At 34.3% G+C, this 121,896-nt stretch overlaps 1 protein-coding gene across 10 annotated transcripts; it reads left to right on the forward strand.

Moving 5' to 3' along the window:
- The first annotated feature begins 19,208 nt into the window (after positions 1-19,208).
- ERBIN (erbb2 interacting protein) lies at positions 19,209-120,482 on the forward strand. Of its 10 annotated transcripts, XM_074359096.1 has the most exons (28): positions 19,209-19,519; positions 51,602-51,649; positions 55,549-55,746; positions 58,145-58,262; positions 67,981-68,059; positions 69,733-69,822; positions 71,950-72,006; positions 75,768-75,831; positions 77,679-77,753; positions 78,578-78,722; positions 80,031-80,103; positions 80,410-80,539; positions 80,866-80,981; positions 82,426-82,495; positions 88,322-88,421; positions 93,818-93,939; positions 94,973-95,146; positions 95,949-96,134; positions 100,507-100,621; positions 102,591-102,774; positions 104,550-105,157; positions 105,278-106,098; positions 110,249-110,392; positions 112,893-113,012; positions 114,546-114,755; positions 115,846-115,938; positions 116,425-116,499; positions 117,296-120,482. In XM_074359096.1, the coding sequence occupies exons 3-28, from the start codon at positions 55,558-55,560 to the stop codon at positions 117,401-117,403; spliced, it is 4,266 nt and encodes a 1,421-aa protein (XP_074215197.1). In that variant the 5' UTR covers positions 19,209-19,519; positions 51,602-51,649; positions 55,549-55,557; the 3' UTR covers positions 117,404-120,482. The 10 variants fall into 10 exon arrangements, with proteins under 10 accessions (XP_074215197.1, XP_010947660.1, XP_010947661.1 ...); XM_010949358.3 differs by having other exon boundaries at positions 104,550-106,098; XM_010949359.3 differs by having other exon boundaries at positions 104,550-106,098; positions 114,627-114,755.
- Positions 120,483-121,896: the final 1,414 nt, after the last annotated feature.

Raw genomic sequence — 121,896 nt, forward strand, 5'->3', positions numbered from 1 at the left:
TGTGTTAACATATGTATTCTTCTAAAGAATGTACCTTTTCTAGCCTAGGTTATGCTCATAGAAACACTTTTTTTTTAATTGAAATATAGTCAGTTTACAATGTTGTGTCAGTTTCTGGTGTACAGCATAATGTTTCAGTCACACACATACATACATATACTCCTTTTCATATTCTTTTTCATTATAGGTTACTACAAGATATTGAATATAGTTCAATATAAACACTATTTTTAATAATCCTAAACTGGAAACAACCAAACAGGAGAGAAATTAATTGTGGCATGTAACTCATTGGAATAATACATGACAATGGGAAGAACAAATTACAGTTACACACCACAACCTGGATAAATCTCATAGAATAATGTTGAGTGAGAGAAGCCCAACACAAAATAATAGGCATTAATCCAATTAAATAAAGTACAAAAAAAGGTAAAAGTTATCTCTGCCGTTAGAAATCAGTCTGGTGGTATCCTTGGGGGCCGTGGTGACTAGAAGGGGGCATGAGGAGGTTAGCCTGTATTTTGTAGTGCTGGTCTTCAGAGCACTAATTCATATGCCAGCCTGCTTAAGACTTTCTGATAGAAAAAAGATTTTTGTCCACAAAATATATACAAAACAGTAAAGGAAATTAAACCATACTTTGCCTAAATGTGTCAGCAGCACCATCAAATTTCTGTTTAAGTTAGAAGTGACTACTACCTCTTTCTTAAAATCCTTTTTCAACACCGTTTCATCTCCTCAGGCCCAATATGCTTTTTGAGACTTGGTTGCACGACCCAAGTGTCTGGCAGCCTTTCTGCTAGACCAGCTGTCAATGAATGAAAAACAAGCGAACTCTCAGTTGCACAATGTGTATCAAGTCATTCAGTTCTATAAAAGGAATGCTTGATTTGATCTTCAGTGGCTGGGGTCTGGCGGCCGGAAGGTGATTATAACTGTGTCCGGTATTTATATCAACCTTAATCACTCACTGTGTACCAGTTGAGAACCTTGTTTCTAATAAAATGTTCCCAGCCCTATATTTAATTTCCTTAAATTACTTGTTGATTATCTACACTGTAGATTATCTGCAATAAATTTTCTTTTTCCTGGGCCAGATTCTTCTTATAATCTCTTAAACTACTTTGTCTACCATCTAGCTGGTATGTGCCAGCAGAAATGACTAGTTATTATTTATTTTTTTGCAGTACATTTTTTTTTATTCACTTAATTTTTTTTCATGTTATTTTTTCGGGGTGGGGAGGGGAAAGTAATTAGGTTTGTTTGTTTATTTATTTATTTATTTTGATGGAGGGGATTGAACCCAGACCTTGTGCATGCTAAATGAGCATTCTACCTCTGAGCTATCCCCTCCCCCCAGAAATGACTAATTTTGATACTGGTGTAAACCAGTGCTTTTCAGTGGGGACTGATTTTGCCTCCTCAGGGAACTTTTTGGTTGTCACAACTGGCATCTCATGATAGGAATCAGGGAGGCTGTTAACACTCTATATTGCACAGAGTACCCACAAAAAAGAGTTATCAGATCCAAAAGGTCTTTGAAATTGAGAAATCCTGGCCTCAATAAGGATAAAAATAGGCAAGTGATTTACATATAACAAATATGTTTCAAACTGAAGTATCAATGATTTAGGGGTTTTCCTCTGTTTTTCTGTATTCTCTATTCCACAGCTTCCCTCCAGGAGCAAGGAGGATGGACGTTGAGTGTACATTCACTAGCCCTTGTGCATACCTTACAGTGGGAGGCACCCCTTCTTTTCAAATGAGAATGTCTGGTGCCGGACATTCGCACAATGACTGAGGCATGTTTACGGGCAGTAGACATTTGTGGGAGAACATTTCATAGATTCTTAACCAAGAATATGGAAAATATTCTCAATGTCAAATCTTTTGGACTTCAAAAGGGTCAGTCCTCTGGATATTTTGGTTTCTGCATGCTCATCCAATTTTTATATATTCTTTCTATACCTTAGAGGCCTTTTTCAGCCTTCTCTCTTCACTCTGATTAACTGAGTTACTTGCGTGCTCAGACTTCAGTTCTGCATGACTGGACAAGTTCTTGGAATGAAATGTACTTTCTCCTCTTCATTCTAAAAGTTTTGTTAATATTGATGATTTTTAATTGCGTTTAACATTAGGAGTGAGTGTGTAGTGCTCTTAAATTTACATTTGTCTTGACAGTTCTGGAAACAGCATTTCTTTTTTTAAATGAATAAATTCAATTTTATTAGGGAAAATTAAGTCAGTACAATGCAAAGTTATAAGCAGGCTCCCTGTAGAGACACATTTTTATTTTGTGGCTGTTCATCTGCACTTTAAACCCTAGGTAGCTTAACTGCATTCCAAACTTCAGTCTTCAGCGTCTGAAGGGTCAGCTGAAAGGCCCAAAGAAATGTGCTCCTATTAATAGTCCATCTAGGACGGGTTCAGATTTGAAACTCATAATGGCATCTAAGGGAATGGATTGGTTCCAAGACCTTTGCAGGAGCTCTGAGTCATGCCAGGAAAAAAAAGACGGGGCCCTAAATCCTACCAACTCACTTCTGATGGGAGGATGAGGGAGAAGTAGGGAGTGGGTCTTAGGACCAGTGTGCTGCCTGGCAGGACACTAACGAAGTATATTAAGCCTCCTTTTTGAAAGAAGAATGCATGAGGTAACTATGTTTCTTAAATTCAGGCCTAACCTGAACCCTGGTCCAGACCCTGGAGACTCAGAAGGTACTGGGTTTAGAAATATAATTATGTGATTTTTTTTTTTTTCTCTAGCATTTCCAGAAAGCTGCTGACCTCACCTTGGAAAAACATGTTCAAAATGCATCCTAAATTGTACCTTCCTGTTGACTCTCTCTCTAGCTGAAATACAGTAAATATACCATGATTATCATTATTCAACGTGACTGTAAAAACAATAATCACAGAAATGATTTCCATGAAAGCTCAATTAACCAATTTTAAGCATAGCAGAAACATAAAAGCTTAAAAACAAACGTGGCAGACTTTTAAGTAAACTCATAGCTGGAAAGTTTTGAAAGACTTTTATAACCACAAAGATACTGTGTTCTAAGTCCCTACATTGCAATACAGAACTGGTATAGTCAAACTGCTGTAACGTGGTAGTTAAGAGCAGTGATTTGCAGTCAAACAGACGTTGGGTCAAGCCTTGATTTTGCCACTTACTAGCTGCATGGCCTTTGACAAGTGACTTAAACTTTCTGAGCCTTTACTTCCTATTCAAAGTGGAGATAATAACGGTACTTATCTCATGGAATCTTGGGAATATTAAATGACACATGGGGTATAAAATCCTTGTTCAGCCCCTCAATATTTATTTATTTGTATTTGCTTGTATTTATTATTCCTGGACACCAAGCAAATAATAATGTTTGGATACCACTTTACAGAACATAACTGAAGTATGGCAAGATCATAGTATTTAGTAAGTTTCAGTTACTACTTGGAATAATCTGGAGTAATTTTTTTTAATCTCCTTTATCTATTGTTTTATTGTGGTAAAATATACATAACATAAAACTTACCATTTTAACCAATTTTAAGAGTACAATTCACTGGCATTGAGTATTTTCACAATGTTGTGCATCCATTACCACTATCCATTTCTAGAACTTTTTCATCATCCCAAACAAAAATTCTACACCCATAACAATAATTCATGCAGTCATTTTTAAGTGATTATTTTATTATCTTTTTACATGATGCAAAGCACATTTCTCTTTAGTATTATGCAAATATGTGTATCATCACTGTAGAAAATTAGAAAATATAGGTAAAAATAAAAATGAAACTAAATCATGTGAAATTTCACTCTTCACAAATAAGCAGCATTAATATTTTGGTACATCATGTCACTAGTTGTCCTCTTGCAACCATATATATGTAACATGGAATGCTATGTTGTGAGTTCTGTTTTCTAACCGTTAACAAAATCTTTTAACTAGATAATGCACATTTCAGCAGATGTGGCAAATAACCATTAAGAAGAGAGGCAGAGAACTACTTCTCCACTTAAAAGAAGGCTTTGACAAAAAAATTAAGTTAAATTAAAAAAAAAAAAAAAAGGTTTTGACAGAGAAGCAGTGAGGAGAGAAAGACCAAAATGATTTTTTTTAATGAAGACCACTTCATCTGAAGACTAATTCTTCCTCAATCTACAGCTGTCACGATCCCAAGAATTACTGTAGTAACTCAGCCCAAAGCTTAGTTGCCATAGATAAATGACAATCTTTTAAAAATCTAACACTCAAACAAAACTAATAATGACTATCTCAAAAAGGAATTAACAGGGTGGTGGGAAAATAAAAGAATTAAATCAATTTATAAAAATTAAAGAGACTGAAACAAAGAAACCTAACTTGAACTGAAATAAATTAATGAATTAAAACAAACGAACTCAATACCAAGTCAGTAGCACAAAAAGACACAACTAAAGAAATACAAAGACAATGATTATTTCAAGGGTACACCTTACCAGAGATTATTCTAAGAACAAACAGAAGTACAAAGGAATCATAAACTATATTCTGTATCTACATGGTAGAGGCAAATTGCTATTATTCTTTTGAAACTATTTTAAATATACTATACATTAATGTAAATAAGTAAGTATGTTGATGTTAGGAACAAAATGTTCAGTAAGAGAATAAGTAGAAAAGCAAAGAGCCTAAGTAAAGAAAAAAATCCGACAGTTGTACATTATTATATTTGAATTAGAAATATTATTACTATCAGTATTTTTTTTCTTTCTCAAACATAGATATTTCCTACTACTGTCTACTGAAAAGGCAAAGAAGCAATGGCAACCCAGTAGCAATGATCAAATGCTTGGTTCAGGCAGCGATCACCCTTGAACGAAAGGTGGGTGGGAAGTTTACCATGAGGGATAATAAGACCATCAGCACATGGCTGATCAATCTTAGCATCTCTGAAAGTGGAACCACCAGATATCATATAGCTCCTGTTGTGATGCATTATGAGGCACACAGCCCTTATCAAGTATCCCTACAGAGGGACAAAAAGGTGGCTCTGAATGTAATCAATTCTTTTGATCCAACTTTCATTTCCAGGAACTACAGGGGATAAAGGAGCAAGTGAAATGCCACTGTAAGAAAACAAACATTCCTCAGACAACTTACCTGGTTTCTGCAACTAGTTAATGGCAGAAGGGAAAGGAGGGTGGGGTGGCGTGGGGGTGTGTGACTGTTTTAGACGAAAAGAGGCACAACAACCAAATCCTGTATGTAGACATCATTTGGATCCTTATTCCAAGAACAGCAAAAACACATTTTTGAAGCAATCAGGCAGTTTGATTATGGTCTGGATATTAGATGATGCCAGAGAATTATTTTTAATTTTGTTAAGTGTGATAATGACATTTTGTCATTTTTGTCTATTTTTTTAGAGATTCATATCGAAGCATCCTATGATACTTGACATGACACACCACCTGGGATGAAGTTTAAAATATTTAAGCAGAGGGGAAAAAAAAGAGGGAACAGATGAGGCAAATGTGGCCAGAATTTGTTGATTCTAAGTAATGTACATGAGAGTTCATTGTATAGTCTCTCTACTCTAGAATGTATCTGAAATTTTTCAACAAAAAATTGTTTCAAACTAAAAAAAAAAAAAAAAAATATCTGTTTCGGTTGCTATTGCTATGTAACATATCACCCCCAAATGTTCTGATTAAATGCAATAATCATTATATTATATTTCATGTTTTCTCTGGGAGGGAAATTTGGGAAGAGTTTGAGTGGTCTGGGCTCTTGAAATTTACCATGTGCTAGTTAGAGCTGTAACAGAGTGGGGGTGGCGGGCAGGGGCAGGGCAGGGCAGGGTGGGAAGAGGGGCTGGAACAGCTTGAGACTGGCCAGGCAGCTGTTTCTCAGTTCCTATATGTTGTCACTGGGCCTGTCTATGTGGTCTCTCCATGTGGGCTAATTTGACCCTTCTCACACTTAATGGCCTCAGAGAGACAGAATGTATACTTGGTAGCTGATGTTTTCAAAAGCCAGTATTCCAGTGAACAAAGTGGAAGCACACTGCCATTTATGCCCTCACCTGGGAGGTCCCATGAGTGTCACTTCCTGTTTTCTATTGGTCAAAGCCAAAGAAAAAGCCAGCCCATTTTCAAGGAGAGAGTTCATAGATTGCACTTATGGTGAGAGGAATGTCAAAGACTTTGCAGACTTATTTGAAAACTGTCACATCATCCCACACATCTGGTGAACAGCCCTCGACTCAAAAGACCACAAAAGAATTGCCGTCTATTTATCATGCTTACTCATAAGTGGGGTCTTTGCTGATTTCGAAGACCATGGATCAACTGATTCTTTCTGAAATTCCCATGCAGTTTATAGATTTATCTAAAGCTTCATAATTTGGTATCTTTTAAATTACTGTATGAGATTTCACGCATGAAATGCCCAGCCCAGTACTGGGTCCACAGATGATGGTGATAGCTGATACACGTTTAGATTCTTTGGAAGTTTTTATTGTGTTTATTAACGTTGAGTGCACCATTAATAAATAGTAGCTGGGGTGACCTCGTGATTCTCTGAAAGGCTTGACATAGTTGCAGTTTGTAGGAGGAATGGAACCTCCATAGAAACTAAAATTCATTCTAAAATGTTGCAGTTGGGTAATAGTTGGAGGTAACAGGGAGTGAGTCGTAGCATAGGTCAGAGTGCCTATTTCATTTTCCATTTTGTTTTTACATCTATCAGCTTTCTTCTTCCGCAGATTGCCTTTTTAAAAACTTTCCTGAGCAACAGAAAATAAGAGCATCTCCCTTATGTGAAGTAAGAATGCGTCATGCGAAAGCTTTTTATAGAATACTAATGATGTTTAGACTCCAATCTGCTTTAAAATATTTCTGAAGATTAAGCAAAACATAACCAGATTTTTGTGTCTGTAAGAAGCCTCAGACTTTCTTTTTAGATCTTTAAAGTCAAAGATAACCTTAAATTAGGGTGAAATTCATTTGTAATGTAAATCAATGTGTAATTTCCCAAACCAATAGAAATGTTATAGGTAATTCCTCTAGCTATTCAAAGAAAGAAAATCTAATGTTCTCTATACCCTAAATTTAATATTTTAATATACTAATATTCTCTTTTCCCTTAAAAAGTCCCTTAAAATTACAAGTCACATAAACAATGGGCTAATTATAAACTATGAATATTAATTTATTTAAATACTTTATTAATTTTCATTGATGTTACTTTATCACTTAACAATAAAATTACTTTGTGTGTTCAAACTCTTCACTAGTATACCCTGCTTATCCTTCCAACCATTATATAAAAAATTCAGTGCCTTCTCTATTATTTAACAGCCTTTATTTACCAAGGGATATTTGTGGATCTGATATTTAGTTCCACAGACCTTGGTCTAATAAGCTTAAGAAACTCCATGTCCCCAATCAGCTGATGACATAACATAGGGCATAAAATTTCAGGGGTTCAAAGCCTCCTGACTGAATTCAATTGTGATTTTTATATTGCAGGCAAAACTATATGTATAATACATACTTATATATATATAATTGCAAACAGATGAGTCTAGAATGATCTGAAAGTCTCTTTATATTCTCTGCAAAATGGCTTATTTACCTTTTAAATCATGTTCTATAAGAAAAATGCTTTTTTTTGTGGATGACATTTTATTTGAAATCACAAGTAGGCCTTAAAAAAAAAAAAGAGCAGTATTACGTGTATTTTCTTTATTACATTCTTTGTGGAATATGTTCTGGCAAAATAGAAGGCATTACAGAAATCATTTAACTGAGGAAGAAATTCTACTCTGCACAAAACTCTCATTGATGTCAGTGGGAGTTCTGTGAATGGAACAAATGTTGAACTTGACCCTGTAATGTTTAAACTGCAATCCTCCCTGCTCTTGGCAGAGCCTGGCTTCCCACTGAAAGGCGTTGTAGTCTGCGCAGGGATTACACAGCGGGTTGATAGTCTAGTTTTTTGCTTCTTTTTGAGTAACAGATGAAACACATAATACTTTCTTTTAGGGCTATTACATACTTTTAAATACAAAAGACTTTAAATGAGGTGGTTTGATAAAAGGTAGGGACTGTGGATGGAAATTTACATTGGTAATGATTTTAAATTATCTTCTCTGCTAGTGGCTTAGAAGCATCAACAAGTCATATATACGTGAAAGGAAAACAGAAGAATACCAAGATGTTGGACAACACTTAACATAACAATATTGAAGCCATGCTTACTCTGTTTATGTTATACTGCATTAGACATATGTAAAGAATGATTATCAGTAAGATTCCAATACAAATGGTTTTTGGTAAAAGGAGATGGGATGATTATAGATGAGGTTAAGAGAAAACACAGTATCATCACTTTAAGGTAAACTACTGCAGTACCAAATTGGAATGGCTCATTTTTAAATTGAATCCCATGAATAAAGAATATGCAACTCTAGTTGTGGATCTAGCACAATCATTAATTGCTGCTACTCATAAATGAGCATTATGTTCTGGAGAAAAGGCTTTGAAATCACCTAGTCTCTACAGGTATACCCAGGCACTTGAATAACACCTTTTTCAGGGTTTTATTTTCAGTTTTTGTACTTGATAGACTATTTCCCTCTTATTTCGTGTGCTTTTCTACACGGATGGATGCACATTGCCTTTATGATAGAAAGAAAAAAAGAGAAGAAAAGAAAGGGACCAGCTTTTGTTTTAAAAGAGCAGAGGAAGAGGAAGACAAAGAAACAGGAAGTATTTCAAGATGAAATTAAGACTGCTTTTGTTTTTATTTGAGAGAAGGTTATAAATTACAAAAAAAAAAGATCCCCAGTGACTAAAAGTGAAAATGTTGGCTTATATATGATGTGGAAAATCTGCTGAGAGAGGTATTAAAAGTAGTTACAGGTCTGCATAGAATTTATTGGTTTGCACTTAGCCTTGGTCTCAGATTGCTGGGTTCATATTCCAGCTCTACAACTTCCTGCCTACTCGATCTTGTGCAGAAGGTTATCTGGTAACTGGGGTCATAATTTATTATTCTGATAAGGATGTACTGAAGAAGAGGAGGGAGTGGAGAGCTTGGAAGAGAAGTTTTTGGATGCCAGACTGCTGCTTGGATCTGTTGTAGAAGTCAGATATAGTCATCCCTTGGTATCCATGGGGGATTGGTTCCAGGACCCCTTTGGATACTAAAATCCGTACGTGCTCAAGCCCCGTATATAAAATGGCATAGGACAGTCAGCCATCCCTATCCAAGGACATGGGACCATCAGGGCTGAGTGTATTTGCTTCCACAGGTAGCTAAAAAGGACCTTTGGAACCCATGAGCCTCTGGGTGTCCCAAAGCAGGTTTAAAGTACCCCTTGGTTCCATGACTTTTCTACCCAGGAGACTCTTGGTGCAGTAAGATCCCGTTTCCTGGGGATAGCAGGCTCACTCAGAAACTGAATGGCCTCTAGCAGTTTTCTTTTGTTTTTAACTAATTCACAACTGTTGATGGATAGACACATAGACACATAGATAGACACACAGTATAGATTGTTTTAGTTTATATACTCCTCTTACTGCCAAAGTAATTTTTTTTTTTTTTTTACTTCTCACCCCTTCCACCTGCCATGTATATATTGAAATGAATCTGATTTTCTGGCTTTTAGGAGAGTTTAAACTTAAATTTTTTTCTTTACTCGTTCCTTTTAGTGATTTTTAGTAAGTATTATTTGTTTATTCATTTTTTAATTGCAGTATAATCAATTTACAATGTATTAATTTCTCATGTATAGCATAGTGATTCAGTTGTACATATGCATATTCATTTTCATATTCTTTTTCATTATAGGCTATTACAGGGTATTGAATATACAGTAGGACTCTGTGCTATATAATAGGACCTTGTTATTTGTTTTATATATATTTATATACATATAATACATTTATCTATTTTATATATAGTAGTTAGTATCTGCAAATCCTGAACTCCCCATTTATCCCTCCCCACCCCTTTCCCCCTGGTAACCATAAGTTTGTTTTCTATGTCTGTGAGTCTGTTTCTGTTTTATAAATATGTTCATTTGTGTCTTTTTTTAGATTCCACATATGAGTGGTATCATATGGTATTTTTCTTTCTCTTTCTGGCTTCCTTCACTTAGAATGACAATCTCCAAGTCCATTCATGTTGCTGCAAATGGCATTATTTCATTCATTTTTATGGCTGAGTACTATTCCATTGTGTGTGTGTATATCTATCTATATCTATATCTATATCTATATCTATATCTATATCTATATCTATATCTATATCTATCTATCTATATATGCATACAACATCTTTTTTATCCAGTCATCTACCGACAGACATTTAGGTTGTTTCCATGTCTTGGCTATTGTAAATAGTGCTGCTGTGAACATTGGGGTGGATGTATCTTTTTGAATTAGAGTTCCCTCTGGATATATGCCCAGGAGTGGGATTGCTAGATCATATGGTAAGTCTATTTTTAGTTTTTTGAGGAATCTCCATACCCTTTTCCATAATGGCTGCACCAAACTACATTCCCACCAACAGTGCAGGAGTGTTCCCTTTTCTCCACACCTTCTTTAGCATTTATCGTTTGTGGATTTTTTTTAATGATTTTTAACTCTCAGCTTCTTTCTCCTTTAATTGGTTGTGTTTCCTACAAACTTATCTTAGTCTTTTAAAATATTTTCCTTCTATTCCTAGTTTTACATCTGCATTAGTCTTTTTAAAGAAAGTATTTTAAGCCTACTTTTTTCTGGTCTTCTCCTATCTAACCCCGTATTTTTTCTCTATTATTTGTCTTTGTAATAGTTGGCAGCAAACAAGTCCAAGGAAGTGTGAAGGGTGGAGAGAGTTCCCCCTACAGAAGAAGAAGAAGAGGGGCTTCCTTGTGTCTCCTCCCTCAGGCCTGTGGCTACTCCTTCATTTGTCTCCTTAGACCCCTCCCAGGATTCTCCAGAGCCAATAGAACCTTGTTCATGGACCTGGAGGGAATTGGGGAGTTAATTCCTTTCAGGGCCTTAACCTTATTACACAAACAGCACTTTTGATTTCCTAGGACTAATTACTACCATCTCACCATGTTCAGCTTTTATTTGATGAAACAAAAATCTTAAAATCCATGGCTTCTAAGGTATTTTGTCTTTGGAATTCCACAGACTATAGCAGACACATGTCCAGAAGCCTGGTGGTCTGACCTAGGGGAATGGGCTCAGAGAGGGGCTCCATCCAGTGTGTCAGGCCTGATCCTTTTGGGGGTGCTGCTGTGCTTCCCTACGGACATTCATGGCGAGTGGCTCCAGAAAGGCTGTGTCTCATTTCAGGGATCAGGTTTCAGTCAGTTTAATCCAATTTACTTGTCATCAGACTGGCTCATTCCCCTTCCTGTCAAGGTCATAGGAGCACCCTTTGGTATACCCCTCTGGAGTTGTTTTAACTCCCTGAGATTGCTGAAAAGAGACTACTACCCCAACTACAATAACAACAACAAAACCTGGCTAGAGTTTCAGTTATCCTGGTTTGTAAATGGGGCTGCTCCCCACCTGATCTTAAAGGCCCTTACACGTTTCAAATGTTTATTGGCTCTTCGTATTTTGTGTGTGTGCACGTATTGCTGGTTTAAAGCTTTTGTAAATACTTCTATATTGGACTGTTACTTTCTTCTGGGTTAAAAGAGCTCTTTATATATTATGGATATTAGCTATTGTTTCTTATATATGTTATATTTCCCCTCAAACTGTCATTTGCCATTTAACTTTGTTTATGGTGTCTTTTACCAATAAAGTTTTAAAAAGCTAAGTAGTTCTATCAAACTTTTCTTTGATGGTTGGTCCATGTTTGGATTAATGTATGGTGGCTATGTGGTATAACTGAATACCTACTGAACTGGAGGAGGACTGGGTTCTAATTATGGTTCTGCCACTAGTCTTCAAATCTAAGTTCCCTTACGTATAAAATGGAGCTGGACTAGACATCAGATGATGTCTGATGTCTACTTCCTGCTTATTTAACCACTACTGAAAATTCTCAGATTCTAGAACTTTGAAAGCTTATTTTCTTTAAGTAGGCCAAACATTCCTCCTGAAGCTAACACTTCTAATTTGCCTAGCAACATTTTCATAGTGTAAAATCTAGCCAGTGTCTGAATTACTAAAACTTCTGAATTTTTGTCATCTGAATTAATGTCTTCAATTTTTATTAAAAATTTGATGAATTTATACCTACCTTCTCTTATAGGATACAAACTTTCATAGAGAACAGACTCCATATGTAATATGTAATGTAAAGTATGCATGCCATAGAGCCACTAAGTTAACGGATATTGATAGCTTATGATATTTTACTGTTGATTATGATGAAATACATCACTACTGATGTAAGAGGGGAAAAGTAGCTTTTATTTATATAGTGTTTATAGTGTGTTTTCATGCCCACCATCTCATTTGGTGCCCATAATAACCCTATGAGGTGGATAAGACAGAGCTTTATTTTCCACTTGATAGACCATGAACTATTGCACAGAGATTAAATGATTTTTCCAAGGTCACCAGCAAGTAAATGTTAATGCCTGTGCCAGAACTTTTCTGGAAGATGACATTATTGACAAGAAAAAAATTATTGGCTAGGTTTCATTACTACAGGAGACGAAATAGAATCAGTTTTCTGTGAGGTAGGGTGGCTGGAAATCAGGTAAATGAAATTAAATGTCAAAAATGAAAAAGAAAAATTACATTGAAAATTATAAAATAGTTGAAAGCTATTTCTTCTCTACATATTTATTTTTTATGTAAAGAAGTACAAACCTTTTGGAAAGAAAGTCACATTTCTATTAATAGTTTGGTATGCTATGTAGTAGGAAATATGAAAAATATACTATATAAAGTTTTATATAAGAAAAAAAAAACCCTCAGAGGGAGTTTCCTGAGGTAGAAGGAAGAGAAATTCAGCGTCTGTCTTAAAGGAGAAATGGAAGAACAAGAAAATTAAAAGTAACCCAAAACTAAGAGAACTAAAACACTGTGATTGATCCGATGGCTGGCATAAATTTAATGGCATAAAAACAAAGGGATTAGTCAGGAATACAGAAGAGACAGCAAACATTGAAAAGTATGTTATTATTTAGACCAGCATTTTTGAAGGATATTTGCAGTCAGTTCCCAGAAAATAAATTTCTTTCCAAGGGAAGAAAGTATGCCAGGGGGGAGGAGGGTGGGAAGGGACAGACTGGGAGTTCGAGATTTGTAGATGCTGACATGTATATATAAGAATAGATAAACAAGGTTTTTTTTGTTTGTTTTAAATTTTTTTTTTTGAGGGGGAGGTAGGTTTATTTATTTATATTTTTAATGGAGATACTGGTGATTGAACCCAGGACCTCATGTATGTCAGGCATGTGCTCTACCGCTGAACCATCCCCTCTCCCCTAAACAAGTTTATACTGTATAGCACAGGGAAATCTGTTCAAGATCTTGTAGTAGCTCATGGTGAAAAAGAATACAAAAATAAATATATGTATATTCATGTATAACTGAAAAATTGTGCTGTACACCAGAAATTGACACAACATTGTAAACTGACTATAACTCAATTAAAAAAAAAAAAGAAGGTATGAGTGTTAAAGTATATTTCACAATTATTTTAGAAAATTCAGCTAAGAAATATCATTTTCCGAATACTGATTAAACCAGATTTAGGTGAGATTTATCCAGTATTCTGATTATGATATGGCCATCATCAACAAATAACGATGATTTACTCTTACTTTGTAATAGGAGTGATGTGCTGCTTAACTAAAAACAAAAAGTTTTTATGCAACATAGTTGGCATTTTAGAGCAGGACATTTAGCCTCTTATTATATCTCAAATTACGCTTAACGCCCATGTATTGGCTATTTTCATGGCATATGTGATGTTAAACAGTTTTTTTTTTTAAACAAAATACTATAGAAAAATGTAGCTAAATGTGGGCTTAAATGAGAAGGAAAACAGCAGTGTTATTACTCAAAGAAAATGTTCTTAAGTGAAAGCCTGTGAAGAGTAATAAACAGCAGTGTTTAAACTTTTGTTTTGTTGATTTAATACTGTTATGATTTAGAAAAAGGTGTGCATATTGTAATATGATTGAAACAGAGTATGATTCGTATCAGGGAAGATTTGAGTGGGGAAGTGAAACAGGAGATGGTAATAAAGTTGGAAATTATTAGAGTGATTATTTGCTCCAATTGGCCCAGGACAGTCTTGGTTTTACATTTCTTGTCCCTGTGTAATTATTATTAATGTCTGCATTCACTCTCAAAAGTATTCTTCTTTGGATAGTACATTATATGATCATCTTAGAAAGGATGGAAGCATGGTACATATTTTCAGTGCATCTTAATTGCACTACTAATGATGGCTAACATTTTTGAGTCTGCCAAGCACTGTGCTAAGCACTTTATGAGCATTGTTCCAGGAAGTCTTCTCAATAATCTATGGGAAAATATTATAGTTCCCATTCTAGAGATGAGGAAGCTCAAGTTTGTTTATAGATATTCAGGAACTTGCCCAAGGTCATACGGTGGCTATTTCTAATTCAAGCAGTATTATTTCAGAGGTCACACAAATAATCACCATGCACTATTTATTTTCTCTATACTTAAAAAAAATTTGTAAGACATCTGAAAGAAATTTAACTTTAATAGGCTACAAAATGTATAGGACAGAAAAAAATTATCAAGCATATAGTAGGGGGGCAAAACTTCAAAATTTTAATGAAGTTTTCACAAATGGAAGCAGACATCCCTGTGATTCATAAAGTATTACTGAAAGTATATCTGGAAGTCTGAAATATGTTATAGGAGGGATGATTCCATCCCCAATGTAATATTAAATCCTTAATTTTGATTCCTGCATGTACTGTCTCTTTTAAGCCCAAGTGTCCCTTTCCCACACACCTGCCACTCTAACTTCCTGCTTTCTCTCCTTAACAAGAGGCTAAGATGAAAGAAAATAGGAAAGTGAATCCCTATTAAAAATACATGTTACGTAGAATAGATAAACAAGATTATACTGTATAGCACATGGAAACATACACAAGATCTTATGGTAACTCACAGAGAAAAAAATGTGACAATGAATATGTATATGTTCATGTATAAGTGAAAAATTTTGCTCTACACTGGAATTTGACACAACATTGTAAAATGATTAAAAATCAATAAAAAATGTTAAAAAAAAGATTAAAGAAAATAGTGGCAAAATAAAAAATAAAATAAAATAAGAATACACGTTACAGTGCATTTTGATGTAATTAATCTAATGATTCTAGACCTTTTTTTTTTTTTTTAATCTAACTGAATTCTAGTCCAAAGATTAGTTTTCCTCAAATACCACTATGATAAAAACTTTGGTTTTAGGTAACCAATTCTTTGTTAGGTGTTGAGAAGGGAGAAAAGGAGAATGACCACCCTAAACTTTTCCTGGCCCTCTGCTAACTTGGTCTCCACAGTGCTTCTGCCCAGCTGCTAGGCAGGCATGGGGAAATGACAGGGAGACCCTTTTAAATTAAAACAGTGGCTAGGCTCTCTGCTTTTTTCCTAATGGCTGCTGTGTGCTGTGTCTTAAAACTTTCCTTCAGATATGTGGTTTATCTTTAGTAGACCTTTCCTGAGCCCAGCCATTAGGAAGGGGTGAATCCCAAAGAAAGAATTCTGACTTTCACAGAGATTTAGAGAATCACAATGGGGGAGATTAAGCTATACTATTAACAAATATTTATTAGTTTACTCTCTAAGGTGGTCCTGGAGTTCAGGTAATCATTACAAAATCACAGTTGGGCAGTCTTGTTTCAAGTGGGGTTTTAGTTCTCCTTTTAATCATAGTCAAAACGTTAAGTCCATCTTAGTTCACCTGTGGGGGGATTTTCAAAGGAAATTAATCTGTAATGTAATGCCTTCTGAAAAAGAACAAATGGAAGGTTTAGCTATAACTGTATGTGCTGCTCATATGAGTTAGAACTAAGTAGTCAGTGATGAATAATAAAGATGAATCATTTTTTCTGATTATTGAGTACCCTCATCATATGTCATTTCAGCTTTCTGTTTATGAGCACAGACAGAATCCCTGCTGAAGATATTTTACAAAGGGGCTATTAATTTTTGTCAAATATTTGTCAAAAAAGATAATATTGATGTGTATCCTGGCTTCCACCCTCTTAAGGCCAGTGTCTTGGGGCTCATTCTTACAGTATGAGTAAGTAGGACTTATTTAACAATCAAATGGGGGGCACTTTTATTGTCTGTACTTCTCTACTTTCCATAGATTGCCCCAAGAATGAAATCACATTTCTCTCTCCTACCTACTCGGCATCAGCATATGCTATCTGGATATTCCCTGCCATCAAAAGCTGCTTTGGGGAAACAATCTGATGAATTGGTATAAATGACTAAAAAGGCTTAAAATATTACCTTTCCCAGGATTATGGCTTTGTGCTAGAGAAATAAACTACTCAAAGGGATTAAACTCTAGTGATGAAATTTCAGGTGAATCGGAGGAAGGGTTTTTGGTTTTAAGTACTTTTCCAGTCTAAATGGTAATCAGCCAGATACATCCCCAGTAGGAGTCTAAGTTAAAAAAAAAAAAAAAAAAAAGCAAGCTAGGGCCAGGCCAGGTTCTTGCCTAGGGACTGCTCTGGTCCTATTTATTTAGATTTAGGAGTGGGGCTGTGGGGTGGTGGGGGTGAGGGTGGCGCCCGGCGGTATAGGGTTTAGTTTAATCTATGACGCCAGATTTAAAGTGGCCTTGAATCAACCTGAGACTAAATGCAACATTGGAATTCCAAAATCCATCTGGTCTCCAGCTGGTGTGGGAGACTCGCCATCCTGGGATGCTTCAGAAGAGTGACCCTTTCAGTTCAGAACTATACCAGAGTCTGGTCAGGCTCAAAGCAGTTTTTGAAAGTGGAGTAGGAAATCTTTCTTACGACGATTAAAAATAGGTTATACAATATGCTAACTTTTATACAATGGCTAAGATTCATATTCATATATAATGGATAACGAGCTGGCTATCAATAGTATACCTGGCTGCTGCTTCGTTCCCTAACTTCCAGTTTAATGCTTTTATCTCCAGTTCAGGTAGTTAAGTCCGAACACTTTGGTATTGTGAACTTTCAGTTCTACTCTACGCTAAGGAACTACCCGTGTTATTTCCAGCAGTTCTGGAAGTAGTTGAAAGCTCCCATCCCTAGTAGAATGTCTTGAATATCTTTGGAGTTATTTCAAGTGTCTGTCACTAGCTTACGACTCACTTTGGTAAATAATTCTTTGATGGACTTTATCAACTCCTCTCTTTGGATGCAAGCCAAAAATCATCTGTAGGGCATACAGCTCTTTGTTCAAACTTGGTAATAAATAATTATCTCTGGAACACAGACGGAAGAACTGAAACAGTGACTTCAGGGACACAGAGACTAATTACCATCCTCGTACACGGTTAAGTACAGCAGAGACTTGGGGCGGGGAATGGTGTGTTCCGTACCGATTACATTCCTTAGGGTAAAACAAGGCCGTCTCGTCTGTTAACATATTTAAAGCAGTAATAGCAAAAACTGTGCAATGTTATGGTTGAAGCGTTTTATGCCATATGTGTTGATAGAATGCCTAAGCAGCTCTCTCCGCAATAAACGCAAACCCTGCCAGGCTGAATCATTCGGGCCAGCGTAATTCAACAACTGCACCACCGAAACCGCCAGGGTTGGAAGCCTACGTCGCGTTCGGAATGTATCCAATGTTTCCTCTAACAAAGGCACTATCTTGAGGCAATTTCGCGGGCCATTTTCCCCCTCCCAGCGCCAGCTTTGTCTCCCCGTTGGTGTGAGGCTGAGACTTGGAGGAGCCCCAGCGGCGCTGCTGTGCAAGCAAGCTCGGAGCAAGGGCCGGCGTGGGAAGCTCCTCCGAGCTGCCGCTGTGGTTTCCTGCAAACTGAGCTTGCCATTAGAGGAAGTTGGAGTGCTGCAGTTGAGATACCTGCGGCCTTAAAATCGCGGTGGACTGGAACCATTCGCACCCGATTACTGTCGCACAAAGAAACTCAATCGGCCGGGGTGGCCGAGACCTGGGGACTCTCCGTCTCCCAGGCTGGGCGCGGGGCAGCCGGGGTAGATGTCATCCGCGTCCCCCACCTTGGGCCGCTGGAGATCAGCAGGCAGGCCTCCGGGCCCTGGGCCCGAGCGGGCCTCACGCCGCGCCTCGCACGCGAACCCCGGGCCGCCGGCGGCCCCGCCCCCGCCCCCGGACCCCCGCCCCCCCGGCCTCCCGCCGCCAACGCCGCCGACGTCGGCCCGCGCCGCCCCCGCGCGCGGTGACTGGCTCGCGCCGGCCTCCAGCCCGGCTGTTGGCGGTTGGGGCGAAGCTGGCGGGAGGCCGCCCCGCCCCCGTCGCGGAGCCGCCGCCGCGCGCAGCTTCTTCCCCCCTCGCCGCCGGGGCGGTGGCGCTGTTGCGGCCACGGCCTGGGAGGCTGTAACTCCCCTCCGCCCCAGCCCCCTTCCTCCTCCTTTCTCTCCTCTCCCTCCCTCCCCTCCCCGCTCCTCGCAGTCTCTCGGTCGAGTGAATGTGGCGCGGCGGCGCGGGACGCAGCCTCGGCCCCTGCAGCGGCCCCGCGAGCTCGTGAAGGGACCAAACCGCCGCCTCCCCCCACCCTCTGCGCTTCCCGCGGGAGCCACTGCCGCCGGGAAAGAAGAACGAGGAGGGGAGCGAGGGGACGGCGGCGGGAAAACGGGAGAGGGGGGAGAAGAGGGTTCGAGGGCCAAGAGGGAAGGCGGAGAGGGACGGACGGACGGAAGGACGGACGGCCCGACGGACGGCCCGGGGAGCGGGCCGCCATCCAGCCTGCCCGGCCCCTCGGCTCCGGCTCCGGGCGGCCGCGGCGGCGGCGCGAGCGAAGGGCGCGGCAGGCGCTATCGAGACAATAACCCCGCTGCCCGGCTCCGGGGGCGGCGGCAAGGAGGAGGTGGCGGCCTAGCGCGGCCGAGGCTCGCCCAGCGCCGCGGCGGCGTCTTTGCCTCGGCCGGCCGGGTTCCGCCGCCGTCGGGTGTCGGGACGCGCGGGTCGCCCGGAGTCCCAGGCTCGCGGCTGACGCCCCCTCCCCTCCCCCTCCCGGGCGCGCGTGGAGCTGGTTTTCCGGGTTCCCCTGGACCGAGCTGAATCCTGCTGCTCTCCCAGGCAGGAAGTGAGTTTCGCACTGTAATTCCGGGCGGTGTCACGAGTGAAAAGTTTTTTTTTCGGCGGAGATCCTAGTTGGGGCTGGGAAACTCCTGCAAAACTCAAGACCAGGAAATCAGCCCGCTTCCCAACCCCCACCAAAGCCACCTACTCTTCCTACTGCGGGAGGCCACTCCACATCCGCTCTCACCGGAGAGAGAAATTCGGCTGGATCCGAAGTGACTGATGAAGGGAAGGAAATCATGTCAGGCGAAGCCTTGAAAAAGCTGCCCTGAGATACTGCCCGACCGAAAGGTAATTTTCGCGAAATGTGTCTACAGGTCACAAAGCTCCTGGGCCGGGAAAGAGAGGAAACTTTAATGTTTTTCACTTTTTCTCAAGTTGCCTTAAATTCGCCTTTTCTTATATTCAGGTGTTTTAAGCGCTAAATAGAACTGATTTTATTACCCCTTCTACCATCTGGACTCTGGTTTTTCTAGAAGAGGTTGTAAGAGTGCGGTGGGACGAAAAGTTTTAAGCAATGGGAAGAAAGAGTGCCTTTGTTCAGCACAAGGTCCAGAAGTGTTATTTTCCCGGGACATATACAATGTATATTTTTTATGTATTAAGTTGCTGAACCGGGCAACTTTTGTTTGTGAAGAAAGTTAGGTCACTGCGGACAGCGATTTGCTGCTGTTGAGATGGCTGCCACATTTGTTTATACTCTCACCGATTATTGGGGTTTCGCGTTTAATTGTATATAGAGATTTTTTAGTTCCAGCCCTTGTGAATACATTTCACTGGGTTGTATAAACAAAAAACCTTTGCCGTTTTTCTAAGTGGGTAATACATTTTTTCAATAACGTGTTCCTTTTAGACATTCAGAACTCTGGTTAATTAATTGTAAGCAAGTGTTGGCTAGATTTTCCTTGTAACTGACCCAGTAGGGAGAAAAAGAAAGGAGTGTATGGATAAAGATAGTTATAATTAAAAAACAAACAATAACACCTGTAAGTAGTTTGGTTCATTGGGAGTTCTGTGCAATTCAGAACAGAATATATGAGAAGGGAAGTAAAACGCTTAAAACGATTTTCATGGGAATCACATTGATTGTGATAAACAGCTGTACTTTGGAATAGTACAGTATTTACATTTTTCTGTTGGCCCAAATGTTTTGGCCGGTGCTGCCTAATAAGTAATGAGTGTCTACCGTGGGGGTAGGGATTAGTGAAGCATGAGAGACATTCCACCAGTCAGAGTTATAAATATAAACACTTCTGAACCAATCCGTGGTCTTTACGGCTCAAACTAGTTTTGGTCGCAGCAAACACAAGCGGTTTCGTCAGTGGTGTTTTAGTTTGTGCCTTTTTAAGTTTGGTTTTTCCCCCCAGTACTTTTGTGGTAAAGAGAGGTGAAAGATAATACTGTGCTTCTGAATAAATATTAAGTAAATATGATATTCTCTTGGTAGGTGTATCTTAAATATAAATTGACATTTATTTTATTTGCCCATGCTACCCCAAGAAAAATATAATTGGCTTTCTTTAGTAGAAAGGTAGATTTTAAAGGATAGGATCAAATTATGCCACAACTTCTTTGTTACTTCTTAAAGTATATTTCAAAATAGGAATCTTAAATTAACTATTTATTACTATTTACTGATTTGATATGTTTTCCCAGAACTTAGTCTTTGGAGCTCCTTTTGGAAAAATTTTTTAATTTTTTAAAATCTTGGTAAGATTTGTGAACTATCAAGTAATTCCTGTTAAAGCACCTTTACCAAGGAATTTAAAGTCATAATTGATCTACTTTATGATTTTGGAGCATATCATTGGGCAACGAAAGAGATTATTCTTGGGCATCTGAAAGAGGGGAACAAAATAAATGGCATTGAACTTCAGTTTCCTTATATGGTTTATACTTGGCTTCAGAGCAGCAAAGCCTTAATAGAGCAAGTCTTTTATAGAGAATTACCACTTTGCGAAAATGTTTCTCTGCATTAGTAAATTTTACTTATAAAAAGTATAGTTAACCTCAGTCGTTAACAGAGATGCCTACAAAATACCTGTTTAAATCCCTGTTTTTAGATACAGTTTTTGAGTTTTTTCTTGTGGGAGCCATAGAAGCAAACTACACATTTTTAAAAGTGGAATGTTCAGCTTTGTAGTTGCCTTTCATTCCTTTTTTCCCTCTCAAAGAGGCAAAATTTGCTCTATGGTTTACTTAGACTTTTATTAGTTTAGCACTGAGCTTACTTAAGGAATTTTAGGTTTTATACTATTATCAAACTATAAATACTTTCAAAGTTTTGTTTAAAATGTGACAGTGGCTTGAAATGAGGTTTTAAAAAGATGATAATTAAAATATTTTTAAAAGACATCAAATTTTACATACTCTTAATATTGTGCGGGCTTCCTTAGACTAAATTGACAGATCTAGAGTACTTACAAGATGTACAAAAATGCAGTTAATGGCACTGTTTATTGGAGTTTTCAATAGTGTTAAACTTAATCTCTCAACTAATTAATTCAGATGTTATGTTATGAAGTTGGCCTGCTGTTTGAGAACAAACTGTTACAAACTTTTCTTGTATAAAAAGCTTACAGAGGTTCAAATACGGAAAATAAATTTTTATTGCACCTATTTTCCTGATGAAATTATAACGAGACATTTTGGATGTATCATTGGTAAATCTCTAAAATTCAGTTATTGTAGGGATACTGGTATTGAGCTCTTGGTAGTAAACAATATTTCACTTTAAGAAACACATGAATATTTCAGAAAATTAGGTGCATATTTAGGCATTTATTTTAAATAACATGATACAGAGTTTAAGCTATTTGGTTTAGAAATAGATCATGGCAGTGTTTACAAAGTATTTGGGATTATGCAGATTGTAGTGATGTTGGATAGGAAAGTAATTTTTTTTTTTTTTTTTTTGGTAATTGCTGCTTACTTAGATTCTCTTAAAGACTTTGTTGCTTGCATTTTTATTTTGTCTCTTTCCCTTGCCCGTTCGTTTTTCTGTCACATGCCTTGTTTTTTTTCTGGGAACACCTGTTCCTAAAGTCCTAAAGATTCCTTTCTTTTCCTTTCCTGACAACATATTTTACCTCTGTTTAGCTGTTCATAATAGATTGTTCAGTTTTTGAATTCACACTATTTACCATAGAAGATGTGCACATAAATTATGCTCTATAATATCTACTTTTGAATTGTCTAAAGAAATAAGCTCAGCACTTCTGTCTTCCATTTTTCTATGATTTACTCCCCATTATTTTTTGTTTCTTTCTTGGTGCCTGTCACTAACTCTTAAGTCATTCTCTGTCCATTTTTCAGATATACTTCTAACTTTTTCTGTCTTGTTTCCTAATTGTGAAAAAGAAATCTCACTGTTACTCACATTTTTCTTCTGATTCCTTTAGCTTCCTATTTTTAGAGTTAGCTTCATTTACTTCCCCTATTTTCTCCATGTTCAGCTCTTATTTTTTAATTATATTTTGCTCTTCTTCTCTTTCTAAACTTACTAGACCATGCTTATTACTTCAAAACTGTTAAAAACATGAGTAGAAAAATTTATTTGGTCATCATCTTTGAATTCTGAATATCCCTTTTCATTCCAGCGCAGTTTACGTGCCAGTCAGTATTTAACCTAATACTCATAAATATATTTTGTTTCTATTTATATTGTTTTCTCAATTCTTTTTTTCCCTTTAATATCTCCAGAATTACCTTTGTGAAGATAATATCAGGTTGTTAAGTATTCTTATATTAATTAACCCCCATGCCTTCTTGTTTTGTTATGCTTTTGGCCTCTTAAGACACACAAGCTTATATCTCTGTACCTCCCCTCTCCATTTTGGTCCTTTCCTTCCTGTCCTATCTCTCAAATTAAATGTCTTCTCTGTCAGTGTCCCTAACATTGTGTCATTGTCTTCCTTTGTCTGTTTTTATGAAATAAGCAGAGTTGAATTTTATCACTCATTTTATTCTTCTCGCTTGAAATTTGGTTCCAGGTACCATTGGATGAAGGCATGCCAGGCTTTGTAATTGATAGTATGTAAGACAATAGAAAAGAGTACCTAAACATTAAGTAATGAAAGAAGGTTCTCCTTATCTGGAAGTTATCTATGACTTTCAGTATATAGAATGTAGTAGAAAAACTAGAACATAATCAGAAAGACATCTAAGTAATCAAAATGGATATAGTAAAATCTAGGGACTTCATTCATAGGGACATCCTTATTCAGAGCCCATTTATTTTTTATCACATTGAGCTGTTTCCTGCCTTTTTGATGTACTGGAAGAGGTGAGAAAGCACACTGACAGCATCACGAAGTGATGGCCTCTGACGTTACAGAATGGAAGGAAGACTGGCCAACTTAGAAAATAGGGTAGTCTCACACAGCTTGCTTTGGGCGTTCTACATTTCATTTGTCCTTGGGACGATTCACTCTATTATAGCATGATTACAAGTAATAGTAATAGCCCTAAGGCAGCTGTTCTCAAACTTTTTGGTCTTATTAGGATCTCTTTATACTCTTAAAATTTACTGAGAACCCCATAGGGCTTTGGTTTGTGTGGGTTGTATTTATTATATTTCCTGTAATACACATTTAAAAAATAATTAATAAATGATTTCATGTTAATGTAACACTGTGTTAATAAAGAATATTTTTTAATAAATAACTTTTTTCCAAGACCAATCTTTAGCAAAAAGTGGCATTGTTACATATATTTGCAGGTCTTACTTCTGGTTGAATAGAAGACAGCTTGATTCTCATCTGCTTCTACATTCAATCTTGCAATATATTGTTTTGGTTGAAGTATATGAAGAAACTCCAGTCTCATACAGATAGGTGGTTGGAAAAGGGAGGAATATTTTAGCCCTTTTAGATGATTGTGGGTGTTCTTTGATACCACACCAAAATTTAACAAATGGTAGTTTTTTAAGGAGAGCTGCAGTGTTGAATCTGAAACCCTATCAATGAGTTTTTCATTTCTTGTTACCTGAAAATCCATGGTATATCTTGCACTTTGAATGAATTTTTTTTACCTGTTTTATGATTTTGTAACATCATTTATTGGTTGTTTGGGAAATACTGGTCCATTGAATTACACATTTTTTACCAAATGTTGACACATTTCTTTATGCAGAAACAAAAAAAAATTGTTAACATCACTAGTAATCTCATCAGAAGTCTTTAATGTTCTGAAGGTGTCAAGCTCAGGGAGGCAGATACAAATTTTCTGCAGTTCTGAATTTTCACTTGGAAGCTCAAATATTAATCATTGGTAACAAATACTGATCATGTTTTCCCCTTGAAATTGCAGGCTTACTTGATTTATTTTTGAGAAAATGTCTGCCGCATTCCTAAGTCTATATAACCATAGTTTGCCATTCTCTCTTTATGGTCAAAATAGTGTTCCATAACTCAGAATAATTTACCCAAATGCTTTTCCTTAAGATTGCCGTTTTCTACATAGAATATGAAAAAGACATGTATTGAAGAGTTGAGATTTAATAAAATTACTTTTTACTGCTTCATTAAAGATATTCTTATTTGAAAGTGGTGTTTAAAAAGAAATCTGGGAATATGTAGTGGTGCCAGTCTAGCTTGATGTTACTGCCTTTGCGCTAAGGTGCTAGCACTTTTACCCAGCATTGCTTTTGCACCATCACTGTCAATATAGTAGGAAAGAGCAAATGGTGTTCAATATTATGCTGAAAATAGTCTTGACCTTTAAGACCCCTTGAAAGTGTCTCAGGCCATCCAGGGCCCATTGACCACACTTTGAGAACTTAGGTGGATGTTGGGATTTGTGAAGGTTTTGTTCCTTTGATTTTTTTTTTTCCTGTCTCATTCAGGGAGAATCCTGAGGCTTGATTGTTCAGCTCCTTAATTTGGTCATCAGTTCTTTTCAATTATTTTATTACTTTTTTGGGGAGAGAAATAGAGTTCCTAAGAACTTTTCTATAGACATTGATTTTTATTTTTTAGTTGTATTTTTGGTCTACATGTAAGTTACATCTTGAATCTTTACATTGTCTTCTGTTTCCAGATTAACAATATAGGAAGTTTGTTCTTATTGTGTTTGGTATATCCATCATGCTTTTGGTTTTTCCTCAAATGTTAGATTTTTTCATTGTAGTTGAAGTTTTATATTATGGTCCAGACTATAGTGTATTGGTCATTTAAGTGTATTTTTCCAGCCCAAGTGAATCCCTGTTCTTATGTCTCTGGTATATTTAGCTAATGGGTTTCTTCTTAGGGTAGCTTGTCCTGTTACATGTATTTCCTGTCCCTTGGGAAATAACATTCTGCTGTTTTCAAGGTTATACTGCCCAAGTGTCAGATCTCCCACAGTATAGAGAGCTATGCTGGAGGCCTTAGCCATGCAGCTGTTCTACTGTGGTTTTATTACCTGGCAGACTGCCTGGGACACACTTTTCCCAATCCTTCTTGCTAAGAAAACTTAGCCTTTTTGGAAATCCCACTTCATGCTTGTTTTGTGTATCTGGTTCTTCGGGTATGTTTGTTGTCATTTCTTCCACCCCCAGCCCCCACCATACTCTGTACTGTCTACAAATCCCTTTCTGTTCTGATCTGTAGATATACCCCTCCTAGGTTTTTTAGTACTGCTATAGATTTTTTATAATTTTATTTTTTGTATATTAAAGTTTGTAACAGTGACAAATACACTGAAGAGTTGGAAGCATAGTGCAAAGAATTTTTTTGTTCCTAAACCATTTGATAATAAGTTGCCTACCTGATGCCTCATAACCCCCAATTACTTTAATGTTTATTTCCTACAAACAGGGGCATTCTCCTCTGTAATAACATTATCATTATCAAAATTAGGAAGTTATCAAGAATACATTACTAACAAGAATACAACCTCACAAACTGTCCTAATGCCTTTTAGAGCAAAAGAATCCAGTTTGGAATCATGCCTTACATTTAGCTGTCATGTCTCTTTCGTCTCCTTTAATATGAAACAGTTTTTATCTTTACTTTCAGGTGCTTGACACTTTTGAAGATTATAGATCTAGTTATTTTGTAGCATAATCTAATTTGCATTTCTCTGACATTTTGATGATCAGATCTTTGATTAGATTTTCATGATTAGATCTTTGGTAGGTATTCTGGAAATGATCTTGCATGCATCTCATTGCATCTTATCAGGTGTCAGGTAATGTCAGTTGTCCCATTGCTAATAGGAATTGGTTATATGTCAAGGTACTTCTTCCTCATTTGTAATTAATAAATATTTTGGGGCTAGGTATTGAAACTACGTAAATGTTTTGTTCCTCATCAGATTTTTAGTTTATTCATTTATTTACAGCTATTCGTGGTTGCCTGTTATATTCACTGAGTTATAATCCATTATCATTTATTTTGGTGCTCATATTGTTCTTGATTTGGCTAATGGGAACCCCTTCCAGCTGGTTTATTTTCATTTTGACATACATCTTTGAATACTTTTTTTGTATGTAGCACAATATAATGTTCCAGACTTAACCTTCAAACTTGCTCCGATTTTTTTTAGTGGAAAATGGTACTTAGAAGCCAAGATCGGGGCACTTCTTGTGCTCATTGTTCTTGAAGTATCGCTGCTCCATGCCTCCTTAGTGTACAAATAGGGGATATTTTTATGTGCACATGTACACATTCACATTTACACCTATATTTCTATAAATATAAAATGGTTTCGCTGATATGTCCAACTCTAATTCAGTACCACAGGGTTCGTTCTAGTGTTTTCCCTTTCCATATTTGTAACTTTTCTCTGATAGTGAAAACTAGTTTTGTTTCTGTACTATTTTTTAGTGAGGGAGATGAAGTAAACATTTGTTCAGATAAAGATTTTCAGCCAGAAGTCTCTATAATCTAATGAATTTCTAAAGTATTTCTAAAGGGATAAAATTAACATGGTAAAATACATTTAGGTGAAATATTTCATTCCTCAGTAATTCCAGGTTATTATGTGAAAGATGGATGGAATGAATTAATGCTTTTATTGTCTACATTGGATAAGTTCCTTGTAGAGATAATGTTGGGGCTTGATTTTGGTATGAATGCAGTGATTTTGATGCAATTGAATTTTTCCATATGGAGCCTATGTGAATATGAATTCATATATTCATATTCCATATAAAGATCCCAAAGTTTGGAGCAAGGTCTATCTTCTTGATAATGGTGCCCTTAGAATTTCAAACCTTAGACCAGTTCCAGAATCTTGTGGGGTGGGGTGGGAGAAGGTTTTCATTTGCATTAGGGCCAGAACAAGAAACTGTAATCTAAAAATGAATCTCCATGTTAAGGCTGTCACCCAGTCTAGAATAAGTTGGTTTGACTTCCCCCATTCCTGGAGATTTGGGAAGTGATGTAAGAAGCATATTGGGATATCTTTTTGTGACTAGACTAGATTTACTCAGTCTTCTAGGAACAGATGAGGATCCTGGCAGCAGCAAATAGATTCTTTGGGTGCCTTGTTAATCTCTGGGAACTTCAGAAGATTTAGTTAATTGTCTTGGGGCTAACTGTGGAATATTGGAGACTGTGTATAATAGATGCAGTTCAGTGTATCAGAGATAACTGATACCGGCGTAGTCTCCTGTTTGCTTTCTTTTGAAAACTATTCCCGAGACAGGAACCCTAGGAAGTTTATTCCTTATCTTTTTGACTTTGGTTATTGAAATCAATACCATTTCTGTCAATTCTGTCTTTTAGGTATCTATAGAATGAGATACATGAGTGTAGGCTTGGAAGGCTAGAGGTGCAATCAGTGAGAGCTTTTGATAGGCAAAAGGGAAGGGCTAAAACAGTTTTCTTAATTTTTTTTTTGGTTATACAAATTCAAATGCAGAAATTCATAATATAGAAATTAAAAAGTATCTATAATCCCATCTCCCAGAGATACTCAGTGTGTTGTGTATTCTTCTGAACACTTCTATACATATTCCAACACGTAAGTGTGCGTGTACGTACATGTATAAGTATCTTCAAATAAAAATAGGAGATACATATATATATGATATATAAGGGAATATAATAGGTATGTACATGTGTTAATTAGCATTAGGATTGTTTCTAGGTTGTTATACAAGACAATGCTTACAGAACATAGATTTATTCTTGTACTCTTTGCATAACATTTTTACACTGTTAAGAATTTTTTTCTGGTGGACAGGTACCCAGAGTACATTTGCTATATGTATAGTTGAAATTGATAGACAGACTCAAAGTCCTTCTGAAGAGTTTGGATCTATTATACTTCTACCAATAGTATGTAAGAGTACCTCTCTGTGAGGATTCTTGAACAGATAGGCTATCAGCTGTCCTAAAGTACTTGTGCAAGTCTAAGACAGACAGTGTAGTATAGTATCTAATAATATAGGGCTTAGAGTCACATTGCTACTTACTAGATGTGATGTTGGCAAGTTAAATGTAAAAATTCTTCTAGGAATTATGCATATTTGTATGCCTTTTGTGTTCCACATGGATTTATTGATTTGTTGCTTATATGCTTTGGTTACGGTGTTTGCCATACAGAACTTTACATTTTTCAGTCTTTATGCATTTTTGGCTTTAATGATATTCTTAGAAAGGATTATAAAAGTAATAACCTAAATTTTCTTATGTTGCCTTAAGAAGTGAAATAATCATCTAGATTGGTTCTCTCCAAATTTCTAACCAGTTGTTTCATCTTTTTACTTCAAAAATTCTATCTTTATTGGTAGTAAATCCCCAAATATACTTAATCTATGTCAAGATACTCTTTTTTATTTATTGTTTTTTTGTTATGAAAATACTGTGCTGTCTTGGTTTTTCTCCTCCTCACAGTATGCTTAATATCTGAAAGTGTCAGTTTATTACTTTTGAAACATTTTTCCGGGTGGACTTGAATCATTAAGTTCTAAAAATAATTCTTGCTGGCTTGTTGATTGAGAGTTCTTGAATTTATAGATTAATTTAAGAAGTAATTGATACCTTTACAATAGCATACCTCTTTCTAGGAAAGTAAGTTTTCCATTTACTTAATAGTTTATGCCCTTCAGTGGGTTTTATGGTTTTCTTCTTGTCATATCCATGTTTCTTCATAGCATTCGTATTTCTTGTTATTATTAAGAATTATGTATTTTTTTCTTAAGTTGAGTTCCAAAAATCTTAATGGAGCAAAGGTGAAAGCTACTGCTCTTATGAATGGGGCTGTTTCTTTAATTGTATTGTTACCTGGATATATAAATAGAGGAGATTGATTTTTCATATGTGTTACCTACTGTATTCTGAAGACTTAAAAAATTGCTAATAGATTTTTAGATGGTATGTTTGGATCTTCTAGGTATATAATTATAGATGCACTCGTAATAGCACTTTTTATTTTTTAATTGAATTGTAAATATATTAATTGATTGAATTAAATATATTAATTGTATAGTCTCATGTTTTATAATTTAATATGCATACTAACAAGTACTTAATGACCCATCCTTTTAACTACAAAATTCTTCCCTCATTTCTTTCCAGTCTGTGAGATCATCCACCACCATTAGTATTGCAGCCTGATTAATTTAATCTTCAGTAAGGGAATAGGAGATTTTTATTGTCACCCAGAAGCCTCCATTTAATCATACTGTATTTTCTTTCTCTAGCATTGTCTGGCTGTGGGAATGGGAAGGAGAACAAGAAAACTTGCTAAACTCTGAGTATTTTTTGTTACAGAAGCAAAAGTCCTTGGGCTGATTTAAGTAGAAGGTGGTCCCTTCTGCTACTATTCTGCTCCTTAACTGCCTCTTGAAGGTGTCTTCAGTGCTGTGAGAATGGCTTTGTGAACCTTGATGTTCCTTAGCTGCTTTTTGATTTACTTCTGAGAAAAATAATACTACTTATGAGCATTTTCCTTGAACTACTTAGTATTTAGTGCGATACACAGTAGTAATTATGTATGTATCTTTTAATGACAGTTATTTTGATCCTTTATTTGATTATAATAGTAAACTCTCTAGTTATGTAAATGTTTCCCAAGAGATCTTTGCCTGTACTTGCTCCCTCCCCAGGTTTACTTTAGTCACTTTACGTATTTCACTGACCTTAATCTTATCCTTCCTTGTAATATATTTAATAGGTAATTTGGTGTAAGTGAAAGGTGTTCCTCCAAATGCTGATACTTTCCTCAGATTCAGTGGATTTTATGACTAACTTAGAAATAGTCTATTCAAGGTAACCAGCTTTTTCTTTTTCATTAACATACGAGGAAACTATTGGCCCAGAGAGGGAAGTGAAATCCTGGAGGTCATTTAGTTTGTTAGTGATGAAAGTTAGATTCAAAAAATAAATTCAGGTTTCCTGACTCTGTGGCTTTTCCCTTATACCAGAATTTTCCTAGATACGTTGTGGAGTATACAGTCTCTTTAGAATAGCACTACTTTTTTTTTTTTAATATGCCAAAGGTTTATTTTATTTTGTGCCTCCTTTCAATTATCGTTTTCCCTGCCCCCTCCCTCTTCCACCTTTATTGACATATAATTGATGTGTAACATTGTGTAAGTTGAAGATGTACAGTGAGTTGATTTGATACAAATATATTGCAATATGATTACCACCTTGAGTTAGCTAGCACCTCCATCACTTCACATCCTTTTTGTGGTAAGAACATTTAAGATCTACTCTTAGCAACTTTGAAGTATATAATATTTATTAACTGTAATCAGTCACAGTGCTGTGCATCAGATCCCCAAAACTGAATCCTTCCTTCCTTTGTGTTTCACCCCACCCCAGAACTATATTTCTATCTGGAAGCTAGAACAGCACTGTTTTCCAAATATTTTTACCAGATATTATAGAAAAAAAGTTCTGAGTTCACATAGATGAGAACGCCTTGGGTTAATACACATCCCCTCATCCCCAGTACATGGCAGTTCGTCATGGATGATTGTTTTTAATTTTAGAAATAACTAAAATACAGCTCTGTTTACAAAGAATGTTAGCATCAATATTTGAGCCAAGAAGTTTCATGGAAAGATTAATCCTAAAGCAGTATGTAATTTGCAATTTCAGAATTTAAAAAGAATATTTTTTTGGCCTCTTTCTACTCACCCATCCAGCCCAGTTCAAGTACCATTGTTTCTGCTGAAACTTCCCCAAATGTTTGAGAAATCTATTCTTTTGATTTCTAACTTACATTTTGTTTTTTAGATTGTGATAAAATGCACATAATATGAAATTTACTGTCTTAACCATTTTTAAGTGTACATTTCAGTGGTATTAAGTACATATTGTTATGTATTGGTCACCACCACCCATCTCCAAAACTCTTTTCATGTTGCAAAATTGCAACTCTATGTATTTAAGAATAACTCCCTGCTCCATTCCTCTTCCTCCCAGCTCCTGGCAGCCACCATGTAAATGGAATCATAGAATATTTGTCCTTTTGTGTCTGGCTTATTTCACTTAACATAATGTCATCAATGTTCATTCGTATTGTAGCATATGACAGAATTTCCTTTTTAAGGCTGACTATTCCATTGTATATACCGTTTTGCTTAACTGTTCATCTGTCATGGACACTTGGGTTCCTTCCACGTTTTAGCTGTTGTGAATAATGCTGCCATAAAAATGGGTGTACAAATACTCTTTGAGACCCTGCTTTCGATTCTTTTTGGTATATACCCAGAAATGGAATTGCTGAATCATATGATAATTTCATTTTTTAATTTTTTGATGAACTGCCAGATTATTTCCCACAGTTGGCTATACTATTTTACATTTCCACTAACAGTACATAAGAGGTCTAACAAAAAGTCTAATTTCAACACATCCTTGCCAGTCTTTATTTTCTGTTTTTCTTTGTTTTTTGGATAGTTATCCTAATGGGTGTGAAGGTAATCTCTCATTATAGTTTCGATTTGCATTTCCCTAATGATGAGTGATATTGAACATCTTTTCATGTGCTTATTTTTGTGTTTTCTTTGGAGAAGTGTCTTTGCCCATTTTTTGAATCAGGTTGTTTTGCTGTTGAGCTTTTGGAGTTTATATTCTGGATATTAATCCCTTTTCCAGGTACATGATTTGGAGATGTTTTCTCGCATTTTGTGGGTTGCCTTTTTACTTTGTTGATAGTGGCTTGATGTACTTTTTAAAAAAAATTTTCGTGAAATCTACTTGTCTAATTTTGCTTTTGTTGACTCTATATTTGATGTCGTAGCCAGGAACTCATTGCCAAATCCAGTGTCATGAAGTTTTTGCCCTGTTTTCTTCTAAGAGTTTAGTTTGGATTTATGACTTTTTGAAAGTGCTTAGCTATTTAATTTAAAACTTAAATATATATAGGGAGGGTATAGCTCAAGTGGTAGAGTGCATGCTTAGCATGCACAAGGCCCTGGGTTCAATCCCCAGTATCTCCTCTAAAAGATAAAATAAGTAAACCTAATTACCTTCCCCCTTAAACAAAAAACTTAAATATAAACTGTGTTGTTTTTAAATTATTTTTGGATATTTTGGTTGGCTAAACTAAATGTTTTCTTGTTTAAATAAAACTAAAAATGCTAGCACTCTTCTCTTTTCCTTCAGTTTATAAGTGTTTCAGGTTTCTCTTTGGAATTAAGCCTTTTATTCTGAGATAACTATAGAATCATCTGTAATTTTAAGAAATAATACAGTGAGATTTTCCCCTTGAGGTAGGCAGCATCTTTAAAAAATTTTTTTTTAATTTTTATTTTTTAATGAAGTGTAGTCAGTTTAGTGTTAGTTTCAGGTGTAAGACAAAATAATTCGGTTACACATAAACATACATATATATTTTTTCAGTTTCTTTTCTGTTATGGCTTGTTATAAGAAACTGAATATAATTCCCTGTGCTATACAGTAGGTCCATGTTGTTTATCTATTTTATACACAGTAATGTTTATCTGTTAATCCCAAACTCCTAATCTATTCCCCCCCATAACCAGTTTGTTTTCTTTGTCCGTGAGTCCATTTCTGGTTTGTAGATGCAGGCAGCATCTCACAGGATTGTAGTACAGTATCACAACCAGGCTATTGCAATTGATAGTCAATATACAAAATAGTTCCATCACCACAAGAATCCTTGTTGTTGCCCTTTTATTACTACTGTACCCATCTCCCTCCCATATTCTCCTCCACCCATTTTTTTTTTTTTTTTTTTTTTTGTCTTTTCAAAACTATGAATGGAATCATGTAGTATGTAACTTTTGGGATTGGCAAATTGCCTCATTCCCTGGAGATTCATCAGAGTTTTTGTTTATAGTAATAGCTCTTTGATTTTTATCACTGAATGTTGTTTTACAAGATGGATGTACTGCCAGTTTGTTTAATATTTTCACTTTGATGGACATCTAGGTTATTTCTGGTTTTTGACTATGACGAATAAAGTTGCTCTGAACATTCTTGTACAGGATTTTGTGTGAAGATATGTTCTCATTTTTCAAGAATAAATGTCTAAGAGTGTAATTGCTGTGTTAGTTTAATTTTATAAGAAACTATCAGTGTTTTCCAGACTGGCTGTATTGGTTTGCATTATTCTCTGCAGTAGTGTATGAGAGATCAAGTTTTTTTACATCCTTGCCATCCTTATTTGTTGTGTTTATCATGTCTTTCTTACTATTTTTTATTTTAGCCCTTCTTACAGGTATGTAGTCTTAACAGGTATCGTATTTTACTTTGCATTTCTGTAATGACTATAGTGATGTTGAACATCTTTTATATAGTTTTTTTACCATCTGTATGTCTCTTCAGTGCAGTGTCTGTTCATGTCTTTTTTCCATTTTCTAACTGATTTCTTTTTTTTTACTGTTGAATTTTGAGAGTTTTAATGTATTATAGATACTGATTCTTTCTTGATATGTGATTTACGAATAGTGTCCTATAGCTTACCTTTTCATTCTTTTAAACAGGATCTTTTGCAGAGCAAAAGTTTTTAGTTTCATGAAGTACAATTTTGTCACTTTTTATGGTTTGTGCCTAAGACTCTGCTTACTTACCCATTCTGAAAATTTTCTCTTTGTATTTTTCTGAAAGCTTTATCATTTTACATTCAAATCTGTGGTCTATTTTGAGTCACTTTTTGTATAAGATGTGAGATTTAGGTCAAGGATTTTTTTTTTCAGCCTCTGGATATCCAGTTGCTCCAGCACAATTTCTTGAAAAGACTGTATTCTTCCCCTTTTGAATTGTTTTGCATCTTTGTTGAAAATCACTTGGAAATATTTGTGTGTATAGACACTTTTTAACATGAGGAAAAGTACAGAACAGAAAATAAATCACATGCAGTTCCCCCTCTCTGAGATAATTACTGTTAATACTTGTTGTGTTTCTTTCTAGTTTTTTCTTAAACTTGTATACCTGAGATTATATACTTATAGTTTAAAAAAAAGTTGGTCCTAGCTTTTTCCTTTTTATTATGAGCAATTTCCCATTTGTGCATAAAAGACACCATTTTAATGGTTTTGTAATGTATCTCTGTTATAGTTTATTATTGATGGAATTTTATACTGTTTCCACCTGTTATTTTTATAGCATAAAACATAATTAAACAGATTCTTGATTTATACTTGATAAATTAATTTAGACCTACTTATATGGAATATAGATAGCATTTACCTTAAAAAGACAAAACAAAAATTCTGCTTTGCTTTTTAACCTACTATCTTCTGTCATGCATTGGAGTATTTACTAACATTGGGCACTTTCTTAGAGTAGAGTGTTTATTCCTTTGATTGTATACAAGGTGAAAAGGTTTCAGTGTATCAGTTTATGGAGTGCAGGTTTTTCTTGCACTACAGTGTCTCACCTATATATAGTCTGCTTACCACATAGGAGCAAGGATTTGAGGCGGATTTCTGGAGGATAATATAGAATCTGGATTCTGTTCCCTTCTAGCTTTAGAAGTTATTTATAACAACATTTAAGCACCTACTTTGTGCTAAGAGCTATTCTAGGCTCTGGAGAGGACAAGGAACAAATATATGAAGCCCTATTTAAATTATATTCCTCATCTATGAGTAGCTCTACCTTTAATCTGGTAAACAGATAGCCTGAGGCACATAGGTGTTCTCTTGCCAGGATCTGTTGTGTCATTCAGCCTCTTATGCAGTCTATTTGCTGTATAACTTAAGCATTTTAGGGGTCTGTTTGGAGAGCTTGTCAAATGATAATTCAAGGGCAACCTTTAATTTTTTTTTCTTTTCTTTTTTCACCATATGATAGAATTATTTATTAAGATCCCTGTGTGTTCAATTTGATTTTATTTTTCACTATTCTTAAAAATAACACTTGAGGTGACTTCTGATAGGATGTGAGTACTGGTTAATAGAAATGGGAGAATCAGATCCAATGAAAACAGTGAGGAAATAAATAACTTTAAAGTAATTTAACATTATTGCTGTGGTAGAACATCAGATTTAGCTAAGCTTCCTGGGAGCCAAGGTTCTCATTACCGTAAACAAAGAAATATGTCACAAGTTCTCCAAGAGAGACAAAGATTTTCTTTACATTAAATTCTAATTGATCTCTAAGATGTGAATTCCCTTATGTAAGAGCTATTGAGTAATGAATGGACAGTGTTGTTGACAACAATTTAACAACACATTCTGTAGCTCTCAGGCTCTTTTTAAATATATACACATACACACAGACATACGTGTGTGTGTATATGTTATACAGACACACACGGAGAACTCTGTAAACCCAACAATAAGAAAACAAACAATCCAATCAAAAAAACTGGCCAAAGATTTCAACATTCTTACCTCACCAAAGAAGATATACAGGTGGCAAATAAACATATGAAAAGATGCACCACATCATGTCATCACATAAAAATATACACATATTTAATAAAAAGAATATAATACACCAAAAAACTCAGCAAAAATGGATCTAGGCTAATGTGCTTCAAAATTAATAGATTTTTGTGTGTGTGTTTTTAGTTTTGGTACTCTAACTTGATCTAAGGGTTAAAATAGACATGGATGGAAACAGTATTTTGTATACCCTGTTAACCATCATTGTTCTAATATGGACTTTGGCAAGCTGAGTAGCAGACAATTTCAGGATTTCACTTTCTAGTGAAAGAATGGCATATCAGAATTCTCTTCTGCTTACTGATGCTCTGAAAATCAGTTGAGGAAATGGTATGTTTATCATCATATTAAGAAAGTTGATAAGTATTTATTTATGTCTGATTAGATGGCCATTTCTTCTCTGCAAGGGGTACTTGCTGTTGTAAAGCTTGTAGTTGCCTCAGGAGATGGATTTAGAGCTACTTCTGGCACCTAATGTAAAAGCTTTACTGAGACCACTAAAACACCAAAGCATATGATGCACATGATTTTGGCTTAATGGATTTTTAAGATTTCCAATAGTATAACCAATCATGTCTGCTATTAAAAAAAAATCCTCATAATCCCAAGAAATTTCAAGTTTTGGGCAGCTTAGTGTCCCAGTTTGCTTGACTGATTTAGCTTTTAAAAAGAGAAAATTTTTCAGGTAATTGAAAGAGGTGACTTTGAGTGAGATATTACTTAACACTAAGGGTTGCCTGTTGGAATATGAGTACTGCTGACATATTGTAATTCTTCAGCTAATGTACAGCCATTCTTTTTTCATAATAAGTAAAATTTCAGGACTAGTTGTTCTTTTTTAAAATAGATTTGATCTTTCAGAGCATATTTAGATTCACAGCAAAGTTGAGCGTAAGGTACAGATTACTGTAGACCCCTTGTTGCTACACATGCATAGCCTCTCCTATCATCACCATCCCCCACCAGAGTGGTGCATTTGATACAGTTAGTGAACCTACATTGACACGTAATGATCCCCCAAGTCCTTAGTTTATTTTTAGGTTCACTCTTGGTGTTGTACATTCTGTGGATTTGGACAAATGTGTAATGACATGTATTCATCATTATAGCGTCATACAGAGTAGTTTCGCTGCCCTAAGAATCCTCTGCTCTGCCTTTTCATCCTCTTCCTATCCCCAACTACTGGAAACCTCTGATCTATTCACTGTTTCCATAGTTTTGCCTTTTCTGGAATGTCTTGTAGTTGGAATCATATTTGAGTTTGTGTGTAGTCTTTTCAGGCTTCTACTTTGCAGATTGCATTTAAGATTCCCATATGGCTTGATAACACACTTCTTACCTCTGACTAATCCATTGTCTGGATGTACCACAGTTTATTTATCCATTCACCTACTGAAGGACTTGGTCGCTTTCAAGTAATAGCAATGATGAGTAAAGCTGCTATAAAACTCCATGTGCAGGTTTTTTTGTGGTCATGAATTTCCAACTCCTTTGGATAAATACTAAAGAGCATGATTGCTGGATTGTATGGTAAGAGTATATTTAGTTTTGTAAGATACTGCCAAGCTGTCTTGCAGAGTGGCTATACCATTTTGCATTTTCATCAGCATTGAATGAGTTTCACATTCTCACCAGCATTTGGTGTTGTCAGAGATCCAGGTTTTGGTTATTCTAATAGGTTTACGGTGGTATCTAGTTTTAATTTACATTTCCCTGATGACATATGATGTGGAGCATCTTTTCATATGCTTATCTGCCATCTGTATATCTTTTTTGGTGAGGTGAAAGTGTTAAGATCTTTGGCCAATATTTTAATTGGATTGTTTTCTTATTGTTGAGTTTTCAGAGTTCTTTGTGTATTTTGGATAACAGTCCTTTATCAGATGTGTCTTTTGCAAATGCAATCCTGCCAGTATCTATGGGGCAACTGATTCCAGGACCTTCCCCTGCTCCAAGGTCCCCAAATCTGAGGATGCTCAAGTTCCTCCTGTAAAATGTCATAGTTTTTGCATAAAACCAAGGCACATCTGCCCCATATACTTTAAATCATCTTGGATTACTTATAATACCTAATAAAATGTAAATGCTGTATAAGTAATTGCCAGCTTGCAGCAGATCCAAGTTTTGCTTTTTGGAAATTACTGGAAGTTTTTTTCAAATTTGTTTATTTATTTACATATGTACAGTTACAATGTGTCATTTTTTTGGTGTACAGCACAATGTCCCAGTCATGGATATATATACTTAATATTCATTTTCATATTCTTTTTCATTAAAGGCTATTTTACAATATTCAGCGTAGTTCCCTGTGCTATACAAAACAAACTTTAAAAAAATCAATTTTTATATATAGTGGCTAACATTTGTAAACATCAAACTCCCAGATTTGTCCCTTCCCACCCCCTTACCCCAGTAACCATAAGATTGTTTACTATGACTGTGAGTCTGTTTGTTTTGTAGATGAGTTAATAGTGTCCTTTTTTTATTCTTTATTTTTTTAGATTCCACATTTGAGTGATATATGGTATTTTTCTTTCTCTTTCTGGCTTACTTCACTTAGAATGATGATCTCTAGGTCCATCCATGTTGCTGAAGAAGGCATTATTTTATTCTTTTTATGGCTGAGTAGTATTCCGTTGTATACGTATACCACAACTTTATCCAGTCATCTGTTGGTAGACATTTAGGTTATTTCTGTGTCTTGGCTATTGTATATAGTGCTGCTGTGAACACTGGGGTGCATGTATCTTTTTGAATTAGTGTTCCCACCAGATATATACCCAGAAGTGGGATTGTTGGATCATATGGTAAGTCTGTTTTTAGTTTTTTAAGGAATCTCCATACTGTTTTCCATAATGGCTGTACCAAACTACATTCTCACTCACAGCGTAGGAGTGTTCCCTTTCTTCCACACCCTCTCCATCATTTATCGTTCTTGGACTTTTGAATGATAGCCATTCTGACTGGTGTAAGGTAATACCTCATTATAGTTTTGATAAGCATTTCTCTGATAATTAGTGGTATTAAGCATTTTTTCATGTACCTATTGGCCATTCATATGTCTTCATTGGAGAATTGCTTGTTTAGGTCTTCTGCCCATTTTTGGATTGGGTTTTTTTTTCTTATTAAAGCGTATGAGCTGTTTATATATTCTGGAAATCAAGCCCTTGTCAGTCTCATCTTTTGCAAATATTTTGTCCTATTCCGTAGGTTGTCATTTTGTTTTGCTTAGGCTGTGCAAAAGCTTGTAAGTTTAATTAGGTCCCATTTGTTTATTTTTGCTCCTATTCCTATTGACTGGTTTGACTGCCCTAGAAGAGCATTGCTAAAATTTATGTCTGAGAATGTTTTGCCTATGTTTTTTTTCTTGGAGATTTATCGTGTCTTGTCTTATATTACATCATTAAGCCATTTTGAGTTTATTTTTGTGTATGGAGTGAGGAAGTGTTCTCACTTCATTGATTACCATGCTGCTGTCCACTTTTCCCAATACCACTTGAAGAGGCTGTCTTTTTTTCAAATATTTTTTATTGTGTTGGTTGAATCCGAGGTTACAGAACCTGTGGATATGGAGGGCCAGCTGTATTTTCTGCCAGTCTATTGCTTGTTTCTCATTCTCTTGACATTGTCTTTTGCACAGCAGGTTTATGATTTTAATGGAGTCCAGCTTATCAATTATTTCTTTCATGGATTGTGCCTTTGATGTGTCTAAAACGATCACCATATCCAAGCTCATCTAGGTTTTCTCCTATGTTATCTCTAGGAGTTTTATAGTTTTTTGTATTTTATGTTTAGGCCTATGATCCATTTTGAGTTAATTTTTATGACAGATATAAGGTCTGTGTCTAGGTTTATATTTTTAGCTGTGATTGATTGTTCTGGCACCATTCATTGAAACAACTGTCTTTGCTCCATTGTATTGCCTTAAAGGCTATATTTTTTAAATTGCATGGAGGTAATATTTTATGGATTTGTGATCATCTTTTCTCAGAGAAGGTAGGGGTCATTGTGAATTGGGAAGTTATACTAAAGGTGTCTGCTATGTTTTTTTTTTTCCTATCACCCATTTCGGTATAGACAGAATATCTGTATTGAAATTTTAGAACTGTTTCCACCCATAGGCCGTGGGGTTTTATTGCAAAAGACTCTCAAACTCATATGCATATAAATGTTTTCTCAACAGAAATATTGAAAGTGTAATTATTATCATGTTGGCCCTTGACACTTTTGGATCTAAGTTGTCCTGATATTCATTGAGAGTCATTGCTAGTATGGAACACTGTTATACCAGTCTTAAGACTTGCCTCTTATTTGTCCTGTTACCTTTGTTTATACTTAAATGTGTATATAATACCTAATTTAGATGGAGTCAGAGTTCAGTATGTGAATGAACTTGGCATAAAGCACCTGGCAGTTTTTAGCTGCTCTAACATTTTACCACTTCCTTTTCTACAGAGAATTTTAAAGAAATTTATTTTTAAAAAGTACTTGCAACAGTAACATTTGAAAAATCAAGGCTAATTCCACACATTATGAATTAGATAAGCCCAGGAGGCTTTAAGTTTAGGTGGGATGTTTAGTAGTAGAAGAAGCTTAACATTTTGTTTTTCTTCTGTTTTTCTCTACATATGTGATGCTCTTTTAGTTAAAAATTAAATGTCTTTATCCCTAAAGGATTTTGGAGGTGACTAAATATAATTACAAATAATATAGCTAAAATATTAATCTGAATCCTACTAAAAGTGATACTTTTTAATACATAAAGACTTTAATCAAGTGGTGGTGTGTTTAAGCTTTACTTACAATTGTTAATAATTAAGCTTTTAAAATCCTTTTGTAACAAGGCATTGAGACTGATCTGGTTTTCTTTAGAATGTTTGTGATGTTTATAATCATGCTCAGGCTAAGTTAACCTCAAAACAAACACATTAGTTTTACAGTAACATAGCAATTTCAACCTGGCCTCTTGTTTGTGTGGTGTTTTGTTTTTTGTTTTGTTTGTTTGCTGATTTCTAACTTTTTCTCATCTTTGCTCATGGTTTCTTCCGTATAGCTTCTTTTATCATGAACTTAGGAAAAAATATAAAGAAATTCACCTTAAGAAATCAGGGCCTTGTCTTCACGAGGTAGATTTGCATTTTAATAGAGGTTGTTTGGAGAGGGTACAAAATAAATAGCTAATGGTGGAATTTCAAGCACTATGGCACTTGTGTCCAGGATTTGCAAATCAGGTCATGCTTTTCAACAGGTTTGGCTCAGTTTCTAGGTCAGTGTACACACTGCATAAAAACATTTTATTTATAGACAGCTTCATTTAAAACACCACTTAAAGAACCAAAGAAATAATTAGCATATTGAAGTGTCAGGTGGAAAGAAAGAATCTGTAGTAAGCTAAAAGGCCTCACCTGAGCAAAGGTCCTTTGACTCAGTGAAGCTGTAAATTGGGATTGGCTTGTGGAGTTTGGGGTGTAAGTAACTTAAAATATTTTAAGTTTTTAAATGGAAAGAAATGTAGTAAAATAATTTTAAGTAAGGGGGAAGGATACAGCTCAGGTGGTAGAGCACATGCTTAGCATGCACAAAGTCCTGGGTTCAATCCCCAGTACCTCCATTAAAAAAATAATAAATAATTACCTCCCCTGTAAAAAAAAAAAAAAAAAAAGCATACTGTTTAGTGAGAAAAAAAAAGATAATTTTAAGTAAAAAGTCAGGTGCCAACTGAACAGGATTAGGAAATCAGTTTGGAATCTATTGTGTTCATCATAGGGGTATTAACTAGTGTCCTGGTCATTTTCTTTTTTTCTTTTTTAAGATACTTTTCAGTCAAGCTATAGTTCACACATAGAAAAATTCACCTGTTTAAAGTGTACAGTCCAGTTTTTTTTGTACATTTACAAGGCTCTGCAACCATCATCATCTAGTTCCAAAAAAATCTTATCACCCCCCCAAAACCCCATACTCATTAGCAGTCACTCCTGTTCCCCACTGCCCCTTGACCCTGGCAACCACTAATCTACTTTCTGTTTCTATAAATTTCAACACATTTCATAAAAATGGAATCATCATTTGGCCCTTTGTATCTGGCTTCTTTACTGTAGCATGTTTTCAAGTTCTTTCATGTTGTATCATGTTACAGTAGTTTCTCTCTTTTTTATAGCTGAATAATGCATATTTTATTATATAGATGTAAAACATTTTGTCCATCCATTCATTAGTTGATGGATATTAGATTGTTTCCACTTTTTGGCCACTGTGGATCGTGCTTCTATGAACATTAGAAGTTTTTCTGAAAGCAGTTGTTTTCAGTCTTCTTGGTTATATACCTGGAAGTGGAATTGTTGAGTCCTGTGGTAACTATGTTTAATTTTGGGGAGGAACTGCCAAATTGTTTTCCAAAAGTGACTACACCAGTTTTACATTTACTTCTGCAATGTATGAGGGTTCCAGTTTCTCCACATCTGTCCCAGTACCTGTTTTTTTAGTATAGCCATCCCTAGTTGGTGTAAAATTTTTCTCTTTGTGGTTTTATTTCCTTTTTTTTAAATTGAAGTATAGTTGATTTACAGTATTAGTTTCTGGTGTAAAGCAAATAATTCTGTTGCATACACATATATTTATTCTTTTTCATGTTCTTTTCCATTACGGGTTATTACAAGATATTGAATATAGTTCCCTGTGCTATACAGTAGGTCCTTGTTGTTTTCTTTGTGGTTTGATTTATATTTCCCTAATGACTAACGATAATGAGCAGCTTTTTATATGCTTATTTGCCATTAGTATATCTTTGGAGAAATGCCTATTTAAATCCTTTGCCAGTTATTAAGTTTTGTTATTTGTCTTTTTATTGTTGAGTTCTAATAGTTCTTTTTATATTCTGGATACAAGTCCCTTATCAAATATATGATTTACAAATACTTCCTTCCATTCTGTGAGTTATCTTTTTCACATTTTTGATAGCGCTGATATTTGTTCTAATCTTAATAGGAACATCTAGTATTTTATTTTCTTGAACATGATGCTGATGGTGGCTTTTTATTGAAGAAATAACCTGTTTCTAGTTTATTAAAATTTTTGTCAAGAGTGAATGTTGTCTTTTATTAGATTCCTTTTGACCTTGTCAGCAAGATCCATCTCCCTCCCCCCATTCTTTTCCATCTGCTTGTTTGATATACTCTTAATAGATATTTCTTGTGTCTGTTCATCTTGGCATTCCTTGAATTGACTCTCTTTAGTCATATTTAGTAGTATACTACTGTATTTGAGTTTATTCTGTATAATTTAGGATTTTTTGAAGTATCCTTGAACATGAATAGTATATGGACACTTTATGCTAACTTTGATAGGTGTTGGTATCAGAGTTATATTGAATTTATTAACATGAATTGGGAAGTTTTCCGTATTTCTTAGGAGTCCTGAACCTTGTGATCAAATTTCATTCGTTGTAAGTTTGCAAGTGCTCAGATGCTTAGTGTCTTTCAAAGAAGTAATTTATTGATAAACCTTTAAACTTCACCAATGATTTTCTATGTCTTGAGACAGTTTTTAAGTTTATACTTTTATAGAAAGTCATGCAAAAGTTAAAACACATCACTATATATTTGAACAGAATTTTTTTTAAATGCCTTTTTGTTTTGCTATATGGTGTATAAAGGTCTATATTTACTCCCAAATACAAAAATAGTTTTTATCTGTGCTGTAAAGTTCCCATTCTGATTCCTGCTGGTGTTTTATATCTTTATAATTGCTGGGAAATTCTTCATGTTTATATGCTTCTAGTCTTGGATTCATTTGCCATTTTTACTCCTTTTTCTAAATCATTAATTCTTGCTTTCCCCTTTAATTCCCTTCATTAAATGAAGACATAGAACAGGGAGTTGGATATGCAAATTTGGGGTTAATGTGAGTGGTCCAGTCTTCAGTGCAGCAGGTCATTATGGTGTCTAGCATCACAACCTCTTGGCTTACTTCTAATTTTAACCCTTGGTTAAAAGAAACAGTACCATGAGAGCTCAGAGTCACCTCAGGCTGACCTTCTTAGTGGAAGTGAGCCCCAGTGATTTCTTTGCTGTGGGAGGCCATCTAGACCAGAAAGCAAGCATGGGCTGGTAGTGAGGGAAAGCTAATGTCCATAGAGGCAGTCCTTCATCAGTGGGAGACCTGAGCAGATGGATGACAGCTTGCCTCTTATCCTATAGGCAGATAATTCTGAGACCTCTTGTATGCTTCTCAGGGAGTTTGAGTAGAATGAGTCCCCTGTTGTCCTTAGGGATGACTTTGATAATATATGGTTCCTTATATTGACATTTCCTTCATATTTCAAAATCTTCCTGCTCCCTTAGGTCATTCCTACCTGCACACAAGTCCTTACTTCAGCCTTTGTTTTCAGGGTAACTCAAACTAAGATAGGTGTCGTTAGAATACTTAGTATTTACAGAATTGATAATATTTCAAGACTTGAAACCGGTGATCACCAAGGGTTTGAGTGTAGATAGAGAAGAGGGCCAGCGTCTGTGTTTTCTGTCACTATGGTCTGTTGAGGTGGCATAAACTGGAACAAATGGCAAAGGAGGCTGACATGTGACCAGTACTGTAGGGACAGAATTAGGAGGATGTGGTGTCCTGGAAGCTAAGTGAAGAAAATGGATAAAATAGTGGTGAGTGATGCTACTGGTAAGTCAAGTGCGATGTGAACTTAGAGTTGTCTGTTGGATTTGGTAATAATGTAGGCCATTAATGACCTAGGAAGAATAGTTTCCATTGAAGTGGTGGGGACAAAAGTGTGACTAGAGTGGGTTTGAGAACAATTGATGAAATAACCTAAGACAATGTATATAGACAACTTGTTTGGAATCTTGCAGAGGTTGTTACCTGGAAAGATATCTTCAGGAGAGGTCCTTTTTAAGATGGGAGGAAAAATACACCTGTTTGGTATGGCATGTTGCTGCATATGGTCAAAATCAGTTGTTCCTTAGACTATTTTAGAGGAAAACTAAGATTCTCTTTGGTTTCTTGACCATCTTGTTCTGTTCCCATCAAGGTTCCCCCAGATCATGTGTAATGAGTTCAAGGAGGAAAAGAAGTTGTTACAAATATTAGCAGAAACTAGGAAGACTGGGAGTTACTCTGGCACAGAGATGAATACTCGGAAGTAAAGAGAAATAAGGGAATACACATAAGGCTAATCCTGCCATGGACCTGTGTTATGGGAATAGTTTCCAATCCAGTCAAGACTGTATGAGAACGTGTTTCTAGGTTTAAAATAATAACAAGATTTAATTTCCCTACCATATTAAGCACCATCATTGTGAATATATGTGGTGATACATATTGCCACAAATGTCTCTTGGCACAGCTTTTACTGACCTGTTGTTGAAAATAACAGAACCAACTATGTGTTAGAAAAAGTTGAAATCTACTCATAGACTTTCAGTATTCCTTTTTGGCACAATTTCACCTTCCCTAAGTTTGGTTGTGTGCCATATTGAGCTGTTTTCCTTCCTCATTCTCCCTCTGCTTCTTCCCTCTGATTATAGAATGATCTAATGTTAGGCCTTCAGAGTTAAGTAAACCAGTTCTATCTAGGACTAGATAGAGTTTAGTAAACTAGTTCTATATTGTTTGCATTTGTAGACTTATTTCTAATTGTGGCATGGTTTTTCTTTGTAAAAATAATTAGGCCCGCTTTTTGTTCCATAAATTGTCGTTCCTCCTAAACTAAGATGGAGAACTCTCAAGATTTTTTTTTGTCTACCTTAACCAAATTTTCTTTATAGAGGGATGAGTCAGACTGGTTATCTTCCATGGGATTATCTTTTCTATAAATAGAACCTTTTCATCTACACTGGAAATCTCCTGATATTTCTAGTTAGCATATAGGAGACCTGTTCAAAATAAGAAAAACCTGTAAAAGATAAAAATCACATTAAAAAAAAAAAGTTAGCAAAAAATCAGTGGAATCAAGGAATCCTTAGTGAGCTTATTTCCAGAGATACATGAACGTCTCATAGTTGAGCCAAGAGTGTGGCAGTTTCCCTGTGTGGTTTCAGTATAGGATGGAGAAGCAGGACTTGCTATAAATAGAAAGACTGAAAAGGATGAAGATAAATCATTCAATCTTCAAATGACAGTGTGGACTGTGGGGAAGGGATGGGAATCTGACAGAGCCTCAAAGGAAGAATAAAATCATTAAGCCTGACAATTTTATCCACGTTGAACTTTGCCATAAAGAGCAGTAGAGGAGGAGTTGAAAAACCTAGAGAAATGTATAGTCCTGCAAATTCTAATGGTTCAAATTATGGGACCTTGCTGGAGTTGAATCTAAAGGTAAACCAAACCAAAAATATCTGGAACTGTAACACAATTCTTCCTATCTCACATTTTGACAAGATCAAAAAGATATGGCTGTGGTTGAGGATGGGAAGATGGGAGCTGAGTTGATCACAGAGGAATTCACTCTAAAGCTGCAGCCAGTCCCCAGCTAAAATTGACTCTACTAGGAATCCGAGTTATCACTCACTCATGCTAACTGAGAGAAGAGTGTAGACTCTCTGGGAAATAAGTAAAACCTAACAATATTACACTCAATTCTCAGCTGTCATTTTACAAAAAAGCACCTAAAATACTATGAAAAATTATGAAACATGCAAAGAAATAGGATAATATGATTGTATAATTAAGAGAAAACAGTTAACAAAAGCAGACTTATAGATGACCTGTATTCCCATACCATACTTACCAAAAGAAGCTCCTATGGCTATAGTGGTATCAGGCAAAATATATTTCAAGAGAAGGATTATTAGAGAATAAGAACATTTTATAACAATTAAAGGATCCATTCATCAAGAAGAACCCTAAGTGTTTATTCACTTTATAACAGATTCAAAATACATGAAACAAAAATTGACAGAAATAAAAGGAGAAATAGACATCTTTACACTTAGGGTTAGAGATTTCAGTACTTTTAGTAGGAAATTAGTAGGAAAAGAATGCTGTAAATTAGTAAGGGAAGAAGACCTGAACACCACTATCAATCAATTTAACTTGACATAGTTTGAAGAGTACACCCAAGAGATGCAGAATATGACACTTAAATGTACACGAAACACTCACCAAGGTAGCTCTTATGTGAGACTGTCAAAGCTTCAACAAGCTAGAAAGACCTGAAATCATAATATTACTTTTTCTGACTACATTGGAGTTAAATTAGGAATCAGTAACAAAATGAGGTTTAGTAGATCTCTGAATGTTTTGAAATTAAAATTATTCTGAATGACTCATGGGTAAAAGAATAAATTAAATGGGAAATTAGAAAGCATTTTAAACACATTCAACAAAAAGACACAAATCAAATCTTAAATGCATCTCAGAATTTATAGCTTTAAATCTTGAATAATAAAGTATTAGAATCAATTATTTAATAAGCTTCACCCTAAGAGTCAGAAAAAGAGAGACAGTTAAATTCAAAATAAATAAAAGGCAGAAAACATAGAGAAAATTGAAATCAATGAAATGGAAAATATACCTCAAGTAAATAAGCAAATGGTAGTTTTCTCTTTGAAAAAAATCAATACAATTGATAAACTTAGGATTGATGGCTTAAAACTACAGCAGTTTATATTGCTCTTGCATTTGTGAATCAGCATGTGACATCTTTATGGTGTCATGTCCTCAGGGCTGCATTCAAAGAAAGGCAAGGCAGAAGTTGTAAGTTTTCTTGAGTCATAGGCGCTGTTACTTGCCATCAAACTTGCCACATTGAGTTGGTATAAGCAAGTCACAAAGGTAAGCCCAAGTTCAAGGAGTGGGAAAATAGACTCGATCTCTTGATTTTAGATGGTATAAGAAAACGTTGTGGCCATGTTTCTTAATTTACGGTGGTTAAATCAGAAACAGTAAAGGTGCTGAGATTTTACCCCACTTACAAGCTAACATGTTAACCTGTCAGAAGACACAAGATCTCCAGATCAGAGACAATTTGTTACTCAGTACAAAAGCAGCAACCGGGGCAGTATCTTGTGTCAGTTACCTGAGCCTCAGTCTTCAAAGTGAGGGTCAGATGGTACCTACACAAGTAGTGGTGTGCATTACAGAAGAGGAACCCCAAATTAGGAAACTCTGATCTCACATAGGACCACTGATGACCTGTCTTCTGTTTCCTCGGGAGAGTGAGAGACAGAAACCTTATCTTTACTCTGGAATTTAAACAGCACTTCCCTGGAGAGAGTATATGGAACTGTCTCAGTGTTGCTTAGTGTTAGTATCTGGAATATCTTTTTATTTAAACAAATTGGCTGTAAATGTCGTTTCTCAGAGGACCCAGACCATGCAGAAATGCGAGATGTTCATGAAAAATTATTTTCTAATACAGTCTATCCTCTTGCACAGTAATTTGCTTTCCTCTCATATACAAAATTTGATCACTCTTTTCTCCAAAAGTCTCATCCCACTAGAGTGTCTGTCAGACATAAGACCAGTATCTTATCACTTAAATGAGATCCAAGTACAGATGAGGCTCTGCTGTGCCATTTTGTAACTAGAGAAGTGCAAAACAAAAGCAGGATGACAGTGATCATGGCAGCACTATTTACAGCAGCCAAGACACAGAAGCAACCTTAATGCCCATTGGCAGATGATTAGATAAAGAAGTTGTGGTGCTTATATACAGTGGAATACTACTCAGACATAAAAAAGATTAAAATAATGCCATTTTGCAGTAACATGGATGGAGCTGGAGATTGTCATACTGAGTGAAGTAAATCAGATAGAGAAAGAAAAATACCGTATAGTATCACTTACATGTGGAATCTAAAAAAATGAGACAAATGAACTTATTTACAAAACAGAGGCAGACTAAGACATAGAAAACAAACTTATGGTTACCAGAGAGGAAAAGGGGTGGGAAGGGATGAATTAGGAGTTTGGGATTTGCAGATGCTAACTACTATATATAAGATAAACAACAAGGTCCTGCTGTATAGCACAGGGAACTGTATTCAGTACCTTATAATAGCCTATAGTGAAAAAGAATATGAGAAGAAATATATATATTATATATATAATATATATATAACTGAATCACTATGCTATACACTAGAAACTAACACAACATTGTAAATCAACTATTTTTAAATAAAAATAAATACTAAGACACTAATGTGCATCTACTACCTATGTCAAAATTAAGAAATATTGAGAACATCAGGTGTTGGTGAGGATGTGATTAGAACTCTGGGAGTGTTACATGATAAAACTACTTTGTAAAACTACTTGTTTATCTTGCTTTTAAATAAAATTAAACACACCTATAGACTAGCATCTAGCAGTTTCACGCCCCTGTATTTACCCATGGGAACCGAAGCCTGCATTCTCATAACCCTTGTACACAAGTGTCAGCACTCTTACTCAGGACAGGTTGCCTTGGTCAGGGTGTTGACGGGAAAGTAGCACATGGGAACTTTCTGAGGTGTTAGAAGGACTGTGTATCTTGATTGCTATTGTTTGTATGGATGTATGCATTTTGCAAAATTATAAGGATCTATTATGTAAAAATTATAAGCTATTATGTAAAAATATAAAAGTGGAAATTTTTGCAAGTGTAGAAACTCCTTATAACTTCAGTGTGCTTCACTCTACTACTTTGTTCCACAGTAAGAATTGTTTAGACATGTGTAGGCTAACCATGGTTTGATATGAAAGTTTGATTGAAGAAACTCTCAGCTTTCTCCTGAATTAGTAATTAGGCTAGTAGGGGTCAGACAGTGATATTGATCTTAGAAGTATGAAATTTAGCTATTTACACAGGCCTCCTTCCTTCATTTCTTGCTATATATGTTGTAGGCATTGCGCATTTTATACATTCCGTTATTTTTGTCTTTCAGGATCAGATGCTCCTATACAGCATTTTTTTTTCATTACATAGGTTTCTTTTATTCCTATTCTTTTGCATACAACTATTTTCATTGTTTCCTATTCATGTACTTAACAGTAATGGGTTAATAACATTCATAAAGTGCCTCAGAACTAAGCACAAATATACCAAATACAGAGTAGCAAATACTGTGAGAGCCATGAGTAAACTAAAATGAACTCACATGACTACTAAATGCCATCTAACAACTATGGGCATGCCCAAGGAGCCTTTGTTGTGCGTTTTAACTTCTGAGCTGATTTTAAGATTGTTCTGACATAAGATTTCTCTTAAATCTAGCCAAGTATAACTTGTGATCTCTTCAGAATCATTAAGGAAGTGTAACATACTACATTTTAAACAACTCTTGCAGTAATTTCACTTTTCAATTATAATAATTCCCCAACCGGGAGTATATCAAAAAATAGTAGAGAATGGTGAAAGAGAAAAGATGGTGATTTGAGTATAGGTGAAATATTGACTATGCATTGATTATGGCTGAAACTGTTAGAAAAAAGAATCACGTAAGCATTTTATTTATGATAAATAGTCTTGAGTTTTCTAACTAAACTCCTAAACCAATCTTGAGGGAGAAGCTACAGTCATCTACAGTAGTTTTGAAAAATACCCTAAGTGAATTTCTTTTAGCTAGTTACACCATTGTACCCAAAGTTTCTTTTGTTTTGTTCTGGTCCAGAAAACCTAGCAATGGTTTAAGCAAATAGGAGATTTCGTTTTCTTATATACCAAGAAGTTCTGATACTTTTGTAGTTAGCATTGGTTCAGCTACTCAGCAGTGCTATTAGAGACCCCCAGTGTGTTGTTCGGTCTTTCTACACTGTCAGCCTTATTGGTTGGTTTTTAATCCTCACGCTTGTTGACTCATGGTCATAGGATGGTTGTCGCAACAGTAGACATACAGTGTTCACATCTGTCCCTGGATAAGGAAAGCAAATGTTTTCCCAGAACCAACCCCATCCCACCCCCAAAGCAGACTTCCAAGTATATGTCATTGATATTAACTGTGTTGTCCATCACCTGTCCACCCTTTTTGGAAAGCTCCAAAGTGGGTATTTAGTTGGGTCCATTAACACCCTGAATAAAGAAGAATTCTAGAAAGGGGGAACAGAATCTGATAAACCACATAGAACCGTTAAAACCAACTAAATTTAAATAAAATTGATGAGTAGGATTTATTCGCTTAGGAAAACTTTATTATTTCTCAGTAAATGCAAATAAATGGGATTTTAATGGTGGATAGAGAGGTATTTGTTGTAGGATACAGATGAGGGCTCTCAATATTTACCAGTTTATTCTGAACAGTAAATCGAGTGACTGATTAAGAAAGTAGCCACATATTTTAAAGTTAGCAAATTTGTGTGCATCAGTTTATGCTGCTGAATTATTGAAAATTTTAATTTACATTTTGAGGTAAATAAGAAAAGGTGTTTCTTAAAGTCATAAAAATCTGTTTGTTTGGTTTTTTTTTAAAGGAATTTGTTCTTTTGAGGGTGGGGATATGGTTTATTTTTTTAACAGAGATACTGAAGATTGAACCCAGGACCTTGTACATGCTAAGCTCGCACTCTACCACTGAGCTGTGCCCTCCCCCCCTTAAAGATCTGTTTTTATTGTTAATTTGGTGTTTTTTTGTTTGTTTCCATAGAATGTTGGCTCAATTAAGAAACATCAGGGAGATAAATTCAACTTAGTGGTAAGTAGTTTTAATTTCTTTTGTTAGAAAGTGTTCGGCTTATTGTGCTTTTATTCTTGATTGGCTCCTCTTCCTCCATTTGATCAGAATGTTTTTATGTCTACTGTTTTTAGCCTGGTTTATAAAGTGGCTCTTACTTATCACAACACTGAAATTCTAACAAGTAGTCCCTATGGTTGATCACTTCCTGTTCAGATCAGGCCAGTGTCTCCCCCTTTGATTTCCTTCTTTGTAGTATTGTGTAAAGGAGGGTCTCTTTGGGTCTTGTTATTCATTTGTTTCTCTTTCATATGGAACTTCCCTCCTCTGCCCTCATTTCTCATCAGTCAGTAGTTTTTAGTCTGCTAAATGGGGGTTCATTTTTATATTGGCTCAAGGCCCACAGAATTTAATCAGAGGTCTAAGTTGCTCTTTTCATACCTTTGCCCATAGGAAATTTCTTTGTTTTTTGATTTTTTGTTTTGTTTTGCTGTTTTCATTTGAAATGTAAGCTCTTTGCAGCTTCCTAGAGCTAAGCATCTAATAATCTTTCTCTGAATTCATTCTCTTCTGAGAAATTTGACAGTTTCTGACCATCTGTCTGCAACTTGATGTATTTATGACTAACACTGCAGGAAAATCTTGGAGGTTGTTTTACCTTCGATAACAGTTACTCTGCCCTGTAAATTGCCTTCCTCCTCAAGTGTCATGCACAGATGATTTAAACATACTAAAATAAATACACTCTTAAATCACATATAAGTGGTAATAACATTTCATGTCCTTTATTCTCAGCTAGGAATTATACTCCCAAATTCATTGTAATTTCTGGGAAATGGATGTTTTTAGGTCATATCTTCCAAATTATTGGATACTATCATATAAAAAATAAGCAGACAGTAGTTATAATATGAACCAGAATAATAGTTTGAAACATTGTACTAGTGCTGTTTCTTAGAGCTTTCTGCAGTGAAAGAAATGTTCTGTATCTTTTCTTATTCAGTATGGTAGCCACTAGCCACCTGTGGCTCTTGACCATTGAAAATGTGGTTAGTGTGACTGAGAAACCAGATTTAAAATTTTGTTTAACTTGAATTTTAAGGTTAAAATGCCACTGTATCTAGTGGCTACCATATTGGACAGAGCAGATAGAGTTCTTTCCCATTTTTCTTTAGTACCCCCTAACTCATTATCAGTTGAAGTAAAAGAGTCTCTTGAACAAGAAATTGTGTATTCATTTTTGGAATCTTTAAAAAATTATTTTATTTTAATTTTTTATGTTTTTTTTTTTTTTTTTTTTTTTGCTTAGTTGTGGGGGGAGGAAATTAGGTTTAATTGTTTGCGTGTTTGTTTATTGATAGAGGTACTGGGGATTGAACCGAGGACCTCATGCATGCTAGGCGTGCACTCTACCACTGATCTATACTCTCCTCCAGAATCTTTTTTTATTATGTCATAAACACAAATATAAACTAAATTCCCGTTGAGTGATTAAATTCTTACTAGATCATTAAAACTTCTTATTCTTATCAATAAAACACAGCTTCATATAAAAATAGATAAAGCATGTTCAGTAAACTTTATTGACAAAATAATTTCTTGTTTTTATTGAGGTATAATTGATATATTACATTATATTGGTTTCAGGTATACAACATAAAGTTTCAATATTTGTATATATTGCAAAATGATCCTCACAGTATGTCTAGTTAACATCTGTCACCATACATAGTAACAAAAATTCTTTTTCTTGTGGTAAGAACTTCAAGATCTACTCTCTTAGCAACTTTCAAATATGCCAAACAGTGTTATTAACTATAGTCCATATGCTGTGCATTACATAGCCATGACAGAAAAATTTTAGGTAGAAACATTTGATCTTTGACATCGTAGTGTAAGGAAGGAAAAATTTTCCCTTCACCTTGCTAGGGTTCTTGACTGGGTCTGAAAATTAAATGGACAAAGACAGATAAACAGGAGAAAAGTATATACATTTATTTAATACAAGTTTTAGGTGACACAGGAAGCCTTTGTAAATAAGTGAAGTACCAAAGAAACAGTTAAACCTGAGTATTTTTATGCAGTGTTTGGTGAAGAGTGGACAGTTGTGTACTATATGATGGATCAAAGTGTATGAAGTAATTGTAGTAAACTGCGGGAAATTTAGTAAGGCCTGTTTGTTAGGATTCTTGTCCCTTCATCTTCAGAGATTCCTCCTGGTATAGGGAGGGCACATTTCACATGAGGATTTTATGACCTGTTTCAGGGGAGAAGGGCATGGGAGGTCAGAGTGACCTTCCTGCTTCTGCTGTTTTCTCAGACTCCTTCACTTGAAAATATTCGATATGCCAAGGTGCCATGTTTTGGGCTTGAATCCCATCAGAAGTTTGTTTTTGTAAACCCTAGAGGAGAAGTATGTAGTAAAGTCCTATTGATGGGGGAGGGTATAGCTCAGTGTTACAGAGTGTTTGCCTAGCATGCATGAAGTCCTGTGTTCAATCCGCAGTACTGCCATTTAAATAAATAAATAAAATAAATATAAATACGCCCCAAATTAAGACCTATTGATATTTGAATTATTTCGTGAACCTCAGTTCAAGTATATCATTATATATTGAGAAGCAGTATAGTTCACTTAGAGCACAGAATCAGTTTCTTTGTAGAAAAATAGTGATAATAATAGTACATGCCTTAGAAAGACACATGAGGATGAAATGAGAATAAGTATACAGTTTATATAAAGAATTTAACGCTTATGGTAATTGAGTAAGAATAGTCAGATTTTTTTTTCAGTTGCAAGGGAAGTATTTATCGTATTGTCAGACATTTTAAGAACATCCTATAATTTGAACTAGAAGAGTTAGAAGCAGTGCCTTGTATAGCCACATTGGAGCCTGAGGCAAAAGAAAGGTAATACTGATTCTATCTTTATTTTAAAATTAGCCATTTTGTTCATTAATGGAATACTTTTCAGTGATTTTGATTTTCTTAAGAAAGTTATTGCATTAAAATATTTAATTTGATTACTCAGTGTTTTTGGTGCCTTCTTGCATTTTGTGCCTGAGGCATTTGCCTCACTAACTTCAACCTGATCTTGGGTCTGGTTAGAAGTAATCTAATATTCTAGTAGAGTCTTCTGCTGAGCTCAAGAATCTATTATTTATTTATTTTTTTACAGGAATTGATAACATTAATTAGCAGTCATTCTTATTTATTGAAATAGACTTGCTAATACATTAGCCTAGTTGGAATTAACCTATGTACGTACATTGTGTTCTTAATAAAATTAGCCTTGAGAATTTTCACTAATTCAGAATTGAACCTTTCCTTCAATTAGATTGAAAATGAACTCTGCATTTTATTGAAGCAAATTTCTTCTCTAATGTATAACCTTAAACAAATACAAGACCTATAAACTCTTTAGAAAAATTAAAACACCGGTATTAATTGAAACAAAGTGTGTTTGGCATAGATTGTGATTTTGACGTGGGAGAGTTATAGGAAAGTTAATGGCTGGTTAGAAGACCTGAAAATATCTTTGCACTCCCGCTTTCTACTCAGAACTGCATATAGTCAAGTTCTTAATTAAGAAACAGCTTAGTCAGAAGTTAAATATCTTTGTTGTATTAGAGTTTTTCTTGTTGAGGGTGAGCAGACTCATAAGGCATTGTTCTTACAAAAGCATATAAATGGTTACTTTACAAATCATTTTGTAAAGTCCTAAAATGCTTGAGTTTTATTTGAAATTCATTGTATATAAAATTTGATAGCAAAGCAATGATAAATGCATTCCATTTGAGTGTGTAGGGGAGAAGATATTTATGTGTGGTAAACTGAGAACTGAATTGGAATGATTCATTTTGAAACATTGTTATAATACATATGTTTTTACTAAGTTTATTTTTATTTGAATATTGCAGTGTCTAAAAATGACTACAAAACGAAGTTTGTTTGTGCGGTTGGTACCATGTCGTTGTCTACGTGGAGAAGAGGAGACTGTCACTACTCTTGATTATTCTCATTGCAGTTTGGAACAGGTTCCCAAAGAGATTTTTACTTTTGAAAAAACTTTGGAGGAGCTCTATTTGGATGCTAATCAGATTGAAGAGCTTCCAAAGGTATGTTAATACTTTCCTGCAAGAATTGACTTTGGTTATTTTTATGCCTAGAAAGATGATATTCCTAACATTGCCCTAATGCTGCAGATACATTTGTGTGCATTGTTTCCGTTTTTGTGGTTTAATTTCATCTTAGAGTATGCAGCACAATTCAAAAATTTGTTAATAGCGTTTTTAACCTTTATTTCTTCAAATTAATTGCTTGAATATTTGTGCATATAATTTAAAATGTTATATTTAATTCCAGTTTTGTTATAGCCACTAGGGTAGATAAGACTACACAATTTCTGCAGCCAGTCAGTTTAACTAGACAAAGAATTGAAATTAGTGTTTTCTCTTTCTAATTTTCATGAACCATTGATTGGTGCATTATTGTAATTGAGGATAAATTTTCCTTTTAGTTATCACATCATAATTTTGTTGTTAAACAGCCTTTTAAAGGTAGTATTGTGTTTGCCCCATTTCAGTTTGTTTGGAAAGATTTTGGAGGATTTAACATTTCTGAAACGTAACAACTAGCAGGAGAAAGTTGGTTTGTTGCCATGAAGCCTCTTCTCACAATGACACCATCTTTGCTAAAAATTTTTAGTGGCTACTTTTTTTTTTCTTAAATTCTAATCCCTCTTCATCCTCTACTCGATTTCTTATTTTAGAGGGAAGAAACTGCAATAGTTCTAATTTGTTCAGAGAGTTTTACCACCCAGACAGCAGTGTTTTTCAAGCTGTGGGTGGAGGAGACTCCTTAGTAGCTCATAAAAGTCAATTTAATATGTGTGGGATTTCCAAAAAATGAACTATGATTTGAACTGGCAGATTTAGAAAATAATATTATAAGCTCCCCAAGTAAATTGCAATTTTTGGATAAAAAATAATTTTTTTAGTGTAAGTGTATCTCATGCAATATATGACATCATTTTATTAAAAAATATTGTTTATCTGAAATCCAAATTTAATCAGTCATCCTGTTTTACCTGGCAACCCTAACTATAATAGAGTAGAAAATAGAGAGTGTAACATGTATCAGTGGTAACAATATTTTAAATTTGTGTTTGTGTATATATACAAACTGGCTGGCAGTATTTTGAAAAAGGCTTTTCTTCAGTGGCCAGCAGTAAAAACATTTTGAAAGACAGTGCCATCCAAGATTATCTTATAAAGAAATCTGTGTGTGCCCAGGATAAAATATTAAAGGTTGTGGGTTGCATGTTTATGAATTATTTTCCTAGATTGTGGTAGAGTGCTTTGTAATTGACTGTTTCCTTGTGTGATGTTCTTCATCAGGTAATTTATCTTCTTTAGCTAGTTCTCCCAGAGAACATGAAAGACTAAAATTCATCTCTTTCTTTAATCACCACCAGCAAGGTCTCAGTCTGGGGACTGTGTTGAGAAGAGAGAGGCTTACTATGATAGTGCAGTTAACTGAATCACTTATCATGCCTAAGAATTTTCCATTTCTGGAAGAATGCTCTTCTTAAATAGGGTTTATTCAGTACTATGCTAACAAAAGTTTTTTTCCTAAAGACTTCACTTTTTTTAGATTAGTTTTGGGTTCACAGAAAAATTAAGAGAAAGGTATAGTGATTTCCCAAATACCTACCCTGTGCCCCACATGCATAACCTCTACCATTATGAATATCCCCCACCAGAGTAGTACCAGAGTGGTTAACTCACCAGAGTGGTTAAAATTGATAAACCTTTGTTGAAAAATCATAATCACCCAAAGGCTATAGTTTATATTACGGTTCACTCTTGGTGTTGTATAGTCTGTGGGTTTGGACAAATGTGTAATGACATGTATTCATCATTATGCTATCATACAGAGTGTTTTCAGTGCCTGAACAGCCTCTGTGTTCCATACAGGTTTTTTTTTGCTATGAAACTTAGAATTGGCCCGTTTACTTACTGCTTTTGTTTAAGTACGTTTAGGTCACATTTCGTTATTGTGATTTTAGCATACCAGTGTATTTGTTCCCTTATTTATTTTGTCCTCCCAAATCAGAATTTTATATTTTGAGTCATTTTAAATGTACATATTTGAACTTAATTTATATAAACTTTCATTTTGGAATAAGGATGCTTGAAATATAAATTCCATAGTTCACCATATTCAACAGCGATTAATTTTTTATGACCTCAACAGAAAATATACCATATACTTATTTTCACTAAATGCATTTTGCCCAGGGCAGAAGTGTGAGGATATAAATCATTCTGAGTAGTCCAATGTCTTCAGAGCCATAAAAGCAAAAAACAGTGAGATCTTTTCTGGTATTTGTGTAGGTATAACTCATTCAGTTTTAATGACATTTATAATGCTTATTTTCAAAAAGATTAATAAATGAAATATTTAAGGAATCTTAAGGAATAATCAAAATCCTTTTTCACCTTTTTTTAATAGCAACTTTTTAACTGTCAGTCTCTACACAAGCTGAGTTTGCCTGATAATGATTTAACAGCGTTACCAGCATCTATTGCAAATCTCATTAATCTCAGGGAACTGGATGTCAGCAAGAATGGTAAGATTTTTTTGCCCTTAACTTTTTGTACTTAGGAACATGTTATATTATATTACTAAAATTTCTGCTGTGTTTTAGCAAATAATAAGATGAAACTAGAAAGTCAGATTGTAATTAATGTATTATCCTATTAGATTTCATATATATCTATAAATGATCAATGAGAGCTTAAAGCAAGGTAGAGTAAGTATAAACAATTTAAAATGACCACTTAATTAAAATGCTGTGGATACATACATGTACATAGGTATATATATCTTTAAATTTCTGTATTTATATATGGTCATTCCCCTGTTCATAATGATGAGAAACTGGTAACAACTGTAATGACCCTTGTTCATTACATAATTTGATACATCTATAAGAGTGGACTGTAGTGTAGCTCCCTCAATAGTGACATAAAATATTTACAGTGTAGTATTAAAGGTTAAAAAAAAAGGTTGTGCAATGTAAATGAATTGAACATCAACAAATATTTATTGAGAGATCACTCTGTGCCAGATACATTTTTAGGAGCTTGGATTACAGTTAATGATGAGAAGTAAAAGGATATGGTCACTGTTCCCCTGGGGCATATAATCTTGATTTAGTTTTGTTTAGTTTGATAAACATTGAAGGAAGTGTGGTAGATATATTCCGAAAATGTTAAGTGCTTACCTTGGAGGGAGAGAGAAGTAGAAACTTAAATTTTAGAATGAACATATTATATTGGAATAAGATTGGAATAAGCATTTCCCAATAATAAGGAAATCCTTATATATAACCAGTGTCATTATCACTCTCAAGAAATTTGACATCGCGTTTTCCGTTGCCCAGTAGTGTCCTTTTTAACTATTTGCCCACGCTGTCCCCACCTTCAAGTTAAAAATCACCTATAGCATTCCTGTAAGCATTTAGTTGTGTCTCTTTGATCTCTAAAAACCAGGAATACTTTGCCCATTTTTATGATATTGTTGTTTTTGTAGAGTTCAGGTCAGTTGGTTTTTAATTTGTGTGAGTTTTCTTCTGATGATTTCTGCTTGATAAATTCCAGAGCAAATGGACTTGATTCATTACCATTGTAGATCTTTGTATGCTGACAGTTAAGTAGTGTTACAGAACATTAGAGTAGTTGTGACAATAGAAATCATCAAGTGCAATGTTCTACCCCAAAGGAGTATCTTTTCTACTTTTTGTCCTTTCTAAATGAGAGATGTTAAGGTGTAAGGAAAGAAACCTGAAAGAATCTGGGTATTATTGATAAAATTGTATGCATCTGGGAAAGGTTAGTAAACCATGCCACTGGTTTTCATGGTATGAAACTATTACTTGGCTCAATATATCCTCCTGAAAATGCACTAACCCCAGATTTATTACTTAGAATTGAGAATGGTATAATTATGGCCCTGCAGTATCATTAAATTAATATCTTAGACTTTAATGCAATTTCTTAAAGAATAATGTGTTTAAGCTATGACAGCCTGTTGGACTGTAGTGTCCCCCCCATTTTTTGTCCTAGTTTTCAGCAATTCCTTGTTGCTTGTATCTACTTTATACAATTCTGTCAGCTTATGAGTGTTTTTGAGGAGTTGTAGATAATTTGTATATGACCAAAAGACTTAGGATAAACACTACCACTCGTTGTATTATACCTGGTCCATATCATACAGCTCTTAACCTCTAGCCAGTATCATCATTTGAGTATGCAGTTCCTGTTAACACTGGAACTCAGTGTTATATTCTGTACTGTTTATTACTAGCCTTTATTACTATTTTTTAACACCTTTTATTGTGATTCCTATACAGTAAACTACACATATTTCAGATGTACAATTTGTGGAATTTTGATAGATGTATGCACCAGTGAAACTGCCACCACAATCAAGATAGCTAACATTTCCATCACTCCCCAAGAAGTGCAAATTTTTAATTCCCAATTTATCCCTTCCCACCTCCTTTACCTCCTGGTAATCATAAGTTTGTTTGTTCTCTGTTATGTGAGTCTGTTTCTGTTTTGTAGATAAGTTCATCTGTATCCTGTTGTTTAGATTCCATGTAAAAGCAATATCATATTACATTTTTCTTTCTCTTTCTGACTTCACTTAGAATGACAATCTCCAGGTCCATCCATGTTGCTGCAAATGCCATTATTTTATTCTTTTTTATGACTCAGTAGTATTTCAGTGTGTGTGTGTGTGTGTGTGTGTGTGTGTGTATGTGTGTGTGTGTAAACACATCTTCTTTACCTAGTAATCTGTTGATGGACATTTAGGTTGTTTCCATGTCTTGGCTAATAGTGCTGCTATGAACATTGAAGTGCACGTGTGTTTTCAAATTCAGTTTTCTTCCCCAAGTGGGATTTATCCTGGGGATGCAAGGATTTTTCAATATCTGCAAATCAATCAATATGATACACCACATTAATTAATTAATGATTATCTCAATAGATGCAGAAAAAGCTTTTGAGAAAATTCAACATAAATTTATGATAAAAACTCTCCAGAAAGTGGGCATAGAGGGAATATACCTCAACATAATAAAAGCTATATATGTCAGACCCACAGCTAACACCATACTCAATGGTGAAAAGCTGAAAGCATTCCCTGTAAGATCAGGAACAAGACAAGGATGCCCACTCTCACCACTTTTATTCAATGTAATTTTGAAAGTCCTAACCTTAGCAATTAGAGAAGAAAAAGAAATAAAGGGAATCCAAATCGGAAAAGTGGAAGTAAAACTGTCACTGTTCATGGATGACATGATACTATTCATAGAAAACCCTAAAGAAGTGACCAGAAAACTACTAGAGCTCATCAGTGAATTTGGTAAAGTTGCAGGATACAAAACTAATATACAGAAATCCATTGCATTTCTAAACAGTAACAACGAAATAACAGAAAAAGAAATTAAGGAAACAATCCCATTTACCATCACACCAAAAAGAATGAAATACCTAGCGATAAACCTACCCATGGAGGCAAAGGACCTGTACTCCAAAAACTATAAGACACTAATGAAAGAAATTGAAGATGACATGCATGTACTTTGGCATTTACTTCCATTTAGAGCATGAGCTGGACTTGGATTTTAAAGATTTACTCTATGCAGGAGCACTATGGTACAAGGGTGAAAAGTAACCTCTTTAGGTGCTCTTTCTGTCGCCTCTGGTGATAGTGGTGGAAGTTACCAGATGTAGACAGACTCTAGAAACACCTGAGGATTGAGTTAGCATGATTTTGTGCTGGTTTTGATGTGGGATGTGAGATAACAGTCAAGGAGATCTCAGTGGTATTGGTCTATCATGCATGTGGAAGGATAGAGCTGGTGCCAGCTGAGATGGAGGCATCTATGGGAGTTGTAATTTTTAATGGAAAAAATCAGGGGCTTATTTTAGGACATGTTACATTTAAGATAAGATATCCAAATGTTAATAGGAGTTTGGAGTTCAATCAAGAGGAAAGTGTGCTAGCTATACATATTTGGGAGTTGCCAGCATATAGATGGTATATAAAGCCTGAGATTAGATACAATCATCAAGGGTGTGAGTATGAAAGAAAAGAGGCCTAAAGAGATCTGGAGGAAGGAGAAAGGTTCAGAAGATACTAAGAAGGAACACTGCTGAGGAAGGAAGGAAACCATTAGAAGGAAAATACTTGTTTTCCTTGCTACATTTTAGCTCTCAAGAAAAGGAACTATGTCTCAGTACCTACAGTCCATAGCATAGTGTCTGGCACTGTATGTGTATTAGTTGGTACATATTTGCTAAATAATACAGAGACTAGGTAATTTTAGTTTGGGATATATTTTATTTAAGGTACCTGAACAATACCTAAAGGGCATTTGAAAATTCTTATCTGGAGTTAAGGAGAGGGGAGGGAGTCGGAGGTACCTGGAACATATGTATGGTAAGAACTGAACTCATAGTAAAAACATTGCTGGCAACTTGTAAAAGCAGAAAACCAATGAGTATTTCAGAACTACTTCCTTAGGACAAAATTACTACTACTTATCTGAAAGTGAAGATGATTTAGAATTACTAATTTCACAGATACTTATTGGTTACTTTTTATAAACCACATGCTATGGAATAAAGTACTTTAAAATTTGAAAAATAATGAAGTATATGTTTGTATTTATGGAAGATGATGCAAGCATTAGTTTTCCATTAAATATTAAAATTGTAGAAGTCAACATAGAATTCTTAAAGTTATTCTTCCTTTATATAAAATTTTAGGTCAGTAGAACATACTATAGTGTTTGGTCTTTTTCTCCTTAGATAGACTTTATCATGTACTAAAATTATTATAGCTCTTGGAATGATAGAATTTATGTATACTATTTCAAGATACATTATAGACTTTAGCTATATAGCTCATTTTATTGGCTTTTATTAACTTTTAAAATGAAATGTGGCTCAAATGAGAACAGTATAGAATGCCCTTCCCCCACCCTCCCTGTAAGTGTGGATTTTTTTTTTGTAGATGTGGTAAGAATTATTCAGCACAACCAAGTGGGACTGACCCATTCTGGGCATTCAAGGCTGGTTTGATATTTGAAAATGAATCAGTGTTATTCACCACATCAGTAGGCATATGACAAACTCAGTAATTCTATTCTATGGTGTTTACTCAAGAGAAATGAAATACATACCATTTGAAATTAAATATAGTAATTTTCAAAAAGTGTTCATGGCACCTTTTTCATAGTACTCCAAACCTTTTCATTTTTTTACTCTATTCCTCTTTGTCTCCACATCTGCCCTGGGGGTCTCTGCTGCCATCAGATATATATCCCTTAGGCCTGGCAGTCACCCTCCTAAAAATATATGTAGCCAGTTTAGCAAAAGGGTGCTATTTTAGTGTATTAGGAGGGTTATTTTAATGTATCCTTAGTAGAATTATCGCTTGAGACAAATAATTTGTTAGTTGATAGGAAATTAACTCCTAAATTTGTAAGATTCAGTAACATTAAATATTTTGTATGTACATAAATGGAAGAAAAGAAGGAAGAAAAATTAGTGTAAAAAATAGATATGTTATTATTGGCGGGTAAGTCAAATTTAACCATTGTTGTACAAAAGTACAGTGTACTAAACAGTTACATGTGTTTAGAACAGAGACTTGAGTCAGCCTAAATAAGACCTATTACCAGTAATATAAGAAGCAAATAGATACTATTAAGTAATTCATTGAATAAGTGCCCTAAAATGTACATTTGAAATGTTTCATGTCCAGGTAAAAGGAATGCTTTTTAGTAGTTCCATTTTTGGGACTTGTAATAGGGTTGTCAAGTTTTAATTTTACTGTTAAGAAAATTCCTGTCCCTCATTCCCTTCAAAAGCAACATCTCACATCCCTATTACGTTAATTTTATTTAAAAATGATTTTTCACTCAAAAGAAAATGAATCCTATAAAGCCACTAAAGTTTAAAACTTAGATGAAATGAAAAATTTCCAAAACCAACTCAAGAAGAAGTAGAAAACTGAAAATACTGAAACGAATTAATAGAAAAATTGCTCACCTAGTTTTAGGGACAACTTTGGTGAAACCTCATGGAATGGGAAAATCTCTTAATTTATGAGAACTGTTCTAGAGATGAGGAAGGGGGAAAGTACTCAACTTAGTTTATAAGGGTAATAAAACTTTAATAACAAAACTAGATAAAAACTGTTTAAATGGAAATGTTGGGAATCCTTTGCTGGAATGACAGGAGCAGCTCTGCTGTGGATTTCATCCTCCATCAGGCTCACCTGGGCATCCCAAGCATGTTCTCATGGGACGGCAAGAGGAACCTGAGAGCTAGTAGAAATGAGGGAGCTTTTTTAAACCTTTGATTTCATCAACTGTGCTAATGTTTCAGTGGCCAGAACAGAACAGAATCAGGATTAGGGAAATTACACTTCACATTTTGAGGGGAGGAGCTGGTGCATTAGGGACTGAGATCATAAATGTAATCAGTCCATCACACATACGTAGAAGTGGACTTAGCAGAAAACCTGCAGTATGATCTAAACAGAGGAAGAACATAAAACTGTGGAATAGATCAGTAGAAGAGTGTAATGGAAAAGACTGTCCAGAAACATTACCATGTGAGAATTTGGAATATGATAGAGATGCCCGTTCAAATCAGTGGAATAAGGAAAACAAATATTTCATTAGTGTTGCTGCAGTGTTCTTATATGGAAAATAGTAAAAACAGAACTTACCTGTATATACTAAAATAAATTGCAGATAGGTTAGGTAATAAGAAAGCAAGAAGTTAAAGTTATTAGAAAATATAGGAAAATATTTTTATGATTTCAGGATAGAAAATATTTCTTATGCAAATATATAAAGCACAGCAGTAAAGGAATGAAATTTCTACATGACAAAATACAGAATAGAAATACATGACAGACTGTGAAAAAAAATTTGATATAGTAGTATTTCTCTAAAGTGCTTACAACCAGTAATTAAAAGGTAATCCAGTAAAAGTGTAGAGTGAACATGAAATTCGAAGAAGTTATAAAAACTATCAGTGAGAAGCAACCCAAGTATCCATCAGCAGATGAATGGATAAAGAAGACATGGCGCGTGAGCGTGCACACACACATACATACATAAAGTGGAATATTGCTTATCCGTAAAAAAGAATGAAATTTTGCCATTTGCAGCAACATGGACAGACCTAGAGAGTATTATGCATGGTGAACTGTCAGAAAAAGACTTACTGTATGATACCACTTATATATGGAATCTGAAAAATAAAACAAATGTACATAGCAAAACAGAAACAGAATAGAAAACTAGTGGTTACAAGCAGGGAGAGAGATGGGGAGGGGGCAAGGTGGGGATATGGGGTTAAGAGATACAAGGTATTATGTATAAAATAGATAAGCTTTAGGGATATGTTGTATAACATAGGAAATTATAGCCATTATTGTGTAATAACGTAATAGGGTATAATCTGTAAAAATGCTCAATCACTATGCTGTACATTTGAAGCTAACATAATATTGTAAATCAACTGGACTTCAATTTAAAAAGTAGGTAAGTAAAGACATGAAAGTATATCCAGCATCTCTAGAAAATGTCAGGAAAATATCTAGTTTTAATTAATATTTCTACTTCTGATGAGGTTCAACCCTTTATATTGGCAAAAAGTAAAGACATAATCAAATGTCTACAAGAATGTAAATAAGTGCTGTAATATGAAAATTGGTATTGCCATCTGGGAAAAGAATTTGAAAGTATCTGGTGACACAGAACTATGTGTTATGTCTTATTCCCGTAGCGAACAGGCAGGCAAAGCTTCTCCCCTCAAAGAGCATGTATTCTTAGTGGTGCCTGGTAAGCAAACTTCTAAAGATAGGTAAATATATGTGAATCTGCTAAACATTGTCCCATGTATCACTAGGTTTTTTCATATTTTTTCATTTTTTCCCCTCTGTGTTTCAGAATTGCTAGTTTCTGTCTTCTGTCTTGATGAAATTTTCTCCTACAGTGTCTAGTCTTTTAATCCTGTCATGGATTTTTCACTTGGATATTATATTTATCATTTGTAAAATTTCCATTTATTTCTTAGATTTAATCTTTTCCTCCCCAGCATTTTGTTCATTTTTTCCCTTTAAGTACCACAACTGTTTTAAAATCATTTTTTTGGTTAATCCTGTTATCTAAATAGAAAAAATAACATATTAAACCTGATATGCCTACCAGCCAAAGTCAACATTTATCAGTATGTTGTAGTTTCATCTTACTTCCTACTTCGCCACCTCTGGTCATTTTAAAGCAAATCAGACAACTTCTTTCATATATAAGTACTTCGGGATGAAACCACTCTACTATTATAACACTTAAAAATAAAAGCTGACATTAATTCCTTATTATCATTAGATATCCATCAGTGATTATATTTTCTGATTTGAAGATTTACATGAACTCCATACATTCCAGCAAAAGTTCCTTAAACTAAAATTGAAAAAACGAATTATCTGGAAACTGTTAGGGAAATTGAATTTTAATAACAACATTGATAAAAATGTTCCTTAAGGAATCATTGAGCCTAGTTTTGTTTTGTTTTTTTTTTTATTTTTTGAGATAATTGTAGGTTCACGTGCAGTTTTAAGAAACATTATGGAGTGGTGTGGTGTACTTATCACCTAGTTTCTCCCAGTAGTAGTATTTGCAATATTATAGAACAAAATGATGTTGACATCAATACAGTCCTCCACTTTTAATCGGGTTTTTCCAGTTTACGTGGATGTGTGTGTTGTGTGTAGTAGATTTAGATATTCATCAGAGTTAGGTCTCGTAGGTCTCCTTTTAACCTGTGTAGTTCTTTTGTTTTCCTTTGTCTTTTTTGACCTAGACAGTTTTGATTACTGGCCAATTTTACAGGATTTCCCTTTATTTGGAATAGTTTGATGTTTACTTATGATTAAATTCAGATTGGGTATTTTGGGCAGGAATTTGACAGTTGATGTTGCACCCCTTCTCAGTGCATCTCACATTAGTTGCCCATGATGGTGCTGTTAACTGCTGATACTAGATTTGAAACAGTTTAAGTGGTGCCTGTGAAATGTCTTCACTTTTTCCCTCTTAGAATTTAGTAACTATCCTTTGGGGAGAAACTTTGAGACTATATTAATATATTATTTCTCATCTTTGTTTTACCCACTAATTAACATCCATTGGGCTGATCAGTTATTACTGTAATATTTTCCAGTTGATGATTTTCTGTCATTCATTTTTTCATCATCTGAAATTCTATACTTGGCACTGTGGCAAACTTGCTTACTTAAAATCATCCAGTGATGAAGATGAAAGACCTTTCAGTGATTCCCCTACTGTCAACCCTGTTGGATAAGCATATTGTGTTAGTGGAGGAATATGTGTTAACACAGAACTTTTGGAATCTTTTTTTAAAGTTATTAATTAGCATTCCTTTAATCTAGATTATAACAGTACTACTTAAAAGTTGGTCTATGGATTTTTGCTAGTTCACAATCTATAGTTAACTGTATTTTTGCTGAGGTAAGTCGAGGAAATAAGAGTAAGTACTTGGAAACTACCGTAATTTAACTTGTCACATTTGTGTTGTACTTTACAAAAGTTTTGGTGTATAACTGCCTTAGGCATATCCACTAGCATATCTGATGCGTATTTTCTGCCTCTTCTATCTTAAGCTTTGCTTTCAGCTGTATTATATGTATCAGAGGCCAGCTCAATCTGGAGCCCAGCATTTAAAAAGTAATGCTGCTTTTTACTTAAGGAAAACAAAAAGAATGCTAAATGTTCTGTGTTTTGTGTCCTTAACACCACATAGAGAAGGCACTGATTTTTCAGAACAGCTAAGAGAAGGAAAGGAAGGTAAAACTAATTAAGATAATTGGCAGAGAGAGGAGGGTATAGCTCAGTGGTAGTGTGTGCTTAGATGCACAAGGTCCTGGGTTCAATCCCCAGTACCTCCATATGTGTGTGTGTGTGTGTGTGTGTGTGTGTGTGTATAAAATAGAGAGAGAGAAATAAATTCCCCCCAAAAAATTAATAAAGAAAAAAGATAATTGGTAATCATAAAGTGCCAAAAGAAAAAAGAGAAATTTATTGTGGAGGTGGTTCTGTTTGGTTGATGTTGGTGTTGTCAGTTTATCAGGATTCTATTTAGTTAGTAAATTTCAAATCTAAAGGTGTATGTTAATTATTAGTATTGTTATGATTGTGTCCTTTGTCATTTGATCACTATTTGTTCATTTTCTAGGAATACAGGAGTTCCCAGAAAATATAAAAAATTGTAAAGTTTTGACAATTGTGGAGGCCAGTGTAAATCCTATTTCCAAGTAAGTTCTTCTCTGTTGAATTGTAAGCTACTTTCGTGAATAAAGCAACTATGAAATAGTAGAATATTACTTTCTACATTTTAATGAACAATTAGTATCAGTCTTAAATCTGTACAGAATTTTAGTGGTTTGGTTTTTTTTTTTAATGCTTGAAATATTTTTATCTGTTTCAAGGTGTTTAAATGAAAGCATAGAAACACATTCCCTCTCAGGCCTTAAACAGCATAGCCTGGATTATTTCAATTCCCATAAGGTCTAACAAAAGTTTAGCTTTGTTAAAATGGAGCTTTTTAATTAATCTTTCTAACCCTATGTTTTACAAAGATAAATTTGACATCCAAACAGATAATGAAAGTGTTTTTCTTCAGGTCTCACAGATGGTTAATGTCAGAAATGAGACTAGAATCCAGGTCTCCTAGCTCAGTGTTACTTGCACAATATAAGTGAGTCTTCACCTGCAAATCTGATGTGTTGCACACTCAGACTTTTGAAAGTAATTAAAGAAACTGAAAGGTCAAAAATAAAAACAATAGCAAAAGGGAAAAGCCATGCGATTGGTCGTACCATATGCCAGTGTTCATATATATCCTTTTATGATGATAATGGCTATAAACAACACTTTCCTGGCATCACAGCTGTTAAATTTTGCAAAGATGGAATGGTGAAGCAGCCGATGAACAGTGTGAGGCATAGCTTAGTATAGCTAAGTTGAAAGTTGAAACCAGCTTTCACATTACTATAATGCTGTATTTAATGAGTTTCTCCAAGCATACAGCCACTTCGCTTGTGAGGGAATATGGAGGGGAGAAAGAATAGGAGTCAAAGGCTGATGTGTCTTACTTCAAGACATTTTTATACTTGTTAAAATCCAAGACAAACATGGAAAGATGTTTTACCTTCATCTGAAAATACTGGTCTAGCATCAAGTTCTAGATCTGTAATTTGTTTTGTAAGCCAGAGGAAATTAAAATAAAGCTATTTGTAGATTCATGTATGACCTTAAAATGTTATTCAGCTTTTAATATTATTTCTTCTCATTTGCTTATTATAAAATTGTACAATATTCAGAGGCTGAATATTAAAATTGAAAATGATCTATATTAGTGGGAACCCCATTTTGCCTTTAACGATTATTTGATAAATTCTGGAGATGTTTTTGGTTTCCACAACCTGTGGTGGTGGGCAGTGCAGTTGGCTTCTAGTGATCTGGAGGCTAGGGTTTCTGATAAACATCCTACAATACAGAAGACAGCCTCCTAGCAGCAAAGAATTATCCAGCCCCAAAAGTCAATACTGTACAAGTTTAGAATTCCTTATCTAGTCCTTTGGATTGATGTCAGATCAGGAGAATTTTAAGTGTTCCTGTTGATGTTATAGTTATGTCCGAGATACACTTCTGTGTGTTGTGGCTCTTTCATAGTTGACTCTCTTGTGTAGATTTTATCTTATTGAGGCAAGCATTGTTTTTACAAAAAGGTGAAGGTGTAAACATTTAAACAGGTAAGTTAGTACAAAAGGCAAATCTAAATTTGAAGATCACTCATAAAAGTAAAGAGATGACTATTACTTGTTAAGAACATGTGTTGCTTAGACAGTTTTCTTAGGCAGATTTTTATTAAGAAACTAAAATTCTGCATATGAATTTAATTTAAATTCTGGTATGTTTTATGTAGGCTTCCTGACGGGTTTTCTCAGCTGTTGAACCTAACCCAGTTGTATCTGAATGATGCTTTCCTTGAGTTCTTGCCAGCTAATTTTGGCAGGTAAATTATAGTTTCTTCTAAAACCTTTTCTTGTTAGTTCCTGTAAAATTTACAAAACTATAAATTCCTTTAGTAACATTATTAATTACAGTTTCATAGGCTCTTGTTTTGTAATTATTTCAAAGCATTGTGGTTTTTATAGTTCTTTCAGAACTTGTTTTGACTTCGAATTTATTTTCCCATGTAAGCAGTGAACAGTGAAAATTTAAAAGAAAAAAGTGTTTTAAAATTTGAATTGGTTTTTAAAGTATGTAAAAATAGAGTTTAAATGGGGATGCTTTCTGTATATTTGAGATAGGATGCTTTATTCTTAGACTTTATCACTTTTGAAAATGATCTAATTATTGGTTTATCTGCCTTTACTTAAAGTTCTGGAGGAAAGAAAAATGTGTTTCTGGGGTTCACCCCATTGCTCCCCAACCCGTACACACCCCCAATACCTTACTGAGAACTGTTACAGTCACTGAGTAAGGAGGAGGGTATAAGTCAGTGGTAGAGTGCACGCTTAGCATGCACAAGGTCCTGGGTTCAATCCCTAGTACCTCTACTAAGAAAATAAACAAACAAACAAACAAATAAAAAATATATAGTCACTGAGTAACCTTTTTAATGAAAAGATGATTGAATAAATGAACAATAGGTATCAAATTATTTTTGTATTTAAATTAATTACTAGAGAAAGTGCTTTCCAAGAACGTACTAATATTATAGTCATCTTTTTGTCTTAAAGACAAATACCACATGATGTCACTTATATGTGAAGTCTGAAAAAGCATGAAAAAACTCCAAGCTTACAGATACAGAGAACAGATTGGTGGTTGCCAGAGGTGGTGGGGGCAGGGGGATGAGGGACAAAAATGTGGTCAAAGGTACAGACTTCCACTTAATAAAATAAATAAATCGTGGGGATGTAATGTACAACATGGTGACTGTAGTTGAAAATTTCTGAGAGTAGATCTTAAAAGTTCTTATCTCAAGAAAAAAAATATTTTGGTTACTATACGTGGTGACAGATGTTAAGTAGACTTATTGTGGTGATCATTTCACAACACAGTTGACCCTGGAACAATGAAGGGGTTGGGATGCTGATCCTCTGCACCATTGGAATTCCACACGTAACTTATAATCAGTCCCCTGTACCCACAGTTCTCAGTATCTGAGGTTCCCAATCTGTGGATTCAGCCAACTATGGATCGTATAGTACTGTAATATTTAGTACTGAAAAAAATTCATGTATAAGTGGAAATGCACAATTCAAACCCATGTTGTTCAAGATTCAACCGCATATACAAATATTGAATCATTATGTTGTACACCTGAAACTAATATAATGTTGTAGTCAATTATATTTCAATGAAGAAAAAAGAATTCTGGGCGTTGTAGCAGCCCAGTGACAGTCCTACGGGAGTCACATTATCATGCTTTGTATATTTATATACATATATATATATGTGTACATGCACTCATGTTATATGTATGTGTATACATGTGTATATATTTCATGTACTTTTCAGATTTCTCTTCTGTATCTGGCATTTAGACCACTTTTTTTTTTTGATTAAAATATATTTGACACATATCATTGTATAAGTTTAAAGTATCCAAAATGTTGACTTTCATACATTTATATATTGTAATGTGATTGCCATTGTAGCATTAGTTAGCACCTCTGGATCACTTAATCTGCTCATAATTATCCTGTAGTTTTATTGGAATGTGTATCACTGGAATGCCAGAGGATTTCTCCTTTTCCATGTCCTTTTATTTTTCTCTCTCAGAGCTGAACTCTTGAGTTGAAATACTGTTCTCTAGTGTACTAATGACTCATAATTTGGGGAGGCATTTTCACAAAAAGGCATGAAATGCACTAGGATTGTGCTTTGAATATGTCTAGAAGTGTTTACCTCTTCCCCCTACCCCCTGCCCCTCCAGGCAATTCTGAGGAGCAGAAATACTCTTGTCTTCCTTTATGTTTCTTTGTATTCCTGTGTAATTTTTAATACAGTATTCTGCACATTGTAATTACACAATAAATATTGGTTGCTTTAAAATTTTAGAGTATGGTATTAATTTGTTAATTAAATTCTTCATCTTTGTCATAGATGATTTATTTTCTTTGTTTTGCAGATTAACTAAACTCCAGATACTAGAACTTAGAGAAAACCAGTTGAAAATGTTGCCAAAGTAAGTAATAGTGCTTTCCTTCTGAAATTTAGGTAAGAATTTTAAATTCTTTTTCTTGAAAAATTTTTTTCTTTTTCAGTTTTATTATGTTCAGTTATTACAGTTTGCACTTATACATTATATTGCATGTAAATACATATATATAATAATATTGCACATTTTTTTAGTTTATGTATGTGTACTGATCATTGTTTCTTAGAACAGATTAGAGCTTTAGCTTTTTAAACTTACATAGTTATCAAAGGAATGTAGCCAACCACAAAATAAGAATCAACAGAATGTGATAATCGAATCATAAAGGACAAATTGTGCTTACACATACAGAATTTTAAATTCTTAAATCCTTAGAGGAATAGTAGCATTTTAATATCTAAAATATGAGTGCAAATTATTCTAAAAAACTGACATCCATGGGCATATATTTTAGTTACTGGTGTTCAGTACAAAAATCTATATAGATTTGTTGGTATTTAATAGAGATTTCATAGCTCTCTGGAACTCAGTCTTGTATGACAAAGTCAAAATAATAAGTAGATAAAGCTCCCCTGAGTCTCAAATAAAGGTCTAGAGCTCTTACGTAGAGATTCCTGAGGTCTTCATGTGAAGTCTAATGACCGTAATTCTAAGAACTTGCCTGGTTTTATAGTGTGTTGTAAATTAAAAATGGGGTGGAGGGCCCCCTACTGGTTAGCTAATGTCAAGAAGAGCTGGCAGTCCAAGAGCGAGTAAGATAGAGCAGATCTACAAACTCGAAATGCACTGCGCTCTGTGTCCATTTATTGAAGAAACGTCTTAAAACACCCTGAATTAATTGCTACAGTTTTACAGACTAGGCAGTGGCAAATTACAGAATGGTAAAATATGGCCCACTACCTGTTTTTTGTAAATAAAGTTTCATTAGAATCACATTCATTCTTTTACATATTGCCTGTGGCTGCTTTTGCTCTCCAGTGGTAAGAGTCAAGGAGTTGTGCAGAGACTTTGGGCGGAGTCTAAAATATTTACTACCTGTATAAAAAACTTTTCAGATTCCTGTTATAATTTATTTGTCAAGAGTTTGTTGCACCTCTTTATTGAAGCATCTCCAGTTCTCCAGTAGTTGGTTGTTCTGTTTATTAAACTACTGTGGCATCTTACTTATATCCATTATGACATTAACCACATTAGTCTAATTTTTAAAATACACTTTGCTTTCTTCCTACCTGACCCATAATGTATTCACATATGCACATGTACTTGATCCTTCCTTCTCTCCCCACCATGAATGTAAGTCTGAGAGCAAAGAGCATATCTAGTTTTGATTCCCCAAAGACTGGGATGATTGGAATTTATAGTGATGGTTGTGAGTATAAATTAAAACGGGAATTATCTGTATTAAAATTCAAAAAAGGTTAAGATTTTTAAGGTTTGATTCTTAGCTCAGAATTTGGCTGCTAAGGGTTTTGAATAACTAAAATGTAAATTGTTTACTGAAATAGCTAAACCTACAATTAATGTGATGTCCCTGATATTATGGGTAATTCACTTGTCTTAGCTTCTTATATTTTAACTACTTATTTAACTTCAGATTGGGCTCTGTCAGTATATTTACACTTAAGTCCTTTCCTGGTTTCATTTTAAGACTTATGATTAAAATATTTGAGCCTGACAAACGAGAAAGAAGCCATAGTTTTAAATGTTAGGAAAGTCATATGCATTCAGTTTATGTGAGTGGACCTTTTTATGATCAGAGATTAGAACAGTGGGAAAGCTGTTTTAAATATGTAGTTAAATAAAATTCAATACCGTCTTAATCCTGAAGGGGAAAATACTAAGAACACCAAGAATACATATTTTTCCTCTGAAACAGGAGAAGAAAAGGTAAAAATGAATTAAGTACAGAGGAATTTTAGGGGTAAACAGGAGAAAATGTGAGGGATATTGTTTTTACTTTCTCCTTGAAGTAGGGAGCTGGATCTTAAATGAAAAGACGTGAAAGTGAAATGAAAATAAAAAAGGTAAAATTTTGTGTCTTAGGTAGATTTTTATGGTGTATGAGTAGGACCAAAGTTGCCAGTGTTAGCTGCAGCGAGTTGAGATGGAGATGCTTTTAGGGTTTTACAATATATTTCTTTTTTGTTACATATCTGTGTCATTCACATTTTCTGAAATCAGTTTTAAAACTTAACTTTCTAAGGATGTTGTTTGTATTAAATTTTCCATTACACTGCTTTTCTTTTTGAACCCTTTTTTAAATCACTTACCTTTGTTGATGCAGTGCTTAATTGCTGCGTGTGAATTTTTCTGTTACCGTTATAAGAATTTTGAATTAAGAAAAACAAGATTATGTTTTCTTCTTTCAATCTTACCCCTCCTCACAACCCTTTTTATCTTTCTCAAGTGTCCATCTGGTATAGTATTATGGACATAGGAGTTTAATATCATAGTGTCTATAATCTTTTTTTGGGAAAGGTCCTAGAAAAATCTTTTGCTTTGTTATGAAGCAAACTGGAACTGACTTACAGGTTTTCTGGACAAAGACAGATATGAATAATGGAAGAAGAATTGTAGTACCTCATAGAACCTGAGAATAGCCACTCATAAATCTAAGTTAAATAAAGAAGCTTTGAAAAAAATTGGTGTTGTGGGATCAGTTAAATTAAAGGAGTGTTGATAGAATGGAAGGAGTGGGGAAAATTAGCTTCCTCTGTTAGATCAATAACATAATGACATTACAGTTATGATATATGTTCTTAACTTTTTTTCGCTGAAAAGGCAGAAAAATGTTTTAAGTGAGTTTTATTATTTTTAAATTGTTAAATTTCAAGAGAAGATATGAAGTCTGTATTCTTGTGTCATAATTTAAGGAACCCGTTGGTTTTTAATGATGTTTATTTCCTAATTATTAACAATATATTGATAATATGCTTGTATTTTGCTATCATTCTGTCATATCCTAAAAATAAAATTAATGTAGTTCCTTATCTGGGAAACTGGTAGTACTTTAATCTATTAAATAATAGGTCTTTCTAAAAAAATTTTAGGAGTATAAATATGTGCTTGAATTAATGAGCAGTTTTTTTAGTTTAAAAAATGCCTTTATTGATGAGAGATAAAGGTACAACTTGGTTTATTTCATTATGAAATCAATTTGTACATTTTTAAGTTTCTGTAATTGGAGAGAAATGTTGGTATTGAGTTGGAAATTTTAAAATGATATATTGTAGCTTAAATTTAAAATAAATACCATCTACTAATTATGTTTGTGATTTGTATAAAACTTTACTATGTATTGTATTGAATTTATTTTGAAAACATAGGGAACAATGTAATGTCTACTGTTCTTGGAATTTTGAATTTTAATTTTTAGAGTTAGCTTGAAGTTTTACAAATATATGACCAGTCTTGAAAAATGGTAGTAATTAATATGAAGCTGCCAAACAGTCTAATCATTAGTTGATTTATGATATCTGAAAATTTGTTCTGTGGAAAAAATGAAAAGCTGTTACTCATATTCTGGCCTGTGGGTTTAAATTACTGCAGTTACTTAAGAATAGAAATAACCTGATGAGAAGCCAAAATTAGAGAACTTACTTTATTTTATTTAGAACTTAAATATGACTTTTTTCTTAGAAAATTATTTTTACTTTGTTAGCATTTGAAAGCCTTTGCATCATCAGATAATACATTAGAATATTTTATGGTATTAATTTTAAAAACTTCCATGTAATTGATGTTTTTATATATATACTTAATTCTTTATATTCATCCATTGTACATAGAACCATGAATAGACTGACCCAGCTGGAAAGACTGGATTTGGGAAGTAATGAATTCACAGAAGTGGTAAGTTCTCACCAACCTCAGCATCTTTAAGTCTTACATTTGACCAAGAACAAAATGTGAAAACTAATGTATTTATTTCTCTGCATTGTTAAAGTATAAAATTGAGTAAAGATCTACACATATTTTGGAGAGACAAGGTATGAAGGTTCTTAATAGAGAAAATAAAGCGGATAAAAACGTCTAACAGGAATGAGGGTAAAAATGTAAGATTAATTATTACCCATGGTAAATGTAATAAAAGTTCTTCAGCACAAGAAGTAAAAATAAGGGGAAAAGTTCCATCGAACTAAAATGCATCAGGAAATATACTTTTGAGTCAAAAATGACTCCTCAGGAGTATTGTTTAGGAATTTATTCAGTGATAAAACACTTCTTTATAATTTTACTTAATAGCAGGGAAAACACTGAGTGAAACAGCTGTTACTTTGTGAGTTGGTAATGAGACCTCTGTGTGCTGTTTTTACTATGTATGCAAAGTGAACCTTGATGCTGAATCAAAAAGGGAAGTAGTGGTACGTAAGCAGTTTTTTTGGTCTTCAGTCGTTTCTCCAAGAGAACTCAGAAAATAAGCCAGATTGTTTCTTGAAGAGGAATTCATTAACCTGAACATCATCATCATTAGAATGTTTACATTATATTTTCAAATTTGTTTTTTTAAATTGTGGTAAATTTCAATGATAGTCTTAAGAACAGAATTTCTCATCACTGTCAGCTGCATGGTTGCCCTGTGGGTATTGAATTGTATATTTGCTCACAAAGTAGACAGTTTTTCAGCTGACGTCACTGGAGAAGCTTCGTGGTTTTGGGTATCTCGTGGTTTTTCTAAAATATTCTCTTTCATATTCTTTATTTTAATTGAAGATTTTGTGTGATGCATTTTACTATGTGTTGTACAAATTTTTACTCCTTGTGAAAAAAAATGCATATTCTATGCTTTGTAAATTTATCCAGCTGTCATATTCTTTCTCAGTATTTGTTTTGTATGTATTAATCTGTTTCTGTATTAACTATTGGAAAATTCTAAATTAATAATTTTATGAATCAGAATTATTTTTTATATCAAGATCTCCTAACATTACACATTTAAAAAATTATTATTAGAATTATAACAGGTAAAGCACAAAAGAGAATTATTTTAAATCCAAGTTACACCTAGAATTCTTACCTACATTTATATGTTAACAGTAAGTCTGAATGACCTTTTTCTGTATTATTCATATTATTATGGTCATTAGAGCTGATAGCACTCCATGCCATCACAGTGTCAGTGTTTGGACACAAATTTGTGGGGTGACAGAAATATCTTCGAAGGACACATTCAGGAGAGCCTCCAAGGGTGAATGCCCAGGACCAGATTTTGCTTGAATACCAAGATCCACTACAACTCTTTAATTTTTTGGTCCTCAACATCAGATTATAAGCAATATTCCACCATGTAATTACTAGAAGCGTAACATAGCACAATATGCTGATTGTATGATTATGCCCTGGTTTACTTACCTTTCCCTTAGTATTGGACATTTAAAATGTATATTACCTTATTTCTTTTCTTCCTCTCTCTCAGTCACCAAGGACTGTCTTTGTATGTGTGTGTATGTTCTTTTAAGGTTTTCTAAAAGTCTGCATCTTTCTACAGATAATGATTGAGAATAACTTTTTATTGTACTCTTGAAAGTACTGCGTCTTATTTTCTTTATTAATTGTATGAATACTTGACCCTATTATGTAATCAAAAGCTTAAATGAGTTTTATGCAATCTACTGTTATAGAATGTCTATCTTTGAGTTTCTTAGTAATTAAATGTAAGTAAGTAAATTAATGGTTCCCACCCCCCCTTATCTAAACAGCCTGAAGTACTTGAGCAGCTAAGTGGATTGAAGGAATTTTGGATGGATGGTAATAGACTGACTTTTATTCCAGGGGTATGTATTGTCACATTTTAAATAACTTCCTTTATTACTGTCTATCCTTTGCATTTTTATGAATTATACATTTTCGTATAAGTTTTAATTAGTTTAAAAATGGTTATTTAATTCTTAATACTATTTGACAGATAGAAGCAAATTACATTTTTTTAACTGTCAACATATTCTTGATTAAAATCAGAAAATTTCCATAAATTTTGGTAAAATGCAATTGACCCTTGAACAACTCAGGGGTTAGGGACACCCACCATCTGCACAGTGAAAATCTGTGTATAACTTACAGTTGGCCCTCTCTATCCACAGTTCCTCTGGATCTGAGGTTCTACATCCACAGATTCAACCAACCATAGTAGTGTAACAATTACTATTGGAAAATAATCCATGTGGAGTTCAAACCTATGTTGTTCATGGGTCAGCTGTGGTCTCTTCTTAGTGCTGTGAATTGTGTCCTTCGCATCAGTTGCAGTTGATTTATATCCGAATTCGTTGTTAAAGTAGGCTGTTTTCCATGTAGCTTTTTTAAGCAGCTGACATTTTGTTCACTCTCAGACCTAAAGTCATATGAATCTCCGTATGTGCTATCTCTGTGACCAGTGATGGTCAGCAAAGTTCCCAAAGAAAAATATATGTCATCACTCTGCTGAGCTTAAGTTAGTAGGAGCTCTTGGCTTTATTACTGAATACAGTCCCAATGGGATTTTTAAAAAATTTATGAATGCTCTCACATATATACAATTGTAAATTGGTGTTAGGTTTATTGTCTAAACTTTTGACAGCTTATGGCTGAAGTCATTAGATTTCTTTTTTTTTTTTACTTACAGTTTATCGGTGGTTTGAAACAGCTTACTTATTTGGATGTTTCTAAAAACAATATTGAAATGATTGAAGAAGGAATTTCAGCATGTGAAAACCTTCAAGACCTCTTATTATCAAGCAATTCACTTCAGCAACTGCCTGAGACTATTGGTTTGTATTGGTTTCTAATTCATGTGATTAATTTTTACTAATGTAAAATCTAAGAAACTTTTTGCCATTGCTTGGTTCAGAACTTCCATATATCATTTTATTTATTATGAGGTAGTTTTACTGTACTCTGCAGTAACAGATCCTATTTGAATTTCCTGATGTAATCAGTTATATAGGTCACTCCTGTTGATATTACTGTTTTTCTTTAAGGAAATTTTATTTTTATCCCTGTAGTAAAATTTAAATTCTTCAGAAGGGTTAATTTATCCAGAATTGATTTAACTATTGAACATAGCCCTTATCTAGTAACTTTTTCAGTCTTGATTTCATTTTAGACTAATAGACAAGAAGACAGATCAATTCAACAAATCCTATGTAAGTCTGTACAGTTGACCCTTGAACAATGAGAGAGTTAGGGGGACAACCCTCTGCACAGCTGGTAATCTCATGTCATTTATAGTTGGACTTTTGTATTTACGTTCAGTTCCTCCCTATCCGTGGTTCTGTATCTGTGGATTCAACCAACTGTGGGTCATGCAGTACTGTAGTATTTACTGTTGAAAAAATCCACGTGTAAATGGACCCATGCAATTCATACCTGTGTTATTCAAAGGCCAGCTATATTTGTGTAGCTGCTTGTCTGGTGATGCATCAGGGGAATTTAATTATTTTATTAAAGAACCAAAAACTTAAATTCTTTGCCATCTGCATGATGTTTGAATATAAGAATCAAAAATATTTTTACATATTTTTCAGTTGACTTGCACAACTGTTTTATCTCAGGTTACATTTTGCAAATTCTACTGTAATTTACTCAACACTTTTAACTTTATGCTAAACTCCATTTTATTCTTTCAGTATTTAGTATACATACAATATTTAGAATAGTTGGTTTTACACTTGTGAAAGATACCTTCATGCTGCTACTTCTTTAATCCAGTAACACCACAAGTTTGTATTGTTTGTCTTCACTGTGCTGTCATGGCATTGTTTTAAGGAGCGGGCTACAACTGTGAACAAAGGAGACAAAAAGTCCATACTCTTTGAGGCTTACATTTTAGTGAGGGTTAAATAGATAAATATACACTAATGTTAAGAGGTGATATGTTAAGGGTGAAAATTGAGGATACAGGGTAAGGGAATGGAGAGTTGATGGGTTGGGGTGGTATCTCCTAGATAGGTTGATTTTTTTTTTTTTTTAATGTTCTTTGTGATTCATGTCAAATGTAATATGTGTTCAAATTGACTGTTCATTGACTTGCTTCTAGTTCAAGATGGAAAATTGTATATTATTTCTTTCCTCAATAGGTTCACTGAAGAATGTAACAACTCTTAAAATAGATGAAAATCAGTTAATGTATCTACCAGATTCTATAGGAGGGTAAGATTTTTGTGAATTAATAGAACTAAAAGATTTTGCTTTTAGTTCATCATGCCATTTTTTTTTTTCAGATAATTGCATAAATAGCATGTGAAGGAGATCCCAAAAACATTTAAATAAGCAATTGGTTGCAGGTTGGGTTTATTTATAGTAAAAGTAGGCCAATTTTTATTGGTGAAACTTAGCTTAGTGGAAATAGATTTTTTTCTAGGTTTGTTAAAGTCAGATTCAAATGTTTTTATGTTTTTAAGTTTTGCATTATATACAGGAAATCTTTTTTTAACTGTGTTTTCTTTTTAATTAAAGGTTAATATCAATAGAAGAACTGGATTGTAGCTTCAATGAAGTTGAAGCTTTGCCTTCATCTATTGGGCAGCTTACTAATATAAGAACCTTTGCTGCAGATCATAATTACTTACAACAGTTACCCCCAGAGGTATGGTTTTTTAAATTTGTTTTGAGTTTTTATTTTTTCCAATTATTTATGATAGCTGTCCAGTGTAGTTTTCTTCATTTTCTTTCAGAAATAATTATGTAACTAAGTTATTTAACTTTTGAATAATTAACTATGTTTATTTGCAAGAGATACTTAAATACTTTTCTTCATACATGAAAGTTAATAATTGAAAAGGGAAAATATAATTCTGTTTATAAATGAGAAGAGTTGTTTTTTTTTTTTTTTATAACTTTTAAAAATGATACTTACTGTCTGTTAGGCAGTAGGCCAAAGTTTTGATTCCCAATTTTATGTTTTTCTTTCAGATTGGAAGCTGGAAAAATATAACTGTGCTGTTTCTCCATTCCAATAAACTTGAGACACTTCCAGAGGAAATGGGTGATATGCAAAAATTAAAAGTCATTAACTTGAGTGACAACAGGTTTGTAACAATGTAATTCATCAGTTGGTTTATAGAAGATACCTGTTAGATGAAATTAAGTTTCATTATATGTGATAGAAAATACAATACACGTTTTTCTTTTCATATAAATGTTTGTTTTCTGGGTAGAATTTTCCTTTGAGAAGATGATTTGATTTTATCTGAAGTTAATTATCGTACTGGGATTATTTGCCACAGTTCGCTGTGTGTTGACTTTAGCCATACAGTCTTTGTTCTTTCCTTACAGTAACCATCTTTATTCCTGAAGTCAGATCTTCACTCAGTAATCCAGTTGAATAGAACAGCTTTTAATCTAATCTACTCCTTGTATTAATCAGGGCAGAGGTGTGATTAGACAGACACCCACTCAAATAACTTGGACAGCACATCCAAGGTGCAGAGTGAATAGATCAGTAAGGATGCTAAATTGAAACAGTGTTTAAGAAGAGATCGTCCATAATTTTTCCTGATGTAAAAATACTAATAATGATAAAAGAACATTTATAGAGCTTTTTTATATTTTGCTTTCATAGTATCTTAAGAAGTACTCAGAATAGCCCGATGAAATAATGAAACAGGTATTACCATTTTATGGAGTTGAATGTTAAGACTCAGATTTAAGATGATTCACACAGCCTGTAAGGTAGAACTTTAAACTCAGTTTTCTGATTAGTTAGGATATTCAGACTTTTATTTAAGAAGAATCACTGCCTCCCTTTTAAAAATTAAATCCCTGTTTCAGCCCGTCTTTTGTACCCCAAAACTAAGGCCTAAATTCTAGCACTCTAGGTTTATGGAGACCTAGATACCCCAGGTTCCTTGAAAGTCAGGCATAGAAGAGTAGATAGACATAAGATAGAGGGTGTAAGTAGATGTTCTGTTTTAAGTTGGATGCTATTCTAATTCAGTGTTCTACTATGTGTTCCTGTTACTTTGTTTTTATTCATTTTGGTATTAAAATAGTCTTCTTGAGTATGAACGTAGTGACTCACGATGAAATAAAGAGGATGCGGTATTTATAACAAATTCTTACTAAGAGTGCTTCCTATAACAGTTTGTTCTCTTTAAATGCAACTAAAATATCCAAAGCAATTTTATGAGACATTGCTTAATTTGTTCTTCCCTTTGCATTGAGGTAGGGATAGTTAACAATTTTTCTGAGCAGATAATTTTTTTTGAAGATACTAGATTTTCCATTTTACCCCCTAACCAAATTGATTCAATTAAAGAATTATATGTTTAAAATTAATTCGTATGAAACTGGGTAGTATTTTGTCTTATGTCCTGTTCAGACACCTATATTGTGTTTTCTTCTGAATTAACTATTTTTTTTCCTATTTTCATATGCAGTAATACAACATTGTTTAGAAAACCATCAGATTTAGCTCTCATTTTAACATTTCTCATCTTAAAGTTTAATTTTTGTTTGTATTTTTTCCCACAGATTAAAGAATTTGCCCTTTAGCTTTACAAAGCTACAGCAATTGACTGCTATGTGGCTCTCCGATAATCAGGTAGGCATTCTGATTTTGTACATTAAGAAAATTCCGGTTGTGCTGTATGATTATGCATACTGATTTACATAGGATTATTTAAGAGCGATTCTACTATGGTACACGTGTAAAAATGTATTATATATATAAGGAAAATATTGGAAGTATTTAGACAGATAGTTTTTGTGAAATATGTGTAGATTCATGAACAGTTAGTCCTATTGAGCTTGTCTAGTTTCTCTTCAGTCTGTAAAAAGATAGATTAGGAAATCAGACAAAATGCTCCATAACTTTTTAAAGTTTTTAATGGAGATCCGATCCTTTGTGGCATGTGTCTATAGAAAGTTGATAATTAATTTAGATTATGCTTCTAATCAAGAACTTTCACAAACCTTAAAGAGTCTTTGTTTCTAAGGAATTAAGAGCTGTTCCTTGGACTTTTCCTTGTTTGACAAACATTTACCGAAAGCTTAGAGAAGGCCGTGAACTGCTCTGGGAGCTGGTTTTATATTGATGAAGCAAATAGGATCTTCTTTCATTCTCATTGATTTTTTATCCTCATGGGAGACAAAGACAAATAAGTAACTGTGTAATAATGTTTCAGAGCTGCAGAGAAAAATAAAGCTTGATAGGCATTGCAAGAGTAGCAGGGTTGTGGTAAATGCCATATTTTAAATAGAGTGATTTAGGAAGTCTCTGAAGAAGAAAGAGTAGAGCAGATTCTCAAATGAAATTAAGACTGAGGCATGTGGTGAATTCGGAGAGGGAGGGCATTTAAAGAATACTAAGGGGGAGGGTACAGCTCAGTGGTAGAGTGGGTGCTCAGCATGCATGAGGTCCTCGGTTCAATCCCCAGTACCTCCATTAAAAATAAAAAATAAATAAGCCTTGTTACACCCCCCCCCCCACAAAAAAAATAAACTGCAAAAAATAGTTTGTTTATAGGTGAAATGGAGTTCTAGGCTTATACAATAAAACAGATTGAAAAAAAGAAAAATACTAAGAGTAAAAGCCTTAATATTGGAATGAGCTTTGTGTAGCTGAGGCATAGAGCAAAGCCCAGAGGGCTGGAATATCGTGAGCAAGGGAGAGAATGGTATACGTTTAAATCAGAGAGGAAGACAAACTAGAAGACATAGGACCCTGCAGGCTGCGCTGTCGCTTGGGGCTTTACTGAGTTAGGTGGAAATCTGCTGGAGTATTTCCTGCCAGGAAGTGACAAGATGTGGTTTACATTTGTAAAAGATCATCCTGGCTGTTACGTGAGGAATGAGCTGTGAGTGCTGAGAGTGAGGGTGGAATGCTCTCTACTGGAAGCAAAAAGTTCAGTAAGGAGGTGGTTGCAGTTAGTTCAGAAGGAGATGTTCCCAGCTTCTCCTGATACGGTAATAGTGGAGTTGGTGAGAAGAGCTCAGATTTTGGGGTGCATCTTTAAAATATTGCCAGAGGGACTTACTGAGGGACTCAATGTGGAACTTGAGAGAAAGAACAGAAGCAAGTATGATTTAAATTTTTAATCTGAAGAAGTACAGTATTGAAGTTGCTGTTTTCTGAGATAAGAGAGATGGGAGAGGAGTAAGTTTGAGGATGAAGTTAATAGTTTGGTTTAAAATTTTAGTAACCTTATCAGATATTAAAGTAGAAATGTGAAAACAGTAGCTGAGTATTTATGTTTGGAACTCAGGTATTGGCTGGAGATAAAATTTGGGAGTTAATATTGTACAAAGAGACTTTACAACATGGGAGTACATGAAATTACTAGGGAGCAAGAAGAGAAAAGTAAAGAAGGTCAAACATTGAACTCAGGGATGAAAGGGAACCCAAAAGGAGATTGAGAAACACCAGCCAGCGAGGAGGGTGTATTATCCAGAGAGCCATCTGAAGGAAGTGCTGAAGGAAGGACTAGCTGTGTCAGATGTTGCTGATGGGTCAGGTGGATGAGGACTGCTAACTGGTCATTGGGCTTATCAAGATAGAGGTAATTACTGATGTGGAGGAGGAGGGGTTGTAGTGGAATGCTGGTGATGGAAGCCTGGTGTACATGTATGACAGTGCCTGGGAAGGAGAAAGGTCAGGATGATGAGTATATACTCTAGCTAAGTTTCATTTGGACACTTCATAGATAATGTATTTCTGTATTTGCCTTGGTGTTTGAATTAAAAGTTAGTGTCTCATAGTTGTAAATAGTAGCTATAGTTAACCTGTTAAAAAAAAATCTGCAAATGTGTACTTTGGGTATGATTTGAAATGGCTAATTCTTAGTCTTAGGATTCACAGTGTAGGCTGTTGTAAACCTACTTTAATGTATACAAAATCTCCTGTATAATGTCACCTAAATAATGGATTCTAGGTCCTAAACAAAAAGAAAAGAAAAAACTAAGGGTGACCTTATTATCTGTAATTAGGAGGAAACCTTTTTCCGTATCTATTCTCAGTATTTCTTACTAGTAAATGTTTTTTTTTAAACACAGCAGATCTTTTAAATAAATTAATGCTTAGTATTTGACTTAGAAATTATCTTATAATTTATCTAAAGCTATATTTTTCAAGATGCACTTGTCTCATGTGCTAGTCCTAAGTTCCACAGTCAGATTTGCTTGGGAGACAGGATTGTATCCCTTTCTTGGATTTTATTAACAACTCTGATGTGTTACTACAGTAAAGAAACCCTCTTGTATGTGTTTCAGGATTCTCTGAACTTAACTGAGAGCCCCTTTCCACCTAACTCTTAATAATGTCTTAAAAGCCTTAAGTTGATATTGATCCACACTTATAAATCAGACTGTAGTATTTACTTGTTCTGTGAATTAGGGAAGGAAATATTAAAATGATACTTTTGCTTTTATTAGAGCTTGAACACAAGTGATTACTGCATATGTGTCAGTTCATATATGTGGAACTCTTAACTATCTCATCTCTCTTAATTGAGTATTTACTTTTGAAACTTGATTTGAAATTTAGCAGCTGGATTCACAAAACATTTGCTTGGCCTTGGCTTATGCCAAGTACTTAAAACAGTATGAATGAGATATATCTCCTGAGCTGTTGATAAATTATTGTGGATAAATGTGGATTAAAAAATGACTTATTTTAGTGAAATTTTTTAGTATCTTTACAGCTTCTTCATATTTGCAATGTTTTGCCACCTGTCTTTAAAGCAAAAATTGTAGTAATGGGACACTGTTTTCCTTAGTTTGACAAAATAGTAATGTAGAAAGTACGAAAACAAATACAGTGTAGCTATAAAACCTCCCTTACAGTACGAAGTAGTCATTTCACTATAAAAGAACAAAATGTAGGAGAGAAAGTATGTGAAAATAGTTGAATTATGAATTATGAAAAGAAATTGTTCCTGCACATTTCACTGATGGTATAGAGAATATATGTATAGGCAATACATGCAAAGACATAATTTTTCATAAGTCCCTCTGAAGGCTTAAAGAGACTGACTGTTCATTCCCTCATTCATTTTGTCATTGTTAGTCAAGAACTATTTATTGAACAACTACTTTGTGCCAGGCAGGCTAAGGAGGGCCAAATACGGATATTAAGAAAGTTGTTTTAATACAGTATGGTTAAAGACTTGGTAGGACTGTAGGCTTCAGGATCAAAGAAAAGATACGTAACTTGAGGATAGTAAGGCAAGTTTCCCAGAGGAGGGAAGAGAGTAATAAAATCTTCTCAAAACAGTCATAGGATTTAAACAAAGAAAGGGGAAGAGTATTCTGGTTAGAAGGAGTATCATGAGCCTAAGCACTGAAGCAGTGTAGTATATTTGGTAACTCTACGAGTGGTTTTGTGACTAGAGCGTAACCTTGTGAGATGGAAGAGTAGGAAATGAGGCCAAAGAGGTGGACAGGGACCAGGACATGGGGAATCTTGTGTGCCATGCAAAGGAGTTTGCATTATGCTTTGAGGATTGTAAACAGATTTTTTTTTCATCTTGTATGTCAACTTTGATAAATTACTATTTTTTAGAAGTATTCTAAGCTATATTCAGGCTCAGTGGAAAATTGTTGTGATTGGGGTGACTGTAATTTCTTGTCCATACTATCCCTCCTCTCATATACTGTTAAGTTCTACAAAATTAGTGAAGGTGGTTAGCTCACCACTCTACACCTAGTTCCTGTCATAGTGCTTTTGGCATATAGGAGACACTTAGTAAATACTTGTTGAATGAATGATTTTAGATTTCACAGGAAGAATATTTAACAGGTTATATTGTAGGAATTATGACAAGGAAGTAGAATGAGTGTCTAAAATGAAATAGTAATAAAGATCATTGGAGTGAAGTATTCAGGGAATGGAGTGGCTCGTGAAATAGTTCTCAGTCGCTTTCTGCCTTGCACTCTAACAGATGGTTTGTATTCTTATAACACCTTTATTGAAATGTAAATCACACGCTATATACACTTCACTCACTTTAAAGCACACAATTTGGTGGTTTTTAATATATTCAAGAGTTGTGCAACCATTACCACAGTTAATTTTAGAATCTTTTGGGGGGGGGGGTTAGTTTTTAAAAGACTCCCAGATAATTTTGATTTGTCCATCTAAGTGAACTTCTTTCTTCCTCCCATACACTCCTCATCTGTTAAGAAATTCCTGGGATAAAAGTATAGCTATGTCATCTACATTTTGTATCTGTTGAATTACCCCTGACTGTGGGAAGACTTGGCATAAAAGAGTCAAAAATTGTTGGGTGCTACCAGGAGGTCAGTGGATTTTAGGGAAGGAGATAGAATGATAGGGGCAGGGCTTAATCTTCCTCAAAAGAAGAGGTATTTGTACTTGAGAGAGGAGTGATGATCTCATAGCATTTGTAAACATTAACTCTGCCTCCTGACCTAAGGTTTATAAGGTGTGAGAGAAGAAGCATCCTGGATCTGGGAAGGCTTCAGGGAAGTGCTGTCTTTGGGAAAGGGGTAGATCTACTGTTTCCGTTGTCTAAGAAGGTCAAGGAAAGTTTTCAGTGAAGGTGTTTAAGATGCAGCGCAGTATCTTTTCTGTGGAACAAGAACAGGGGCACTGAGGAAATGTTTGAATGGGAGTAAGGTTATAGGATGGCATTAGCTAGCTATATGGTTTTCACAAGAGTAAGTCCAAAGAACTAACTGATAGGTTGACGAGTGAGAAGGTTGGGTAGTTCCTGCCTGTCTGGAGTCAGCCAAGGCTTGGATTGGTATGATGTTAGGTCAGTAGGCTGGCAAAAAATATAAGTTACATTAAGAAATAAATTGAGAACACTTAATAACCAGTTAGGGAAAAAGTCTTAAGGAAGAGTGAGGTCTGAAATAATTGGGATTACTAATTCCACCACTGAGTAACTTGTGGTATCATTAATGGAGATAGAAGACACAGGGGAGAAGGGAGAAGGTTACAACTTAATGTTTGTTTTAAGTACTCTCTTTCCAGCTAAAATAAACCTGCAGATAACTAGACTAAACCTTCTAAATCATTTCTACAAAAGCGTCTTCCCAAAGGGGAATACTAGAAGGGGCACAGTAATATAAAATGGAAAGGCTTAGTTTATAGCATTATTAAATCACTGTAAGTAATTAACTGGACTGTGGATATACTTAGTACATGAGAACTTTTAAAACTATGTTGATAATCGTTGATAATTACAATATGGTGTGAGTTTGGTTTGTATTAAAATTTAAGTTTTTAGTTTTTTTAATGTTTTAAGTCAGTGTTTAAAGTTTTATTATGTATATTAAAAATATTTTTGTAGTCTACACATGGATACTTTATAGAAAAAATGGTGAGTACTTAACTCAGGGGAATTGTTGGATATGTATTTGCTTTAGGATTATTGAAAATTAAACATTTATTTTCTTTCCGTAGTCCAAACCCCTGATACCTCTTCAAAAAGAGACTGATTCAGAGACCCAGAAAATGGTGCTTACTAACTACATGTTCCCTCAGCAGCCAAGGACTGAGGATGGTAGGAATTTAAGAATCTCTCTTCTTTTAAAAACCAAATACTGGCAAATCACAGCAAAGGTGTGAAGTGAATTTTAAGTCTCAAAGACTTTTTTTACTAGTTTGAAGAGAATTTGGAGAATTGGCTAATAAAGTTCTCTGACAATGGGAGGCAACATCCAGGGTTATAGATAGGTGAATTTACAGGTACCTGTCTGTCTGTCTGTCTGTCTATCTATCTATCTCATGTGTTTCCTTAAATGCTTCCTTGAAATTAAACAGTGATCTTTATCTATTTCAGATCTCTCTATTCTAAATCTCATTTAACTAAATGTTAGGAATGCATGTTAAGTGTTCTATAATTAAGACTATTAAGCCAGGAAATATTTTGTTTGCTTCTGTTGTAAACCTAATACTGCCCTTGGATCTACACAACAGATAACGATTATCACTAGATTTCTGCCTATGAGTGTTACTTCTAATTTCTTTGTTACCTTTTGCCAAAAGGGGGAATTTACCCTTTACTATTGGCCACAAATGCTTTTCATCAAGTATGGTATTAACGCCTTTTACATTAAGGAATAAATTGTTTCTAATATTTGTTGTACTATATGTGGATGTGGGTGTGTAATATATATTATATATTACACTTAAAGTTTATTTTTTTGTGTCTGTTTTTCTGAAACCAATGAAAGTCATTATGGCCTTAAGTTAAAACTGAGCATATAAAAATATTGAAGAAAAAAATTGAAATTAATCATTCTTTTTAATTTTTCTAAAATACACAATATGCAAGTTAAAATAAATTATTGAGTTTCCAGTTTCCTTATCTTGAAATATGGTAATAGTATTTATTTTTCAGAGTATTTGTAAACATGAGAAACACTGGATATAAAGAGCTTAGCACTGAGACAGAATCAAATTGCTTGTTACTATTCTTACATTGTTTTGACAGGTTTAGCTAACAGCTTTGAACTACTTAAATAGATTAAAAACTGATATTTAACTTTTGTTCGGTAACTAATGATAAATAATTAGAAACTCATTACTTCTATGCTAATTATTTTTTGCTTTTTGCAAGAAGGAATAAGACTTGCTTTGGTAAGTTGTTATTTCATGGGTATATTTGATGAGATTTATTTGGATGAAGCAAAACTGTTTAGCTTTAGAACTGAATTAGAAGTTAAGACTTGTGAGATGTCAGATGTAAATAGAAATCGCTTCACTCATTGGAAGGTATTTAATTAAAGCTTAGAAAACAGGTTTATAAGCAAGATTTCTCTTCTATGTATTTAAGTCTACCCTCTAATCTCCATATATGTATCCCTAACAGAATACAGTATACTATGCTTTAGATAGTCAATGTTGTGTTTTATGCAAGTACTTTCTATGTACAGTAGAAATTAGGAAGTTCAGAATAGATACACCAACTCGGACATACGCCCCTACTCTTGCAGTGTTAGGAATTTTAGTAAATGTTAGGTATGTCAGTAGGTGATCTGTTTGCTTGCTTGCTTTGGTCATTGGGACTCATATCTCAATTTTCTACTTTTCTTTGTCTCTAAAGATGATTTCTGGATAATAGGAAATAGTGAGTGAGCATCTTGTGAATAATATACAAAATAGGGAGTGAGTCACATTTAATAGTTTTCTGTCCCCTGTCTTAGAAAAGGGAAACTTGGAAAATTAATTCTTATACTTTATTTTGCTGCTTTTATTGTTTCAGAGAAATAATAAAAACGAAAAATACTAGGAAAAAAACAAATATAGATACCATACAAACAAAATTATTTTTTCCCTTGTGATTGAACCAGTCTCCATTGGACATGTTTGATCTTGATGTTTTAATTATATTAATGTATTATTAGTGCTTTGCCTCCCTGGTTTTGTTATTGTCATATAGAGACTTCAGGATTTTTTTTTTATACTGACTTTTAAGTAACCAAACATGTATAAAACAACTCAAAACCATTTGTAATTTTTGCAGGTGAATATTTGTATCAGTTTGATAATAGTGAACACTAATGTTGAACCCCAGTTAAGCAAAATGTTATTCCAACAGTTAAGAATTTCAGTCTTTGCATTAGTACAGCTGTAGTACAAAAAATGTTACTCAATTATTAATATATTTTACATTTGTCAAAAATCTTATGGAGTTTTGATTTCTCATGTTATAAAGGTATCTATATAATAATATCCCCGATTTTGTCTTTTGGCTCACAAAAGCTTAACATATTTATTATCTGACCATTTACAGAAAAAAAATTGCTGACCCCTGCTCTAAACTGTTCTAATCATTGGTATACGTATATCTTGATCTTTTTACTGTTTTCTGTTTTCATGATTCACATTCACATGGCCTCCTTTTTTCTATCATTTCAATTTATTCTCTTACTGTTTCTTCTTAAAAGAAATCATAGTTCAGGTAAGAAATTTATTTCTGATATGAAGAGTAGAAGTAGCAAAATAAAACCCTGCCACTTTAACTTTTGACTTTGTAGATGCATTTTAGAGTCAGAAGAAAAGTCTGAGATAAATTTATAATATTCTGAGTCCTCTTAGACTTTTTTATTTTTTAAAAGTATTTCACTACGGGTATTATGGTATTATAAGGAGAGTGGTGTAACTATTACACTGATACTGAATCAGAAACTACATTTGTCATGGTCATGGAGGTGAATTTTTCAACTGCAAGAAAAGCTTTTCCTTTATCACATGCCTCTAAGAAATAGGTGAGTCAGAAAACATAATGTTCTTGAGTTGGAATTCTGTAACACTTTGAGAGTTCACATTTAATTCATTCCATCTTTATTACCACCTGTGTGCCAGGCATTGTGTTAGATCTAAGTATTTAAGATCGTAAATCCTTGCTTTCAAGAAGCTCATGATATAAAAGGGGGATAATAATGTATAAATTTGAAAGAAGGCCTCATTACAGGAATCAGTCTTAAACAGGAAAAAGAGGAAGTATGAATCCATATGATAATAAGTTTGTAACTGCCCAAAGCAGATTTTGGGGAGTAATGTCAATCTAAGGGTTTCATTACATTTATTTTCTCAGTGCAGTCAGAGAGAAAAATTGCCTCTAAAGGTTATGGGAAAGGTGTTTGAGGGAAACGGTAGTGATTTGAAGTGGGCAAGAAGACTGAGTAGGGATAAATAGGATTCCTGAGCAACATTGAAGATGGAGCAGAGAGGAGGCAGTAGCATAAATTCGTGGTGGTTCTAACCAACAAGGTTATGTCATTTTTCTCTGATAGAATTCCAGAGCAAAGAAGGTAGATGATTCAAGTACCACATGACAGGATTTGTGAGATAGGTATGACTTAAGGAAAAAGGACAAGAAACGTGAGAGTGGTAAAAATGATATATCATGAAATCTAAGGTGAATAGAGAAATAAAACCTACAGTGGTTTTACAGGAAGAAAAAGAAATGAGATCAAGGAACTCAGTATTTACTAGCAGTAAAAAAGAAGTGAATGATTTGGAAGGACAAGGGTAGTGGTCAGGGAAGTGGAAAAGTATCACAGAAGCTAAGGTCTTGAGTATTACCATGGTGTGAATTACATGGGTGTAGTGCAGCTGGACAGTGGAATCGAGGGCATCGAGAACTATGAAATTGCATTGTCGAGGTGGGGTCATCACACGTGGTCATCATTCAAGATATTGCCAGGTCTTACGTAGAGAGAAACACTCTAGGAAATAGTAAAGTCCTTAAGGAATATGCCAGTGTGATAAGGTTGAGTGGCACCCAAAATACAAAAAAAAAAAAAAATTATTACCTAATGCCCTGAATGTTAAAAGCTGTGAGATTTATACTAAGTGGAAGAAAGTGCAGGTGACCAAAAGTTGACAGGAGTGAGAGGCATGGTAAAAGTTACCCTGGGGTTCTGAGAAACTTCTAGCATCAAATTTGCTTTGACATGATCTAAAACTCTTAAGAGATCTCTGGGCTAAGCTGGTGATTGGGGGTCCACCCGTACCCCCCACCCACCTGCCCCAATATATAGTGAACGATATCAGAATTAGGAAGATTATTCCTGAATGCCAAATTTTGAATGAAGTAATGTATATATTACCATGTTACTTTTTGTGAGGAACTGCACAGAATCACTTATCTATAGTTTTTTGTTAGATCTCTTTAGGAATCCTTCTGGTAACAAAGCAAGCCTAAGAAGGGAGGGGAAATCATCTTAGTCCTGAAAGTAGACTTTGTTGGAACTGCTTTGCCCTGCTTGCATTTCCATATATACCACAAAAGTATGTCAGTAGGGTTACCCAGGAATTTGAACCACTTTGCACAAACAAAAAACACTAATTCATTTAATGTTAAGCAACTCCACAAAGCAGTTAAAAAGTTCTTGAGCCTAGCAGTAAAAACAAAGAAAAAGCCAAATCTAAAGCTTCATTCCCATTGATATTTCATTTCATGGCATTCTTAGTTTGGATATGAGATTAAAAAAGAGAAAGAAGTCCAAAACAAGGACTAAAAATAAATGATAATTATGCTGCTTTTGCACAAGTAATGAAACTGACCATATTTGGGTATTCCAGGAATTTTAGTTTTTCTATTAGCTAATTTTAGGTACTTTTAATCCCTTTTGTTTTGAGTAGGTATTCTTGTTTTCTTTCAATGGGCAGAAAATAAGTTGTGATTTTTTTCTGTTTTCTCTACAGACTTCTATAAGGTGATATATAATAGTCAAATGCGTTAATTTTTTTAAGCTTTGGTTTTTGTTGTTTTTTTTTCTTTTTAGTTACCTAATAAGCAAAAAACTCACTATTGTTAAATCTTTAATATTATATCAGAGATAGGATATGTAAGTGTTGAGTTTATGTTAAATTTTCAATTTTTATTTTTTTTAATTTTCATTAATTTTGATGTAGAAGATATCTTGTAATCACTTTACTTAGTAAAGCTATATTGTATGTCATGTTTAATGCAAAAATGTAATTACATGCCATCAGTATAGTCATTTTTTACCAAACTATTTCCCTCTTTCTGTTTTAAATTACCCTCCCTATCCCAATACATAATGAACAATATTGGAATTAGGAAGATTTCTGAATGCCAGAACTTGGATGAAATAATTTATATATTACTGTGTTACTTTTTGTAGGACACTGCACAAAATCACTAATCTATAGTGTTTTGATTGCTGGATTCTCTTCAGGAATCCTTCTGGTAACAAAACAAGACAAATCAGCTTTAGGGAAGAAAAGATACATGATGGGTATTATAAAGAAATGTTCAACACACAGCCTAGCTGTTAGTACAGAATTTATAGCTGCTGGGATTGACCAGTCTTGATTTACCTAAAGGAACATATCTCATAAAGAAAATTATGAGCAAGTAATAGTTTTTCATATGTAATTACAGTAAAATATAGTGGGGTTTTGTTTTTTGTTTTTCTCTAGTTATGTTCATATCAGATAATGAAAGTTTTAACCCTTCATTATGGGAGGAACAGAGAAAACAGCGGGCTCAAGTGGCATTTGAATGTGATGAAGACAAAGATGAGAGAGAGGCACCTCCCAGAGTGAGTCTGACCTTTTTTCATTCAGATTTGAGAGAGGACTGCTGGTATTTATTAGGTACTGTGTAGCTAGTCTGTGTTATTTTGGGGGATACAAAGAAGTACTGGTTTCATTCCTTGCCTTCAATGCACTTGAAATTTTACTGATCCAATACATTTATCATGTGAAAGAATTTGAGAACAATATAAAATTGTGTGATTAAAAGTCAAATTTCATACTATGCATAAACATAAGAGAAAAACAGATGATTGTTTTCTACCTTTCCTTTCTTTAATGATTTATTTATATGTACTATAGGGATAAAGAACTCTTTGATAGGAATGTTTTGTTTCTTTATGAAGACACTGTGTCGCAGTGACAGAAACAGCAAGTACACATTTCCAAGTTACTTATGGATGTGATTATCTTCCCCTTATATAATAAAACTAGCTGAATCCCAGAAAATGGCAATTAGGCTGACCTTGGAAGTGTCTGGTTCTTAACACATAAGATATAATGCAGGCGAGGGGGGTGGGGTATAGCTCAGTGGTAGAGCTCATGCTCAACGTGCATGAGGTCCTGGGTTCAATCCTCAGTACCTCCTCTAAAAATAAATAAATAAATAAACCTTATTACCTTCCCCCAAAATAAGTAAATAAAAATAAATTGTACAAAGAAATTTTTTAAAAAAAAGATATAATGCAGGCATTTTCTATGTGTTTGGATAACTATCTAGCTGGAAAACACATACCTGTTTAAAAACCAGGTGACAATGTTGCCAATATCCACACCATGTATCTTTAAATGGAATACGTTTAAGTCAGCTGAAAAAAAAGGTTTTAAAACACTAAAAATCTATAACTGTGAAGTTTGACTGTCAATAAAACTGTACTTTTATTGAGTTTAAAATGCTTTCAGAGGCCTATCATCTATCTTCACAGTTATTCCTATGCACTAGACATGCAATGTAATTAAGATGGATTATAGATTAAATTTTGAGGTTGACATTAGAAATATTTATCTATATTTTAATTTTCACTTATTCTCTTTTTCTAGGAGGGAAATTTAAAGAGATATCCAACCCCATACCCAGATGAACTTAAAAATATGGTCAAAACTGTTCAAACCATTGTACATAGATTAAAAGATGAAGAGAGTAATGAAGACTCTGGGAAAGATTTGAAACCTCATGAAGATCAGCAAGTTGTAAATAATGATGTGGGTGTAAAGGTTAGAAAACTCAATTCAAAACCATTGGCCAAAACCTATTTCAAGTTCTTTAAAATTTTAAAATGATAATTGATATAGTGATCCTTTTTGTATGCACTAAAATGTACTCCCACATTTAAGGGGGTGTTCTCCAATACCTGAGCTAAAAGCTGTAGTAACTCCCTAACTGGCTATTATTACCACTTCAGGGTAGTTACAGACTATCCAGATGGGCATGGGAGTGTCAACATGTACTTTGAAAAACCATTGTCTGAAGGAAGAATTAGATAACAGATACCAGAAAATTCGTTGTTTTGGAAATGCCTTTTTCCCTTGGTAATATTGATCTACTCTACCCAGTTCTAATTTTAAATGTATTGCTGTGGCAGATCATCAGCATTTCGTTGGAATATTTCAGAAATTTACACAAACCCCTAAACTGTATGTTCCTTTAATGGACTTTTTCTACCACATTGTGTCACAGAAACAGAAGTTTTATCATGTCACTAGAGTCATTATGCATTCTATAATGAGCAGAAAAAAAATTAACCTGAGTTTGAGCATGCTGAGCTGACTCAGTTATAAACATCAGCTTTGCAACTTTTAAGATAAAATGTAATTTCATCTAATCAGCTGAATTATAAAGTTTAATATGGCTCATGGACCTTTGGGACCACCTGTTCCCCAAATGAGCATTTTATCTGTGAGTGCTAGACATTTCTAGGTTTCAGATTTCTTCAATTTAATCTAGACTAGGAAAATACTAAATTACTTCTAAATTTTCATCTAAACTTTAATACAAGATTTATTTTCTTTTACTTAGACTTCAGAAAGTACCACTCCAGTAAGAAGCAAGGCTGATGAAAGAGAAAAGTATATGATAGGAAACTCTAATCAGACGACCAATGAACCTGAAGCTGAGATCAGTCCTGGGAATCCACCAGTGACTGCAAATATGAAAGCCTCTGAGAACTTGAAGCATATTGTCAATCATGATGATGTTTTTGAGGTATGGCTTCATGATTATTCTGGGGCAGTCATAACTGATAAGAATTTAATATTTCATTTGTTGTTCTCAAGGTAGGAGAAACCTGATACTGATAGAAAATACGCTAATGCATTTGCCATTGAGAAATTTTATAATTGCTGTATCACTCATTTATCGCTTTAAGCTTAAACATTTGAGTACAATGGGTATAAGATTTTTACTGTATAAATTGGTTTGTGGCAGTTCTTTTCTAATTCTGTAAACTACAGAATAGCAATTGCTTTTATTTCTATAACTTAAAAATGAAAAGGTTGCCATAGGTGTACTTTAATTATTTGACTTACTTAAGCATTTATCATTGATTGTAAAGTATTTTTTTCCTGACTATCTTGAGACTTTTTTTAAAGAGATTTTTCTGGTGGATCAAAAAAACTAACTTAAAAAAAACAGCTTTATTGAGATATAACTCATATACTATATTATTCACCCATTTAAATAAGAGGTACAGTTTAATGGCTTTTAGTATACTGAAAGTTGTGCAGCCCTCACCACAGTCAGTTTTATGACATTTTCATTACCCTGAAAAGAAAGCCTGTACTTTCTTAGTTGTCTCCCTACAACTTCTCCAACCCCCTACCCTGCAATCCTAGGCAACTAGTAATCTGCTTTATCTGCCTCCATAGGTTTGGCTCTTCTTGGCGTTTGATGTAAATATTTTTGTTTTTATAGATGTATAGTCAGTTTACAGTGTTGTATCACATTTCATATAAATGTAATCATACAATATGTGGTCTTTGTGACTGCTTTTTTCACTTAGTGTAATGTCATCAAGGGTATCCATGTTGTAGCATGTATCAGTACTTCATCCATTTTTCAAATGTCTGAACAATATTCCATTGTAGTCACCAATAATGAACGTTTGATTTATTTCCACATTTTGGCTGTAATGAATAAGACTTCTTTGAATATTTGTATACAAGTTTTTGTGTAGATATATATTTTCTTTTCTCTTGGGTATATTCCTCAGTAGAATTGCTAGGTCAGAGAAAGCTCTATGGATCATAGTGAGTCTATGTTTAAGTGTTTGAGAAACTGCCAGACAGTTTTCCAAAAGTGATTGTACCATTTTACCTTCCCCTTGTACACTGCTGGAGGTAATGTAAAATGGTAAAGCTATAACCTTTGAAAATGAAATTCTGAAGTGTTTTTTATTTATAGCTGTATTGCCCACTATGGTATCCACTAGCTACAAGTGGTTTTTTAAAGTAATAAAATTAAAAATTGAGCTGCTAAGTTATACTAGCTATGTTTCGGATACCCGGTAGCCACATTTGGTTGGTTAGTGGCTACCATGTTGAACTACACCGATAATTTCCATCATTACAGAAAGTTATACTGGAGAGCACTGGTGTATAAAAATAGTGGTATTGTGGGTTTATAACAGCATCTTTATTCCTGAGAATTCAGAGTATATCATCTATCTTCAACGTTATCCTGTAAGCTAGTTTCTACTACAGGAAAAAACTCGTGGGTTTTGAATGTACTAAATGAATCACATCATTCAATACACTGTTATATATACATTGAACCTAATATTCATTCAATACACTGTTATATATACATTGAACCTAATATAGTCTATGAAAAAGTTATTAGGATTGTCCCAGTGAACTTACTAACACTCCTTTAGTGTAATTTCTGTTGTAAGGCCCTGCATTTGGAGCTATGGTGGCAGAATGGATAAATGAATGTATAGAATATAATCAAGGTTAGAGTGTGCTAAGTATGTAAGAAGGTACTAAGAAAAGCATTAGGTGCTACAGCAATTTAGAAAAGAGATATTTTCTGGCTACAAAGAACTAAGGATGCTTTAAGGTGAAGGAGGCATTTTACCTGTGTTTTGAAATGTTTGTATTAGTAGAAGTTGGAGAACTTAATGAAATAATGAGAAATGATGAGAGCCAAAGAATAGGATTTAGAAAATATGGAAAAGAGTACATTCACTTTGACTGAATATGTCAGGGGTGATAGTATATGAAATAAAATTAGTAGAGTAGATTCTGAATTCTACTAATTCTAATGAAATTAGTAGATCCTGATTCTGAAGCCCTTAAAAGCTATGGTAAGACATTTGGACTTAATGTTCTATACTATATCATTTAGGGAGCCACTGAAAACGTTGTAGCTGAGCATTACTTGTGATAGAGCTATGTATTAGAGTTATCTAGCAACAGCAGCTGAATTCTCCAACTTTGAGGGCTTTTGAATAACAATAGTAGAAATCGTGGACTAGAAGTTAGTTGCAAGAAAATTACAGATACTAGATGTGACTGTCCTTGACTATAAGGAATAGAGAAGAGGGAACAATTACATAACTATGCCTGAATAGGATGATGATGCCATTAACAGAAATAGTGGTATTAAGAGAACAGACAGGCTTGGAAGGACAAATTTGTTTTTAGATATGTGGAGTTTGAACACTTGATAAAGACCATCAGATAGACTCATTCAATAAATAGTTGGAAATATGGATCGTTAGCTCAAAAGATAAAGCAAAGCTAGCTTATAAATTGGAGAATTTTCTACATTAAACATAATCATGGAGAAAGGAAAAAAATATGAACCAACTGCAGAAGATTAATTGACATGAGCAAGGAAACAGAAAAGTGGGAGGAGATTTAGGAGACTAAAGTTCCAAGAAGCCCAGGTATAATACAGCTTCACAAAGGAGAAAATTTGGTCAGCAGTTTAAATGCTGCAGATATATCAACGATTAAGATAGACCATTTTGCCCCTCTTCGTTCCGGTCATCCATTCATTCTGTCAGTCAAGTCTTGTTAATTGCAAATTTTCTGTCTGATTCTTTTTTTTTCTTTACTGGCTATCACTGCCACTGCCTAAGGACAGGTGGAGTCTTTTTTCTTCAGAACTGTTGCATAGCTAGATTGCTTTCCAGCAGTCTCTTTCTCTTTCTGTACATTTTTAATACCCGAGTTACATTTTAAAAGTTAATCCCATCTTGTGAGTTCCTGGCTTGGCAACTTTCAGGCCAACACATGAGCTCGTACCCAGAGCATAACCTTTTACCCTGCAATCCAGTCTACCTTTTCTCTCTCTCCTGCCTCTTTTATCCCTAGTTCCAGCTGCATGAAGCTGACTTGCCATACCTTATTTCCATGTTTTCCTCTACTCAGAATGTCATTTCCCTCTTAACTCACGTTTGAAGACTAAACCCCATTTACATTCTTTCCCTCATCTACTAGTTAACAGTCTAACTCTTCTGTAACACAATCTTGAACAGGGTTGGCACACTCTGGCCTGTGGCCCAAATCTGGCCCACTGCCTATTTTTGTATGGCTTACAAGCTGAGAACAGCTTTTACATTATTAAGTGGTTGAATAAAAGTCAAAAGAAAAAGTGTATTATGTGAAATGTGAAAAATTAGATGAAATCCAGCTTTACTGGCACACAGCCATAGTAATTTGTTTACATATTGTCTCTGGCTACTTGTATACACAGTAGCAGAATTGGTTGGTTGAAACAGAGGGTGTCTGACTCGCAAAGTGTTAAAATATTTACTGTCTAATATTCTAACTGAGATAGTTTTCTGACTCCAAACCACATATTTATTATGGCAGATAAAGCACGTAGAAGTCTTAGTACTTTTAATAGAACACCTTTTTAAGACCTTTTATTTATTTTCATCATATTAACTGGGAATAATTTAACCTATAGAAGATCTGATATTAATATACAATATATACAGTGTTAAAATTTTTCTGTTAACACTTGTTGACCATGGGGTCTTTTTTCTTCTTCTGTCTAATAGCACTCAATGGTAGATAACCCAAGACAATTGCCAAATTATCAGAGAAAAAAAATCATGTAGAATAATTTTAAAAATTCTGTCTTCAGATTGGGCAAAAATTGACATTATTTCATTTGGTGGAAGAACGCCTCAGTCCTTGTGATTCCTTGGAACCCAGAGATCCTTGAGGAAATAAGTTTGAGAATTAGGAATAGACTTTTTGTTAGAGTACCTTTGCTAAACTGAGTTTTTCAATGAGCAGGGATTATGTTTTGTTCATTTCTGTTTCTCTGACATTTGACATAGTACCAGGCACATACTGATCATTAATACAGTTGAATTAAGGACCGCCACAGAAAATTATACCTTAGGTACTTCGGCGTACTGTTAATAATTTCCATAGTTTTACTCCAGTGTCTTGAAAATTTTAAATCACGTGCTAGTTTTAGTCACTATTACTGTAATAAAGGTTTTATATGTGTTCTAAGTATTCTTTTCTCTTTGAAATTCTTGGGACTTAATATTTATTCACTTAAACCAAAATTTATTTTTATAAATATTGTCTTTCTTTTTTCTTTAAATTAGGAATCTGAAGAACTGTCTTCTGATGAAGAGATGAAAATGGCAGAGATGCGGCCACCATTAATTGAAAGTTCTATTAACCAACCCAAAGTGGTAGCACTTAGTAATAACAAAAAAGGTTAGATTTAAAGGAAAGCACTAAGAATAGAAATAACCTGAATAAAATTTAGTAATTTTTTAGAATAAATTTCATTAAATGTCGTCATGTTATTTAAAACACTTTTTAGTAATAATTTTTAAAACATGCCTTTCTAAAAGATCTATTCCTTATTGCTTGTGTTTTTAAAGAAAAATCTTGGTGGATCTTTTCTCTTTCCTCGTTCATGCAAGTTTACTTATGAGGCATGGACTTTATAGGCAAATCAGCCTAGATTATGATTCTGTCTCTCCACTTGTTTGCTGTATGATCTTTGAGCTACTTAATTTTATCCATGTGTGTAGGTCTAGTTAGACATGCAGTGAGGCTATTGCAGGATTTTGTGAATACTAAATGTATTGGATTGTTCAGTGTATTCAGATCTAGCACAGTACCTGATGTATTGCAGATGCTTGTTGTTTTATCTATCCCAGAACTTTTTTTTTAACACACCTCCCCCATCCCAGCCACTCGTACCATAGAATCTCAGACTCTTAGAAATGAAAGAAAACTTGAAGAGTATCAATCACTTCCCTTTATCCTTCCCTCAGTCCTTCCCACCAAATGCCTGAACATATCTACATTATCTCCACCAGAGATTTATCTATCCTTTGCCTTTATGGCATTAATGAAACTTACTGTCAAGTTGGCCTTTAAAGGATAGCTTGGAGTTTCATAAGAATAATGGTAGTGATATTTTTTGAGTACTTCCTAATTGTTACTTACTAAGAGTTTACATGTTATTATCTAATTGTCACAATTGTCCCATGATAAGGAGGTAGAAGAAGAGGGATATATCTAGGAAAGAACTTAAGTGCTATATTAACAGTATTTTAAGCATGCAGAATCCAAGGTAGGAGAAGGTATAGCTCAGTGGTAGAATGTGTGCTTAGTATGCTCAAGGTCCTGGGTTCAATTCCCCAGTACCTCCATTAAAATAAATAAAAAATAAATAAACCTAATTACCTCCCCCAAAAACAAAACAAACAAAAAATGAATTTAAAGAAAAGAATTCAGAATCCAAGACCCAAATACCTTAAAGTTGAAGTTACAGAGCCCCAGGAGCTACTGTTTTCAACTGTGTAGCACAGTTGTGTCAGTTGTGTAGACACAATCGACTACTTCAACTGAGATATTTGGAACAGCAAAAATATCCTTGATTCATAGAATCTCCTTTGACTGTGTCTATATGTAGTATTCCTATGATTTGGCTAGAATTGAGTTAAAAATAGCTTTTAGTGTGGTAAAGATTTTAAGTTACTATCTTTTTATCAGTACTTAAAAAATAGTACTTTTTATACTACCTACCTATAATGGAATATGAGTATTGTCTATTTCTGTTTTTTCAGTTATTATGAAACCATCTAACGTATCGAGAGTTCACTCAGTTCACTATTTACATACATTCTTTGAAATGACTTAAAAACTAAAGAGAATTGACTTTGTGAAAATTTCTTGAATTGTTTGGTGTTTGTTTTTTGATTGACTGCACTGCTCATTTTGATTGTCAGAATAGATGAAAATGATTCCATGCATGTATGAAATAATTTCTACCCCAGATAAGTTTACCAACGCTGTGAACTGTACTATGACTTTTTAAAACTGTAAATGTGTGGAAAAGCATATTTTCTAAAACTAACTGATGACCTTATAAAACAATGTGTGGAATCATCTTAAAACTAAACAAATTCTGAGTACCTCTCACATTGGTCATATTTTTAAAAAACGAGGTATCACTAAAAAAAAAAAATAACAGCAAAAGGTATCACTTTTAAAATTTTTTAATCTTTGTATGTCTTAGAATTGAATTTTGAGAGGTGCACCTCTGGTTATCTTATTATCCTTATAATTCTTTACCTTCTATATTGAACCAGGACAGTATAAAATGCCATTCGTCATCACTGGGAATTCTTCGTGGCTTTATCAAAGCTAAGGTTTTTTTTTGTTTCAGATGATACAAAGGATACAGATTCTTTATCAGATGAAGTTACACATAATAGCAATCAGAATAACAGCAACTGTTCTTCTCCATCTCGGATGTCTGATTCAGTTTCTCTAAATACTGATAGCAGTCAAGATACCTCACTGTGCTCTCCAGTGAAACAAACTCATATTGGTATTAATTCCAAAATCAGGTTTGTGAACATCTTAACAAAACAGTTTATTTGTATAATAAATAAAGATGGTAAGGCAAATAAATAAATAGGACTAAAACATAAAAGATTCCACAAATTAATATACAAATGATTCAGGTACTATATGATTTCTTCCCCATTTTACTGCTAATTATTTAGCTTTTATACATTTCCATTTTAAATTAGTCTTTTAAATGAGGGAGAAAAGATTTAAAATCTACTCAATTCTCTTCATTAAAAGATTGAACAGTTTTATAATATTTCTGGTCATTACCGCATAAACAGCCTGTTTGGAATGATTCAAGTTGAAGTGGGTATTTTTAGAGTTAGAAATGCAGTCACTTTGGGGGATACCATTAAAGGGTTCAGTCAGATATTTCTGTGTAGTGCCGTGTCTTTGGCTTAGACTTTAATTTGTAGGTCAAACTCTCTGAAACAAGATTTACTTCCTGTAGGCTTGAATTTGGCTGAGGTTTAAAACAATTTTATCATATGGCTCTCAAGAAATTTTGTTATCAAAGTTACACTATTACCATTTGACCTTGATGTTAATTTATCAGCTAGAGTGCTTGAAAGAAAGATCTGGGTTACTACTGAACCCAAGTTTATTGTATGAATATTGTTAACTATTTTTTAGAGTTAAATTGTTCTTAAATTCCAGGCATATTTCAGGCAGGTTTTTCTGTGTGTTGATTTGCATTGCTTTAAAAGGAAGATGAATTTTATGTCTTAAAATAAGCTTAACTATTATGTGGTTGTAGTTATAACTAATCATTTATATCCTCTGAATTTGAAGCTGAGATCCAGTGTGGTAAAATATTAATTTTATAACCCCTTAGATATTAAGACAGTGATTGATTTGTTGAGTAATAAAATTTTACTGATACTGTAGGGAAATAGTTTAGTACTTTTTAAATCATGGTTTTTTGTAATGAAATAAAAGCTAAGAAAGGGATATAGCCATACCTTTTTTTGGTGTATTTCTAATAATATTATCTGTTACCTAATGGGAAGATCAGTATTAAAGATTATTTGTTGAAACGTAACTTGAATATTTACACAAGAGGACACAAATATGTTTTCATATCACATAGTAGAAATATTTCTTCTAATTTTGGAATGCTGCATTTATAAATATTTGCCAAATACAATGTAGTCAAATAGAATGATTACATTCAGCTTCTTTTTTGATCTTCATATTTTGTAGGTCTTTGAGCGATTGTTTAGTTCTTTGTATAATTTCCTTATATATATATATGTTTGAATGTAATAATATGTACTTAGTTAACATGATTAATTCTGATTAATAATGTAAGGTTTTGGAATTATTTATATAATATCCCATGCTCTTTACTCAAGTGCTCAGCTTACTGGCTTTTCTTTCATATATCTGCCCATCTTTCAAGGATTTCACGTTTTAGTGCATTAATGAAAAGAGGCAGCAATGGAAGAGAATTATTTCATTACATAATCTCGTGTTTTTCATTGTTTAGCCCTATTTAATTGTGATAAAGTGGTTGATACTGATGAAAATTTATCTATAAATTTTAATTAGCATGTTTAACTTGTCTCCACTTAATATAAATATATATTATTTGACTCTTACAATATTTTTAAAAATTACAAGCTTGATAATAAATAAATGCCTTTTATCTGTGAGTCCCATCAACACTTATCTTTGTATACCTACACACGAGCTAATGAGCTAATAATGTTCCACATTACTAAGAAAACTGGGGTTTATGATGTTTGTGATAAAATTATCTTTGTTTTAGGCAAGAAGATGAAAATTTTAACAGCCTTTTACAAAATGGAGATATTTTAAATCATTCAACAGAGGAAAACTTCAAGGTTCCCGATAAAAAAGATTTTAACTTACCTGAATATGATTTGAATATTGAAGAGCGATTAGTTCTTATTGAGAAAGGTGTTGACTCAACAGCCACATCTGATGAATCTCACAAGTTAGATCATATCAATATGAATCTTAATAAGCTTGTAAATGATGATACATTTCAACCAGAGATAGCAGAAAGATCAAAGACACAGGATATAGTTCTTGGAACATGCTTTTTAAGCAACAGTGCTAAAGGAGAAGCCAAGCACTTGGAAAATGGAAATAAGTACCCTAATCTTGAATGCATAAATAAGGTGAATGGACATTCTGAGGAAACTCCACAGTCTCCTAGGAGGACTGAACCACATGATCCCAATTCTTCTGTTGATATGGGTCTTTCCAAGAGCACTGAAGATCTCTCCCCTCAGAGAAGTGGGCCGATTGGATCGGTTGTGAAATCTCATAGCATAACTAATATGGAGACTGGAGGGCTAAAAATCTATGACATTCTTAGTGATAATGGACCTCAGCAGCCAAGTGCAACAGGTAAAGTAGCATCTACTATTGATGGAAAAAATATAGTTAGGAGCAAGTCAGCTACGCTTTTGTGTGATCAACCATTGCAGGTATTTACTGGTTCTTCTTCATCTTCTGATTTAATGTCAGGTACAAAGGCAATTTTCAAGTTTGATTCAAATCATAATCCTGAAGAGCCAAATATAATAAGAGGCCCCACAACAAGTGGCCCACAGTCTGCACCTCAAATATATGGTCCTCCACAATATAATATCCAGTACAGTAGCAGTGCTGCGGTTAAGGACACTTTGTGGCACTCCAAACAAAACCCCCAAATGGATCATGTCAGTTTTCCTCCTCAGCGCCTTCCTAGATCAGAGAGTACAGAAAATCACAGTTATGCTAAACATTCTGCCAATATGAATTTCTCTAATCATAACAACGTCCGAGCTAATACTGGATACCATTTACATCAGAGACTTGGTCCAGGAAGACATGGGGAAATGTGGGCCATCTCACCAAATGACCGACACATTCCTGGAGCAACTCGAACTACGATTCAGCGACAAAGTAGTGTGTCCTCCACAGCCTCTGTCAATCTTGGTGATCCAGGTCCCACGAGGAGGGCTCAAATTCCTGAAGGAGATTATTTATCATACAGAGAGTTACATTCAGTGGGAAGAACTCCTCCAATGATGTCAGGATCACAGCGACCTCTTTCTGCACGAACATACAGCATTGATGGTCCAAATGCATCGAGACCTCAGAGTGCTCGACCCTCTGTTAGTGAAATACCAGAGAGAACTATGTCAGTTAGTGATTTCAATTATTCACGGACTAGTCCTTCAAAAAGACCAAATGCAAGGGTTGGTTCTGAGCATTCATTGTTAGATCCTCCAGGAAAAAGTAAAGTTCCCCATGATTGGCGAGAACAAGTTCTACGACACATTGAGGCCAAAAAATTAGAAAAGGTAATTAAACATGAATTTTTCATTCTCTTTATGAATTTACTAATTTTCTTTTAAAAAATTTGATACTTTGTTTTTTAAACAAGGTGAAACAAAATACTCCAATTACGGAATATATGCTTATATTCTAGAATTTTTCCCTTGGGTGAGAATAGAGGTCCAAGTTTAGACTTACCCAGATGAGATGATGATATAAACTTCTTTCTTTCACTTACTCCTTAGTGTTTTCTGATGGGCTTACATTCATTTTACATATTTATGTGTGTGTCTCCTTTAGATTGTGCCACAAATACTACAGTTAATACATGTATATACATGTTTATCTCTTAGTATTTTGACCACCTTCCCCTCATGTATTAATAATTGATTATGTAAATATGTGTACAAAAAGAACAATTTACTATATAGTTAACAGAATAACCAGAAATGTATTGTAAATGTTTATCTTTTACCTAAAAGATTTTTTTCCCAGTTCGTGTTATATGACTAACGCTGTCACTGACTGAGATGACTTCTGGCATGGCATTCACTCTTGACTTTCCTAAATTGCGTTTCTGACCTGTTTGAACTGAGGTGTCTGTGGCTCTAGCGTATGTAGTTTGGAAGTCATTGGTAAAATAACTTACGTTTGTGTTCAGCTTATAACTTTATGCATAGATACTCATTTTTAGAAATAGTTAAATAATTTTTTTAAATTATTCTATAAAACTGATATGTTAGTGCCACAGTTCTGTGGCCCAAGTGTATCAGGCATATTCTTTAAGGTTTGGCTTCATATTTCTTAGTGTATTTTACCTTAAGAATTATCTTAACTTTGTTTATTGAATATAAGACTTTTTAAAAACAGCTGACTATATACAGTCTCAATTGATCGTTATTTTTTTTTAATTCCTTTAGTCCAATTTTTCAGAAATCAGTGCCTAAAAGATGAATAATACCTTCTATCAGTTCACATTGAACCTCTGTAATTGTTAGCTCTTTAAATAGCTGATCCTCTGTAGCATTAGGTGACTTCATTCTCATCTATCCATTTTGTTTCAACAGTAACTCTGTACATACTGTTGAGGTTCTTTGAACTGTGTGCTTTAAGGAATTCGGAAGGTTCTTAAGCAAAGGAGTAACATGGATGTTTTGTAAATAAATTTCTGGCAATGGTGTGGAACTGGATTTGAGGAGGAAAAGGCTGTGGTTAAGTTGGTTGAGTTATGAGGCTGTCTAATGGTCCAGAGAACAAAATGGAATGAGAAATGTTTCAGTGGAATTGAGACAGAGGAACAAATTTGAGAGGCATTTCTGAAATAGACTTTATAAAAGTTTACTTCTAATTAGAGTATTCCTATAATCATTCATTGAGTGAAAGGTATTAAGCTTGAGATTGGTGCCTTGAATAACTGGTTGTTAGGAATGCCATTAACTGGATTTTGAGGAGGAATAATGGATTTGGACAAAGAGATGAGTTTGGTTATCATATTACTAGTTGACATCCCAGATGACTATTCTCCCACTGCTTTCTTGTCTGACAGAGATAGGCCTGGACTTCAGTAAATAGGAAGCAAGTAGCAGCCATCTCATTGTTCATTGTACTGCTCTGCTTTTTATGTTTAGAAATTTGCCACACAATTGATTGGAGGGTACATGAAAGCAGTTACCCAGTTGTGCCCACTGGTAATTTAGAGGTGAAAATTAATTCAGTAAAAGTAGGAAAAGCCTTGTTGAGGATACAGGGCAACATGATTTAGACTCCAAACTTGAAAGCATTGGTTGAAAATGGTGGAGGGTGATGGAAGATCTTTATTTGCTCCTCTGCATTTCCTCCACTCTCCTCTAAACCTAATTCTAATGGCATGGTAGACATTTGAAAAACTTCCTCAGGGGATTTCACAAAACCTGTCCTATGTCTAGAAAAAAAGTTACTACTTTGCCTAGCTGAGAGTTTAGTAGTAATACAGGAAGAGATAAGTTATTGAAGCTTACTTGGTTTTTTAACCTTGTGGTAGTAACCCCTCTTTCCCAACCCTCTAATAAGCTGTACCTAGAACACAAACATAAAATAGAGCTCACCTCAGAACTCTAAAGACTTACTGGATAGCTCAAGTGGTAGAGCACATACTTAGCATGCACAAGGTCCTGGGTTCAATCCCCAGTACCTCCATTATATATAATATGTGTGTGTGTGTGTATGTGTGTATATACACACACACATACACACACACACACACACACACACACACACACACACACACACACACACACACACAAACTCAATTACCTCTCCACCCCGCCCCAAAACAGAACTCTCAAGACTTATTTAATTAAACTAATCAGCAAACATTGAAAGAATAAAAATTTATTTCAAAATTGAGTTCTTAGAATATCAGCATTTGCTAATATTCCTTACTGAAAACTTAGGGAGCACTCAGCCATGTTCCATAATACTGCTCTTATACAGCTATTAGCATGTAATGAACAACAGTGCCCAAGACATATGCCCAGCACTTAATTGAGCTTTGTACAGTGTTGTTGTGTTGTGACAGGGTGCAGTTTTATGTGGATGTCTGTGTACAAGCCTGAACTCAAATTCAGACCTGTTTCTGAGCTTCAGCCTTCTTTCTCAGAGGAATGTTTACAAAAATCGCATATATTTTTCAAAGATGACAGAGAAAGCTTTGTTCCAGGATTGACATATCATTAAAAAAGGGTCAGTCAGACCACTCAAGTTCACATGTTAAAACTGTATAACACATGAGTGTGTGTTATTTATATGTTTCTGGGTGTGTGTGATTACGTGTATAATTTACTTTTACATTCTAATCAAATTTTGTGGAACCTCTGAATTGCCTTTGCCAAATTCTTATACTTTGTGAAGTGGTTTAAGGAAGTACAGGCCTGGCCTATTTAACTTAGCTTTTTCTTTAGTCGTTACTTTAGAATCCACAAAATAACTATAAGTGTACATTGTAATTTTACAGATCCTTTTCATTCTAGAATGTCATTAATATTTCTTGGTGTTAGAGATCAACTTCATAATCTGGATAAAGTATATATTTCCTAAGAATAACATAGAAATAATTGTTTTGGCATTTCGGTATTTCTTAATAACAAGCCATGACCAAAATATTGTTTCTCTCAGTTTGACCCTCAGACCTGCAGACCCTCAATGTTCAGGGACATGACTAAAACCCACATGGAAGAAGAGCAGTTAACTGAATAAACAAGCAGGAACAATGATAATCAGGCAGTGCGTTTATTGGAGTACATTTTTCAGGCATCTCTGAAATTAGCTATTAGGCTTTTATGTAAAATCAATCTGTGGAAGGATTCTGTCAGTGGTTCTTCAAGTTTAAGCAGTAAAGCCACCATTAACTTCTAAAATATAATACCTGTATTTGAACGAGAAAAAATTTTTACATGTACATTTTCTAGTTTTTTTTTTCCCCTGGTAATTGTGGAGCAGTAGGAGCCTTTTAAATGTTATATCCTAAAACTCTTCGTGTATGTGAACATTTTCTCTAATGTAAGACAGTTTTCAAAATGTGGAAGAAAATTTTTATCAAAAATTGCAGTAGCCAAGAGCCAGGTTTTGTTTTGTTTTGTTTTGTTTTGTTTTGTTTTTTTGAGCCAGGTATTTTTTTGCAAATATACTTTTGTGCTATATTGTGTGTTTAAACTCTTCATTTAATATGACAGAATTAATTTCTGTTAAATGAAGCAGACTCTCCAGAAACCCATTTTGACTAATAACTGGTTGTTGGTAAAATCTCTTTATAAAGAAATTAGTTTGTGCTTTGTGTATAACTGTATACATACAAATACATTAGTTCCTATTTTCTGGCAAACTTCTAGTAAGATATATGAGGAATAAAAGAAATAATGGCAATATAAAAGCAGCTATATGTTTGTACTTTCTTATTTGGTGTTTAAACAGGTGATTGGTTGGGTTTACATGTAATTGGTGTGTGTATATGTATGTTGTCATGTAAATAAATATATGGTAAATAGTGCCAATTTCTCTCAGTGGCACTGGAAATTCTGTGTTGCATGCTATTTCTGTGTGGTATTGGGGTTACTTTTATACATGTCTATGTATATAACTTGTCTTGTGAATTTTGCATGCTGCACTAATCTCTGTTAAATCTATCCCCTCTTTATTCAGAGCATGCTGTCAAGGTCCTTTAATTCCAATTTTACTGCTGTAAGCAGCTTTCACTATGGCAGCTCTAGGGATCTGCATGGCAGCCAAGGCAGTGTTGCCTTGAGTGTTGCAGACGGAAGAGGTTCTGGTGGGCACATATTTCGAGTGAGTACCTGTAGTAGACCAGTACTTTTAGTAAGAGTGAAAAAAAAAAACCCCAAAAACAAAACCCCACATTTTAATGTTTTAACTGTTCTAGAGAATACATTTTTACTGTGGGTTAAAAATCTTGATTACCTCCCAGTTCTTCCATGGCTTAGTTCTGAAACTTTCTGCAAAGCTGATTTAGGCTTTATCAAGTTTCTGTTGTCATAACTAGGGATGTAGTCAGAGCTCTTGCTTATGTAAAAAGGGGTGAGCAAGAGGAATAACCACCTGAGAGATTTTTTTAAAAATTATTTTTCTTGTCAGTGTTTTCCCTTAATTAAAGTAGTTTGCCCTCACTAACTCAAGGTTATAAGGCTATGCCATGCCGTAGTACACAGAGGGGTTGTGGGAAAGAATAATTTTCACTTTAGTGATTGAGAATTGGCGTATTAAATACCTGGAACTAAGTTTAATCACTATTTCCTGAAAATGATTAAATGTGAGCCTGGAGAAATTACAGTAAGTGCAGTGAAAAGGCAAAAATCCTTTATTACCCACAATTCAGCATAATCATCAGTAGGGAAGAAGAAAGGTTAATTTTTTTAATGAAAGTTAAGGGTACGGGATATGGACAGGGAAGGAGGAAGAACAGAATAATTCTGCAAGACTGTTTTACTATTTTTCTTTCCACAAAACTTGAGGTGGTAGCATGGTCTCTAAATAAATATTTCCTCTGCCCCTTTCCTTTCGTGCTTTCTTCCCTTACATAACCTTATTATATCCTCTCCCCCATATTTTAATTTACATATTGACTCTGTTTACTTCTGGGTCCTTTGCTTTTTCCTGAGCATCCCTTTCCCTGTCACCCCCGATCCCTACTACTTTTTAATACATTCCTGGCTTTCACTCTGTTGTATTGTAGGATAGGAGCAGCCTCTTGGATTCCCTTTGCTCTGGCTGGGCCTCACCTGTCTTGCTCTGCCCTCTGTCACCTGCCACCACCTAGTTTCCATGTTATGTAATAGTGGCAGCAATCATTTCGTAACTTAGCTGTTTGAAACAGGAGTGGGGGTAAAAACCAGGGGCTTTTATTAACTCAGGGATAACCTTTATAGTCACCAGGAATAACTGTGTTTCCCAGTTCTTGAACAGTAATATTTTTTGCTTGTTATTCTTAAATTCAGAACCTTTGTTTCTGATGCGTTTCACTTTTTCATTTGTAATGGACTTGTGCATTTACAGACATAGTTGTACATTCAGGCTTGAGTTTAAACTTCAAGCTGTGAGCTAAGTTGATTATTATGCATTCTCAAAAACGGAGAAGGAAAATAAAATACTCATTGTGTAAACACCCAAATTAGATCAAACTACATCTAAAAACGCTAAGCCATGGTTTGAACTAGCAACAAACTGCACGTGATAGATCTGTTGCAGGTGTGGATTCTAAGACTAAATTATAAACCCTTAGATTTATGTATTTATGTATGTATCCTGTTGCATATCATAATGAAGTAGATCTCGGATTATTTTTCAACATGATGATCTTGTTTGCATAGCTATATTGCGAGCCATATTCAATTTTGAAAGTAACAATCGTGCTATTTATCACAATGTCTTTAGTTTTCTCAAATATACTTAGATGTGTTTAGAACTAAATTAAGATGAAAAATAGGCATCTTATTTCCCAACATATTTAAAAGATATATTCAGAGATAATGAGATATTGAGTCTGTTTTTTTCCTCTAAAGGTATCAGTGAGACAAACTATGATATAAAGATATAATTTGATCTTTAAAAATATGAACTCTAGTTAATTAAATTTAAAAGCATTTTACCAGACCAGTGCTTTTGAAAATATTGAGCTAATATTAGTATAATAGAATTAAGCTAAAGCTAGTTCTATAAGACCTTATGTTCATTGATATTGCTCATCATTAATGAGAAATTCTCGGGTGATAGTGTGCTGTTAAAAGAACAGCAGTTAATTTTTTTTACCAAAAAACTTTTTGTAGCGCTCAACAGGAGTATGTGTATTTTATTAGGACTCTTAACTTGGATTAATAACTAAATTTATTGTTCAAAATGTTAAAAGCTAGGTATTACTGTAAATAAAGCTAAAAGCATTATAAAGAAATAGCTTAATAGTATATTCATATATACTTTTCACACATTATAAGAACAAATTTTGCCATGCAACTTTGGAAAGCTGTTTAAGGTACTAATTTTTTTTTTTCAGTTTCATTGAGATATAATTGACATATTAGTCCAAGTTGTACATCATGATGGTTTGGTATATGTATATATTGCAAAGTGATTACCACAGTAGGTTTCATTAACATCCATCATAAAGGTACTAAATATTGATGGCAATTATGATGGTAATGTTTGATTTAGTTCTTCATCTTTCCATTATCTAGTAACATTTTCTCCTAGTCTCCTCGCAAGTGTCATCATCATTTTCCTTTCACATCTTAAAGATCATTATTTGTTTATTTTTTTATTTCCTCCTCATCTGAAGCATCCCCAGACATCCTGTCCAGGAGATCCTTGTCAAGATGATATATTCATTTCAGGACAGCAGAACTACTCGTCAGCTACACTTAGTCACAAAGATGTTCCTCCAGACAGCTTGATGAAAGTAGGTGCTCAGGAAATCAAGTAGTATCTGTGAGCTTACTGTGTTGTATCGCTTTTGACTAGAAGTATCATGTACGAAAATACTTTTTGAGGACTTTTCCCTCTTGAATACTAAGATTCTTTTTTAAATAATTGAGGAATATGAAATAAAATTTCACTCTGCTGTTCCTCAGTTATTCCATGATTTTTTTCCACACTGAAGAATCATTTTGTTATTTTTGGATTTCTATAGTATCACTTACTTATTTTGTCATGTGAATCAAAGGCTTTTTGGCATTCTTGATAGTGAAACTATTTGCGGAGTTAAATATGAACCTATCTTAAATTCTTCACTGGAGGATGTTTTATGATTACCAAAGACATTTAACATACTTTCAATGCAATTGGAAATTACCTTGAAAGACTTTTGTATGTGGTAGAATGATGGTTGTATTCTCATTACTTTTATAACTAAAGCATCACTCATTTAGAGTTTACTTTTTTTTGTCACCAATGCCAGATACATAGTTCTGTAGTATTCTCCTCAGCTGTTCTTTCTCTTAACTAAGCCCATATCTCTAGTACAACCAGATAAAATTGTGAAATACAGTTAGGTTATTATATAAACATTTACATTGTTCTTGAGAGTAGGAACCCAGCCATGTAAGTTTGTACGTATCTACTTATTTTACTCTTTTTCCACTATTTTTCTTTTAATTGAGCTCTGCTATTCAGTTTTGGGGGGGGTTTTTTGTTGTTTTTTTTAATATCCATTTTGTAGTTTGGGCTAACAGAATAAGGTATCATCACATTTCCGCAAAGGTGATGTTTAAGTCTAAAATTCAATCTCAAAAAATGAGAGGCTTTAAAGCAAAGATATAATCCTTTAACAACAACAAAATAATCTGGAGTTTTTTGTTTAGCTTGTGAAAAATAAAATAGAATGTCAAGGTTTAATTTTTGTGATTAACATTCTCTGGAAATATCTACAGAGTTTTAAAATTGCAAACTGATAAACACATACACATGCATGAGGAATAAATCAGTTTTCTCCTGCATTGATGGATTGGTTTTTTTTAACTCTAGAAAGGAAGGAATAAAGGAAGAAATTTGTACTCAGATTGTGAAAAAAATTCTACCCCAAAACTTGTTACTTTCATTCTGAAGAAAACCAGCGAGTGTGTGTGTGTGAGATATTAACTATAGTATGGGGAAAGATGACCTTTTAATGGGCTTAAATTTTAATTTAGCATACTATTTACCATTTGAACATTTGGTTATGGTTGCAGAAAAGCAAATAATTTAAAATACAGATATAACTTTCATTTGAAGACTTTAAAGAGTGACTCTACAGCAAGCACTCAGGTCTAGAATTAAGACATTAATACCGTTTTTTCTTTTAAAAGTGTAAAATTTAAAAAATAGTATACATGGCATGATATTGTGAGATTTAGAATGTTAAGCTCTAGTGCTTTTGTAATGCTCCAAGAAGAGCCAAATATTTGTAATAAGACATTATTGTTGGTCATTTTAAGACACTTCATGTTTTTCTTAGATGCCTTTGAGTAATGGACAGATGGGCCAGCCTCTCAGGCCTCAGGCAAATTATAGTCAGATACATCACCCCTTTCCTCAGGCATCTGTGGCAAGGCATCCCTCTAGAGAACAACTAATTGATTACTTGATGCTGAAAGTGGCCCACCAACCTCCATACACACAGCCCCACTGTTCTGCTAGACAAGGCCATGAACTGGCAAGGCAAGAGGTAAGAATAATCACAATATTTGACATACGAGACTAGCTTTTAATGTATTTTTTAGGTTATTTAATTTTACCAGTAAATCCATATAGAATTTTAACATAGTTTTTACCATTTTGTTTAATGGTCTTCTTTCATGTTAAGTTTATATGGTGATAAACTTTGACAATATGATTCCCCCATTCTGATAAATTGACATAGGATGTAGTATTTTGGGGGCATAATTTTTGTTCCCTAAGGTGGTTGTTTTTCTAAAACTGGTTGATGATACTCCAGTAATCAGACCTTCTTCAAGAATATACCTAGCAGACCATTAAACTTGAATGGTGTATTATAGTTCACTAATTGTTATGTGACACTCAGCTTTTGAAACTGGGCTATAGTCTCCAAACTGCTTTGAGAATTAAATCTTACACAATATTAAAAAGTCATCAGTCACATATTTATATACTTTGATAGTTTATTGATAAAATATTATTGGAATCATAGAGAACAAATGCTTCATTCTTTTTTTTGTTTTTCTGTCCTCTGAGGAAAAAGAAAATGATACATAACAAAAGTTTCATTCTTGCATCTTTTTCTGTAGCTTAGTTATAAAATGTAATACCAGTTGATTATTAATCCCAGCTCCCTTGAAGCATATAAACAGATTGAGGAAATGAGTTAATATCCAGCAACCACCCAGGGATCTTTTAGATGACTTATGAATCACGCAATAGTCAGAAATACTATGTAATCTAAGTGTTTCACAAATGGAAATTGATAATACAATACATGTTTTGTGTGTATGATCTATGTCATTCAAGTTCGTGATGTCCAGAAAATATGAAGTCAACATTAATTGGTTGCTTATCTTCATAAGATAGCAGTAGATTAATTTAGGAGCTGTGCTTTATAATCCCAGCTGTGCCTTTAACTTACTAACTCATTAACATAATATTTCATGTTGTAGTTTCATTTCATCTGCCCAAATATGTATTTTAGGTGAATTCTTACATATTTGTGTTTTCTTGAACTTAATTTACCGGTATTTAAATATGGATGTTATTGTAGCTTTTTCTGATACAGGAATAAGTTTATTTTCATATTAACTCAGATTCGAGTGAGAATTGAAAAGGATCCAGAGCTTGGATTCAGCATATCAGGAGGTGTTGGGGGAAGAGGAAACCCATTCAGACCTGATGATGATGTGAGTTTTGTTTATATATCCTTGAAATATCCATTAATTTTTATTTACTAATTTAATGCCTTTTATGCATAAGTAAAACTTTATAGATATTCCTATAAATCTAGACAGACATCGCCTTTTGATTTCCCACTATACTGGTTAGCTTTTTGTTTTGAAATGTGATCAGTTCGGATTGAGGAATACAAATTTAACCAAAAATTGTAAATGTTCATATTGTGAAGTGATTTTTAATTGTTATTACTTTCTTCACACCTTATATAAATAACTATTTATCACTTTAACAGAAATCACTATACTAAAGAAAGAAATTACCAGAAGCATAAATAACATAGCATTGTCACAATATTATTCTGAGAAGACAGGGAGAAAACTTGTACCACAATTCAAGTATTTGTATACTATAAAAAGAAAGACTACTCTTTCGTACTCTTTTATTTATGCATACTGCTTTCCATTACATAATTATCTTTTTTGTTGTTCTTAAAGGGTATATTTGTAACAAGAGTACAGCCTGAAGGACCAGCATCAAAATTATTGCAACCAGGTGACAAAATTATTCAGGTAACTAAAGATACATCTTTTTATTATTTTCTTTATTTTTCATTTTATAACATCTGCCCTCCTCATCAAGGAATTATTAAATGCCAGATTTGAAAGTAAGCATTTTATGAAGTTAACTTCAAATATTTGTGAATGAAAACAGTGGCATTTTTTACAGGCTGTTCTCTAGTGCTTTCAGAGTTTAAAACATTTCCCCGTTGTACCTTAGAAAGTCATACTGATATTTTTTAATACCTCTAAGCATTTTGCTGAAGTTCGGGAGTGGTGTAATAAGATGATGAAAGAATCTCCTTTGTGTGTTATGAGAATTTAAGGATTTAATTAATGAGAAGCACTTAGAACAATGTGTTTGGTGTATAGTAAAACCTCAATGAATGTCAAGCTTCAATGATAAGAAGTGTAGTGTTCTTAGTCTGGTGGCTCCTGGACAGTGGGAAGACTGGCCTTGACCTCTGCTACTCTTAACAGCGTGGAATCTCCACTGCACACTGGTTCATACACACACCACCGTGTCTGACCCTGTGTCTTAGACAATTGCTTCTTAATGTCAGCTTGCTATATAGGAATCATCTGAAAATGTGGGCAAGATACAGGTTCCTGGGTCCCACCTTCAGAGCTTTTATTTCCATAGACAGGGGTAAGGCTCAGGAATATAGATGTTGTTTTAAATTGCCAAAATGATTCTTTCTTTCTTCCAGGTTTGTGGACTACCTGGCAGAAATTTAAATGCACAAATGCAAATAAACTACCAGGAAATGTTTGGGGTTTTTTAAAGTAGTTTTCTTCTTTCTTCTAGGCTAATGGCTACAGTTTTATCAATATCGAACATGGACAAGCAGTGTCCTTGCTAAAAACTTTCCAGAACACAGTAGAACTCATCATTGTACGAGAGGTTTCCTCATAAGAACTGTGGACTGAAAAACGGGAGAGTCAGCAAGATTTATTGGAAGATACTTGTGGGGGAAATTAATATTTTGACTATTTTTATATATAAAGAAGAACTCAAATTATGTTCAAATTTGTACATTAATGAAATAATGGAACTTGTGGTTAGAGGGAAAGAACCACTGTACAGTGTATAGGGGATACTATGAATTCATACCATATAAATCTTCTCGTTAGGTTTTTAAACATAGCAGTCAAGGCTACAGAAACAAACGTATGTTGTTTTTGTATAGATTGTAGGTTTATTTTTGGATTTCCTACACATGGTTGAACTCTGTGCAAGGCTCTAGTTAGCCTTGGTTGTAGCCCAGAGACAGATGGCAGAGCTGTCTATCTCATAGCTTTTATGCCTTTGTTTTTATTCAACTGGTATTAATGTTTTTCTGCTGAAAACTACTTTTTTTTAATGTGGGCAAGAGATTTGAAGCGTTGGCTTTTGCTATGTGCATATTGAATTGAAGAGTGAGTAGGTGAAGGTGGTGCTGGTGGGTTCACTTTCCAAGGCCAGATTAAAACAGTTATTTCCTATAAAAATCTGGAAACAAAGAAATGGGGGGGGAATAAAAGCTCTTACTGTGGTATTATGGATAGAATAATGCAATAAAAATGTAATGTCTTTTTAAAGAAATAAAAACGACAATAATTTGCATTTTAGGAGCTCCACAGGATCTGTTCTTGTCATAGCCATTGACTATTACATTTGCTACTATGATTCAATTTTTAATTTTTTAGTCACAAGAAATTTTTAACTACTGTAGGTGCATATCCATGGATTTTCTTTTTCTTTCTTTTGTCCATGCATTTTCTGTGATATGGAAATTCCCTTTGATTTTTTTCGCAAATGGTGGTACTTACGGTCTGTTTTATAACTAGAACTCCATCTTAATCTTAATTTCTAATTTTTATTTTAAGCAACGAATGAAATTAAAATGGCCAGTTTTAGGATTGTGTTGCTATAACACAAAATGTAAGAAGTTTTAGGAAAGCCTCTTGATTTTGTTTGGCCTCACATGGCCTTGGTAAAGTAAAAGGAAACAGTACGCATGGAGCTAGGAAACCAAAGCAAGTTTGTGAAACTGGCACAGTGATAGAGAATTGCTGTGGAGAGTTGTAGAGCAAAGGGATGGGTCCTTGAGGCCTACCAGTGTGTAAAGGTGTTCGAATAAAGGGCTGTTCCTAGAGGTAACATTAAATGTGAACTCGACACTTCAGAGTCTTTAAAGGGTTTCTAAGTGTATCAGTGTAATAAGTGTTTTACCACCAACTGCCTTCGTTCCTTGTTAGTGTAACAAATATTTGATGGAGATTTATTAATTTTGTTTATTCAGACCATCAATTTTATTTGTTTTTGTTCTGTCTATGTAATCAAATAAAATTTGAGTAACATGCAATGGTAAGAATTAATGCATGGTTATTTGGACCAGAACAAAGTGCCATAGAAGACCAAGAACTGTTTTTAGTCGAGGCTAGTCTGGAGCCTTTCATTAGAGCAATATTCAGTTATTGCAATTCATTTTTAATTACTAAGAAATATAATTTTGGAATTTTTAGTCTGTTATGCTTTGTTTTTCAACCTTGTTTTAATTAAGACTTTTATAGGACTAGCAAAAACAGCAATCTGCGTTATTTTTGCAAAAGTGAGTTGGACTCGTTCGTTTCTTGCTAGTCAGAGTAAATAGGCAGTACTTTTAAAAAGATGTGAACTCAAAAATAGCACTTCTTTCAAGATGTTATCAATTGGTTATTGTACTGTATAGTTTTAATAATATTGATTGAAACCCTTTAACAACTCTTTGTAAATTTTAACTCATTTTAGTTGATTTTCAGTACTATTTACATAGGAATTGATTTTTATAGATATAGTAGATGAAATGTGCTGTATTTTGATAAAATTCATTTATTGTATGTGTGTTGTAATCTCTAAAAAAAGAATGACAAACAGTTCTTTAAGACAAGCCTTGGTGTTCCCTTTATTCATAGTTTATTTTAAAATATTAACTTTGACATTCTAAAATTATTCCCATCATTTTTTATTGGTTTTAATCAATTTTTCACAGTCACATTCTGCTTTTAGCAAGGAATATATCAAATACGTATAATTATGACATTTTCAAATTTCTTACCTTGAATCAGATACACAGACTATAATTTTGGAAAAGGAAATAAGCCACAAAGAACAATTGATTCATCAGTGATCTAACCTTTTAGTTAGTTGTCTGCATATTATAGTGAAATATTACAAGTAATGCAAGTGTTAAATGCACTAGTATTTTATTCTAGTTAAATAAATTTTTAACGTTCTCGTAACACATAAAGTCAAGTAAGAAAGTTTGCTACCAAGATGAGTAAAGTGACACATGATATAAAAAAACGAATAGCAAAATAGCTTTCTCATAAACTAATAGCCAGAGTTTTCATCTCAAATACTGGAAAATTAAAACTAAACAATAAGAACTCTTCATTAGAATTTTTGTTTTGGTAATGATAAAATTTTTAAATTTGAATAAAAGTAATAATTTAAATCTTTTGAGGAAATAGAAAAGACATTTTTAGTTTCTATATTACTGAGTAATTTGTAGTTAAGGCCCATACCGATGATTGACGTACTTATTCTGAATAACTATTATGTAGCAAACCATCAAAACCAAAACTGTCATATTTTTTAAGCCTTTAAAAATTATATGTCCAGTACAGAGTTGTTTACACAAACTAAAGTTTTAAGCTGATTCATTAAAGAATCATCAGTTTCTCTGAGTCCATGAAATTCTAAAACCCCCTACATATTTATTTTATAAATATTTTTCTGACCTCTTGTTAGACTTGAAGATGTGTATATACTTGAAAATTCTTTAAATACAAACATTGCCATGACCAGAGCTAAACTTTTTAAGTAATTGCTGTGCTTAAGAGAAAATCCATTTAGCAGCTATGTAATATTTTTATCAATCGGCATTTATAAAACATTCCAAATTTTTGTTATATATAATCTAGATTGTTTAAAGTAACAGCAAATAGGTAATAAACTAATGCTGTTTAAAGATGTGTGATTTGTTTTATGAAATTCAAGGTGAGAAGAATTGTCAAAGAAAGAAACAACTGTTTTCTTGGACCATTTATTCCCTTGTATTTCTGGGTATGGAGAAAGTGTAGGTTTACCTTAAATTAATGTTTTTTTTACTTCTGAAGGAAGCCATTAGGATAGAAATGTTTTTTAGTTCGAGATCAGTCAAGTATTTGAAAGGGTATTTTTTTCATTCTTTGTTGAAATTCTTATTAGTTTATCTGTTTGGTTTAATGTACAGTAAATAGATTTTTTATGAAAGATATTGAGATCAAAACTAAAATTTTGTTTCATCAAAAGCATTAATGAATACACATAATTGATGATGTACAAAGGAACAAGATACTACACTTGGTAACCTAGATTATATAAGCAGCCAGCTCAAACTTGTAGTTATTCTCCTTGTTACTAGCAGAAATCCAGAAAAGGTTGACCATCTTCTATCTACGGCTACCATTTCTTTACCTCTGCAGAATGTTTAAGCCCAGGAGTTAGCAAACACAGTCATTTACAGTTCGGGGAAATTCTTAAGAAAATGTTATTTTCCTATTAGGACTTAATGAAGCAATTTGCAAAATTAAAACATGTGGTCTCCAAAATGTACAGGCTTACCATCTAAGCACCTGAGAAGCCCATTCTAAACTGAAACCGTTTATGTTGGGAGGATATCTCAGTAGAATCTCCTCAGGTTTTTAGAGGACGATTAAGGTACTCCTACGCCTCTAGATAGAATTCTTAAGAAAGAGGCTGAAAAATGATCCTACTGTTATAATTCTTTTTCCAAATATAACACCTAGGGACAATTATGACTGGCCCATCTAACTTCTCAATCAGCCCTCAATCTAATTTCAGAATGAAATATGAGAAGTTCATGTATCCCTGGTAAATGAAGAAATACAAGCTATAAAATTATGCCTTCCTGCCCCACTCCAACCCTGTGATTCACAGAGCTATTTTTGTTTTGTGTGAAAATTATTGTCCATAAATATTTTTCCTGAATCGACCTTCTTTAAATCTAAGCACAATCTAACTACTTTTGTTCCTCTGAGGCAAAGCTGTAGAAGGGTCTTTCTTTATGTGCTTGCTCTTCTTCCCAACTAGTTTCTTTGCCAGAAAACTTAAAGAAAAATAAACTAAAGTTGAAGAAATCAAATAAAAATTAAAATTGAAGAAAAAATATGTGGAACATGAGTTTTTAGGATGGACGACTGTAAAGCTCCCATCTTCATGAAGGACAAAACCTAGTACTCTCTTAGAACCAATACCATTCCAGAATGGATATTAAAACATCTTACACATTTGGATCATCCTTCAAAGGAGCATTCATTTTCTCAAGAATAGGAGGAACTATGTGTAAGCTTAATTCACAAAGTAAATTGTTCAAGGTATAC

This window comes from Camelus bactrianus, chromosome 3 (genome assembly GCF_048773025.1).
Source record: "Camelus bactrianus isolate YW-2024 breed Bactrian camel chromosome 3, ASM4877302v1, whole genome shotgun sequence".
Classification (NCBI taxonomy): domain Eukaryota; kingdom Metazoa; phylum Chordata; class Mammalia; order Artiodactyla; family Camelidae; genus Camelus; species Camelus bactrianus.

What these genes read in the sequence shown, in the direction of transcription:
- ERBIN (XM_010949358.3), top strand. Translation starts at nt 55,558, where the DNA reads ATGACTACAAAACGAAGTTTGTTTGTGCGGTTGGTACCATGTCGTTGT. An exon ending in AGTGTAAATCCTATTTCCAA is followed by an intron (nt 68,060 to 69,732) that starts GTAAGTTCTTCT and finishes TGTTTTATGTAG; the next exon opens with GCTTCCTGACGGGTTTTCTC. An exon ending in GTAATGAATTCACAGAAGTG is followed by an intron (nt 75,832 to 77,678) that starts GTAAGTTCTCAC and finishes TTATCTAAACAG; the next exon opens with CCTGAAGTACTTGAGCAGCT.